Below are 117974 nucleotides of genomic sequence, written 5' to 3' on the forward strand. Positions count from 1 at the left end.
TGTTATTAGCATCTGGTTAGCTAGCTATGCTAACGAATATAAGAAGCTTTTTCTACAACCAGTAGTGAGGTAAAGGCACATCTTTATATGATCATTATAGTTATAAAATAAGAGAATAAAGTAAACAAGTATAAAATACTATATGACAGTAAACAAGTGTTATTAATAAACAAGAATACAGTTTGAAAGGGGAGTGATTTGTAAAATATCCATAAAGAAAAAGAAAATCTGCTTACAGTTCTGTTTATATGGGTGTTGAGAGATGTATCCATAACTACTAATGTTGCTCTCAAAGTGCACCAGATTGATGCTTTTAACTTCAACATTAAAAAAAAAAATCTTCTCGGGGGAGCATGCCCCCCTAGAGGAGGTTAGGTCCCCCCCACTTAAATCATGTTCACATGGATAGGAGTCTAAATACATTTGCACACATCTTGTCCATATCTTTCTTTCTGTTTGGGTGGTCATGCCACAACTCTGCACGTGCATGCATACGTGAGTCATGGCAAGATATCTGGATTAAGAGGTTGCTTTTTCTTTGCACAGCATGAAAGAAAGGTGAAATGAGTGGGCTGTGATGTTAGTATTTTTAAGCAGAGGTCAATAATTTATACGGCCCTCGGATGATGTTGAAAACATTGAAATGGCCCTTGAGAGGAAAAAGGTTCCCCACCCCTGCACTAGAGGAAGTAGGGCTGTGTGATATATTGCTATTGTAAAAAAGATGTTTACTGAAAAGATTAAATGATACTAAGAAGACTGAATAATACATGGTTTCTTATTTACATTTACAATAACCCTCAATGGCCATACATGGGAACGTCACCAGACCAATTGTCATCTCTAGAATATTGTTGAATGAATTAAGCCTGAATGTAGATGAAAGTTGTATATTGAGTAGGGCTACACAATTTACAACACACAAAAATATGTTTACTGAAAAGATTAAATGATACTGAATAATACATGGTTTCTTATTTACAAGACTACAGCTCCATGACTTTACTCCAATGGGACGACAGACACTGACAGATTAGACAAGGCACAGCAAATAACCCCAATCTTGTCAATTAATGCTAGTGCCTCACCTGGTTTTGTTAGCATGTGCTCTATGGGCACAGCCCTGCTTTGCAGAATCTGATATTTTCTTCTGACTAATCCTATGACTCTTTCGACATGAATACGCACATTAGCTATTTTTCTTGTCTCTTCCACCTCGTATGCTGACAGCTGACTTTTCCCCCTGGTGAATGCAGGCATCTTTAGTGAAGCACAGTAAAATCCCACACTATCGCCAATATCGAACCCACGGTCTGCTAGGAAAATATCTCCAGGTAACAGGTTTTTTAGGAGCCCACTCTGTATTGTGATCTGTTTATCACTAACTCTTCCTCCCCAGGCACAAGATATGTAAGTGACATAGCCTTGGGGAGCAACACCAATCAGAAATGTAACAGTATGGTGATGCTTGTAGTTGGACCATGTTTGTGCTCTAGCTAGTAAATTAGAGGGCCTCTCAATAAAAACTTAAAAACAGTCAACAATCACAGCAACTCTACATCCAAATGCCTGTCTGAATCCCATTGGCATTGTAGCTTGAAGTACATGTCGCTCTGGCCACTCAATTATAAATTCTGTACTCTCGTGAAGTATGTCAATTAACTTATGCCAAATTCTAGAAGCAGTGGAGAGAGAGATGTTGAACCTGAAAGCCAAATCTTTCAGAGGGAGATTTAGTCTCAGCTTCAGCAAAACTAAAATGAACTGTTCAAATTTGGAGAGCACAGACATAGGGCCACAGGTGATGTAGGGCTCGCACAGTTGAAAAACCTGAAGTAAAACTAAGAAGTTGGGGAGCCCGGTGTAAAACTTTGTCTTCTCTTCGCTGTTCTCAAAGGACTCCTGGTTGAACTTTGTGTCCAGTGCCTTTGTCCGAAGATCTCCCAGCTCTGTGTGTTCTGTCTCAAGAAACATCCTCCATCCTCTCGATGTCCTCCATCGTTAAATCAGTCTGGCATCCTGCATCTGATACAATTATAGCAGTAGCAAGCATAATAGTTATTTTAAAATAGTCAAATATGAATGTGAATTGTTGTGAAGTTATCTTTTTTGACAACCTTTTTACAGACATGCAAGTTCTCTGTTCCAATTATTGCACATCTCAAGTTAGTACTCTATTTTCTAAACCTAATTCAAAGTTTGCATGATTTTTTGACAATCACATTTGTAATATTTAATAATAATGCTGGTGGTTAATTTACCTAGTTGGTCATTTAATATCCCACTGGTGTCCTCTGGCTGTGGGCTGTCAGACGGGGGCTGCGTCGGTTCTGGGCTCTCGGTTGTCTGCAGGAGATCCAACAAAGCCTCTGCACATTCTGATTGTCTTTGTTGGTCTTCCTTGAGCTCCATCCTCTGCTCTCGTCGAAGAGATGCCTCTGATCTGGGCTTACTTGTTGTGTGGTAACCGAGGCTAACAGTGGGAGTTCAGTCTACCGACTCAACGTCACCCAAAGCGCTAGGGCACCCTAAAAAGTCCCAACAAAGTCCATATTAGACTACAGGTAACTTAAACATGATCAGTATTACTAGTGTGACGACCCCTGCCTTGTTATCTCTGGTGTGTGTATGTTCCTTTAAGGTTTTCCCTTTGGTCTATCAGCTGGGATTGAGGACACCTGGCGGCTGGAGCTAGCCGGATAAAGGACCGGGCCGGATCTCGCTCTCGCTCTCTCTCTGACAGGAGGACGCAACATGAAGAGCAGTCACAACCAGCTGACCTTTTGTTTCGTAGTTTGTTTCGCCTGTTTGTGTCCTTCAGCAGCAGTGAATAAACTCTTTTTTTCTATTCACGCCCTCGTTTTCTGTCGCGCGTTTGTTGTGGCTGAGAGCCATGACACTAGGTAAATAAGCATTTAACCACAACCCAATAATATATAAACAAAGCCACAAAAACCAAGTTAGCTAATACCTCTGATGAAGTGGTCGCTGCAGACACGTGCATTAGACGACTCTGCTCCTCCCGACCGCCGATGTAGGTTTGAAAGCCATTTTTTCCGGCGTTCTTCGGTTAGCTTCTTAAATTGCTCAGCTTTATGGACGACAACCTTCGGCACTCGGTAAAACCTCTTGTTTTTCTCTCGGCCGGATCGATTGGAACAACCGTAAACTACACAACACACCGGCATTTTCACAATGGTAACAGCAGCTAGATCCTCTGCATAAAATTACTTCTTCCTGACCTCCAATGGAATTTCGTGCCAAAGGAACGCAGCGGTGTGACGTCAAGTGAAACCAAGCTATTCCCAAAAGCCCTGGGACTTCCAGCAGGCCCCCTGCCTTCAGCAGCCCAGGTGCTGGGCTTGGGCTGGGCTGTGATAACAGTGATTCAATAGGGGGAGGCACTTTTAAATGGGGGGCTTCACCGGTCTGGCAATTTTTCAAGGTGTCCTGATAAGACAATAAAATAGCTGTATGCAACCAAGCGGCAAACTGTGGGGTAGAGCCGGGAAGCCAATACGGAAGTGCCACACACTGCAGTTCATATATTGGCCGATAGGCGATGGCTGCAGAAAGGAGCAATTTCCATAGACCCCCATGTTAAAATGCCCAACTTTACAGCAGAAAAAAACATGTTTCTACCCCTGGCTCCATACATTTTATTATCGATATAGTTAGATTCCACCTTCATGATTATGGATCTGTGAGTGAATTGTTTTCTAACGCGACCCTTTTATTTATATTAGGTCTTAAAGTTTGTGCATAAATTAGGGCGTGGTCACATTGAGTGACGGCTCTGTCAAGTGCCTGCCGCTGTTAGCTTCTTGTCTCTCTGCTAGCTGCTCCGTGAAGCTAGCTACAGGGACTCTGCCTGCTCAGCTCATCCAGGAAACACAACTTGTAGCCGGCCGTGGTTGTTTGTTCTTCATGCTTATATATCGGACTATTGTGACTCGCTCTGCGGTTAAAACAGACGGTGCATGAATGCGGTTTTGCGGTAAGTGAAATTCTAGTGCTTTATTTATGTATTAATGATTTTAATCAGCTACGTAATGAATGGTAAGGCTTGGGTTAGCATGTAAGCTAGTGGTAGCTACATCGGTGCTAACGATTGTAATCGTAGCCTCCAAGTTAAAATCATAGACTGTATATATAAAGGTTACAACGAAATAGACAAGTGTTAAGTGGGATAATACTGTTGAACAAACGGCTTCTGTTTGAGGTTGATAAAATAAGGTTACATCCTTGTAACTTAGAGATATTTTATTAGAACTGTATGCATCTAAGGTTAATTTAAATTGGCTATGCTCAAGTATGTAGACAAGCTAATGTCGAAGTAGTGTATGTGAAATCAACCTCACAATAAGATGTGTGTATATTACAATTATTAATGTCATATTTCAAGATGATTACTTAGATATTACAATATGGTTGGTTGAGCTGGAGTTCATTATTGAGCTTACACGTTAACGTCACAGTCATCTGAAGAACGAACCCAAACCTTGTTGTTTTTATTAATTGTATTACCAAATGGGTATCAAATAAACAGTAAGCATTGGTAACACAACTTCCAAAGTTACAGTAAAATAAAAAGGCCCCTGACTCGGACAATACACAATCCAACATGTTCAACAGAAAGAATCAGTTATATTGTTTGTGCACATGGTACTTTACATATATATATATATATATATATATATATATCTGTCTGTTTGTTTAAGGTGTCCAGGTGATGCAGACAGGCTGGACCAGAGAGTGAGAGACAGAACTGGACTCCTCACAACAGTGAACTTCAGCACAGGGACAAAGACTCTTTTTTCATACTGTACAAAGAATCAAGAAAGATATTGGTTTAAATGAATGAAGTATTGACTTGAATACACTGATATACATTCCATTAAACAATACTAAATACTAGATCACCTACACATCAGTGAAGTTGAGGGTTTTTTCCATGCAAAAAGTTACATTTAGATGATAACAAGCAATATGACTTTGTCAGCTTTCTAATTTAATGTATTGAAGGCAAAGATATTTAACACATAGTGAGAACTGCTACTATTTATCTCTCAATATTGTCTGTAAAAAACGTTGTAAAAGTGATTCTTTCAGTGAGACAACAGAGCAAGCTTCTACAGTTGCACTACGTTTTGATAACAGTTAAATATTATTTTGATAATAACCTATATTTCAATGTTGATGAACTTCATACTGTTCATTCATAATCTGATTGTCTTTGTAGCTCATTGTTGAAATAAAAAAAAACATTACAATTGCAAAATAATTATATCTACAGCCCCTAAACACACAAACACACCGCTTTCATAAATAACACACTTGTTCTGCAATAATATGTTTTATGTTTCCTGTCATTTTTGTTAGGAAAGGACATGCCTGAAAGACACGACATTTTCTCCTACTCTGAGGGTCAAGAAGAACATCCAAGAGGAACATTAAAAGCTGATGTTATGAGATTTTAAGACCAGTACAGGACATTCACTAAGAAACTACTTTTATTGTAAAAACAGTCAGCTGATCGAATGCAGCTATTTCCACATCTACACTCCATCAGCTGATTATTTCTATTTGCCTCACTTTATGAGCTTCACAACATGTACCTTGTTTTGCAACGTCACAAATAAATGGGGCCAATCTTCAGTCAGATGTGAATGTGTAATCTAACATTTTCAGTAAGAATAATGGACAAAAGGAGTGCAAATACAAATACAATTTATTGAAATGTGAACCAAAAGTTAATCAAATGTTTTAAATATAAAGCACATATGGACAGAAGGTGTAAACACATTTAGTCAAATAAAGTGACCGACTAGGCCTGTGCAGTTGGTATCAGCTTTGCCCAGCATGGGCTCCTCCATCAGGCCTGGTCCTCCTCGCAGAGGAAAGACCCCTCAGTCCTCTCCAAACCAACAGACAGGACGTCCATCACACGGAGGTTTCTCCCTGAAGTCTCCGCTGCTCTCTGGACACCACGCTGTCTCAATCCGTCCACACTGAATATGAGATTGGGAAAATGAAAATAATAAATGCTTTAGACAATAATAAACATAAAGTTGACTGAGTTGCTCAGTTTTTTTAGATTGTCAATACTATTACTGTATAACTAATATATCAGGTGAAGAGGCACATTCAAAATAAAGATTGGTCTTTAAATACATTTTGTCTTTTGAATTGTTTGTCTAAAGTCAAGGATCTATAACTGGTACTTAGTTTTAATGATACAGTCTGGTTATTATGCTGTTTGGAGGAGGCCTCACAGGTAAGAGCGCTAACTAGCTACCATCACATGTACCTTAGCTTGACTTAAATGTATTAAACGTATAGTTAAGTGATATCACAATATAAAATAACTAATGTCATGCAAACATATTAAAGTTGCTTGATTCCAGTGTTGAATTTAGTACAATTGCATACAAACGTTAAGGGGTTTTAAGATTCTGAAGTATTATGCTAAAAGCTCAATAACTTAGATTATTATTTATAGTTTTGCTGAATAGTTCATGTCCGCTTACCTTAGAAACGTAAAATGCGACGGCAGCGTGCAGATGGGGAGCATATTAGCTTAGCTTGGTAGCTACAGCTAGCTCTGGAAACTTCCAGCTCGGTGGCAGCAGGTCCCGCCTCGGCTCCGCCTCTTTGCCCTATTTGGAGCAGGGCTGGAGAAGGCGGGAGTTTGAACTCTGGCGTCACTGTCGAGCCGTTGTGGCCGACTCCGCCTACTAAGGGCTTCACGGCAACTCTTCAGAAATCCTATGGGTGACGTCACGGACCCTACGTCCATTTATATATACAGTCTATGTATGCAACGTGTGTGAAGCAGAAAGAGAGAGGTGACGGAGACACGCAGCTCTACATGATCACCGCCCGCAGCTCCTCCCGTTGTGAGGGACCTTGAGCGGAGCAACACACACACACTTCCAAGTTAGACCTAACACACTTAACCATTTATTACCTTGGAACAAGCTAAACTAGTTATAAATATGTTTATTCTTCACTGTCGGGTGGAAGAATAATCATACCGGATTAGCGAGACTGCATGAGTCTGAAACTGACCGGTGTTCCGGATTAACTGGTTCCCCGATCAACTGGTTTACAGAGGTGGGGGGCGTGGCCTTCGACTGAAATACACATTTCGATAGCTTCTTCTGTCGTTTACATAAATCTTTTGATATATTTGGCTCGGTAGGAAGACTTACTTAAGAGGATACTGCTAACCTATGTTAGGGATTGTGTATGTTATTTTTTATTTCTGTATTTGTTTTGTCCGCTATCATGTCTCGGGTCAATTTGACCCCAGCAGTACCAAAGAGGGAAACATGTGAACAGAATACAGGGGTTAATCAAGTCTTTACACTGTACTTCGAATCAGTAGGGTCACAGGTTCAAACCCCCTCTGCAGTCCAGCATGTCGTTGTGTCCCTGAGACACTTCACCCCCAAATTGCTCCTGTGGGGATTGCCCACAGTATTGAGTATGTAGTCGCTTGGATAAAAGCGTCTAACAAGTAACATGTAATGTAACTCAATCTTTTACATTGTAGGGATTTGAATTTTGTTAAGAAAAGGGAAGTTCCCGCATGTGACTCTGTACTCTTGGGCCCAAACAACATACAACAAACATAACAACTACATAACAAACAATGCTGTCGTCCCCGGTATATTTCATATGTACACTCGAATGAATTCAGGCGACCTTTCACCTCCACTTAATTAAATGCATGGTTGCAAGACAAAAATGTGAGTTAATTGATTTAGATAAACATTTTAAGTTGCAAACATTAATTCATAAGTTGTGTTGACGTAATAATGTTGGTAATTACATCAACTTAATATTGAGTGTAATTTGAACTTTGTATAATCATGGCTACATTGGCGGATTTTGTCCTGACGGTTTCTACACGGACCACTATTGCGGTAAGCATGTTGTAACTTCCGGTTGTTGTTGTCATTGTCATCTCCGGGTGTGCCTGTTCTGTTGCTGATAGCTTATTGATCTTAACTAATCGATCGTTTTAAAACTCTTGATCACGGCAACTGCCTGACGTTGTAATCACACGTTACTACAGCTTAAGCACTCACAACTCTCCTTCTCTTAGCGACTGTAACTCCACAGTTGTCTACACTCTTTTCGGGTTTGCTAACGGTAGCTACTTTAGCTTGATAGCTAGCCATGGCTTCTTTCCCCCACCCTCGGGTGTTATTTCCTGCTCTTCCTGTCTCATGTTTGGTTACTTCCCTTTCTCCTTTACTGGTATCGATACATGTGTTAAATGTAGTATAGTTGTTAGGTTGGAGGCGGGAATCATAGCCATAGAAGCCCGGCTCCGCATCTTAGAAGTAACTCAGCTACAGTAAAGCCCATGTTAGCCCGGTGCGGACCGGCAAAAGGTAGCTTCTATTAGCCGTCCCCCGGCAACTCCCGAGCAGCAGGGAGACTGGGTGACTGTTTCAGAAGGGGCATAACGCAAAACCCGCAGGTCCCCACCAACCCGTTCACGTATCTAACAGATATTCCCCACTCAGCGAGACACCCGCTGAGAAGCCAACTCTGGTTATGGTAGCTCTATTATGAGACAACGTGAATTTAGAGACCGAAGCCTCCACAGTCACATGCATTCCGGGGGCCAGAGCGGGCGACGTTGAGGCGCATCTTAAAACTGCTGGCTAAAAATAAACGTAAATACAGTAGGATTGTTATTCACGTCGGGTGGTAATGAATGTTCGTTTACGCCAATCAGAATGCACCAAACTTAATGTGGAGTCGGTGTGTAGTTATGCTAAAACAATGTCGGACACCGTAATATTCTCTGGTCCCCTCCCCCAATCTGATTCAATGATGAGATGTATAGCCGCATGTCATCATTTCAGCGCTGGTTGTCTTGGTGGTGCCCAGCAAACAATGAGGGGCTTCGTAAATAATTGGACAGCCTTCTGGGGTAAACCTGGTCTGATTAAGAGAGACAGCATTCATGCTACTTTGGAAGGTGCAAATCTCATTTCGGCAAACATTTCAGGGCTTTGTGGACTTAATCCATGACAAACTGGAGTTGAGACCAGGAGGCGGAGTCGCAGTCTTACACGCTTCTCTGCGCTCTCTCCTAGGCAGTCATCCATAGGAATCCCGAACCCAATAAAATACCCAATATTAGCGGTGTGTGTGTCTGCCCAAGGACAATTTAAGGTAAATCCTAATAGAGGTGTCATACATAATAACCTAATAAAAGTAAATGTAACAACTACTACAGTGCAACAAAACAGGAAGATTAAATGTGGTCTCTTAAACATAAGATCTCTAGCATCTAAAGCAATATTGGTAAATGATTTAATATCAGATTATAATATTGATATATGCTGTCTCAATGAAACTTGGTTGAGACATGAAGAATATGTCAGCATAAATGAGGCCACTCCACCCAGCCATATCAATACTCATATTGCCCGAGGCGTGGGCCGAGGAGGTGGAGTTGCAGCAATCTTTGACTCAAGTTTACTTATCAATACGAAACCAAAATTAAATTATACCTCATTTGAAAGTCTCGTTTTTAGTCTTACACATCCGACCTGGAAAACTTTGCAGCCAATCTTATTTGTTACAGTGTACCGTGCACCAGGTCCTTATTCAGAATTCTTATCTGAATTCTCTGAGTTTTTATCAACTTTGGTACTTAAAACAGATGAAGTAATTATCGTAGGTGACTTTAATATTCATGTTGACGATGATAAAAATAGCCTTACTGTTGCATTTAACTCTATATTAGATTCTGTTGGTTTTTGTCAGAGTGTAAATAAACCAACCCACTGCTATAATCACACTCTCGACCTTGTTCTGACTTATGGTATTGAAATTGAGCAACTATTAGTCGAACCGCATAATCCTGCTTTATCCGACCATTTCTTAGTAACTTTTGAAGTACTGTTACTAGACTACAAAGCATTAGTCAAAAGCTCCTGCAGCAGAAACCTATCTGTTAGTGCTATAGCCAAATTTAAGGAAGAGATTCCACCAATACTTAACTCGATAGCATGTCTGCATGTAGGGGAGGAAACTTATACAAAATGTACACCACCCCAAATTGATCATGTTGTTGATAGTGCTACAGATGCGCTGCGAATAAAATTAGACTCTGTTGCTCCTTTGAAAAAGAAGAAAATAAAACAACATAGATTAGCTCCATGGCATAATGCCGAAACCCGCAAAATAAAGCAAAAGTCGAGACAACTTGAAAGGATATGGTGTTCCACTAAACTTGAAGAATCTCGTTTAATTTGGCATATTACTCTCAATTAATATAAGAAAGCACTGCGTAAAGCGAGAGCAGCCTACTACTCTTCATTAATAGATGAGAATAAGAATAATGCAAGATTTCTTTTCAGCACTGTAGCCAGGCTGACAGAGAGCCACAGCTCGATTGAGCCTTCTATTCCAATAGCACTCAGTAGTAATGATTTTATGTGCTTTTTTAACGATAAAATTGTTACTCTTAGAAACAAAATTAATGACCTCTTGCCTTTGACCAGTATAGTGTTATCAACGGTTCCCGGAAGCGTGAGTTCTAATATTACACTAGAACTTGAACAATTAAATTAAATGATTCTCTCTTCTAAACCATCAACGTGTATGTTAGACCCAATTCCAACTAAGCTGTTGAAGGAAGTTTTTCCATTAATTAGCACTTCTTTATTAAATATTATGAATATGTCTTTATTATCAGGCTATGTTCCACAATCATTCAAAGTAGCAGTGATAAAACCGCTTCTTAAAAAGCACAACCTCGATCCAGAGGTTTTAGCCAATTATAGACCTATTTCTAATCTTCCGTTCCTCTCAAAAATTCTTGAGAAAGCGGTCGCAAAACAGCTGTGTGATTACTTAAAAAACTGATTTATTTGAAGATTTTCAGTCTGGCTTTAGAACACATCATAGCACAGAGACAGCTCTGGTTAAAGTCACAAATGACATTCTAATTGCCTCTGACAAGGGGACTTGTCTCTATTCTTGTTTTGTTCGATCTCAGTGCTGCATTTGATACTATCGACCATGATATCCTATTGCAAAGACTAGAGCACTTAGTTGGCATACAGGGAACTGCTTTAGACTGGTTTAGGTCCTATCTATCTGAACGCTCTCAGTTTGTACGTGTCAATGATGAATCTTCCACGCAAACCAAAGTTAGCCATGGAGTGCCACAGGGCTCAGTGCTCGGACCTATTTTGTTCACATTATATATGCTTCCGTTAGGCAATATTATAAGGAATCATTCTGTAAACTTTCATTGTTATGCGGATGATACTCAACTATATTTATCAATCAAGCCTGATGAAATTAATCATCTAAATAAAATTCAAGACTGCCTCAAGGACTTAAAAACGTGGATGACCTTAAACTTTTGATGTTAAACACGACCAAAACTGAAGTTATTGTACTTGGCCAGAAGAATCTACGAAACAAATTATCTAAAGATATACTAACTATGGATGGCATTAATTTGGCCTCCAGTGAGACTGTAAGGAATCTTGGTGTTATATTTGATCAGGATTTATCCTTTAACGCCCACATAAAATCAATTTCAAGGACCGCCTACTTCCATCTACGTAACATTGCAAAAATCAGGCATATCTTGCCTCAAAACGATGCAGAGAAACTAGTCCATGCATTTGTTACTTCAAGGCTGGATTATTGTAACTCTTTATTATCAGGGTGTACCAAGAAGTCAGTCAAGTCGCTTCAGCTGATTCAAAAATGCTGCAGCTCGTGTACTAACCAGAGTTAGGAAAAGGGACCACATTACTCCTGTTCTGGCTGCCTTACACTGGCTCCCTATAGAACACAGGATAGAATTTAAAATTCTTCTTCTCGCCTACAAAGCCCTTAATGGGCAGGCGCCATCTTACCTTAAAGAACTCATTATACTCTACTGTCCTACTAGGGCATTGCGTTCCAAGAATGCAGGGTTGTTGGTTGTTCCTAGAGTCTCTAAAAGTACAATGGGAGCCAGAGCCTTTTCTTATCAAGCTCCACATTTGTGGAATCAGCTTCCAGTTTGTGTTCGGGCGGCAGACACCCTATCCGTTTTTAAGAGTGCGCTTAAGACCTTCCTTTTTGATAAAGCTTATAGTTAGGGCTGATTAGATTCAGCCCCTAGTTTTGCTGATATAGGCTTAGTTTGTCGGGGGACATCTTACTTCTTCCTTCTCTCTGTCTATACCTGTGTACTCTCATGTTCCGAGCTTCCCCAAATTTCTTTCTTTTTGGTGTCTATATACGCTGGGATCCGGAGTCATGGATGATCCTGCGGTTCTGTGTCCTGCATCGCGAGCCCTGGATCTTGAGTCGTGGCTGTGGTCCTGGATCATAGGTCCTGGATGGATATCCTCGTGGATTCATCTTCCTATTATACACACATGCATTTCCCAAACATTTGGACTACCTATGTTGCAAATGTATTATCTTTTCATTTACACACGGCATCTATTGCACGTCTGTCCGTCCTGGGAGAGGGATCCCTCCCTCTGTTGCTCTCCCTGAGGTTTCTCCCATTTTCCCCTTTTAAACTGTGGGTTTTCTCTTGAAGTTTTTCCTTGTACGATGTGAGGGTCTAAGGACAGAGGGTGGTCGTATTGTCAAACTGATATTTTTGTACAAATTGTGAAGTCCACTGAAACAAATGTAACATTTGTGATATTGGGCTATATAAATAAACATTGATTGATTGATTGAACTCTGATTTCTGCGTTAATAGACTTCAAACAAAATTCAAGTTGTAGTAAGTAATGCAATTGGCTTGATAACTTAATTGTTCTACACCTTGAGTTAAGGATTTCAAGTCCACTCCCACTTAACATGCCGGGACAAGTTCCCACAGTTAAGACAAATAGAAATATACAAAGGACATTTTAAGGTGAGTGTCATCTGTTGTCATTCAAATACAGTAGATAGCCTTGTAGTTGCAAAATTGCTGTTTGACCAAAATGAGCCGCCTTGGAACTGTGAATAATTCTGTGAGAGGATGCAAAGTAGTAGAGGCTACTGTGAGAGTAAAACTACTTTGGTTACTATTGTGATATCGCTTTTTATTAAAAATGAATCTCGGTGAAGCAGATCAAGGATGCTTCTTGAGGTAGGATCATTATTTAGAGTTGTCATTGAAATGCAAGTTGTTGGCAGTCACCCATTCAGAATATATTCATTTAGATCATTTCTCTTTTTTTACTTTTTCAAAAATAGCACAATATAATTGAAGTACGCAGAGAACTATAGCCATCCGCTGCCTTGTTGTGTACCTTGGAGAAAAGGAAGAGGACCTTTTCAAGGAGTTTAGCGAAGTAATTAAAAATCTTGAAATAAAATAAAATCCACGGGCACAGTGGACATAGGACAAAAGTACTGCTCTCTGTCAGTTATATTTTGAAGCATATTGCACTTTTGGCCACACTTCAATCAATAATATCTTAGCAACGTTCAGCATGGATAGGTGTTGACATCAATGGCATGGGAAAAGGATTGTGTAACATTTGAAAGGTGGCTTCTGCTCTTCTCTTAACCAGTTCACATATTGTATGGAACCTGCAAAAAAGATGAGAAGGTACACTAAAACTTGCACGGTTGTGATTGACAAAATCTGTTCACATACATTTAAACACTAGGCAAAGTACTCAAAAGCACCTCTGTGTGTCTTCAGGATCACGTTGCCATGACGACACACACATGCAGACTCAATAGGTGAAAACAATACCAGCGTTGCTTTAGCAGCTGGTAATAATGGCTCTGAATTAGCTAAGAGTGACAGTTTGAAAAGTATGCAATTACCTAATTCATTATCTCTTATGCGCTAACCTATTATTTAATGTGCTTCAAAAGGACATGAATATCGCCTTCATCAGTGACCGGTCCACCCAGGATCCGACCATACGATGGCAACCATCGTGGTCGAGGGAAACAAATGAATGAGCAAGCATTCTGCGTTAAATGTGTTCATACTAGGGATGTGCATCTCCATCACTGAGGCCGATGCGATGCGCATCTCGATACGTTGCCACGATACGATACATTAACGATACATTTGAAACACTAGGCGATGCGATACGATACGATTCACCCCTGTTGCGATACAGTTCGATACGATTTGATTCAACATTATGCGATTTGGTGCGATACGATGCGATTCAACACGATGCAAAAATAATGATACTTCAATTTGGTACGACAGAGGATTTTTGTTTTATTCCTTATATGCAGCAAATCATACATTAACAAAAAAGTGCTTTACATATTTGGTACTGCACATCCCATCATGCCGTTTTTTTTGTTGCCTTTCAAAGCTCTCCAGAGTACAATTCTATAACACCTCACAGTCCACATCCAACAATGTAAGGATGCATTGCTCATGATTAACAATGTGAAAATAACAGCTACCATAGAGCAATGCCCATACAGCTGCCAGCCTGATGTGCTTAACACTCATTCATAGGCTAACTCACCAGTGAGCAGAAAGCAGTGGGTTCTATATGAACAATAAAGAATACAAATAACCTTTCACAAACAGGTATTTCATAACTGCTTACAGTAAGGAAGACATTTACATTATTATTGGCCGTCACAGGCTGCTGTAAACTAAACACCACTCTCTCTGACAGAACACCTCACTGAGTGATTTAACTCGTATGTCTAACTTTCAGGTTTCTCTTTTCAGCCGCAGACCCCATGTCGCCTCTTTATGTGCGTCGCTAAGTTCCTCGTACTACTTGTGTACTTTAAAGCGGCTCGGCATCGTTAACAATTCGCGAGCGATTTTTCAAGTTGACCGTCTGTAGTATATAGTGCCGCGCACATATACCATCAGGACGTTACTGATGGGGTGCGGCTGCGGAGTGATACTGTGTGTATGCTAGCCCGCATCTAGGACGGATCTATGTATCATGGCTGTAGACCTGTTAAGTAATAAAGATACCTCATACAAAGGTCTACGGATACCTTATTACTCTCCATGACCTGCGGTCAACTATATAGCATAAAGGACTATTACACCGTCTTTCTTGAACAATCCGATGTGTTGCCAAACGTTTGATTTGTAGGTATTTTTCGGTGCGCTGTGTTTCTCTTTCTCCTCAACTTCCGTGTGTTGATAACTGAGACTCTCGGCCTCCGTAGTGGCAAAGCAAATATCAAAGATCGTCTCTGCTGAGCGTTGACAAGATGAGGGAATTTTATATGAATGAATCGGTTTTTTACCGATGCAAAGACGCTACGCAATCGATGCATCGCGAGTTCAACCCGGTTCAACCCAAACTGTAGCCGATGTGCACTCATTCAATCGGTGCACTCGCATCTTGAACGTTTATGCCGGTGCACCGATGCGAATCGGTGAATCTTAACATCTCTAGTTCATACTGTTTGAAATAATGACTGTCGGCAGTGCAAACATCTTTGTTACATCTTTTGTCAAATGGATGTGTGTGATCTGCAGGTTGGTGGCCATTGAGAGTTTGTTTCTGTAGTTTTACAAAGACTTTACTGATGTTACATATTTGGCACTGGTTTTAAAAATGCAAAGGCCTCTAACTTCGATGTGATGGCAGCATTTATTTGCTGTGTCCCCATGTCCCATGGTAATATGGTTAATTCATTATTTGTGGGGAAATTTAAATTTGTGTTATTTATCTTTTATTTCAAGATTGAAATGAAGCTCAGCGCAAGTTCTTTCAGGAACACTGGGTGTAAATACATTCACTCCGCAGCTGCATGTAATCAGCTCATCACAGTCGTTCTCTTTAACCAATTACATTTCACCTCATTCTCCAGCAGCCAATCACCATGCTGCAGCCAAACTATATAACTCCTCTCTCCTGCAGTCAGCTGTGGTTTCAGGTGTTCATGCACCTTATCATATGGCATGTGTCAATACATGTTCCAACTAAATGAAGTCTCTCCTGATTGAAACATCATGTGTTGAAATAAACAACTGCAGTTCAAAAATAAAAAGTGAATTGCCTAATATTTTTGTTGTGTAATTAATTTCTTTCTTTAAAGGGAAAAACATGAAAAAGCTAAGAAAACGATTGAATACAGTATATTTGGAGCAACTTAATTTATAAATGGTTGTCAACTTAACGTGTTTTCACAATGATGGTAATTAAGTACATACAACTTAAAATTCCTTTTAAATCATGTGGTAAAACTAGTCGGAACAACTTAATCTTTTGAGTAATCAACTTCAAAACTTGTGTTTATGCTACCAATTATTAAGTAAGTGGTAATTAAAAACACCTCTGATTGTAGAGGAAAAGCCTTCTCCCCTAACTCAAATAACTTTGTTGCTTTAAGACAATTTCATTAGAAGTTAAACATGGATAAACATCGATGCAAACTGTTGCGTTGATTTTCATTTGTTTTTAGAGTGTATCTGAGGAACACAGAGGGTTTAATTCTGCGTGGACAGAGTTATCTGCTTTCACAGCAAATGATGCTGGTTTACTGCTATGTTTGATATGTAGAGAGAAGTTCTCAAAGGTGCTGCAGCCTTTACGTATTGAAGAAAAACCAAGGAAGAAGAAGAAGACAGATGACTATCTTCAGTCATAATTCAATCACCTAACTCTTTTTAGGGTGCAGCTATATGTTTTATTGATTTCAAAGTGGGCCCATTTTAATTATATTAATTTTCTTCAAATGTGCAGAGGACTCCCCAAGTGCTGCCTTTAATTTATTTTAAAGTAGGCCTGTGTATTTTTTTTATTCTCCTTATAGGAGTTCTTTGTTTCTTATCAGAGGTAAACCGTTTTCTATAATGTAATAAATAATAAATGCAAAAAAACTAGTTTTTGTCTATGATGTAACAATATATACAATTTTATAAACTATCAAGCTATCAAATATGTTTTGCGGCTCCACACAAAAAAAATTGGTGGGAAAGGGGGCAAAATGGCTCTTATGGTCAAAAAGGTTGCAGACCCCTGACCTAGGTGAAGGACGATACACCACCTCCCTGATTCTTTGTTCAAACCCTTTTCGCACACGCTTCCGTACACGTGTCCATGTTCCCTGCACTACATAGACCGACACTGGACCTTGTTAGTTTTCTAACATGTGAGAGGGGAGTTTTACTTTAGTCCACTCTCCTATCGTAACTTGGTACCCAATTAACTTCAGAGAATGAGAAGAATAGTTTACCTGAACCTACTGAAGGTGGCCTTTTCGTTTTACCTTACACTCTGAATTCCACAGTTTGTGAGGCCTTGTTTTTAACCTTGACACACGCACACGCACACACACACACACACACACACACACACACACACACACACACACACACACACACACACACACACACACACACACACACACACACACACACACACACACACACACACACACACACACACACACACACACACACACACACACACTTTCATACAGACATGCGAACCAGCCTTAGCAGCAGACCCCACTACTCTCCTCCACATGTAGTTACACACACATTGTGATGGAAACACTGTTCTGACCGTGTGCACACCCTCACATTACACTATATCAGGGGTCTCCAAACTTCTTTCACTGAGAGCCACATACAGAAAAACATACGAAGGGCTGCACCACTCACTAGAGGTGAGGTTTATTGCCTCATAAGTTCAGTTATAAGTTAACAAAATCAATGAAATGTAGGTGAATTATGCTTGATACTTGAGCTTTAGAAAGAAAACAGCCTACATAGGGTTTCAATTATTTAGTTAGCAGCTCATTGCTTAAATCAGAAGCCTCAGATTGTTTATAATAAGGGAAACAGGAAGGGTCTATTTCAAGCTTGTAGTAAATAAGTTATCGGGCTTTTTTTATGAACTAAGATTTGTTCGAAAATGTCTTCAACTTTAAATGACGGAATTTATTTGACATGGGGCTCATTTACAGAGGGCCGCGGGCCGTAGTTTGAACCCCCTGCACTATATAAATATACTGTGTTAAACTGAGTATTATAGAACTAATATACTGTTCACTTATTATTGTCTTATACTGAGCATCTCTTCGGGGAAAGTTCTGCTCCAACAAATGTTCAGTTTGACTGCTCCTTCAACTGTTGTCATAGTGTGGCTCCGATCCAAACTATTACAGCAGCCTGATCTTTGTCAACGTGTTCAAAAAGAAACAAAGTGATTAAACGCATCTTTATTATTTTACTGCCACTTTCATTGATTGCTTTTAGATAACTGCCCTCAGTAAACCCTGCTCCCCCTCCCTTCAGCATTTACAAGAAATGCCCTCTGTTCTTCTAAATGGCACAAAGAAACTGCACATGCAGAGTGAAGCCAGGCCTTTGAATTGCAGCTCGTAGTCTCTGTTGATCATTATCTCTTTATCTGAGGCCCTGATACTCCCAGTGAGTCATCACCCCAAGTGAAGGAGTTCAAGTAACTATGGGTCTTGTTCTCGAGTGAGGGGGGGCTGGGGGGGGGGGGGATCATGGATCACTGGTTCACGTCCCTGTCGGACCAGAATACCGAGTGTGTACTGGTAGCTGGAGTGCCAATTCCCTCACTCACTTCTTGTTACATCCGAGGGGCTCTTGATGGTGCCCCATCTACTCCTGGATGACAGGCAGTCCCGTCGCTCTGCCACCTCTCCACAACTGCATGTGGTCTTGTTCGTGCATGTGATCATATCAGCTATGTGTGTGTGTGTAGCAAAATAATAACCCCAGAAACAAGTCATTTCCACTTGGGGATTCATAAAGTATGTCTTCTTCATGAAATAATGAGATCGCGGATAAAAGCGCACACAATTGGTTTCCGCCGTAGGGTGTGTGGCATCTCCCTAAGTGATAATGTGAGAGGTTCAGTCATCCGGGAGGGACTCAGAGCCGCTGTTTCTTTATGTAGAAAGGAGCCAGTTTAGTTGGTTTTGGCAACTGGTAAAGATGCCACCTGACCACTTTCCTAGAGAGGTGTTTCAGGCACATCCAGCTCGGAGGAGGCCAAGACTAGGTGGAGGGATTATATCTTTACGCTGGCCAGGGAGCGCCTTGGAATCACAAACCAGTCATACCTTTTTTTGTATCATTCTATTGGTCTAGCTTTAAATACAGCAATGTTGGGTCCACCATTATTGACATCAACCTTAGCAGTTATTACATGCTAAAGTTACTAAAAAATCACTGTGTGACCTAATTAAGCTCAGATGCTGTGAAATAGAGAAAGGTCAACTATGATTTCAAACCTTGAGATACAGCACCCTCATGTGGCTGATAAACAGTGGTGGAAAAAGAAGGAGAAAATATGACTGTAAGGCCTACATTTATCATTTTTATTCAAGAATATATTAAAATAGCATTATTAGCTAAATGTTCTAGAAGTACCAAAAATGCCCATTAGGTGACATAATGACCCTGTTTGAGTGGTATACTATGTTTTTTTGTTGTTATTGTGTGCTAGTAGTATAAATAGCATTTTAATGCTGCCGAGGATTTACATTGTTAAGATTTTAATTTTGCCCCCAAACAAAAGGCAAGTCCCCGCAAGTGACTATATACTCATGGTCCCCACAACATACCTAATACAAGTACACAAACTGATTTTAAAGGTCCCATGTCATGCTTTTCTGGTTATTACCCGTCCCCTTGTGTGTTATGAAGGTGTTCATGCGTGTAAGCGGTCTGCAGAGTCAAAAACCCTCAAAGTACACCCTGTAGTGAGTAAAACTGTGAGCAAACTGTGGGCAATGTGAGCGTCCATTCCCATTGGATAACGGAGATTTTTACACCCGGAAGTACAGATGAAGCGCTCCATTTCAGACGCCTACCCGTGCGGGTCCGTGATCGGCACGGGGTGGGCCCCTGCTGAAAAGGAAAACCCCCCCGCAGGATTTGAAACGCCCCCTTGATAAATACATTTAATTATAATGAAACCAGCTGCAATGGATCATGGATCCACCAGGGGGAGCCGTGATTAAAAAGCTGCCACACTGGAACTCATGTGAAATAAACAGCTGATCTACAGGTATCTGATATAGCGGATATTTGTTAAGATCCATATGTCACGGATAGGATCATATTCTGTGCTAAATAAGAGACATGTAATCATTTACTAAACATCCCCATGTTTTTATTTAACAAAATAATGTTTAATTCACGTTGGCGTAAGTACAAAACCATCGCTATGTTTTTTGATCGGGAAATGCATCCAGGCTCAAACAAACGATTTTCAATCATCATCCTCACGATCATTTAATGTATCATATGTTCGCGAGTTGAAATGAATGCACTAAATTTAATCCACGTGAGTTTACAACAACAAAAATAATCGCTTTGTTTTTATATCACATCCGACCCGAGGAAAATGCAGCACGGGTCTCACTACCGATCATCCTAATCCCACGGGCAAACAATAATATGTACAGTGTTAATAGTTTACTGTATTATTAGTGTCTAATATTACCGGGGGTTTCGGAATGGTGGCGTACTGGATTTTGATTTATTGTATCGGCTTCATATCGCAATATATTCCCGAAGTCTGAAATGAAAAAATGTCCCACATTAGGGCAATTCACCCTACATTTAATCATTCATACAAAATCATATTTCGTTTCTTTTTAACGAAATAAATGTGTTTTAATCCACATAATTTACTGTGTTAATTGTTTACTGTAGTATTGTGCACATTACTTTTCGCTGCTTGTTGCACCCCTGGTTAGAAGCTAAACTGCATTTCGTTGTCTCAGTACCTGCAATATGTGCAATAACAATAAAGTTGAATCTAATCTTGAGCAGGAACAAATGTATTTAGGCTACTTAGTACATATCTGACATAAACGATTAAACACATTTGTGCATTCTTTAAACCGAGTCAAGCCGAGTCCGGAGGTGGCGGCACATTAAAGTGTGCACCTGATTGTTTAACTTGAAGGTGCCTGATGACATTTAATCATTCACACTAAATCATATTTCGTTTATTTTTAACGAAATAAATGTGGTTTAATCCACATAATTTAGGCCTACTGTGTTAATTGTTTAGTATTGTTTAACTTGAAGGTGCCTGATGTGAACATTTCCAGAAGAACTCTAGCTTGAATGGCCTTTGTATGTATACAGTAGGCCTACACATAGGCGGCGCGTGAGGCTCAGGTTTGGGAAGGCTAAATAACTTTTTTTTTCATCTTACGCTGCCCGCCTCCGGCGTCTATAGAAAAGACATCAACTCAGTGAAAGCACCGTCTGCTGACCGATCAGAGCTCAGTGTGCGGAGTTTAAATCTATCAAGTCATATTACAGGAAAAAGGAAATGCAGTTGAAACTGCCGTATGCAGAGAAGACGCCGACGTGTCGCACTTATCATTCATATCACACTGACATCACATCATCAATCAGATCATCGATCACACATCGATATCACAATATTTCCTTATCTGAGTCAGCTTCTCGAGCCGTATCTGGCCGTGCAACACTTAGTTACATTGTCACATATACTGTATGCAGACGTATTATTTTAAGCAACACATTAAGTTGACGAAACACTCAACTCAAATGTAATAAAGTCAGATCCCCTCGTGTTTTAGATGGGGCAGTATAATAAAACTGTTGTACGCTTTCAAACACTCGGTAGTTTATTTTTTAACGAGTTGTTCTGTATTCTCCTTGCAGGTGCAACTCTGTGGCTTGTATCCTGGATTATATGTTTAAGTCATCATGGATGTTTAAAGTTCATATTTGTCTAATATTAGTTTACTTTTCATTAATGAAGTATGATGTTGCGCTGTCAGTACACTTGTCCCTGTTTGTGATTGGTCAAATGTAGCTAACCCCGCCCCTTTCACGTGAACGCGTTCTCAGCTGGAGAGAGAAACCCTGGCTTGATTTACCGAGTTGATAACCAGCGCCGTAGGACCGTTTAGCGAGATCGCGTTTGTTAGGGTTAGTTAAGATAACTCAAGCATATCCAGGGTCTGTTGAACTGGCTTCGTGGTACAGGGCACAGGTGGCTGCATAGCAGCGCTAATGTCAAAGACATTATATTTTTATTTTACCAGGATGCAGTCACACAAATATTTGGGAAGGCTTAGCCTTCCCTAGCCTCCAGCACCCGGCGCTCCTGGGCCTACAGTATAGCCCAACCATGTACACCTTCCTTTTTTCCCGTCCAAAGTTTGAATTGGATAAAGGTAATGGTTATCGATGGTGCTTTTATAGCCTATTGTATAATAACTGTGATTTATATTGTTTTTCAAATGCATATGGCCACCCATTTACACTGCTCTTCCCGTCAAGAATATTAATAGAACTTAGTTAGATCACTTTACATTTCTGCAAATTAATTTTTAATCACACACGTCTCCCCGTCCCGAAAATGATAAATAAAATAAAAAGAGGAAACCATTTTCAAGTTCAGTTTTCAACGTTTTATTTAAAATGACTGACATAACACAGACACCATACTGTAGGCCTATCTGCTGCGGAAACGAGGACGAGCTATTTCGGGATCTGTTTTTCTGGGGCTCCTCAGTCTCTCATTTACCCGGCTCCTGATTAGGACACATCCTGGGGATTGTGTTTACAAACATTGACCAGACCGTTCACCAGCCCCCACCCCCCATGTTGCCTATGCTGTCCTGTGTTGCGAACTCTTTGTTTAAAACGAATTGGCCATCGGAATGTGTGGAGGAATTCTCCCAAGGGTCACATTCCACAGCTCTCCCCCCCCCCCCCACTCCTGTGATCTCCCATCCCCCAGTCTGTAGGTTTGTGTTTGCATATTTATATGCCGTAATTCATACTGGTCCTCTCACGCACATACATTCTCCTTACAGTATACATACATAGGCTATATGAGTCTATCTACGGACCATTTGTTTTTCTTTATTAAAAAAGTAAACGGAAGAGCGTCTGAGAGGCGTTTTTGCCCTTTTGCTTGTTACCTTACTAAATGGTCTAATGTCTGATGGTCAGTGGAGCGAGGGGGGAGGCCCGCGAAACTCGCGGAAGTGATTTCAAAACCAAAAGCACTCGTTTGCTTGGAACAAAGAAAACGGCCAAGACACACATTGAGTCCAGAAAATGAATGTTATTAAGGGCTGTAAATATAATAAGCCTGTGTCTAAAATTGACAACAGGCTTATTATATTTACAGCCCTTAAGATACACTTTTGTGTTTAACAGCTGACCACTACCATGACATACTTTGTTTTAGTAGATTTCGCATGAGAGCAAAATGTATAAATATGAGCATTAAATTATATGAATATGAGAACAAAATGCATGAATGTGTGAGTGACAATATATGAATGTGTGCATTGAAATATGATAATATGAGAGCAAAATGTATGAATGTGTGAGTATATATACGTGTGTGAGAGTGAAAATGTATGTATGTAAAAGGAGAATATATGTGTGTGAGAGTGAAAATGTATGTATGTAAAAGGAGAATATATGTGTGTGAGAGTGAAAATATATGTATGTAAAAGGAGAATATATGTGTGTAAGAGTGAAAATGTATGTATGTAAAAGGAGAATATATGTGTGTGAGAGTGAAGATGTATGTATGTAAAAGGAGAATATATGTGTGTAAGAGTGAAAATATGCTGCATTTTGAATGTCCGATAGTCCACCATTTCCACCGGAAATATCAAACATTTAATAAAAGTGAAAAACAATGAACAAGACTTAACATATTCATCATAATTAATTATATTTATTTCGTTTGGATGTAGGATTTTTGACTTTGTTTAGAGCAGTGATCTTCTACTATATGAACATTTTGGACCCAAAATCACAAAAAAAAAAACGTAAAAACAGATTTTGAAAATGATATTATTTTTCATAGGTAACACAAACATACACAATGAAACCATTTAAAAGCTGGAAATATATACATGGGATGTCACTATGATAATGTGAAAGTTTGATTGAGGTAGCATGGGATTTCATTCTGATAAGGCAAAAGTGTTATTATAAATATAATACAAATATATATATATATACACATTATGTACAAAAATCAGTTTTTTCTGTCTTTATCTGTGCCACGCTTCAAAGCGGTTTCTGTCAATACGACACAGAGGGCAACATCACAGGTTCCTCCTCCTCCATGTCAAAAAACAAGCTTAAAGCTTGACTCACGTTCAGAGTTCTGTTCATCATAGTTGAATCTTCAAAACTCTAAATCTATCTAACTATATCTAAATTCTCAATGTTTGTCTGTCACTTTACTTCAATCCAGTCTCCCGCCGTCTCTCTTCGTCTCCCGCCGCCTGTCTTCGTATATCTTCGTCTCTCTCATTTCCCGCCGTCTCTCTTCGGTTCCCGCCGTCCCTCTTCGTCTCTTTTCGTCTCGTTTCGTATCACTCCGTTTACCTGATTACCTAAATACATCCTGTTGAGCAGAATCTACAGTTTCCAGTATTTTCCGTTTCGTAAAATTATCAAATACGGCGAAGATATTAAAATATGTGCTTCCATTATTCATACTTCTGAAATATATCTGTATTAACTTTATATCATCGTATGTCCGTGTTTATTTTTGTCTGTTTATTGGGTCTTTTTGCATGAAACAAAGACTGGCATTTAGGCCCATTCCCAAACCGCCCCCTACACCCTACCCCTACCCCTACACCTCCGTTTGCGCGTTCACGCGGAGGGTCCGCCATATTGAGGGCTGTTCCAAAGCAACGAGTGTGGAGCATGGATGTGGTGTGGAGGGGGAGTGGGCTATCAAGCCCTCAAGCAGCAAATCTGCAGCGGTGCTGACTTGAGACCGGTCTCTACCTGACCGGAGTCACGCTGTGTGTGTCCGTCAGGAAACACGCTGTTTACAAGTAGTTCCAGCAAACATCCACTGATAAATTGCGATGTTAACAACCTCATGATAACCTCATATGTTTTTAACTTAGGATCATACCTGTGTTTAGTCTAGAAAAAGGTAAATGTGTGCATTTTATTATAAAGTTGTGTATATTTACAGACCGTTGCAAAAGCTAAGAAGCTTATAAACATCAGGTTTAAAACTAAAAGAGCTTTAAAACACAATGAAAGATGTTTGGAGTTTTATTTGAGTTATTCATTTAAACTTTTTGTCTAAGAGATGCTGATTTGAAACCGTTGTTCCATACAGTTACGGCATTTCCTGTTTCTGCCGGAGAGAGGGGAGGCCGTCCCAAAGTTTGCTGCTGTGTTTACTCCCTCCATCTGACAGGAGGGAGCCTCGTTGAGCTGCGAGTGTGGCTACAGACGGAGTTCACTCCATCACGGAGGGGTAGGGTCGAGGGAGTGGTTTGGGATTGGGCCATAGTTTCAAGCCAGTACTTTCGACAGAAATACACATATACATCCTGTTGAGCAGGATCTACAGTTTCCAGTATTTTCCGTTTCGTAAAATGATCAAATGCGGCGAATATATTCAAATATGTGCTTCCATTTTCCATACTTTTGAAATGTATTAACTTGATATCATCGTCTCTCCGTGTTTACTGGGTCTTTTGCATGAAACAAGGACTGGGATATAGTTCCAAGCCAGTACTTTCGACAGAATCACACGGCAATGTTGTCCGGACTGTTGTTATTATGCGGCACAGGTCATGTGATCTGATCACGCCGGCGTGACGGTTGACTCCGAAGGGTTAATATTAAATACATATAAGTATTTTTACAACTTGTATTTAGAAATACTCTGTTGTAATTATTGATGCATAAATGTGTTCATCCATTCAATGTGGCATCTGCTATAATGGGGTTAATGTATGATATTACTTAATAATACAATACATTATAATACATGATATGATAATTATATTTTAGTTTTATTCATTTCTTATTTCATAGTTTCTCATTATTATTATTTTTATCTCTCATCTTATTTTTGATTGTATTAATCCGTGTGAATCTGTGCTGTCCTGTTTTTCACTCTCACCCTGTTGCTGTTTGAACTACTGAATTTCCCCACGGGATTAATAAAGGTCCATCTTATCTTATCTTAATGTATAAGTTGATTTACTTCAATCTACTGTACTGTGTAAAAACACCCCAACAATATTACAAGAAATATACTGCATAAAGCAAACTATATACTTTATTTGATCTAAAATATTGATGTTTTTTCATTATAGTAGCTGTGAAAACCATACAGTAACAAATAAGTGATTAAATGCTACAGTATTCAGCAAACACAACTGCAGAGCTGCAAACATTGCAAACAGACTAAGTTCATCAACACCCAGTTGTCTTTGTGTATTTTGTGAATGAAGCGCCATCTCATGGTTAAATCCTGTAATTGAACAAATGGGGAAATTGGGCAACGCCCTCTAGCAATTTGGCAACACCCCCAGCCGCTGGCATCCGCTGGGCTTTTGACTGGGACACACCCACCTGAGTCTGATCTGGAGTGCTTCATCTGTAAGTATTTTCCTTACTGTTGATTGATTTTACAGTGATATCTGCGCTACTCATCAACTCAAAAACACAAGATTATCCTTGTTAAAGGTGGGGTAGGTAAGTTTGAGAAACCGGCTCGAGATACACTTTTTCTTATATTCCATGGAATGCTCTTAACATCCCGATAGCACTGAATATCTGAAGTGCTTTCACAAATAATCCATAATAAATATCATCAGTGGAAGCCGTGGCGCTGTAAAAAGCATGACCAATCATCTGAGCCGGCTAAAGTAACTGGATGGCCTACCTGCCTGTCAGCCTTCCATCTGGGCACAAACTTATCTCGTGCCCTCATTGGTCATGTGCGCGTTCGTGTGTGTTGGAGGAGGGGCTCTGGAAGGAAGTGGCAGATTTCTTCCGGCTGTGTATTTTCAAATTCTAGCGCACTCGAGCTGGTTTCTCCAAAATTACCTACCCCACCTTTAATTACACAACATTGATTGGTTTAAATTGTGTACAATGCTTTTGTATGTTTCTCAAAGCACCGCAGTCTCTTCTCCTACTGTAATTCCTTTTTAATTCTCCTATCCACTATTCCTCCGTGACGTTCCACACAGGTCAAGGAATAGTGGATAGGATTAGACGATAGGAGCTGATTTTTCGACTGCACCCTTCTCTGTTATTAAGTTATGGAATACTAAATAAATAAATAAGTAATTAGATACCTTACCATTACTGCGCTCATAAAGAACGATAAGAATAATGCATATTGAACTGGTTTCATTTATTTAAGGGAATTAGTTAGAAGCCCTATTTTATCAGTATGTCTGCACATCAGTTACAATGGTCAAACTACACTAAAACAGAATTGTCCCCATTTGTTCTTTAATAGTTACTAACATTAGATATTTTAATGAGATATGGACCTTGGCCCTTTTTCCAGTTTTGAGCAATAGCCCCTCCAAATGTCTGTGCACGTCCCTGGGTCAGGGTCATGTCAAGGGAAGCTTTTGACCAATCAAATCACACCATATGATATCATCAACGCTACCGACGTGTAGTCATGGGGATTTTGAGTTTTGAGGATCACTAAATTACCGCTGAAACAGCAACTCTAAATTAAAAAGTGGGACAAATCAGCTCAAAGACTTCAGAGAGGAGAGAGGAGGATTCTCAATTTAAATGCACAGTGAAAAACTTCAGCAGTGCGCGCAGAGATCTACTGTAGATGCTCCGACATTAATGACCGCTTTATGTGAGACAGGAGATCTTCTCCAAACAGGGTGAGTGAAACGCGATACATCTATAACCGACTGAATAATGACGTCGTTTAGGATCGATAAACACCTGAGGCATGTGTCACATGTGTCTCTGAGCACAAGGTAGAGCAGAGTTTCGTTTAATGGAGAAAAGATCCATTGAACAGGATCTGATGAAGTGTTCTCATATATAAGAGAAGTACTCAGATCTTGAATTTGAGTAAAAGTAGAAGTACTCGGGTCTTGTACTCGAGTCAAAGTAGAAGTACACAGATCTTGTACTTGAGTACAAGTAGAAGGCTTTAACTGCACGTTATATTACTGATCAACATTACACAAAAGCATGGCGAGGATATATACATATTGATATGTTACTCTGACTCGTGTTTCCTGCATTAGTTTTCCTCTCTAGTGGCCACAGCCTGACACCTGCTGGTCAGTCTGTGGAACTGCACTGATCTATTTGTTTGTATACTTTATTTTACCCAAAATTGGTAGAAGTACACAGTAGCATACAATGGAAATACTCAAGTAAAGTGCAAGTACCTCACAAAAGTACAGTATTTGAATACATGTAGGCTACTTAGTTACTTTACACCTCTGTATATCTGTATTTAAATGCATAATTAAAGCCACATATCCATTAGGTGTTTCCCTGACTCTGTTATAAACCCCGTTAATGATGCTGTCAGTGAATGATGGTTAGAGTCAGTAATAATCCTTACTTACTTTTGATACCCCATAAAGAAAGTTTTAAAAAAGAGTCAGTAATAATGCAGTCAGATTCCAAAACAATAAGAGGGTTTACTAAAAAGGAAGCACCACCAAACACAGTTCCTGTTTCTGCCAGAGAGGAGGGGGGTTTGTTTGTCCCTCAGCGCATTTAGGATCTTCATTCAGCTGAGGGACTGCAGACGGAGGTCATGGAGGAGGGGAGTGTGTGGGTGGTTTTGAAATAGGTCAGACACACAATTGCTGCACTCGTCTTCTGTGCCTCCTCTCAGGCGTTCCTCCTCTCGGCCGTTCCTCCTCGGCTCCCCAGACTCTAGTTTCAGCTCTAGGTTTCCTGAAAACCTGTTTTTAAATCTGAGTAGAGAGACAGTACAATCAGACAGACGCTGTGTGAAGGAATCCCCCCGCAGCAGCAGACCACACATGCTGCAGGACAGGCTTTACAAGGGAAATAAATACTTCATTGTTTACTTTCCACATGCAAAGGGCAGTAGTGGTCATATTAACAATGTGCTACAAAAAGGTTCAATAAAACACATCATATCCAAATCATATTTACATGCCATAGAAGCTATAAGAAAGGAGCAAGGAGACACCAAAGGCAGAGCTATCCGATAAACTCAAACAACCGGGTCAAGTTGTTTGTTAATAATCCTGGACTCATTTACTTTTGCTGGAATGGACCCTCACTCTTTGTGAGAGCATAATATATGTTATCTGTTCTAAATCAACACCATTACATTCATTCTGTGTTTGCATTACTCATCTCTGGAGTAAATATAATTAAAAAAGTAGGAGAGTTAGTGCAACTTAGCACTCTAACATTAGCCTTCCCCTGCCAGTTATTTTGTATTCCAATACATCAGCTAAATGCACTTAAAAAAAAGTAGGGCATTCACTGAAAATGAAACACAAGGGGTCTCTCAGGAATTAAGGTGTTTTCGAAATGTTGTAAAATTGTTGGGCTTTTTAAAAATGTTGGTATAATTTCATATCATTAAGAAAACCAATTAATACTGGGGATGTTTTAAGAAAGCGACATTTCAGTTTGAAATAAATTGCTAATTCCAAACTCTGTTTTTTTGTTTTCAAATTGAAAGCTGAATGTTATATTGTCATGTTTTGGGACTGGGCTGTTTGGTTCATTATAAGTTAACCAACGCTGGAAAGCATCCCAAAATGTTTGAACTACAATGCAATAAAATAAAAGATGTTCTTATGTTTTAATATCCGAGCATTCCTTCTGACCAGCACTAAAACGTATTAAAATATTAGCTGCAAAAGTCTATTTTTTATTATAATTTTAATTTAATTTTATAATGTTTGTGTAATGTAAGTATGTATTTTATCTGAACTAAATCAACACCATTTACAGAATTCAGTTTTTAAAGGTTTGTAATGTGATCTGGTGTAAAATAAATATAATTTGATCAACACCTCCCCCCTGATTGGTCGAGGACTCCAGAGCTTATCTAAGTGTCTCCTCTTCTATAACCCAGAACAGTTTGCATAATTATAATGTATATTAAATCCACCGCCATTCTGTGTCTGTAGTATATTTCTATTCCTGTAGCCTAGTGAGACAGTAATGTAGAGTAGAGTACTCGTTATATTGTGTATTATTTAGATCAGGGGTGTCCAAACACCATAAAAGAAAAACCTACCAAGAGCTGAGCCTCTCACTAGAGGTGAGGTATACAGCCTCAAAAGTTACGTTATAAGTTAGCAAAATCTATCAAAAGTAGGTCAATTATTCTTGATACTAGAATATGCTTCAAGAAACAAACAGCCTTCATCTCAGCTCTCCAGAGGGTTTACTTTATTTAGTGTTTTCAGCTCATTCCTTAAAACAGAAGCCTCAGATTACTTACAGTATAAGGGGAAATATGAAGGGTCTATTTCAAGCTTGTTCAAGTTATTGGGATTTTTTTTGAAAACTAAGATTTGTTAGAACATGTTTTAATTGACTGAATTTATTTAAATAGTGTGCTTATTAACACGTGAATACTACTGGGTAATATCTGTTTACAAAGAACCCTTATGTTTAAAACAAAGATAAATAGTTCCATGATAACTTATCCCTTTAGATGCATGTGTTGATGCAAACTGCTTGGCTGTGTTTTCAGAAGAAGTGTCATGCTACCAACAAATGTATTTACCAGATGTTCCTTAAAGTACCTCTCTAAAGCTGTGATTGGTTTTCCAAACCAATTAAAAAGTTCAGCTATTATTGAGATAATTAATGAGTTTAAGGTATTTTCTGGATATAAAGGCCAATAATGGAAAATCCTTAAAGTTACCACGATTTAAAATGCTCAGATTTAGCACACGTTCATTTCCATTATTTCTTCTTTTCTATAATGACATGAAAACAATTATTTAGATCCAGTGGTGAATAATACTGTGATTTCTAATAAGATAGACCCTTAAAACCCTCTTTAATTAAACAACAAAAGCACATAACACACTCAATGTGAACTCAAGAGTCTTTTATTATGGCACACTATTAATCACCTGATGTTTGTCTTTACACATTAATTTGTGTTCCAACCTTTTCATATTTGATTTCAAAATTCATTACATATAAAGATTTGAACATTTCGATTGTTATAGCAATCAAAGAGAAAATCAGAGATATTGGTTCTGGACAATTTGTGACATTTGTTTAGTATTTGTTCAAACCACGCAAACCTAGAAATAACTGATATAACTATAAATCACACCAAACAAATACATCAGAAAGGGGACTGAAGATGAGCAAGGAGGTTTGGTAAATCTGCTGCTGTCCAGCCTCAGAAGGTCAGACTCTCTCATGCTAAACATCTCAGTTGTTAGGTATTATCTAAAAAAGGAATCTATAAAATTGTACAGCTAGATTGATTTCTCTCAGCTTCCTCTCTGGCCTTCCATCCCGCCTCTTCTCTTATTATCCAACTCTCCTCCTCCATTTCTCTTTTGCTAGCTTCTTTTATCTTTTGCATCCTCTCCATGTCATCTTTGGCTTCTTTTAATTATTTCTCATACTTTTTTGCCATTATCTTTGCCATTTCCTCTTCCTGTTTGCGTATTTCCTCTTCTCTCTCTTTAAGGATTCTCTGTTTCTCCGCTTCTATCTCCCTCTCTGCCTTCTGGAACATGTCAGTGGTGTAATGGCTTCCTCCGTTCTTCACTGCTATATTTCTGATCTTGTCGAGCAGCTCTCTGACCTGAGAACGATCCTTCAGGTCATTATTGAAGACGTGGTACTGCCCGTTACATCTGTCCACAAGGTCCGTCAGCTCTTCACTTTTCTTCAAGCATTTCTCCATGGGAGTCCCTTTGAGCAGATCACCGTGGGTAAAGAGAACCATGCTGTATTTGTTTGCTTCCTTTCCAAAGATTTCCTGAATCTTCTGCACCGTCTGCTTTTCTTCCTCTGTGAATCTGCCCAGTTTGATGACGACCAGGAAGACATGGGGTCCAGGAGAAGCAAAAGAAACGCTCTGGCCAACAACGTTTCTGGTCTCCTCTTCTACAACCTTGGTGTCACACAGACCAGGAGTGTCAATAACCTTAACTCTTTGTTCATCAACTTTACCAAAGGCATTAGAACAGTTTACAGTACAGGATTCAAAAGAGAACTCTGATTTAAAGTGCTCTTTTCCCAGAATGGTGTTTCCTGTGGCGCTCTTTCCAACTCCGGTCTTCCCCACCATCACAATCCGGAGAACCTCATCATTGTATGTGTTCGATTCTGATGGGAGGTCTGAAAACAATTAAGAAATATTTAGCAATCTCGGTATTTTATAAAAATTGTTCAACTACAACATGAACAATGTTGACAGTGAGGGGGGTGGGCTCAAGATGCTTTAATAATCTAGAATATGTGTAGATTCTATGTCATTCTATTGATATTTTTCATTTATTCCTGTAGATGCTATTGGCACCATAGAAAGCGTTTATTAGGTGAATGGCAGGTTTGGTGATAAAAGTACTGGGTCTGTCAATGTCAAGAGATACACCTTGAAGGGACCTTGTCTTTTCTCTACCAGATCAAGACAAATACAGGAAATTACAATCAAACTAAATGTTAATCTTGTCTGAATGTTTCACTTCTTAACTGTGTACAACCTGAACTGACATGGTGCAGCAGTGGCCTCTAGCTGTATGTTTATTTTAATAAGAAAACCTTTTTTACAAATAGTCACAGTTTAGTTTCTGTAGGGGCAATAACTCCCTATGAGTTAGCTGCTGAGAGGCTAAACTTGGCTTTAAACTGTGACGCGTTTTCGAAAAGAAAGTCCATGTTGAAGCAATATAGTTTTAAGGATATTTAATAAACAAAATCAAAACATAGTAACTATGGACAAAACGGTCAACTGAAAAAATGACAGCACAAGCTCACCCTCTGGTGACTTATGAACCAAACCACACCCATGTAACAATTACCGGAAGTGCTCAACAAGCAAATAAAGGTGACGTAAATAATAATAATAATACAAATAATGAACTTGAGCTAAGTAGTGTTATGGCACCTACAATACCGGCCCCTAATTATCATTTCACAAAATTATAATTACTATAATAAATGACAATACACACAAAATATACATCCAGATCTCTTTCTTGGATTATTTGTTCAGAGTTCATATGTTGCAGTCTTTTTGGAAAAGTGATCATCTTTTCTCACTAATCAGTATCAATAAAAATGATTAGTGTGGTTTGTGTGTCTGCAGGGGGTAGGAGACAAAAAATAAAATAGGCAAAAATAGTCCATTTAGACTTGGCAAAAGTCCTCTGACTCCTGAAGAAGGCTAACTTTTTTAATTGGTCTGCTCAGGAAACCAGTCTTGGTCTTGATCCGAAGTATACGCACAAGTCCCTTTTTGTCAACGATGGTCTCAGCAACTTTTCCAGTAAGCCAGGAGTTCCGAGGCGCTGAGTCATCCATAATGATCACGATGTCTCCTGGTGTGAAGTTGCGTCTGATTTTTGACCATTTCTGTCGTTCTTGAAGTAGGGGAAGATATTCTTGAATCCACCTTTTCCAGAATAAGTCTGACATATACTGAACTTGTCTCCACCTGCGGCGAGCGTAAATGTCTTCCTTTTGAAACAGTCCTGGTGGCATGGATGGTGTTGTCTTAAGGAGCAAAAGATGATTCGGTGTCAGTGCGTCTAGGTCGTTTAGAACTGTAGAAGCTTTGGTGATTGGACGGCTATTGAGAATAGCTTCTGCTTCACATAAGACTGTGTTAAGTCCCTCTTCGTCGAGACTTTGTACATTCAGAGTGGAGTTGAGAACCTTTCGTACTGATCTGATTAATCTTTCCCAAACACCTCCATGATGTGAGCCAGCTGGGGGATGGAAGATCCAATGCATTCCTTTCTGGAGAAGTATATTGTGGATCTGACCTTGATTCCAACTTTCAATTGCCTCCTTCAACTCACGTTCGGATCCTACAAAATTAGTGCCATTGTCAGATCTGAGTTCTTTGACTTGACCACGTCTAGCTATAAAGCGCCGTAGCGCATTGATGAACAAATCAGTGTCAAGAGATGATGCCATTTCAAGGTGAATTGCTCTTATTGCTAAGCATGTGAAAATGACGCCATAACGTTTCACAATGCTCCTTCCACGCTTCACTCCAAAGGGTCCGAAATAATCAACTCCAACATATGTGAATGGAGGTTCATCAGGAGAGACTCTATCCAGGGGCAAATCCGCCATCTGTTGTTGTCCAGGAGTAGCATTTATACGCCGGCAGACTACGCATTTCGACAATGTTCTTCTTATTGCTACGGTAGCTCCAGGAATCCAATATTGTCGCCGTAGTCGGGATAACATATGGTTGCGACCACCATGACCCACTTCTTCATGAACATTTCGCAAAATAAGATCGGCAATGTGAAAGTCTTTAGCCACTTTGACAGGATGTTTCATATCCTCCGGCATTGCTGCCCGGCTAAGTCGTCCACCAACCCGTAACACATTATTTTCCAGGATGGGGTTGAGTTTATGAAGGTGGCTGGTATTCTTGACGTTTATTCCTTTTCTCAGATTTGAGATTTCATCGGTGTACCTCTTTCTTTGGCAGAAACAGATTACCTTCATTTCAGCGTTTGCCAGTTCTTCAACTGTGAGACCATTGTTTTCTTGCCTGTTGAGATTCCCTCTCTCCTTTTGTGATAGACCTCTTTGATGTATGTTATCTGGAATTAGTTAAGGAAGAACAACACTTGTTTGGTTTCTCTTTCTGCTGCGATTCAAAAGCAGTCTTTTAAGTCTGAGCATCCATGCTACCGCCCTTTTCAAACCATTCCAAGAGGAAAAGTGATGGATTAATTGGTTGACAGGATCCATTTCCTCGGACATGATCTGAGTAGTGTTAACGGTTATGCTCCTGACTTCAGAGTCCTTTAGTGAGATTACTTTCAATCCATCAGGGTTTTGGGTTCACTCTTCTTGAGGTCGAAGTAAAAACTGAGGTCCGGACAACCAGTTTTCTTTCTTCAGAAAATATTTTACAATCGAACATCGTGAAGCCATGTCTGCTGGATTGTCTATGGTGTTAACATATCTCCACTGTAGTGCATTTGATACTTTGGCAATTTCCGAAACTCTATTGGCTACAAAAGTTCTGAACCTTGAGGTGTTATTGTTGATGTATTTGAGTACGGAAGTGCTGTCTGTCCAAAATACAGAATCTGATAGTTCCATCTGTAGCTCCCTTCTTAACATGGTGTCTATTCGGCTTGCCATAGTAGTGGCAGTCAGCTCCATGCGAGGGATAGTGGCTGGTTTTAACGGAGCCACTCTTGCTTTTCCCATTACGAATCCACAATGTGAATGGCCAGAGTTGTTCTGCAGAAACAGGTAACTTACAGTTCCATAACCCTCTTCGCAAGCATCAGCGAAATGATGCATTTGAGCAGATGACACCGTTCCAAAGTCGGTAGGTTTGAAGCTTCTGGCAACCTTGAAGTCTTCCAGCTTATGAAGGTCTTGGGTCCAACTCATCCACTCCTGTAAGATAGATTCTGGTAATTTGTCATCCCAGCCAAGCTTTCTGCTACACAAATCTTGCAGGATCTTTTTTGCAGTGAGGACAACTGGTGCCAATATTCCAAGGGGATCATACACTGAACTGACGCTTGAGAGAATCCCCCTTCTTGTGAGCGGCCTATCTTTCAAGATGATTTTGAACTTGAAGACGTCAGACTGAACGCACCATTGTACACCCAGCACTCTCTCCACTGGAAGATTGTCATGGTCCAAATCCAGATTTTTTATTTCCTTTGCTCTTTCCATTTCAGGTATTGCAGCCAACACATGCGACTGTTACTTATCCATTTGTTAGTAGAAAGCCTCCCTTGGAACAAATGGCTCGTAGTTCATGATAAAGTGCTGTTGCCTCTTCTTCTGAAGCTGTTGAAGTGAGACAGTCGTCTACGTAAAGTTATTCATAATTGCATTTATGGCTTGAGGGCTGAAATGTTCTAGATTGTCTTCAGCACATTTCCTAAGGGCAACATTTGCACAGCTTGGGGATGAGGTTGCTCTGAAGAGATGCACGGTCATTCTATATTCCACCAGGTTCTGACTGCAGTCTCCATCAGGCCACCAGAGGAACCGTAACAAGTCACGGTCTTCACTTGGAACTTTCACTTGGTGAAACATGGCTTCGATGTCTGCAGTGATGACAACAGAATCTTTACGGAATCTTGACAAAACTCCCAGCAAAGTACTAGTCAGATCCGGCCCCTGGAAGAGCTGAGAATTTAGTGAAACTCCCCGAAATGTTGCTCCACAGTCAAACACTACTCGAAGTTTGTTCTTTTGTGGATGCAAAACTCTGTGATGTGGTAGATACCATTTTTTGCCGTCTCTACGTTCCAAGACATGATCCGGTACTTTCTCTGTGTGGCCTTTAGATATCATCTCAGACATAAAGTTGGTATAATCAGAATGAAAGGAAGGATCTCTCTTAAATCTTCTTTTAAGGTTCAGAGTGCGTTGCTCAGCAACACCTTTATTGTCGGGCATGCATATTTCCTTTTCTCTAAATGGTAAACCAATAGAATAATGTCCATTGACTAGGTGGGCAGATTTTGAAACCAGAACTGTTGGTCTTCCCTGGAAGGTTCTTGGTTGTCTCTCCCACATTCGGGAAAGTCAGTCTTAAATTGCTGTTCCCACAGCTTGTCAAGTGGCACAACTGATGTTCTGTTTACACTTATTGAAGTTTTGTCCTGAGTATCATCAGGACATCCTCCTAATGGTCCATTAACTGTCCATTCGAGCATGGTTTTTACGGCATAAGGTCCATCCCCCACACTCCTGATTACCTCAATTGGTTCAAGGGCCTTTGGAACATCTGAACCAATCAGCAACTCAATTTCAGCATCAATTTCAGGTAGACAAACATCCCTCAAATGCAGCCATTGATTGATGTCGTTTTGACGTGGAATGTTTCCTTTGTGCACGGGCATAGTCTTCTGAGTGTATGTGCCGGGTAGATCACAAAAGTCGCTGTTATCCAGTCCAGCAACCTCAAGGCCTGACACAATGCTGGTTTCAACGACCTTCCTTTGACCCATATCTTAGTTCTCAGCAGAATGTTTGACCTTCTTCCTTGGAGGTTAAGTTTGTTCATAAGCCCTAATGTGCAAAACGATGCAGTGCTGCCTGGGTCAAGAAATGCATAGGTATGCACTGTTGTGTTTCCCTTTTTGGCTTTAACTTGGACTGGTACTATGGAGAGTTTACCATCTTCCCCGGCCCCAGTAAGGCCACCTGTCTGACTCGAGGCTTCAGCAGTGTTTGCAGATGCTTCTTCCATTTCCTCCTGCTCATTTTCCATTTCCTTCTTTGTTGGTAGATGTGCATTCTGGGATGATTTAGATTGGCATATGTTGCACCTCATTCGTTTACTGCAGTCTCTACTTATGTGTCCTTTACACAGGCAGCCAAAACAAAGACCATTTTCTTTAAGAAATGTGATTTTTTCATGATGTGTCCTCCTTTCTAACTGTGGACACATCTCCAGAGCATGTTCACATCTACAATACAAGCAGTTTTTCACAGCAGACAAAATCCCTTTCTCTACAGTGCTTTCTGTCATATTTATTTCTGTAACTTTCACATTGGTTGCAAAGATGCTTCCTCTTGGATGAGGCTGTGGCCTTCTTATGCCTTTGCTTACGGGAGGGGGGTCTGTAATGTCCCCAAATATGGGATCTGTAGCAATTTTTACTTGGCCTTTCAAGGAATTCCACAATATCCTTGAAGGCAGCTCTTTGGTGTTGTTTTTTCCTGGATGTCACATGCTACAGTTCTCCATAAATCCCTCAGCCTATATGGAAGTTTCTTTAAAATGGCTAGCATGTTTGTGTTACGGTGTGTGAAGCAGGTAGGACCCAAATGCAGATTAACGTGAAAATTCCTTTATTTCAAGGCTATACTAACAAAGACAGAACAACAACACTCACCGAGGACAAGCCAAATCACAAGATGAACCAACACTGAACACAGGAAGAGAACAGACTAATACAGGGAGGGTAAAACTAGGGCCACCAGGGTGGGTGGAGGGGGTCCGGAGGATGGGTCTGGGCTGACAACCAAAGAGCACCGCGGAGGACCCGGAAGGGAATCTCGGGCGGACGGCCCGGGGGCAAGGCAGAAGCCGAGAAGGGGGACTCGGGCGGACGGCCCGGGGGCAAGACAGAGTCCAATGTGGGGGTTATGGACGGGCGAAGGCCACCGCGGGCGAACTCAGGGGGCCAAGAGCATGAGGGGCGAGGGCCGCGGCCGGGAAAGTCAGGGGGCCGGGCTCGAGGGCGAAGGCCGTGGCTCTCAGGGGCCGGGATCGAGGGTGAAGACTGCGGCTCTCAGAGGGCCGGGCTCGAGTGTGATGACCAGACAGCTCCGGAGGGCCGGGCAGGAAGGCGCTGACGGGACAGCGCCGGAGGCTGGGCAGGACCCGGTGTCGGAGCTGGTGGGACAGGCCTCGGCAGGATCCCCCACAGAAGAGGACCAGGACACGGGATTGGCAGGACCCCCGGCAGGAGAGCAGTCGGCGGGACCTCCAACGGGACAGGACATAGGGTTGGCAGGACCCCCGGCAGGAGAGTAGTCGGCGGGGCCTCCAACGGCACAGGACATAGGATTGGCAGGACCCCCGGTAGGAGAGTAGACGGCGGGACTTCCAACGAGACAGGACAAAGGGTTGGCAGGACCCCCGGCAGGAGAGTAGTCGGCGGGGCCTCCAACGGCACAGGACAAAGGGTTGGCAGGACCCCCGGCAGGAGAGTAGTCGGCGGGACCTCCAACGAGACAAGACAAGGAGCTTGCAGGACCCCCGGCAGGAGAGTAGACGGCGGGACCTCCAACGGGACAGGACAAAGGGTTGGCAGGACCCCCGGCAGGAGAGTAGTCGGCGGGGCCTCCAACGGCACAGGACAAAGGGTTGGCAGGACCCCCGGCAGGAGAGTAGTCGGCAGGACCTCCAACGAGACAGGACAAGGAGCTGGCAGGACCCCCGGCAGGAGAGTAAACGGCGGGACTTCCGACGGGACAGACATACGATTGGTAGGACCCCCGGCAGAGGAGTAGTAGACGGGGCCTCCAACAGGACAGGACTTGGAGTTGGCAGGACCCCCAGCGGAACCTCCAACGGACCAGGACATTGGGTAGGGACTTGAGACGTGACTCGAGAGGGGACTCGAGAGGAGACTCGAGAGGGGAACCAAGGGGGAACTCGAGAGGGGACTCGAGAGGAGACTCGAGAGGGGACTTGAGAGGGGACTAGAGAGGAGAGACTAGAGGAGGGACTAGAGGAGGAACTAGAGAAGGGAACTCGAGAGGGGACTCGAGAGGGGAACTAGAGAGGGGACTCGAGGAGGGACTAGAGAGGGGACTAAAGGAGGGACTAGAGCAGGGACTAAAGGAGGGACTAGAGGAGGGTTTAGAGCAGGGACTAGAGGGAACTCGAGAGGTAACTCGAGAGGGGACTGGAGAGGGGACTGGAGAAGTGACTAGAGAAGTGACTAGAGGAGGGACTAGGGAATTGACTAGAGGAGGGACTAGGGAATTGACTAGAGAAGGGACTCGGGAAGGGACTCGGGAAGGGACCAGAGAGGGGACTAGAGAAGTGACTAGAGGAGGGACTTGAGAAGGGACTAGAGATGGAACTCGAGAGGTGACTCGAGAAGGGACTAGAGATGGAACTCGAGAGGGGACTTTAGAGGTGACTCGAGAAGGAACTTGAGAGGAAACTGGAGAGGGGACTTGGGAGGGAACTGGAGAGGGGACTTGAGAAGAAACTGGAGAGGGGACTCGAGAGGAAACTTGAGATGGGACTGTGGCAGCTGGGGCCAGAGCTGGGTCTGGAACCATGGCCGCTGGGGCCAGAACTGGGTCTGGAACCATGGCCGTTTGAGCTGCTAGCCTGGCCTTGCGACGACTCCTCTTAGCAGCCGCCTGAATACTCCGTGGACCTCCATAAGCCAGACGAGTTCCGGAATACAACTCCTGGACAGGAGCAGGAACTGGGGCAGAAGCACGGGTTGACTTCAGGCGGAACCCACCAAGGCGTATGGTGCCAGGTTGGGAATTGGGAGACATGGAGCTAGCATGCCTGGGGCTAGCAGGTTGGGAATCAGGTTTGACCTCAAAGCTGCCAAAAAAGTCCTCCACCCACTCGGGTAGCAACTCCCTCAACCAGGGCCTTGAGGTTACCTCCTGGCGTGCCGCAGAAGAAACGGACTGCCTCTCTTCACTACTGGAGGCATATTTAAAGTAATTCCTCAAATATGTCAAATTGTACTCCACCTCGTACAAACTGTCCGCTGGGTCCATTCTTGGTTGGTTCGTAATGTTACGGTGTGTGAAACAGGTAGGACCCAAATGCAGATTAACGTGAAAATTCCTTTATTTCAAGGCTATACTAACAAAGACAGAACACAACACTCACCGAGGACAAGCCAAATCACAAGACGAACCAACACTGAACACAGGAAGAGAACAGACTAAATACAGGGAGGGGTAATCACAACACGAGAAACAGCCGGGCAGGGGAGGAGAAACACAAGGGCCACAGGTGAACACAATCAGACAACTAGACACACCAGGGAAACTAACGACAGGAGGAAAACACGACAGGGAGAACAGCAAAACACCCAAAACAAGACATACAAAACGTGATATAACACAATAATCGTAACAGTTTGCTGGAATGTTGAGCTCAAACATGTAGTTTACATCTTCCATCGCATTGCAACATCCTCTAAGGTAGACCGTGTATGCCTGTAGAGCCCTTGTGTCCTCAGCCCTTATTAATGGCCATGAAAGAGCTCTTTCCATGTATGCTGTAGCAATGTTAGGTTCATTGCCAAAGTTCTGTTGCAGTAACCATTTGGCCTCGCTGAATCCACTGTCTGATGCCATATGTTGGCAACTCCGTACAAAGTCTCTGGGCAGTCCTGTTGTATTGCTCCAGGTAGTAGAGGCAGTCTCTGGGGTTATTGTTTTTGCTTTCAATATTACATTCAAAATATCTCACAAATGTTTGGTACTGAAGTGGGTCACCATTACACACTGGAATGTCTTTCTTGGGCATGGATGATAGACACTGTTGCTGGATTAATAAAGCGGTTATTTCATTTTGTTTTTCCATGACTGAAAATATATTGCACTTGTCACTGTTGCTTGTGCCGGTTACTTAATAATAATAATAATAAAAAAAAGAACTTGAGCTAAGTAGTTATGGCACCTACAGTTTCTATCTTTCGATCTTCTACAAATTACCCCATTTTGGGCCTAAAAACTTTTAAGTAAGTTGCCTTTAGTTATAGTCAGGAGCCCAAACAAACTTCGTACTGGCTACCCCTAAATATGTAGTCTTGTGAAGAATGTAATACAAGCAAGTAAAAGCTGTGTCGCATTCTCAAAATCACCCAGGCTCTTAAAATGCTTGGAATATAAGAAATATTCATTTTGTATTAACTGTTTTGATCTGTTCATTATTAGGAAATATGTCAAGCTACATATCCATCTATGAATATATATTGAGATAAATTGCAATCATCATTAACAGTACAGTTTATTCACTTGCCATTTTGGGCGGATTTGCTGGCCATAGTTGGTTCTGGAGGGAGGAGCTGGTCTGCTGCTGAGCTGAGGAAGTGAAGTTAGTCTGCAGCAACAGCTCCTTAAATACAGACTGCATGCAGCAAACCACACCCACACACACTGACATCACAGTCTGATGTTCAGCTACAGTGGGAGGATTATTAGATTAAAAGTATAACATCCTTCCCTTAATAAACAGAAGAAGGGGAAATACAGCCTCATGTCTTCAGATTTGTTTTAATTGAACAGATTATATATATTTTAGATATAAGCCCTCAATGCTCTTTACATTTCAACATTCACCCGTTCACACACATTCATAGAGGCAGAGGCTGCCATGCAAGGTGCTCAGGGAGAATAACATTCACACACACTCACACACGTTAGCCATACCAATGTGTGGTTAAGTATCTTGCCCAAGGTCACATGGACATGTAGAGCTACATTTTATTTATAGTTTGAAGCACCTCCAGCAGTCTGCAGCTCTCAAAGTGTTTTAAAGAAACATGGACAGTTAGCTTCAGCATTCGGCATAATAGTGATTTAATCTAATCTGGCTTCATATTATTAAAAGCAACACGAGAATCAACCCGACGCAGTCCACCATCGTTGTGGTTGTGAGCGGCTGGGAACACAACTGGGACTAAAAAGGAGAACCAGTTCAGAACCAGAAAAGCACGGAGCTAGAACCAAACTGGTTTGGTGGGAAGGGGCATGGATGTGTTTAAACTGCCATTTATTTCCCTGTTAGGTTTTCACATTCATGTTATATGATTTTATTGCACCTCTTATTCAGAGTCTGATTGACACCCTTACTTTTCCCACCTGCTTGCTTCACTCACCGTAACAACATTTCCCATTAGAATGTATTTTCCTTTCACTTTTAGATAACTGCCCTCAGTTAACCCTGCTCCCTCCTCCCTTCAGCATTTACAAGAAATGCTCTCAGTTCTAAATCCCACAACAACCTGCAGACTGTAGTCAACACTTTTAACCGTAGCTTTCAGTCTCTGTTCATGACAGGATGTCATATTATGCTGCACTCACAAGCTTGGAAACGTTCAAAACCTTCAGCAGGGTTTTGATATAAACAAGTTGTTCTTCACTTCCTTTTCAATTAAACTCACACTGTTGAATCCTCATATCAACTTCAACTCAAAGTTGTTTTGCTTTTATTGAAGATTTGTAGTGTACGGTTGCAAGGGATTCATTTTAAGTTCTGATTCCCATAAGGCTGTTCCCTATGGAGCTCTTCCCAGCTTCAGTAAATGGTAAATTGACTGTACTTATATAGCGCTTTATCCAGTCTTTACGACCCCTCAAAGCGCTTTACATACTACATGTCATTCACCCATTCACACAGAGCAGTACACTTGCTCTAGGACCTAACATTCACACACCGTTGGCCATGCCATCGGGAGCAACTCAGGTTAAGTATCTTGCCCAAGGATACATCGACATGTTGGCTGCACGGGCTGGGATCGAACCCACAACCTTCCGGTGAAAGACGGCCACACTCCCTCACAGCCACAGTCTTCCCCTCCATCACAATCCTGAGCCCCTCGTGATTGTATTTTATATCTGAAATGTCAATGCACAAATGGGATTTATTTTCAGATACTGACACAGAGTCCAGATTAATGCGATTTTAGATGCTACTTTTATCTGACTATTTATAGTTTGACTCCAGCTCCTTCAGCAGCTGTTGTGTGGGACTGATCCACACTGTTACAGCAGCCTGAACTTTGTCAAAGTGTTTTCAAAAGAAACATTGACAGGCTGATTCAGGATACAACTTAATAGTGATTCAACTGACCATGTTCATTTATTTACTGACATTTATTTCCCCTCTAGGCTTTCACGTTCATGTGATATGATTCTATTCAACCTCTTATTCAGGGACTGAAATGATTGACACCCTTAATATCCAAATGTATTTTCCTTCCACTTTTTAGATAACTACCCTCAGTAAACCCTCCCTTCAGCATTTACAAGAAATGCCCCCTGTTCTTCTAAATGCCACAAAGAAACTGAACGTACAGAGTGAAGCCAGGCCTTTGAATTGCAGCATCTCTTTGTCTGAGGCCATGATACTCCGAGGAGGGAATGAGTCCTCAGAAAGTTTTTGCAAACATTAATCATAAATAATATATGTTTTAAGACTGAGATATACTCAACATATGTTAGGGATTGTGTATGTTCATTTAAATGTCTGTATTTAGCCGCTATCCTGGCTCGGGTCAATTTGAGCTGAACAGTACCAAAGAGTGCAACATGTGAACAGAACACAGGGGTCAATTAAACTTTAACGTAATCATTTACATTGTACTGTAGGGATGTGACTGAGTACTCATGGGCCCCACAGCGTAACTTATACAGGTACACATACACACACTGATTTCAAATACAGGAAACCACAGACTGAGTTACAACATTTTATTGACTTTCTTGAGTTCCATTACATAAAAGTACATTTTTAAAATGCATTTTGGTTCAGACATCTCACTTTTGGTTAAATGCATGGAAATGGCACAACCCGAAGATACATACAAAACTCTTTACTAAATATTTAAAAGGATATTTTATTTAATGAGTCTGAACCTGCCTAAACTCTCATTTTCCCAGAGGTTGGAACATTTATTGTCATATTCAGGTATGTGAGCTCATCCTCCATTTCTTATTTCACCATCCTCCGCCCTCTGGAACATTTCAGCTTCTTCCTTCTTCTCTGTTTTATTTCTGATCTTGTTAAACAGATCGTTGAGGAGTTAATCATCCAAGCTCACGAGACCGCTGGGAGGTTTGAGAAATGTTCAACTTGTTCCTTCTTTCCCCGTCACTACGCTGTTACTATCTGTTCATTATGAGCTTGAAAAGCTATATCTTTATATAAATATGTCATTAGATGGATTGCACTCAACACTAGATTTATTGACCTAACATTTCTCCTTAAATACAGACATTGCCTGACATCACAGTTTATTGATGTCTTACCTTACACTACAGTTGGACGTTTAACAATTCAGTTGTAGAAAAATCTGCTGCCTTTATAAACAGAAATTTAAAAAAACATTAATTTCCAGTTTACTTTTAATGGCTTCATGTACCTAGAAATAGTTTTAAAAAAAGGGATACAGAAACATTTGTAGTTTTCACAGAAAAGGCAGGAGAATATATTGTACGCATTTCTATCCAGCAAGCTTCAGTCTGTCAAATGCTAATAACTCAATGACTTGTGTAACAGCCGTGTTAAAGTCACAGGGTGAGCCACTGTAAGGCGAACAACAACAAGCTTACATGAGAGAAAAGATAAATAAAGGAGACTTTATGATACGATGATTCCATGGTAAAGCACATTGACCGACTGCTTCAGCCTATAGCCGAATCGGTTTGGGATCAGCTATTTTACTTCCATTTCTTTCCTAACTAGGTTTTTCACTTTAGTGTGTTGTGCACTCGTGATGTTATCTAACCTCTTGTTCAATGATTGACTTACATTATCACACCCTTTATTGTCCCCTATCATTGTATCTAATTACCGTTAGATGCGTAATCAACAGCCTGTGACCTAGGATTTTCATCGTCACTGTAGCTATGTACGTAAGACCAATAAAAGCCTCGAAAATAAAGCCTTGAAACCTTGAACAAACCCTTTTCACCCTCCAAAAAAGCCTTTACAAGTAATGCAGCTGTTTTCATAAATGCCATTCATAAGGCACTGTACATATAGAATGTAACCAGCCTTTGTGAATTGTAGCTTGTATCGTTATGTTGCTTGTATCGTAGGGTTTATAGTGCATATATTTGATTAATGTTTAAGTTAAGATTAGAAGAAATATTTTAACTGCTTACTGTGTTAAGGGGAAAACTGCTGTTAAGAAGCACCTAATTTGTTCAAAGTGTTAGCAAACCAAATGATTATTATTATGTTATTGCACTTTTGTTCATATAGCAGTACTTTTAAAATAAAAGTGTGCAACACACGACTTTGGAATTCATTATAGACTTGTGCACATAAAGATACGTTTAATAGCGATTCAATATTGTAATGATAATGGTATCAAGGCATTGTTGCTTCTTTTTTCTATGATAACTTATAAAAATTGAATTTAGACCCAATGGTGAATGAACTGGAGATTTTATTTTAGGATGGGACTCAACCTCTCTTTTTAAATCCTTCATTGAACAATAAAAGCACATTAAACACTCAATGTGAAATTATATTATTTTATTATATGACATAAATGATCATCAAATGTGTGTCTTCATACATAGATACTGTATGTGTTCTTGCCTTGTTTTCTACTCCAGCAACTCATTTCTAAATATTTAAACTTATATAGATGTTGGTGCTTTTTGTTCAGTTTTCTTTACTGTTGTTTTTGTTTCTCTCCCGTAGTAATAAACGAAAGCGAACAACAAAATTAAAAAAGTGGGCTATGAAGATTTAAAAGGAGTCAGACATTCAAAGGTCTTGTAAATCTGCTGCCGTTCAGCATCAGAAGGTCTGACTGTCTCATGCAAACAAGATCAGCTGTTATTTTATAAAAAAAGAAAGCACTACTTTAAATATGCCAAATAAAATGTCAAGTATTGAGCCTCTGTCCTCAGCTTCCCGTCTAGCCCGCTCTTCCTGCTCTTTTCTAAATCTCCTCCTTTCCTCCTCCATTTCTCTTTCGCGAGTTTCAATGAGCCTTTTCAACCTCTCCCTGTCTTCTTTGAATTCCTTCATTTGTTCCTCATACTTTTTAGATATTCTTTTTTCAAGTTCCTCTTCCTCTTTGCGCATTTCGTCTTCTTTCTGTTTAAGGATTCTCTGTTTCTCCTCTTCTACTGGGCCCTCTCTGCCTTTGGAACATGTCTGTGGTGTAATGGCTTCCTCCCGTTCTTCACTGCTATATTTCTGATCTTGTCGAGCAGCTCTCTGACTTGAGAACGATCCTCCTCCTCATTATTGAAGACGTGGTACTGCCCTTTTACATCTGGCCACCAGTTCCCGCAGCTCTTCACTTTGCTCCAATAACTCTTCGATAGGTTTCCCTTTGAGCAGATCACCGTGGGTAAAGAGAAACCATGCTGTATCTGCCGGCTTCCTTTCCAAAGATTTCCTGAATCTTCTGCACTGTCTGCTTTTCTTCCTCTGTGAATCTGCCCACTTTGATGACGATCAGGAAGACATGGGGTCCAGAGAAGCAAAAGAAATGCTCTTACAAATGTTCTTTCTGGTCGTCTTTTCATCAATCTTGGTGTCAAACAGACCAGGAGTGTCAATAACAGCAACTTTTTGTCCATCAACTTCCACCACAGACCTTTTCCCAGTTTAAACAGTCAAGGATTTAAAAAGAGAACTCTGAGTTAAAGAACGTCTTTTCCAGAATGGTGTTTCCTGTGTGTGCTCTTACCCCAGCTCCGGTCTTCCCCACCATCCAATCCGGAGTACACAATCGTTATTGTATGTGTTTTGAATTGGCAGGCTGAAAAAAAGAAGAATGAAGAAATATTTAGAAATCTCGGTATTTATAAAATGGGTTCACACTACCAAAATGAACAATGTTGACAGAGAGGGGAGTGGGATCAAGCAAACACTGATATCACCAGAATGCACCACGACTCCTTAACACCACCCGCATTGCGTGGTGAGTCACAAACTCTGCTACAGTTTACGTGTCGGCACCACGCAAAACAACCCCAATGTAAGTGAATGAGGCTCCTTTGTCGTGGTGCACACACACATTTCTACAACAACGTCCTGCAGTGAGATTTTATTCTATAAAACGTTTTTTAAAATCTACTTTATAGCTTGTAGTAACTCACGGGAGGCTTCTTTTAATTTATTTGTATTCATAATAATTTTCATTTTTCGTCAGAATGTATTATGGCAACCCTGTCTCCTAAAAATTACGTTCCCACAGAACTAAACTGCATTCTCAATTACGTTTAGCTAGAAACTTAATTGATACGTTTCTTATGAACGTATCTTAAATACGTTTATTTTCTACATATCTTTGCCATTTATTGTCTTGCTTATAATAATGATAATAGTCATTTATAAATATCATTTTAGAGCACACCTTTGAAATCAGTAGGCGAGGCTGTAATTTCTCCAGCTGTTACTACTCTCATGAGCGAGGCAGAAAATAATAGTTTTAACATGCCAAAAAGCTGCTGTGTCGTTTATTGCACCTCAAACATTAAAACAAATCCAGAGTTACGTGTTTCTGTACTTCCTCTAAGAACAAAGGACAGTAACAGAAGATCTCTGTGGCTTCAGGCTTGATCGCCGTTCAAATGACAGCGTTGGTTTCCCCAAAAGTGGGCGGGGCTGTAAAGTGACGTAGATTTTACACTCATATATTATTCAAAACCATTCTATTTATTCTAACGTAAATTACATGACAGTGTTTTATCTTTTTATTTATTTGTTTTATCTTAAATCGTATAATGTCGGACTTCTTTTGCCGTCTGTGAGGAAAATAAATGGGGCTCAGAGCCTCAAAATACTGAAATCTGTATTTTTTGTAATCTTTTTTTCCTTCTAATTTGTTATTCTTTTCTGAATAACACATTGTTATTTACTCAACAATAACACACAATTATCCTTTTTTATTTATTTGTTTAATTCTATAATCTTGGGCTTTTTAGCCGTAAATAAAGTCACCGGAAACAGACGTAGGCCTCTAAGGGACATTTTGAGCGATACACATCACAAACCACCCACTGAAGAGATTACCAAAGATCCTCAGCTTGAAGCTCGTTGATTGGATGTTTTAGCCGCAATGTATGTTGGGATATGGTGTTAATGCGATATGATATCTGAAAACATTTTAAAATAATAAAATAATACTTTATTCCGAGTGTTCTTGCTTTTCTCTTTGGAGGTAATCACATAACGCCATTGTAATACACGGTTCGGCTGCATTAAATATTACATATCTGCCGTAGTTCTTTATTTATAGAGCCCTGCTGAGAAGACTTCTGGACAAACAGGAGAACTGAAAACTTGACGGCAAAACTGAATATGTGACGTGGATCATAAATATATCAACAATTAAACAACATCTTACATTTCTTTTCACACAATACGTCTCCTTGCAGTATCAATAGTAATTCAGCTGACTTTTATATTTGATCCAATTGGTAGATAGGTTATATTTACACCATAACGGTGCACAGCTGGTAGAAAAGGACTTGTAGTTGTTAAAGATAATACTGATTTTCTTTGAATATCAGAATGTAAATACTGAGTTGAGAGAATAGTTTGGGAATGTGGGTGATGGGAGACACATCTATGGAATCACAATTTCAATAGCTTACCATTAAATGACGGATATGCCTTTCTGTCTGTGATGTTTTACAAATCAGATATTAATGTGTAGAAGTAAAACATGAGAAATAGTATAGCAATATCCTGTAAAATTATGTAAAAACATGAATAAAACTACACATCTTCAGAGGTTATACATACATACGTGTCCTACACTAATAATACAAAGCTATTATTAGTATGCTGTTTACCTTGTGTGCACCGCCTAGTGGTTAAAGCACGTTATTGAATTATTTTTGTTGAATAATGTTATTTTTGTTGAATAATGTTATTTGATGAAAACAATATTAAGAGTACATACTTTCATAGGGGGAAAGTAGAAGGTCAATGATAGAAATATAGAATATAAAAAATCAAGAAGATACTGTAAGTGATCTCTACAATAAAACAGTTTAGTGCCGGATGTACAAAGATATTAATATGAGGATGTGCAAAACAGACAAACTAATTAACCTGTATTAACACATTAAAGAATACTTCAGGTTAAAGGTGGGGTAGGTAAGTTTGAGAAACCGGCTCGAGATACACTTTTTGTTATATTCCATGGAATGCTCTTAACATCCCGATAGCAATGAATATCTTAAATGCTTTGACAACAAATCCATAAAAAATGTTAATCTGTGGAAGCCGTAATACTGTAAAAAGTACAACCAATCCGTTTTGCCGCCCTGTCTGTCAGCCTTCCATCTCGTGCATGCACAAATGTATCTCGTGCCCTCATTGGGCATGCCGTCATTGGGCGTGCATTGCGCATTCATGTGTGTTGGAGGAGGTGCTCTGTAAGGAAGTCTGAAGGAAGGGGCGGATTATTTTCGGCTGTGTACTTTCAAATTTTAGTGCACTCGAGCCGGTTTCTGAAACTTACCTACCCCACCTTTAAGGTCTTCTTTCAAATAAGAAAAAAGCTTTGGGGGTATTGTTAGAAATTAAAATCAATGTTTTGATGGCATGATGTACCTTAAATGTACCTTCAGTTTAAATGCTGTTTTATACTGAAAAACCAGAAAATTATTGAGCACAACCAGTTAAGCTTTTATTCTGAAAATCCTTCATCTCCGGTTAGCATGTGGCTAGTTTACCATTTCTTATAAAGGTTAATTTAGTAGCGAAATGACATGGAGTGATGCACACCGAAACCTACTGATTTTAACACTGCAACTATAGACGTATTATTATTGCTGAATATTAAATGAAGGTATAGTTTATTTGAATAAAGTTATTGTTTACAGACGTGGGTAAGATGTGACAACATCCGGAATGACCAGAAACCAAACCAGCCGTGAAGTATTTTCTGTATTTTTTTAGAATATTAACTACAACGTTTAGAATGTGTTAAAGGAAAAGTGATGAAAGACAATATGAGGAGAAGAGGCGTGTTTAAGTATGTATTGAATGTACAATGGCTGAATCCTCTGTTTAAACGTAACAACGGACATTAAGATGTGGAGGGCCGGCCCGCAGGGAGGAGCCTGCAGAAGCTATATAACAGCAGCACCTGAGCGGTTCGGCCTCTTTTCTCTGCTAGCGAGGGCCAGAGACAGCTGCTTTTCTGTCGGACGATATCCTGTTTGTGACTGTACCGCGCCTTTTATTAATTAAAGTACCAATTTGAAAACATCTCAGAGACTCCATTTAGTCTCCTTTTTAAGCTTCTCTTTCCTGGACGCGAGAATAACCATCACAGTTAACAATTGGTGCTCCGCGACGTGATTCTCGTTGGACAGAAGAGACTACACAACCAGCTGTTTTCCGGAGACGCGGTTTCCGTTCGACACAACGAGCTCGAATACTTGGTAAGAGGAAACCTGTTAAATCAAATTCTTCATAGTTTATGCAGTACAAAATAGGTTTGTGTTGGACGGAGGCCAGCGGATCCTGAAAATAGCTGTGTATTTAATGTCAAAACAACCAAATTTATAACAATAAGAATTCCATAACACATGGCGTTGCATTTTCACAATCAGGGTGAGTTCCAATTTCTTTTTTTCTTATATCTAACCCTGCATGCTATTAATTTGTGTGTGTGTAGTATTTTAAAATATAAATGTGTGTGGCCATTGTACTTTGGGTAGGTGTCTTGTTGTGTTTTCATGTAGGTGTCCCTTGTTACGTCAGTAGTTAAATTAGCCTATGACGTAAGGATATATAAGTCCATTTAACGATTATTGTTAAGATCTATGGGACATAGCGAATTGATTAAGGATCAAGTAAGTGAAAACCAACAAGTCATAGCGAATCAACTTAGGGTTGAGTAACTGAAGACAGTGCTAGTCGAAAACAGTTGAGAACTGTTTTAAAAAAGTCCTTTTGAGGAAAGGCTTGATTAAGGTGTAAGCTTTATCAGTGGTCATAACTGTTCTAGTTTCAACCAAGATATTACGGGTGGAATACGAGATGTGGAGTTACAACAGCATTACGTCAAATTGACGACGGTCATTTAATGGTCGCTGATAAGTTACCATAATACTCCCACCTAGCGTGTCGAAATGGCAGCAGTTGACCAATAGTGGACTATAAAGTCAAATAATACGTAGATAGGTTTATAGCTTATGCGTAAGGGTTCCTAACTTTAAGTGATGATATCAATAAGATAAAGCCCATTTTTTCATAGTAAACTAGATAGAAATGTTATTTTAAACTGCAGTGTTGTTTTGTGTTCAATTTTCTTGACAAGATTACACCCCGCCATTATTTAAACTCCCCTCTGAGAGCCACGAGGTGTTTTCAAATCCCTTTGTTCTTCAGGTCAAAGGTTGGAAAATCAGTTGCCATCTTGTCTTGTCCTCATGCTGAAGCCACACGGCAGTCGCCATTTCGTGAAATGCTAATTGAAAGTACTCTGTTTGTTTTGACACACAGTCCCACTCACATGAGGCTAGGCACTCCATATTTATTGGCAGAAGTTGGAACTATAAAATAGACAGGTTATCTTACCGTGGGAAGTTTGGTATTTGTAGGAGTCTGGTTTTGAAAATATTGTTGTTTGCAAGTGCGTATTGGCGGTTTATTTGAGATATTCTTGTTTGCAAGTGTGTATTGGCGGTTTATTTGAGATATTCTTGTTTGCAAGTGTGTTTTGGCGGTTATGTGCTGTGTTGTTTAACCATATTCACATTTTCTTCCCATTTTTAAGGAAATAAGCTTCTTCTTGTTAAAAAGAGGTCAGTTTTGCAACAGCTATCCCTAGTGGATTAAGCTGGAAATTACAACAGCGCACTCTGCTGGTAATACAGAATTATTACAAAGATATTATAACATTTTGAAGCTTAATTTTGAGTGTTATTGATGAACACATTCGCCGGGACAGAATTACAAAGTGGTTTCTAATTAACATATGAGAAACTTTACATCATAGACTTTCAAACTAGACTGTAGAATATTCAAACACCAATTGATTAAATCTAACACAAATTATGACATTTACATAGTTCCATACATTTCAGTATGCACTGTACACAGTATATTTAGATTTTCACAAGACTTCGATTTTCTTATCTCAAAGTCAAAACGATACACTGTACAATTTTTATTTTAACATTTCAGATTTTAATATTTAAAAAAATAAATAAAAAAAACTTAAATCATAAAAAAACAAAAATATATATTCTAAAAAAAAAAAAAAAAAAACCTACCCAGATTTAAAGTTAAGTTCGGATGACATAGGATATTATTTATCAGGAACGAAGGTGCTAGTCGGAGGATTAGTATTTCAATCTTTGATAACTTAATAATATTCATTCGAATAGTTAGAGAACATGTCACCAAAATAAACTAAATTGAGGTTAGACGCAGAGCCAGGCACAACTGCAGATATCAAGGAAAGGGTAAAAATCAGATCAGATGCTACAACAGTTCCAAAACTTAGACAGAAGACATGGAACCAAGCTGAGAAACTGTGGGAACAGTGGCAAACGAGAGGACTATTTCCAGCAGATGATCAACCTGGACCAACAAAAGCCCATAGAAGAGCAGTACTCGACTATGAGCACGAACAATGCCTACAACAGCTAACTATATGGAGAGAAGCTGAAGAAAGATTTATAAGAGTTACAAGTCTGATACTCCATCTGGAATATGCCAGCCTATTGGCAGACAGCATAAATGTGGTCCAAGTAGCAGATCTGGCAGTGAGGGAAGACATAGCTCCAGTTATCCAAACTCCGAAGCTGTGTCTCAGCCTGGCCGAAGTCCCTCCTCCCTCCCCGAATGTTGGTTCTATAGGAGAAGTCTTGCAGTTGGATGGAGTCTCCACGGACAAACATCTCAAAGAATTGGAGTATGAAGTAAGAGTGCTAACCAGTAAATCAAAACACCTGATGGAAGAGAACATACGATTAGAAGAAATCACAGAAGAAAGACAAACACAAAAGACAGAAATGGAAGCACTACAACTGAGACTCTTGAAGATGCAAATAGCTGAGAAAGATACCGAAGCTAATAAAAACAAGAAAGCGGCAAGGCAAATGGCAGCTACATCAGGGATGGCCATAGAACCAGAGAAGGCAGGTCAGACACCTCCAACAATTCAAGCTCAGGAAGTGCCAGAGATTCAGGTGCAGAATCAACAAAGAGGGGGAGGAGGTTTCCGAGGAAGACAAAGTGGCAGAGAAGGAGGGCGTTTCCAAGGAGGTAATCGATCAACAGGACAAGGTTTCCAAGGTGAAGGATGCTCCAGACACATTGGGCTAGAGATTGTCCACAACAACAAATGAAATACCCACCACATGCACCAAACAACGGCCCTCCATGCATTTACCCCGGGGGAGGTTTCCATGACTACGACAGGAGCAGGGGGTCTCAGGGATGTCAAAGACGAACAGCATTGCCAAACATGACCCAAATGCCACTGACACCCTGGTATCAACCACAACAATGAGGAAGCTCAGAGGGCCAGACCACCAGGTGATGCATCTTCAGCACAAGGGTATTTTGAAATCCAGCTACATTGAGCCATATATGTCACCACAGAAGGGAGAGGTTTAATGTTTAATGTAAAAACAGAATCGAGAGTAGCATTTGCATTTACACATAAAGCATCCACAGAATAGAACATTTAGCAGACTATTTTTGTAATTATGAGAAGGAAAGAGATTACGAGTGATGTTGTTCCCCCACACAGAAAACTATTGTGTCCACACAGCTAGTGAGGTCAAGACGATGGGGTTTCCACCCAAAAATATGAAGACGGAAACCTAGTACTCGCCCAAGACGGAGGATCCATACCAAATCCTCCTGTTTACACCGACTGCAGTTCAAGGGGTGGCGATACACCTGACGTGGAGCTGTTGAGACCTAAAACAGAAACTCGCTTCTGCTGTGGTGAAGTCTGGCTACAAAGGGAGGTGTCCGATAGGGTCGCTTGTCTCAAACCAGTGAAGAAGTCAACAAGAACCCAGCAGAACTAGAGAGTGACTGTTAGCGGGAGAACAGTGACGGAGCGACAGAGACTGGCACAACATTTTCCAGCCAGTACATAGATAGACCCCGTCAGAAGACCGGGGCTGTGTTTAAAGGGGAACTTCATTTATTGTTAGTGGAAGTGTAGTTTTTTAGTCAAACAATTATGTGATTTATGGAGTCAGATTACATTTTTCTCATAGACACAATTTTATAATCGGTCTGAAGTATCTGTTTTAAGGCAATGAGCTGCAGATTAAATAACATAACACTGATTGAGAGCTTGGATGAAGAAGTTGTAGGGTTTTAACAACAGTTTCAAGAATCAGTTTTTATTTATTTATTCTTGAGTAATTTTACTGATTTATAGTGTAGTGCGTAAGTCAATATCTCATTTTGAGAGAGGGCCACCAGCCCTTCATGTTCTCCTGCATGTCACCCTCTGTGAGAATGGTTCGTATGTTTCCCTCTAGTTTAGATAAATATTATTTTATTATATCTTTGTACAGCAGTATCAAACAATCCTCTAATCCTAGAATTATTGAGACGCATTAGCGACACCAGGGGTATTGTTTTTCGCAGCAACAATGATGCATAATACCAGGACAAAAGCCATTATTGCAACAAGTAAACAATTTTTTGTGCTAATGGCAGATTTTAGTGAATATGTTTTATACCATCAGAAAGCCACACATCATACGATATTTTGTACGCCTTATGGGTACACGGAGAAGTTATATTTATTTAATGCAACGTTATGGGTTTTACATGTCCTGTTCCGAATAGGGTAATCATTGCAATATTAATTGAGCATGTTCTGCTCAAAGGAGGGAGTGTCATGATTATACAGATATGTTGATTTCAGTGACGTTGTAGTTAATAAATAATAACATGTAGTTAATAATAGGTCTCATAACGACAAAAGGTATGCCAAAGCTTGGGCCTCCTCCAAGGAGGGAGAGGTCCAGTTTTAGATATTAGACGAATAGAAGTGATGAATATGTCAGAACTCTGAGTAATATAATCCAAGTTTTGTCTACCCAGGCTAAGAAAGCTACAGAGATACAAGACGAGACACCAGAAGAGACTCCTGTTCGGCCAGGTGATTGGGTGAGGGTGAAAGTTCACAAAAGACAGTGAGCTGATCCCCGGTGGACGGAACAGTGAGAAGTTGTAACGAACTTCACACGTGCTCCGGTTTAAAGGTAAAGAAAAAGGAGCAAATTGACACCACCTCACACATTGTCACCCTTCACTGGCAACTTCCAGAACATTATTGGGAGTTGGCAGAGCTGGAACAAAACACTAAATAGAAATAAGATAAAGATAGAAACAGCTCAAAAGACGAATTGTCTATAGATTTTTATAGATAGTACACTAAAGTGAAAACCTATTTTTGTTTTACATCTGAAAAAGAGTCCAATTTTTGTATACGTTATTATAGTACTCATTATTTAAATTCTGTAACTGACACAACCATGGAGAAAATAGAGATGATGTCAAGAACAAAGCCAAAGCTATTGTGGGGTCCCCTAGGGATACCAGTCAGAATAGCATTGTTGATTGTGCTCATTACACTTGGCACCTTTCTGGTTGGATGGGGAGTACAATATCAAGTAAGACATGGATCCATTAGTCCACTCATAGAGAATGCCCACATCACTAACAAAACTCCAGCTGTGTTTCAGAGAGTTTCACTTATCCCCAGAGCCAAAAGATCAGCTGAGCAACAAGAGGAGGAGTTAGAAATACTCGGTCCCAAAGGTGAGGCGATTACAATCAAGATGATTCACCCCCCATATATGCAGTTCTTGTATCAAATGATGAGATGGGTTTAAGTGATTGGGATATGTAGGTGATGGGAATTTACAGATTAGGGGAATCTAAAAATACACTGGATCCATGTTTTAGTCTGTGCCAGAAACACCCCTGTTAAGTTTATGGACAACCGACCGGTGACCAGAGCACAATTATTGAAAATGATTAAACAGGCTACTAACCCACAAGTACAGCTTTGTACGTACAAACTCTATGAACAAAATTCCCCAGCAGATTGTGGCGACATTGCAGATATGTTCAGTCACAAAAGTTACTTATGTTCTAAATAACAGTGAGATTTAAAGTAATGGAGAAAATATGGGGACGTTCTTTTATAGTGTGTGAAATATGTGGTGCTTGAAACATGTAGGTATTTTTAATTTCTAGAAGAAAATGGTTTCCTGAAAGAGTTATTTGGAGTAGCCATGTTACAGTGGGTGGAAACAATGTTTAGGGATATGGCACAACCATTAGTAGACATTAATTGGGTTTAGATGACATTTAACATCTAAGACAGATAGTAAGATTAGGAAAATAGAGTGGAAAGGATTGGATATGTTTTACCTCAGTGTGTTAGAATTAGCTATAGGTAATGCCTCCCGAGATCTCTCTCTCTCTCTCTCTCTGCCTGTCAGAATGCTACGACCCCATCTTCAGACAAATGACCTCACCACAGGAGACTCCTCCTCCGGTTTAAAGACAGACAACCCGAGCTGAACCAACAACCACCTGAGGCATCCAGAACCATCTCCACCTGAGGCATCCAGAACCATCTCCACCTGAGGCATCCAGAACCATCTCCACCTGAGGCATCCAGAACCATCTCCACCTGAGGCATCCAGAACCATCTCCACCTGAGGCATCCAGAACCAAACCAGCATGCTGACAAAGAGGCAAACTCTCATCGGTCCCTCAAACAGGACATGAAGTTCCAAACTGAGCCGCGAGATTTGGCACAAGAGCAGAGTGTGGGACATGAGAGCAGAATACACCACTCCATGCAACAGCCAAGAGACTGAAAAGGAGGAGATGAAATGCAAAGCAGTTGGGCCACTGAAAAGAGTTACAGCGGGAAGATCCAAGTGCGGATGGACTGAGGAGAAGACAGGACGGAGGAGAAGACAGAACCAGAGGAGTTGGCATGGGCCAGCAGAACGTGAGGGGGTCGTGGCTTGACGACCAGAGGGGGAGAGAAGGAACACAGGAGTGAGTGAGTTTACACATAAACACACTTATTAGAAAATAATCCTAAAAACACACTGAGGGCAGAACATATTATTCAATCTTTTCATAATATAAACAAATTATTCTTATAGAGATTCTTATTCATGTGAGAATTTGGGGAAGATTTAATTTGTTACAATATATATAGATATAGATAGCAGGCAAATCTTTATTTGAATGGAAAATGTTAAAGGTAGAGCTGGAACCAAGCCAAAGAAAGTATTCCAATCTAGAGTATTGGTTTCTCCATTGTAGCATGGTTGTTACCATAGGAGAACTGTTAAGGTGGAAACAACATTTGTTTGTCGTCCAAGATGTAGAGTTTTAAAAAGACACTAGGCAAAGAGCGATTGAAGATTTAAATTTTGAAAAAACTAGTACAATTGGGAGTAATACATGCAGGGCCTTGGATCACTCATTTTAATGGTGCATATTTTCAACAATAAATATCGTTCAGGGAGAAGGGGTTGCTCAACCCACCCTGCAGATGTTTTAAATCTTACTTACAGCTTCAGAGGGAGCGCACGGCACCAGAGTATGAGTTTTAAAAGACAAGTGCCACCACCTCCTAATGCTCCTCCATTTAATCAGTGATGACCTGACATTTAGAGATGTTATTTAAAAGGAGAAACATATCTGCCATGAGTGAAAATTCCTGAATTGAACTACAAACCATTAATGAAATGACTTCTGTCTTTGAAGTCCTTGTTAAAGCACCCAAGGTTCCACACACTGGGGGGGTTAAAGGGGTGTTAGCAGTGTTATTTAAGTAGACCAGAAATGAAAATAAATTAGTATAATGAGTTATTGATATTCCACCGGTTGTCACACCATTTCAGGGACTTTATCACTGCATTAGAACAGACCACCCCAAAGCCAGTAGGGCTAAGAGACCAGTCCCAGGGGGAGTTTAGGCTCCAGGGTACAAGGATAGCATAGGGGCGACCAGGGGAGGCCTAAATGTAGCACTAATTCCATGTCCTAAAATACCGATTGATCACGACGGCCTCTTCTAGAGAACATATTACTTTCATACCTTAAATGGTATGAAAGGAGGGAGGGTAAATTTCTCATGAGGAGACAGTTACAAATGCTAGTAGAACAAGACGGCCCACCCCAATACAGATGTTGATGAAAATGATGAGTTAGTTTGAATGATGTTAAACGATATGGATGTTCAGAGATGAGGTTGTTCAATGAATGTCCAGCCGATGTGATTCTTTAAATGACGAAATCATGTGAAGTGAGCAAAATAAAATGCTAAAATGGAGTGAATCCATTTCAATGTACTTATACCATATTACAAGATAGTGTATTTTTATTTCAATTTACTCTATACTATTCCAAGATAGTTTATTTCATTTTTATTATTTTTCACTGTTCTATATGGTAGATTTCATGTATTTTCGAATCATTGCTATTCTAAAATGGGTAGTTTCTTTTCACTTTGTAAAAACAAGTGCCTTAACACTGAGCGTGGTATGAGAACGGTTTCTGTGAAAGGAGGGAGGAAGAAATGTTCTAATACCAAGTCATTGCTGCTATTTTGAAGAGCCATATTGAATGTTAACACTAGAAGTTATGCACAAGGGAAAACTTTTATGTTTGAACACAGTCAAAGTATTTTTGTATTTTTGTAAAATTGAGGATATTCGCACTATTCCATTTTGATTGTATGTTTTTGATATGAATGATGTACTATGCAGAGTTCAGATGAAGAACTCATTGATTTCAGTATTATACACACCTTTTAGGTGTGTAAGGAGGGACTGTTAGAAATTAAAATCAATGTTTTGATGGCATAATGTACCTTAAATGTACCTTCAGTTTAAATGCTGTTTTATACTGAAAAAACAGAAAATTATTGAGCACAACCAGTTAAGCTTTTATTCTGAAAATCCTTCATCTCCGGTTAGCATGTGGCTAGTTTACCATTTCTTATAAAGGTTAATTTAGTAGCGAAATGACATGGAGTGATGCACACCGAAACCTACTGATTTTAACACTGCAACTATAGACGTATTATTATTGCTGAATATTAAATGAAGGTATAGTTTATTTGAATAAAGTTATTGTTTACAGACGTGGGTAAGATGTGACAACATCCGGAATGACCAGAAACCAAACCAGCCGTGAAGTATTTTCTGTATTTTTTAGAATATTAACTACAACGTTTAGAATGTGTTAAAGGAAAAGTGATGAAAGACAATATGAGGAGAAGAGGCGTGTTTAAGTATGTATTGAATGTACAATGGCTGAATCCTCTGTTTAAACGTAACAACGGACATTAAGATGTGGAGGGCCGGCCCGCAGGGAGGAGCCTGCAGAAGCTATATAACAGCAGCACCTGAGCGGTTCGGCCTCTTTCTCTGCTAGCGAGGGCCAGAGACAGCTGCTTTTCTGTCGGACGATATCCTGTTTGTGACTGTACCGCGCCTTTTATTAATTAAAGTACCAATTTGAAAACATCTCAGAGACTCCATTTAGTCTCCTTTTTAAGCTTCTCTTTCCTGGACGCGAGAATAACCATCACAGTTAACAGTATCTAGCTACAGATAAATATTAAGCCTGACAAAGCCCTTGTGTTATGTTCACATTTCGCACCCTTTGGTAATGTTCGGGTCAAATTGACCCGGGACATATTTCAGGGTTTTAAAAAATACAGAACTAAATTCAACATGCACAATTCCTTATATATATTGTCTTTAACTAATTCCCCAACAATATAAATGAAATATGATTAGTTTTTGAAAATACTCTTTGCTGGATCAAATGTAACAATGGAAGTGTCCATCGTTTTTTGTGATAACAATTTAAGTTAAAAAAAATACACTAATAAAAACTAGGTTTACATTTTGCTCATGCTTTTCTCGGACAAATGTAAATGAAACATTTTTTCATTAATGTTTATTATTTTTAATCTGTCATATAATAATCAAAGCCCTGAAGGAAATAAAGCCATTTATCAGCAATTGGAACACAAGAACCACACAGCCAAAAGTATTTGGCTGTGAAATATTGTTAGGAACCTTGACCCAATAGCTTGGAGGACTCAAATGCACGACCCAGAGACAAACAGGTTTTTGAAGAAAAAAAATAGTCTTTACTTGCAAAAAAAACAAAATCACTCTTTTAGAGGAATGAACAAACTGACAAACGTAAAGCGCTCTCGTGGAGGGTAAAAGGCAAAACACTGACTTTCATTAAACAATGGCTTAGATCTTACTTCTTGGAGCAATGAACAAGACGAACCGACAACTAACAAGGGGAGACAGGACAATATATACATGAGGTAAGTGGGCACAGGTGGAAACAATCAGGGGCGGGGCAGACACTGATGATGGCGGGAAAAGGAACCAGAGCAGGAAGTAAAGGGACCTGGAATGAGACAAGGTGAGTACAAAATAAAACAGGAAGTGGAACATAAACTAAACTAACATGACAAAACTTAACATAATTAACGGGACACAACAAATATAGAGGGAATGAAACATCCATATAAATGACATAGAACAGATATAAACACAAAGCAAATAAAAACAATTAACAGTCACTATTCATAAAATACAGTATATCCGAAAACTATATTGATGAAGTGACAGAACATCATGTGAGTCAATGGGCAAGTCCGTTTAGGAAACACATGATGTACAGAACTTCTTTGTGTGTATAGCACAGATGTACTTGTTGCAGTTGCTGCATGTAGTCTGTGTCTTGGAGTCCTTTGAGGGTCCACAGACCTCACAGCTGGCTGTGGGGGTCCTTCAGCGGCTAGCCGTGGGGGTCTTCCAGCAGCTGGCTCTGAGTCAAGTTCATCTTCCAATTTGCTGTCAAATTCTGAGTTTACCTCCACATCATCCTCATCTTCAGAAATGTCTTCCTGTTCCACTTCACCGTGTGCCTCTAATGCATCCCACTCACTCTCATCCATTATTAGCTCCAAGGCTCTGAGCAGAATATCTTTTGGCCATTTTGCTGGTAGATAATTGTAGTTCTGCACTACACTGTAATGTGAGGTTATGTCTCTGTTTAGTCCCTCCTCCGGCGTGCAGGTGCGAGGGAGACAGTGCGAGAACATTTAAAATGTTTATACATTTCTGGAAGATCTAAAATGTTTATAATGTTCTAGGATAGTTTTGTGTACACACTACAAAGCGTAAAGATCAAGGGAAAACAGGATCAAACAGCTTCTCTGTGCATACGATTGTGTGTGTGTGTGTGTGTGTGTGTGTGTGTGTGTGTGTGTGTGTGTGTGTCTTTAGTTTGTGTGTTTCTGTGTGTTTTTCTCTGTCTGTCTGTCCTGGTATTGTATCCGGGTCAGATTGACCCGAACCTCTTATGAAGGACATAAATGCGGGTGGGCATTTTTTCATAAGTGGAAAAAAATAAAAACAATTCCACATGTCCTTCACTATAAATAAGCCCCGGCCATTGAGTTTCAGGTTGAACGAAAATATCCTTATATATTTTTGTATTCATTGAGAATGGAAATCGGGTCAATTTGACCCGAACACCACACAAGGGTTAACGTCTAATATATTGCTTTACTGCAATGTCAACTATGTTGAAGCACTTATTTTAACTGATATTATACACATTAATTATACTCTTATGTATGTAGATAGAATAAGAAATGTGCAGAATATGACAGTTTAATGGTGGAGGTACACACATATTGATAGATGTCTTGTAATGCACTGTTGAGGAACCTGTGACCCAAGTTTTTCATTAATTGCATAACTACACCGTAGTTGTGTATGTGATATGTCAATAAACCTTAGAAAATCTTGAAATCTTGAAAGGGATGTGCAAAATAGCCATAATATACAGTTTTTAATTAACTATTAGTAGAGAATAACGAGTAATTAATATACTTTATAGAGATCTGCAGATAAATGTTTAGTCTTCTCAAGCACCAACTATCAAATATCTCCTGATTGTTGACACTTGACAATCACCTTACCTGAATTTTACTCAGGTGTAACTAAAGTCTGCTTTAAGGGTTGTTTATATTTCACATCATTAATCAGAATCTGCAGAGTTACTAAAGTAAATGTAGTGGAGTAAAAATACCAGGTTAACCTCTGAATTGTAGTGGAGTAGAATATTAATGCTGCCCATTATGGATACAAGCGATTTTCACCCATATAGTAATTACATGTTTTAAATGTGTACACACCAATGTGTGCCTCTAACAATCAAATATCTCTCCTGATTGTTGGCACTTGACAATCACCTTCCCTGAATTTGACTCAGGTGTAACTAAAGTCTGCTTTAAGGGTCGTTTATATTACATTACATTACATTGCATGTAGCTAACGCTTTTATCCAAAGTGACTTACAGTAAGTACATTCGACCAGGAAGATACAACCTTGAAGAAAACAGAATCATATAAGTACATCAGGTTTTAGAGCAAAACATTTCAAGTGCTACTCAACTGGCTTTAGATAAGCCAGTCCTTTATTAGTATATAAGTGCTTTGTTAATAGTTCTATCGCTCGAAGTGGAGTCGAAAGAGATGAGTTTTCAGTCTGCGCGGGAAGGTGTGTAAGCTTTCTGCTGTCCTGATTTCAATGGGGAGCTCATTCCACCATCTTGGAGCCAGGATAGCAAACCCACGTGTTTTTGCTGATGGGAACTTGGGTCCCCCTCGCAGTGAGGGTGCAGCGAGCCATTTGGCTGATGCAGAGCGTAGTGCACGCGCTGGGGTGTACGCGCTGCGGTGTACGCGCTGGGGTGTACGCGCTGGGGTGTACGGTTTAACCATGTCCTGGATGTAGGAAGGGCCAGATCCATTCGCAGCATGGTACGCAAGTACCATTGTTTTGAAGTGGATTCTAGCAGTTACTGGAAGCCAGTGAAGGGAGCGGAGGAGCGGAGGAGCGGTGTGGTGTGGGAACATTTTGGAAGGTTGAAGACCAGACGAGCCGCTGCATTCTGGATGAGCTGCAATTTCACATCATTAATCAGAATCTACAAAGTAACTAAAATAAATGTAGTGGAGTAAAAATACACTGAGCTGTCATGTGGGTATATATTAATGCTGCCCATTATGGATAAAAGCGATTTTCACCCATTTAGTACTTACATGTTTTACATGTGTACACACCAATGTGTTTCCTATGGCCTAAACCTCCAGGGCTGTACACAGTTTAATACTGTCAACTTCTAATTTTGGGAAAAACAAAAACGTCTTTTAAAACTACAATTCCCAGTAGAGACGTGGCAAAGAGAACATGTTGCGAAACACAGTAGCCAGCATGTGTAGTTCTGGGGGGCGTTCGAGTCCAGTTTTGAATAGTCTGCCGTGGTTTCGTTCCATTTCAAACAGCTTGGCGTAACCTTGGCGCACTGCCACTCCAACATCCAATCCCAGAGCTTGAAGATTAATCACGGGGTTTGTCAACGGGAATGTAGTCCCAAACGATAGCTGGGGATTATGGGTAGAGTAGTGTCTTCGGCAATCCTAAACTGAATTGTTTTTCGGATATCCTATCGCATTAACAACACCACATCTGGCGTCACAGAGATCTTCTGTTACTGTCCTTTCTTCTTAGAAGAAGTACAGAAACACGTAACTCTGGTTTTGTTTTAATATTTGAGGTGCAATAAACGACACAGCAGCTTTTTGGCATGTTAAAACTATTATTTTCTGCCTCGCTCATGAGAGTAACAGCTGGCGAAATTACAGCCTCGCCTACTGATTTCAAAGGTGTGCTCTAAAATGATATTTATAAATGACTATTATCATTATTATAAGCAAGACAATAAATGGCAAAGATATGTAGAAAATAAACGTCTTTAAGATACGTTCATAACAAACGTAACGTGGGAGAAAATAAGTTTCTAGCTAAACGTAATTGAGAATGCAGTTTAGTTCTGTGGGAACGTAATTTTTAGGAGACAGGGTTGCCATAATACATTCTGACAAAAAATAAAAATTATTATGAATACAAATAAAATAAAAAAAGTAGATTTAAAAACGTTTTATAGAATAAAAGCTCACTGCAGGACGTTGTAGAAATGCGTGTGTGCACCACGACGAAGGAGCCTCATTCACTTTACATTGGGGTTGTTTGCGTGGTGCAGACACGGAAATGTAGCAAAGTTCGTGACTCCACCACGCAATGCGGTGTTAAGGAGTCGTGGTGGAGTCACGCATTCTGGTGAGATCAGGTTCGATCAAGATGGTTTAATAATCTAAAATATGTGTAGATTCTAGGTTTAAATAATCTAGAACATCTCTAGAATCTGTCATTATATTGATATTTTTCATTTATTCCTGTAGATGCTATTGGCACCATAGAAAGCGTTTATTAGGCGACTGGCAGGTTTGGTGATAAAGGTAGATGGTCTGTCAATGTCAAGTGATGCACCTTGAAGGGACCTTATTTTTTCTTCACCGGAGCAAGAGAGAGGCACCATGATGAACACAAATACTCAAAATTAAAATCAAACTAAATGTTAATCTTGCCTGAATGTTTCACTTCTTAACTGCCTGAATACAACCTGAACCGACATGGTGCAGCAGTGGCCTCTAGCTGTACGTTTATTTTAATGACAAAACCTTTTTGACAGATAGTCACGACAACATTTTAGTTTCTATCTTTCATACTTCTACAAATTACCCCATTTTGGGCCTAAAAAAACTTTTAAGTATATAAGTTGCCTTTAGTTATAATCAGGAGCCCAAACAGACTTCGTACTGGCTACCCCTAAATATGTAGTCTTGTGAAGAATGTAATGCAAGCAAGTAAAAGCTGTGTCGCATTTGCAAAATCACCCAGGCTCTTAAAATGCTTGGAATATAAGAAATATTCATTTTGTATTAACTGTTTTGATCTGTTCATTATTAGGAAATATGACAAGCTACATATCCATCTATAAATATCTATTTAGATAAGTTGCAATCATCATTAACAATAAAGTTTATTCACTTACCATTTTGGGCAAGTTTGCTGGCCATAGTTGGTTCTGGAGGGAGGAGCTGGTCTGCTGCTGAGCTGAGGAAGTGAAGTTAGTCTGCAGCAACAGCTCCTTAAATACAGACTGCATGCAGCAAACCACACCCACACACACTGACATCACAGTCTGAAGTTCAGCTACAGTGGGATGATTATTAGATTAAAAAGTATAACATCCTTCCCTTAATAAACAGAAGAAGGGGAAATACAGCCTCATGTCTTCAGATTTGTTTTAATTGAACAGATTATATATATTTTAGATATAAACCCTCAATGCTCTTTACATTTCAACATTCACACCCATTCATAGAGGCAGAGGCTGCCATGCAAGGTGCTCAGGGAGACTAACATTCACACACACTCACACACGTTAGCCATACCAATGTGTGGTTAAGTATCTTGCCAAAGGTCACATGGACATGTAGAGCTACATTTTATTTACAGTTTGAAGCACCTCCAGCAGTCTGCAGCTCTCAAAGTGTTTTAAAGAAACATGGACAGTTAGCTTCAGCATTTGGCATAATAGTGATTTAATCTAATCTGGCTTCATATTATTAAAAGCAACACGAGAATCAACCCGACGCAGTCCACCATCGTTGTGGTTGTGAGCGGCTGGGAACACAACTGGGACTAACAAGGAGAACCAGTTCAGAACCAGAAAAGCACGGAGCTAGAACCAAACTGGTTTGGTGGGAAGGGGCATGGATGTGTTTAAACTTCCATTTCTTTCCCGTTAGGTTTTCACATTCATGTTATATGATTTTATTGCACCTCTTATTCAGGGTCTGATTGACACCCTTACTTTTCCCACCTGCTTGCTTCACTCACCGTAACAACATTTCCCATTAGAATGTATTTTCCTTTCACTTTTAGATAACTGCCCTCAGTTAACCCTGCTCCCTCCTCCCTTCAGCATTTACAAGAAATGCTCTCAGTTCTTCTAAATCCCACAACAAGCCTTGGCAGGGGGGGGGGGGGGGGTGGTAGTGGATCGCCGGAGCTGTATTAGATTAACATTAACATGCTTATTGTAGTGGTAAATGCAATGTCTTGCAGCCTGTAGCACCATCCTTGATGGAGCATATGTGTGGGCTGGACCTGTATTTTACAGGAAAGGAGTGAGCAGAGGTTCGAGTTGTCGATTCTTGTTCTGTTTTATGTGACTATCTGCCTCACCCTCTCAGACTTTCAGTTGCGCACGTTACTAAAGAGACGCGCTACCATGACAACCAAACAATGGTGTAGCTGTATTAAAGTCCGAGTGGAAACAGTCCTGAGTAAATCTGATTTGGTCAGAAATCGGGAGAAATGCGGGAGAAATATGACCGCGGGAGGAAACCGGGAGAGGGCAGTGAAATCGGGAGTCTCCCGCGAAAATCGGGAGGGTTGGCAAGTATGGTGTACGGTGCAAGGGATTCATTTTAAGTTCTGATTCCCATAAGGCTGTTCCCTATGGAGCTCTTCCCAGCTTCAGTCTTCCCCTCCATCACAATCCTGAGCCCCTCGTCATTGTATTTGATATCTGAAATGTCAATGCACAAATGGGATTTATTTTCAGATACTGACACAGAGTCCAGATTAATGCGATTTTAGATGCTACTTTTATCTGACTATTTATAGTTTGACTCCAGCTCCTTCAGCAGCTGTTGTGTGGGACTGATCCACACTGTTACAGCAGCCTGAACTTTGTCAAAGTGTTTTCAAAAGAAACATTGACAGGCTGATTCAGGATACAACTTAATAGTGATTCAACTGACCATGTTCATTTATTTACTGACATTTATTTCCCCTCTAGGCTTTCACGTTCATGTGATATGATTCTATTCAACCTCTTATTCAGGGACTGAAATGATTGACACCCTTAATGTCCTGAATGTATTTTCCGTTCACTTTTAGATAACTACCCTCAGTAAACCCTGCTCCCCCTCCCTTCAGCATTTACAAGAAATGCCCCCTGTTCTTCTAAATGCCACAAAGAAACTGTATTGAATGAAAATCATAAATAATATATGTTTTAAGACTGAGATATACTCAACATATGTAAGGTATCCTTGGGTGTTATGAAAGGCGCCCCCCAAAATAAATGTATTATTATTATTATTTGTGGAGTCAGGTGGTCCGTGAGTGTTTTTTATTGGTCAAGTGGTCCTTGGTATGAAAAAGTTTGAGAAACACTGCGCTAATGGATTGTCAAAGGGGGAGCCTCATTGCGGGGAAATTATACAGATGGCTAGTCCGCCCCTGAAGAATGTCTCTGCACACGTTATTATTAATAATAATTACAAAAAAATTGATATTTTTTATTTTCAATTTTGTAATCATCTCGCGACCCCCACTCGGGGTCTCACCCCCACTTTGGGAACCCCTGCACTAACCCCATTTTAAGGCCAATGTGCTGCATTCACACACAAACAAATTAAAGATCAATTTATATGAACACAATTATAAACTGACGAAATATTTCAACCAAATAAGAAGGGAAATGAAAGTAGACTGAAGACTAATAATAGTTTTCAAATAAGTCCTTGATCATCATATTACTGATGAAAACAATGCAAAATATGAATGCACAAATATTAAAAAAGACACCTGTGTCCCCGATAGATAAAGGATATAAAACATGCTGATCCTGACCTACCGTCTTTGTTAATAAAGCCTCCCATTATTGGATTGTAGAGAGCAGAGGTGCTGGTTTACAGTGAGGTAAAGACTGAGAGTTAAGAGACTGTTTGAAACAATTCCTTTTGTATGAGCTGCATGCAGCAAACCACACCCAATGCAGACTGGGTGTGTACGTGTTATTTTACAGGCTGTTTATCCATTGAGACTAAATTAAAAAGGTTCAGCAAACTCTGTCTTTGAGTGATGTTTTTTTAATTTGTTTTAAATGCAGTGCTGTCTTTATATGTACAAGATAAATTACATGTTTTGATGAATGTAGTCTTCAGTGTTTCTAGTCATGTCAAGTCTTTTTTATTCATACATCCATACTTTGAAAATCACAAACTCTACAACAAAAAGAAACATTTTCATTCTTAGACCCTAAATTGTTATGAGTAAAAACTGCCCAAAAAACCTTAAATGGTGAAATAAATGTTTATAAACGTTGATGTGTTTACAGAAAGACCAACGATGCAAAATGACAGTATGGACAATCAGGATGACAAAGTTAAACATAGCAAACACTAAGAACTTCTCTACAAGTTGATATGTCGCTTTATTCAAAATGGTTTTATGTAACCTACAACAGATCTACACAGCCTACACATAACACACAAGAACATTATTATTTTCGGATAGACATACCTACATAAAGTAGCATCAAAATGTAGCCGTTGCATTTATTCTGCATTTCACTTTACAATCTTTTACTTGTCGTGTTTTTTCTCAGCTCTTCAATGGTCATTGGAATTTGTTGATTCACGCCCTTTATTGTTCTGTTTTTAGCACAGCTTGAATATCCAGTCCACCTGCATGTTCAGTGTTCATTTATGGCGCATTTCCACTGCAACGGGGTAGCCCCGTTTAAGCGTCCCTAACGGCCCGTCTACACTACAGGCATCGAAAAAGCTTGAAGCTGGGCGTGTCTGAGGCTTGGCGATTTCTCGCGCCCAAGGCGACCAACAACCAATCACATGAATCTCCCGCCCCCGACATACAAAGCAATAGCAATGTTAAAACGAAGTAAACTGGATATAAAATCCCCAAACAGGCGAAAACCTACCAGTTTCACCCACTGTCTCTGCCACCTCCCTCCATGCCTGGTTCCTCTGGTTTGTATCCCGGTAAATAGTTCTGGTCGGAAAGAACCGGGTGATTTGCTACCGTAATTTCTCGTTTGGAATATGAGGAAATAAACTGCGGTCTGGCTCTCCCTGCTTGCACGCGGTTTGATTGGCTAGCGCTTGTACTGGCGGGAATTGCAAAAACGGGATTTGATTGGCTGACGCCAGCTTCGAGCAAGCATCGAGCCTCAAAAGTTGAACATTGTTCAACTTTTGACGCCGATTGACGCTTGCCATGCTTGCAACGCCTTGCCATGCTACCCACAATGCAGTTCGGCGAAGTTTGAAAATATCCTACGTCACCCCATTCAAATGAATGGGCGAAGCGTTGAAAGCATTTTTTGACGCCTGTAGTGTAGACGGGCCGTAAGCGTCCTCGCTCAGGCCTCGGGCTGCCTCGCTGGCCGTCCGAGGCCGTGGCACATTTCCATTACAGTTTAGGACCTGGGGTAGCAACGCAGTGTAGGCGGGGCGATCGGCTTCACATTTCGAGTTGTTCCGTCGAGCTCCTGCTGGATTTGATCATCCCCAATGAGATGTAGGAACGTCGTCACCTCCTCGGTCGACCACGGTGTGCTTTTCTTATTAGACGTAGCCATTTTTGTAGCTCCTCCGTTTACAAAATGCTGTTTATAAAAATGCTGCAAGCTTGCTTCTAGATATATATGCGACGCTAGGGATGAACTCGCGCGCGATCTTGTGACGATTCTCTCTGACCAATCAGCAGTCGAGAGTGTTGACGTCACTAGTTCAGCCCTGGCCCTGGTCTGAGGGAACCACGATTTTATGGGGCCGGAAAAAGAGGGAAAAAGTACCCGCTAGCCGGTACTAGGCTATATGGAAACGCCACCAAAAACTGGCCTGGCCGCTTGAGGACGGTTAAGGACGCTTAAACGGGGCTACCCGCTGCAGTGGAAATGCGCCATTAGAGAACTATAAACAGCAAACCCAGTTCACCCTCTCATCAGCATTTACAAGAAAGGCCACCTGTTCTTTTAAAAGCCACCAATATAAAATGCATGTGCAGAGTCCAGCTAGCTCTTTGGATTTTTGCTCTTAGTTTATGTTCATGACATGATGGCAAATGTGCATGTGTACATATTATTCTGCACTTTTACGAGATTGTAAACCATCAAAACTGAACCAAATGTTTATTTAAGAAAACACTTGTTTCACCACTTTCACAATAAATTCAAAAAACTGTTTGAAAATTGAAGTGCTTCTCTCAGCTTCGTTTCTAGCGATTCTTTCCTGCATCTCTTCCAGTTGTTTCCTTGCCCCCTGCTTTTCTTTTTCCTGAGTTGCTATAATCCTGTTGAACTTCTCCCTGTCTGCCTTTGCTTCCCGGAGTTGTTGCTCATACTTTTCCGATATTTTCTTCTCCTGGTCCTCCTGCTGTTTGCGTATTTCCTCTTCTCTCTCTTTAAGGATTCTCTGTTTCTCCTCTTCTATGGCCCTCTCTGCCTCCTGGAACATTTCATTGGTGTAATGGCTTCCTCCGTTCTTCTCTGTTATATAACTGATCTTGTCGAGCAGCTCTTTGACCTGAGAACGATCCTTCACCTTATTATTGAAGACGTGGTACTGGCCGTTACATCTGTCCACAAGTTCCTGCAGCTCTTCGCTTTCCTTCAAGAACTCTTCGATAGTTTGGTCTTCGAGCAGGTCACCGTGAGTAAAGAGAACCATGCTGTATCTGTCTGCTTGCTCTCCAAAGATTTCCTGAATCTTCTGCACTGACTGCTTTTCTTCATCTGTGAATCTGCCCAGTCTGATGACGACCAAGAAGACATGAGGTCCAGGAGCAGCAAAAACAACGCTCTGAACAATATATTGTCTGGTCTTCTCTTCATCAGTGCTGGTGTCAAACAGACCTGGAGTGTCAATGACAGCAACCTTTTGTCCATCCACTTCCCCAAAGGCCTTAGCACAGTCTTTAGTCAGAGATTTAGAAGAAAACTTTGATTTAAAGTACTCTTTTCCCAGAATGGTGTTTCCTGTGGCGCTCTTCCCAGCTCCAGTTTTCCCAACGATCACAATCCGGACAATCTTATCATTGTGGTAGTATGTATCGCCAGAGTATGTGTTGTGGCAGTTTGTAGAAGGTTGAGACGGACAGACTGAAAAACAGAAAAAAACTATTTGTTGCTGTGTTCATACGTTTTTGTTCTTTGCAATTCCACAAAAGACCTTTGAGGTTCCAAATAGAACCTTTTATGGTTATACAAATAAACCACAAGGAGTGCCTGTCAGACCCTCTGACATCTGATATCCCCTCTCTTTGTACATTAACACATTTACATCAAACCAAACAATATAATCTAAAATCACAACACATTCAATCAGAAGGAAACCCAACTTGTGCTGGAGCATTGGCAGAACACAGGGAACATAAAACCCAGTTTCAGAGTGGCCTTTTATTGTGGCCAGCCTAAGGCACACCTGTGCAATAATCATGCTGTCTAATCAGCATCTTGATATGCCACACCTGTGAGGTGGGATGGATTATCTCAGCAAAGGAGAAGTGCTCACTATCACAGATTTTTTCAGATTTGTGAACAATATTTGAGAGAAATGGTTATTTTGTGTTTATAGAAAATGTTTTAGATCTTTGAGTTCATCTCATGAAAAATGGGAGCAAAAACAAAAGTGTTGCATTTATATTTTTGTTCAGTGTAATAGTGATTAAACTGACCATGTTCCTTTATTTACCGCCATTTCTCTTCCCTCTAGGCTTTCACGTTCATGTGATATGAATCTATTCAACCTCTTATTCAGGGTCTCAAATGATTGACACCCTTACATCTGTCATTAGAATTTATTTTCCTTTCACTTTTAGATAACTGCCATCAATAAACCCTGCTCCCCCCTCCCTTCAGCATTTACAAGAAATGCACCTTGTTCTTCTAAAGTTCACAAAAACCTGCAGACTGTGGTTAGCACTTTGAACTGTAGCGTGCAGTCTCTGTTCATGACAGGATGTGGCAGTTAAGCTCAGATGCTGTGAAGCAGAGAAAGGACAACTTTGAATTAAATCCTTGAGATACAGCACCCTCATGTGGCTGACAAACAGTGGTTCAAGAAGAAAGGGAAATAATACTGTAAGGCGTTATTTATCATTTTTATTCAAGAAAATATTCCAGTAGCGTTATCAGCTAAATGTACTAGAAGAACCAAAAACGCCCATTAGGTGACATAATGACCCTGTTGCCCCTTTCACAACAACTCGGTTCCTGTTCTAGCTCCGTGCTTGCGCTCTTCTGGTTCGGAAACGTTTTTTCAATCAGGAGAGACGTGATGTATAAGTACTTGTTTATTATCGGGACACATAATATGCAGGAATAGTGATTGACGTATTACAGTAAGTGACTGTAATTATGTTTTGGCGATTAGGCCCCGGGTTTGCAGGATGATCATTCAGGAGGGAAAGAACCGCTCTGATGAACCCCCCCGGGGTCTAGACACTGGTGGTGGTGATAGTAGTTCGGTCCGATCTGAAGGGAGAAGGTTTTAGCTTGGCCCTGTATTAGGAGACAGGAGGCGAAGGGGTGGAGGAGGGTTGTGCGTTGACACCTGAAATGACAACTGACAGGGAGGGGAGAGCAGATTTAAAGGGGTTAGCAGGTGCGATGATTGGCTAGCCGGGGCGTGATGCCCCTGATCACTTATTGAGATAACGTGTGACACCAGATGATATTGTCTTCCTGATTGAACTTACGCTGAGCTACATTTCAATCAAGAGAGACGTGATGTATGAGTACATGTTTATTATCGGGACACATAATATGCAGGAATAGTGATTGACGTATTACAGTAAGTGACTGTAATGATGTTTTGGCGATTAGGCCCCGGGTTTGCAGGATGATTATTTAGGAGGGAAAGAACCGCTCTGATGAACACCCAAAAGAAGTGAAGTATGAGTACTGAGCTGTGAGCAATTCTTACCTTGCGGCTGGCTGTGGAGATCTATGGATGAAATGAGAGATTAACATGGGGACGTGATGCGGCGCCGGAATCGCTTCCGGGCTGCAGGGTTAGACATCATTCGCAGTGTTAAACCTACCGCAGACCATGTCCGCAACCTGCATCTGCAGGGTTAAACCTAACGCAGACCCATGTCCGCAACCTGCATCGCAGGGTTAAACCTACCGCAGACCTGTGTCCGCAACCTGCACCCGCAGGGTTAAACCTAATGCGGACCTGTGTCCGCAACCTGCACCCGCAGGGTTAAACCTAACGCAGACCCACGTCCGCAATCTGCACTTTCAGAGTTAGCGTACGCGGACCCGGAGTCATAGCCTGACAGTTACGAGAACAGTTGACACGTATACATGTTGACGTGTTGACCACCACCAGTTATAGGTATAATTACCATTTTTAGTGTTTGAGAGACCTTTGGATAGCCAGCACGGCACTGATGTCCGGGCGGATGTAGGATGTGAAGGCAGAGGAGGACCATCGTCCGAGTTGTTGCAGGGATGAGGATGAGACGCCTTGATTAGCAGCGGAGGTAGCTGCGCCTATCCTGAACGAATACCCCGAGAATAATTGGGGTGATAAGCGGGATCTAATGAGAACTTGCTTTAAGTAATGATTGAACTGGCGTTGAGTTAAATATTCCCTGAAATAAGAAATAGTGGTGAGAGAGGATTAATGGAAGGTCTAAGATGCAGGAATTTGATCATGGATTTATAGGGGCAGAACGGGGAATCGTTGCGAGCTGCGATGACGGAGCAAGCGCCTCCGCATTTGGAGTGCTTAATGCTTAAACTAAAATGGCTAGCGTAGAAGGATAAATCGTTAAGGCAGACGTCTTGATGGGGATTGAACGTTGGGGAAGCTGTGGTAAATTCGCCTGGTCTAAGAAAAGCATAAAATGCCAGCAGGAATGCTGCGTCGAGTAGCGCGTCGATGTAGGGAGAAAATAATCCTTCTCTAAGTTTGGAGAGCATGAGGCGCAGAGTGGAGAGTGTAATGGGTCGTCTATGGTCTAAAGCTGGGGGAAACGTTTTTAGAAGAACTCTAAGTATGAGTTTAACTGATTGGTTAGCAAGCAAGCTGGGGAAGCTGGGATCGAAGCAGCGAACGTTAAACTGTACTCCTGCTAAGAGGCCCCGGATGTATTGGGGTTTGAGGTGGCGATGAGTGGCGCAGTAGCACATGAAGGCGCACACGGTGGGGATGAGAACGGGTTTAAGTGAGATGCCTACGGAAACACAAAAGAAAGCGAACGTTCTCCATGCGAAGTCGTACGTTTTGAGGGTGGAAGCGGTTAAGCCTTTCCTCATAAAATATCTGGCGGACTCTAGGTGCCTAGCTAAGGGGCTCTTGTTTAATGAAGAGAGAGGAGATGCAGGGGAGGAATCCCGACGGGTTGCGGGCTGGCTTCCGGGCAGAGGTTCCGGAATGTCTGAAATTGAAAGCGAGAGAGGGAATCAGCCACTACGTTGAGGTGGCCGGGGATGTGACGAGCTGAGATGAGAAAGTTGTGGGTGAGGGAGGACCATGTGATGCTTCTCATGAACGGCATAATGTCACTGCACGAGGAGCGACCTTTATTAATAATCCCGACCACTGATTGGTTGTCGCAGAGCACCGAGATGCGTTTTCGTAGCCAGAGGTGACCCCACACGTGGCAGGCAACAGCAATCGGATAGATCTCGTGCAGGGCGGAGGATAAGGCATCCCTGAAAGAAACCCCCAAAACCCACGGATGGGGCAGCGTCCGTGAAAAACCTCATTGAATCGGAGGAGTACACGAGGTCGTCGTAAAAGAAGGTGATGCCATTCCAGTGGGCGAGCAGGAGCAACCAGAAGCATAGGTCTGAGCGGCAGCCTTCGTCTAGAAACACGCGGTCGTGGAGGTTTGTTACAGCCGACGCTGCGACCAGGAGGCGGAAGATGAATGAGCGCCCCTGGGGGATGACGCGCATGGCAAAGTTGAGGTGCCCGAGGAGGGAGAGCAGCTGTTGTTTGGTGATGACTTGTTGCTCGCAATAGGATTTAGTGATGTCGCGTATGCGCTGCAGTTTGTCGCTGGGGAGAGATGCTTTCATGTCTATGGAGTCGAGTGTGATGCCTAAGAACTCCAAGCTTGTGTCGGGTCCTATGGTTTTCTCTTCGGATAAGGGGACGCCTAGCTCCTGAAAGCAGCATTTGAGTTTTGCCAGGGAAGCACCTGAGTTATCCCGAGGGGGATCTACGAGGAGAAAATCGTCCAGCAAGTGGAGAACGGAGGGAATCCTGACATTATTCAGCAGAATCCAGCAGAGAGCTTCGGAAAAGGAATTAAAAATACGGGGGCTACTTCTGCACCCGAAAGTCAAGCGGACCGCGAAGTAAAATTTAGCTTCCCACTTTATGCCGAACATGTTCCACTGGGACGGATGGATGGGAATAATCTTAAACGCGTCAGTAATGTCTGCCTTGGAGAGCCAGGCTCCTTGCCCCGCGAACTTGATAAGTTTGATTGCGTTATCGACCGAGGCATAATGAAGGGAGAATGGCTCTGGAGGAATGAGGCTGTTAATGCTGCAAAACAGGCCGGAGCGGGGTGCGGACAGATCGAAAATCAGCCTTTTCTTTTCAGAGTATTTACGTGTGGCTACTCCTATTGGACTTGTCCGGAACACTGGGAACGGGGGTGAGTGAAAAGGACCGATTAGGTATCCTTTGTTGAGTTCTTTCTCGATGAGCTGGGAGACTATGATGGGTTCTTTAACTGCTGATTGCAGATTTTTTTAAACAAAGGACACGGAGGGAAGAGAAATAACCCCGACCCTGAAGCCTTGAGAGAGCCCTGATAGGAGATATTCTACAAACACGGGATCTGGGTGAGTAGAAAGCGCTGCTGCTAAATGTGGGATATTAATGGGGGTGGAAAGGTGATGTTTCAGAAGTTTTTTCCACCACGTGGTTTCTGCTGCGGGAAGTTGCCAAGGCCGCGCCTGGGGCAAACTGACTTTGGGTGAGCCTCCCTGCAGGCACTGCAGATATGGAGAAAAGAACAATAAGGAAAGGGGCAGACATTTTTGTTGAACCCATAACAGATCCCGTCGTCTTGCCTATTCTGCACCTGACGGTTTTGTCTATTATTCCCAGACTGTGACGTAGGAAAAGCTCTGGACCCGGAGAAAGGCACTGATGGGCAGAAGGGGGAGGTGTGGCCCTGCATCCCGCAGCTAATGCACGAAGCGACTTGTTGCCCGCCGGTAGCCATCACGAGCAGCTCTGTGTCCAGCACGGACCAGTCCAGGCGAATGTTGCAGTGGGCTAAGTGAAGTGTTGCTTTGCTAGAGAAGCTCTTGTGATAGGAGTAGAAAGTGGATTTCCAATATTTGAGATAAAGATCGCCGATGATGCCCGGATAAGCATCTAACTCAATTCTTCTTTCCGGGTAAACAGAGCATAGGACATCGCGGAAGATGCCGAAAGCAACAAGAAATTGTCCTATGTTGAGATCTTTGAGGAGCCGAGGATCTGCGGACTTAAAAACGGCGGTGATGCTTCCTCCGGTGGCGATGGATTTGTCGCACTCCGGGGAAGGCAAAATGAGGCTGACTAAATTAATGTCTTTCCCTTCGAGGATTTTCGCTCTCAGCCGAGAGGAAATGTGAGCGCTCTGGGGAATATGAGGCCTACCTAAGTGAGGCGCTGGGAGTGCGGAAGCCAGGGAGTGAGAGGGAGATATGATTTGTGGATGAAAAACCCCCTGACCCGGCATAAATCCTGGCGGCAGCGAAGCGGGGACCCCGGCCCAGTTCGCAGAAGAAGTTGAAGCTCCAGCGGGGCCTTTCCTCATGGCCTGAAGGCGAGCGTCGATGAGCAACATGGAGCTAGCCAGAGAGTACGTCGGAGCCGGGATCGGGATCCTTCGGAAACGGTTCGTTGTCTGAAGAGTCTGTGTTAGACATTGTGGGGTTTTGTTTTTGCTTTTCTGAGTGTTTTTGCAGAGGAGTATTAGTTTACTACCTTTGTGCGTTGACACCTAAAATGACAACTGACAGGAAGGGAAGAGCAGATTTAAAGGGGTTAGCAGGTGCGATGATTGGCTAGCCGGGGCGTAATGCCCCTGATCACTTATTGAGATAACGTGTGACACCAGATGATATTGTCTTCCTGATTGAACTTACGCTGAGCTACATTTCTTTTCAGCCCCCGTTTTGTTCACACCGCCCAGAGCCCGACTGGTGCTGCATCATGACGTTACCGTTCAATCAATCAATCAATCAATGTTTATTTATATAGCCCAATATCACAAATGTTACATTTGTCTCAGTGGGCTTCACAGTTTGTACAGAGTATCAGTATGACAATACGACACCCTCTGTCCTTAGACCCTCTGTCCTTAGACCCTCACATCGTACAAGGAAAAACTTCCAGAGAAAACCCACAGTTTAAAGGGAAACATGGGAGAAACCTCAGGGAGAGCAACAGAGGAGGGATCCCTCTCCCAGGACGGACAGACGTGCAATAGATGCCGTGTGTAATTGAAAAGATAATACATTTGCAACATAGGTACTCCAAATGTTTGGAAATGCTTGTGTGTATAATAGGAAGATGAATCCACGAGGATATCCATCCAGGACTTATGATCCAGGACCACAGCCACGACTCAAGATCCAGGGCTCGCGATCCAAAAAGAAAGACATTTGGGGAAGCTGGGTTAATCGGAACATGAGAGTACACGGGTATAGACAGAGAGAAGGAAGAAGTAAGATGTCCCCCGACAAACTAAGCCTATATCAGCAAAACTAGGGGCTGAATCTAATCAGCCCTAACTATAAGCTTTATCAAAAAGGAAGGTCTTAAGCGCACTCTTAAAAACGGATAGGGTGTCTGCCGCCCGAACACAAACTGGAAGCTGATTCCACAAATGTGGAGCTTGATAAGAAAAGGCTCTGGCTCCCATTGTACTTTTAGAGACTCTAGGAACAACCAACAACCCTGCATTCCTGGAACACAATGCCCTAGTAGGACAGTAGGGTATAATGAGTTCTTTAAGGTAAGATGGCGCCTGCCCATTAAGGGCTTTGTAGGCGAGAAGAAGAATTTTAAATTCTATCCTGTGTTCTATAGGGAGCCAGTGTAAGGCAGCCAGAACAGGAGTAATGTGGTCCCTTTTCCTAACTCTGGTTAGTACACGAGCTGCAGCATTTTGAATCAGCTGAAGCGACTTGACTGACTTCTTGGTACACCCTGATAATAAAGAGTTACAATAATCCAGCCTTGAAGTAACAAATGCATGGACTAGTTTCTCTGCATCGTTTTGAGGCAAGATATGCCTGTTTTTTGCAATGTTACGTAGATGGAAGTAGGCGGTCCTTGAAATTGATTTTATGTGGGCATTAAAGGATAAATCCTGATCAAATATAACACCAAGATTCCTTACAGTCTCACTGGAGGCCAAATTAATGCCATCCATAGTTAGTATATCTTTAGATAATTTGTTTCGTAGATTCTTCGGGCCAAGTACAATAACTTCAGTTTTGGTCGTGTTTAACATCAAAAAGTTTAAGGTCATCCACGTTTTTAAGTCCTTGAGGCAGTCTTGAATTTTATTTAGATGATTAATTTCATCAGGCTTGATTGATAAATATAGTTGAGTATCATCCGTATAACAATGAAAGTTTACAGAATGATTCCTTATAATATTGCCTAACGGAAGCATATATAATGTGAACAAAATAGGTCCGAGCACTGAGCCCTGTGGCACTCCATGGCTAACTTTGGTTTGCGTGGAAGATTCATCGTTGACACGTACAAACTGAGAGCGTTCAGATAGATAGGACCTAAACCAGCCTAAAGCAGTTCCCTGTATGCCAACTAAGTGCTCTAGTCTTTGCAATAAGATATCATGATCGATAGTATCAAATGCAGCACTGAGATCGAGCAAAACAAGAATAGAGACAAGTCCCTTGTCAGAGGCTATTAGAATGTAATTTGTGACTTTAACCAGAGCTGTCTCTGTGCTATGATGTGTTCTAAAGCCAGACTGAACATCTTCAGATAAATCATTGTTTTTTAGTAATCACACAGCTGTTTTGCAACCGCTTTCTCAATAATTTTTGAGAGGAACGGAAGATTAGAAATAGGTCTATAGTTGGCTAAAACCTCTGGATCGAGGTTGTGCTTTTTAAGAAGCGGTTTTATCACTGCTACTTTAAATGATTGTAGAACATAGCCTGATAATAAAGACATATTCATAATATTCAATAAAGAAGTGCTAATTAATGGAAACATTTGCTTCAACAGCTTAGTTGGAATTGGGTCTAAGATACACGCTGATGGTTTAGAAGAGAGAATCATTGAATTGAATTGTTCAAAGTTTATGGCTGAAAAGCATTCTAGTTTACTTGTTATGTTTTGCATGGGGCTTTTGTTGTTTTTGTGTTTTACTTGTTGTGTGCTCCTTTTACCCCTCACTACTCTGTCTTTCCGTCTCTGCAGGGCTGGTGTGTGACAGGGGGGCGTGGCTGGTTTACTCCTGGCTGCAGATGAGGCACACCTATTCCCACTCCTGGCCCTCACCTCACTTCTCTGCCAGAGTATTACATGCTGTCCCGCGGTCCGGAGTGCCTTTCTGCAGCCTGGAGTCTGTTGTTGTTCACTTTGCAGTTAGTTAAGGAGTTATTTTTGAGTTTTTGTCGGGAACGTTTTCCCGCAGCTTTATTTTTGGATTTACTACGACCAGCCAAGCTCCCTGTCGTCAGTACCTGCCTTGGACTACTTTTGTTTATTAAAAAACATTGAAACTTTATTTTTTGTCAGTCTCTGCTTTGGGGTCCAAGTAGTATCTAAACGTCACAGAATACTCTGGCCACATGGACCCCGCAGAGAATGAGAGACTCAGGGAAGCGCTTGCTGCCCAGGGGGTAATTATAGGGCAACATGACAGAGCCCTGCAGAGAGTAATGGAAGCAATTCGGGATTTAACCTCCGGTGTGACCAACCTCGGAGGCCATTTGGATCAGGTCGCAGCACACCTCTCCACGCTCCCGCTGCCTGCCACTGCTCAAGCTCCAGATCCTGCTCCTCCACCTCAAGCGGATCCGGAACGACAGCCCTGCAATCCTCGTGAGCCCTTTATCCCCACACCCGTCAGGTATTCAGGAGATTTAGGGTCTTGTAGTCAGTTTTTACACCAGTGTAGTCTTGTGTTTGAGCAACAACCATTTACTTATTCCACTGATAGGTCTAGGGTTGTTTTTATTATGAGCTTACTGAGTGATAAAGCAGCAGCATGGGCCCTTGCCATATCTAACAGCAACTCGCCTATCAGTCAGTCTATGTCGTCATTTACTGCAGAAATGCGTAAGGTTTTTGATCATCCAATGAGGGGGAAGGAGGCTGGTAAAAGACTCCTTTCACTCACCCAGGGTTCAGGCTCTGTTGCTAATTTTGCTGTTGATGTCCACATTCTTGCAGCAGAGAGCGGTTGGGATGACATGGCCTTGCTGGGAATTTTTTGTAAGGGGCTAAATGAGGATTTAAAGGATGAACTAGCTGCCAGGGATGAAACCCCCTCCTTAGAAGAGTTGATTTATTTAGCGATACGATTAGATAACCGCCTCCGCGAGAGGCGTAGGGAGAGATCAGGAGAGCATAGCCCCACCTCCCTTCCCCCTCAGTCCAAGTTTCCTAGACGGCCTGCGTTCCCTGGACCTTCTCTTCATCCTCCTGACTCCTGGCCTTCCAGTGCTTCTCCAGCTACCAAGGTTTCTCCCTTCCTCATGGAGGAGCCCATGCAGCTGAGAGGGATGACGCTTACCCAATCTGAACGTCAACGCCTTCTTCATCAGCGACTCTGCCTCTACTGTGGCCAGGCTGGTCACTTCAGCGCCGGTTGTCCTTCTCGGCCGAAATACCTGGCTCATCAGCGACAGGGGGAGCACTGATGAGCCGTACCTCTATCCACTCGGCCTCCTCCAACCGCATCCCAGTCAAAGGAACTATGTATTGGTCTCAGAACTCTGTTCCGCTTCAAGTCTTGATAGATTCTGTTGCGGATGACAATTTCATTGACTCTGACTTTGTTATGCAGTCTAAACTCCCTTTCGAGCCTCTTCCAGAACCGAGGGATGTGTTTGCCTTAGATGGGAGACTCCTAGCCCAAGTCACCCACCGTACTGCTCCAGTTTCCCTCAAGATCTCTGGTAACCATCACGAGATAATCTCCCTGTACCTTATCCCCTCACCCTTGTCACCACTCGTTTTAGGTTTTCCGTGGTTGAAGCTCCATAATCCCCACATTGATTGGGCCAACTCGTCTATCGTTAACTGGAGTTTATTCTGTCACTCTCATTGCTTACTCTCTGCTGTACCCCCCACAGTTGCTATAGCACCGGACCCCCTCAAACCCATTGATCTCACCTCCGTACCCACTGAATATCACAGCATCAAGGAGGTTTTCAGCAAGGACCACGCACTATCCGTGCCGCCTCACCGGCCCTACGATTGTGCCATAGAATTGCTCCCTGGCACCCCCTTTCCGTCTAGTAAACTGTACAATATCTCCAGGCCAGAGAAGGAGGCCATGGAGAGTTACATCTCTGACTCACTCGCTGCTGGGCTTATTCGCCCCTCTTCCTCGCCTATGGGCGCATGTTTCTTTTTTGTGGACAAGAAGGATAAGACCCTACGCCCTTGCATAGACTACAGAGGTCTTAATGAGATCACAGTCAAGAACAAGTACCCCCTTCCACTCATAGACTCAGCCTTTGTTCCCCTTCATGAAGCTACCATCTTCACTAAGTTGGATCTTCGCAATGCGTACCACTTGGTGAGAATAAGGGAGGGGGATGAGTGGAAGAATGCATTCAATACTCCCTGGGGACATTTTGAGTATTTAGTAATGCCTTTTGGGTTAACGAACGCACCTGGGGTTTTTCAAGCTATGATTAATGATGTCTTGCGTGACATGTTAAACAGGTTTGTTTTTGTGTACCTTGATGACATCCTAATCTTCTCTCGCACTCTTCAGGAGCATGTCCAGCAAGTAAGGCTGGTACTGCAGAGACTTCTTGAGAACAGACTGTACGTTAAGGCTGAGAAGTGCGAGTTTCATGCCTCTTCTGTGAGTTTCCTGGGGTTTATCGTCGACAAGGGACAATTAAGGACTGACCCCGCCAAGGTCCAAGCAGTGACCGAGTGGCCCACTCCCTCTAACAGGAAGCAGTTGCAAAGGTTTCTGGGCTTTGCCAACTTTTATAGAAGGTTTATTCGGGACTATAGTAGGGTAGCAGTGCCTCTGACTAAACTCACCTCTGTCAAGTTGCCTTTTGAGTGGTCTCCTGCAGCTGAGGCAGCTTTTGTAAAACTGAAATGTTTGTTTGCCACTGCTCCTGTGCTCTCTCATTCTGATCCAGGGGTCCAGTTTGTGGTGGAGGTGGATGCCTCTGATTCTGGAGTGGGGGCAGTTTTATCCCAGCGTTCCCCCGCAGACCAGAAGCTCCACCCTTGTGCGTTCTTCTTTCGTCAGCTGACCCCTGCTGAGAGGAATTACGACGTTCAAGAATGGAGGCACTGGCTAGAGGGAGCCAACCATCCTTTTATAGTATGGACGGACCATAAGAATTTGTCTTACCTTCGCTCTGCACGCAGGCTCAACTCGCGCCAGGCTCGGTGGGCTCTCTTCCTGGGACGGTTCAACTTCACCTTGACCTACCGGCCTGGCTCCAGGAATGTGAAGGCCGACGCCTTGTCCCGGCAGTTCGCTTCCCCAGTGGAGGATTCAAGAGATGCAACCATTCTGCCATCTTCCTGTGTCGTGGGAGCAGCTAGATGGGAGATTGAAAGGGTGGTCGAGGAGGCCCAGGAGGACCATCCAGCGGCTCAGGATTGTCCACCAGACCGGTTGTTCGTTTCCCCTGATGCTAGATCTCCAGTGCTCCAGTGGGGACACGCGTCCAAAGTTGCCTGCCATGCAGGTTTTCATCGGACCCTGGCCCTAATTCGACAACGCTTCTGGTGGCCCACTATGTCCGCAGACACAAAGGAGTATGTCTCAGCTTGTTCCGTCTGTGCCCGCAGCAAGGCCTCACATCAGGCCCCCGCTGGCTTTCTTCGCCCCCTTCCCATTCCCCACCAGCCCTGGTCCCACATTGCGGTGGATTTTGTGACTGGTCTCCCACCATCAGACGGGAACGACACTATTCTGACCATCGTTGACCGTTTCTCTAAGGCTGTGCACTTTGTCCCTCTGCCTAAACTACCTTCTGCCCTCGAGACTGCCACTCTTCTCACCCAGCATGTTTTTAGGCTGCTAGGTATCCCACAGGATATTGTTTCAGACAGGGGTCCGCAGTTTTCCTCCCAAGTTTGGAGGGCCTTTTGCCGGGCATTGGGGGCGTCGGCCAGTTTGTCCTCTGGGTACCATCCCCAGACCAATGGCCAGACGGAGCGGGAAAATCAGGACCTGGGAACGGCTCTTCGTTGTGTTGCCTCTCGAAACCCAGCCTCATGGTCTCTTCATCTGCCATGGGTTGAGTACGTCCACAACTCCCTGGTGTGCTCTGCCACAGGTATGTCACCCTTTATGGCTTCCAACGGCTTCCAATCCCCCCTTTTCCCGGTTCAAGAGAGAGAGGTGGCGGTTCCCTCGGTACAGGGGCATCTTCGGCGAGTCTGGCGTGAAGCCCGGGCAGCTCTTACCCGCACCTCCGCCCGGAACCAGAGGATGGCGGATCGTCATCGACGACCAGCTCCGGATTACCAACCGGGCCAGAAGGTTTGGCTTTCCTCCCGTGACCTCCCTCTTCAAACGGATTCTCGGAAACTCACTCCCAGGTACATTGGACCTTATGAGATAGAACGGGTCATCAATCCTAGTGTGGTTAGGCTTAAGTTGCCTCTTGCCTTGAAGGTGCACCCCACTTTTCATGTGTCACTCCTTAAGAGAGTTTCCTACAGCCCTCTTTGCCCTCCGACCAAACCCCCTCCACCCCCCCGGCTCATCGACAATCACCCGGCCTTCACTGTACGGAGGTTGCTGAAAGTTCGAAGGCGAGGCCGTGGATACCAGTATTTAGTGGATTGGGAGGGGTATGGGCCAGAGGAGCGACAATGGGTTTCTCGCTAGCTCATTTTGGACCCAAAACTCTTGAGAGACTTTTATGTCCGTTTCCCGGATAGTCCTGGTAGGCCGCCAGGAGGAGTCCTTTGAGGGGGGGGGGTACTGTTGTGTTTTGCATGGGGCTTTTGTTGTTTTTGGGTTTTACTTGTTGTGTGCTCCTTTTACCCCTCACTACTCTGTCTTTCCGTCTCTGCAGGGCTGGTGTGTGACAGGGGGGCGTGGATGTTTTACTCCTGGCTGCAGATGAGGCACACCTGTTCCCACTCCTGGCCCTCACCTCACTTCTCTGCCAGAGTATTACATGCTGTCCCGCTGTCCGGAGTGCCTTTCTGCAGTCTGGAGTCTGTTGTTGTTCACTTTGCAGTTAGTTAAGGAGTTATTTTTGAGTTTTTGTCGGGAACGTTTTCCCGCAGCTTTATATTTGGATTTACTACGACTAGCCAAGCTCCCTGTCGTCAGTACCTGCCTTGGACTACTTTTGTTTATTAAAACACATTGAAACTTTATTTTGTGTCAGTCTCTGCTTTGGGGTCCAAGTAGTATCTAAACGTCACATTACTATCTACTGTAATATTAGAACTTACATTTCCGGGAGCTGTTGATAACACTATACTGGTCAAAGGCAAGAGGTCATTAATTTTGTTTCTAAGAGTAACAATTTTATCGTTAAAAAAGCACATAAAATCATTACTACTGAGTGCTATGGGAATAGAAGGCTCAATCGAGCTGTGGCTCTCTGTCAGTGTGGCTACAGTGCTGAAAAGAAATCTGGCATTATTCTTATTCTCATCTATTAATGAAGAGTAGTAGGCTGATCTCACTTTACGCAGTGCTTTCTTATATTCATTGAGAGTAATATGCCAAATTAAACGAGATTCTTCAAGTTTAGTGGAACCCCATATCCTTTCAAGTTGTCACGACTTTTGCTTTATTTTGCGGGTTTCGGCATTATGCCATGGAGCTAATCTGTTGTTTTATTTTCTTCTTTTTCAAAGGAGCATGAATACAACATGAATATTAAAGTCACCTACGATAATTACTTTATCTGTTTTAAGTACCAAAGTTGATAAAAACTCAGAGAATTCTGATAAGAATTCTGAATAAGGACCTGGTGCACGGTACACTGTAACAAATAATATTGGCTGCAAAGTTTTCCAGGTCGGATGCGTCAGACTAAAAACGAGGCTTTCAAAGGAGGTATAATTTTGGTTTAGTATTGATAAGTAAACTTGAGTCAAAGATTGCTGCAACTCCACCTCCTCGGCCCACGCCTCGGGCAATATGAGGGTTGATATGGCTGGGTGGAGTGGCCTCATTTATGCTGACATATTCTTCATGTCTCAACCAAGTTTCAGTGAGACAGCATATATCAATATTATAATCTGATATTAAATCATTTACCAATATTGCTTTAGATGCTAGAGATCTTATATTTAAGAGACCACATTTAATCTTCCTGTTTTGTTGCACTGTAGTAGTTGATACATTTACTTTTATTAGGTTATTATGTATGACACCTCTATTAGGTTTTACCTTAAATTGTCCTTGGGCAGACACACACACCGTTAATATTGGGTATTTTATTGGGTTCGGGATTCCGTATAAGACTGCGATTCCGCCTCCTGGTCTCAACTCCAGTTTGTCATGGATTAAGTGCACAAAGCCCTGAAATGTTTGCTGAAATGAGATCTGCAGAACTCCCCTTGCATTCCTCCAGAGTCAGAAAAAGTCTGAGTTCATTTTTGGACAACCATAGAAAAGGGGTGAAAATGGAAAAAAGTATCCGAAAATAGTGTCTCATGAGACGGATAGAGTCCCTGACAACTCCCCTTGCATTCCTCCAGAGTCAGAAAAGGTCTGAGTTCATTTTTGGACAACCATAGAAAAGGGGTGAAAATTGATAAATTGTGTCCGAAAATAGTGTCTCATGAGGCGGGTAGAGTCCCCTGACAACTCTCCTTACATTCCTCCAGAGTCAGAAAAACTCGAAGTTATCTTTTGGGAGAACCAGAGGAAAGGGATGAAAATGGAGAAATTGTATCCCAAAATAGTGTCTCATAATTCCGTGACAACTCCCCTTGCATTCCTCCAGAGATCAGTTCAAAAACGTAAAGTTTGGTAAGAACCATACTGGGGAGTCTCCATGCAACAATTGTATCCGAGCCAAAGCACTCACGTAGCGGACACATTCCTCCATGATGTGAAACAGCCGTTTTTTTTCTGAGTCCTCTCAAAAACCGGGTTTCCGATTTCGTGCGGAAGGTAGCTTGAAAAACCTGAATGAATTTTTTTGAAGGAGGAGGGGAGGTCTCGATTCCCCTCTCCGTTGTAAAATGCAACGGGGGAGTGCAAAAGTCCGAAGCCCCGAATACTTGAGCTGTTTTGAACCCCTCCTCCGTTGGCACCATTTTTTTAAACTTCATTTTTGATTATTTTAAGATATAATTGACCGTTTTCTTTACTTTTTTCTGCTTTCCACGGGTGGGGGCGCATTGCAGGCCGCCTATGAGCTCCCAAATTTGGCCTGGAACCACCGGGAATTTTGGGCTAAGCTCCATAAACTGACAAAGTCACCCAGAAATTTCACTTTTATAGCCCAAAAATATATAATACAAATACATTTAAATAGTAAAAGGTACAATTGTGCTCCGAATTACCCGGAATTTGATTTATATAGCCCCATGATAGTGAATAAAAATCATTTTCATGGAAAAAAGTGTTAAAACACCTGATTAATATGTTTGTAATGCTGGCAGCAGGTTCACTGCTGTTAGCCGGGTCTCACACTCGCAGGCACCTAAGCAGAGATCCAGGGTGATGCACAAGGCTTTTCTACCCAGCAATGAGTCTCTGAAAGGCGGGGAAAAGTGCTGTGAATAGAGGGAGAGAGCAGCCAGAGAGAAGAGGGCTGTGAGAACCACAGAGCACACCCAGAAATCTCCTTGCAGCACATGGTTCTTGCACCCAGACTGCACCCAGAGAACAGGCTGCTTCACAGCACTTTACAAGCCAGGAAAAGTGATTGAATCCTGGGGATACATGTTTTAAATAGTCTGATGCCTCCAGGGCGCATCACCACATTTTACAAGCCAGGGAAGGTCCCTGGATCCTGGGTAAACATTGTTTAATTGTTTAAGTGTTTTTAAATGTGTGGAACTGTTACGGTGTGTGTAGGAAGCAGGACCCAAATGCAGATTAAGTGACAAAAATAGTTCCTTCATTTCAAGGCTATATATACGTACAGACCGAACAGGACACTCACCGAAGACCACGTCAATACACAAGACGAACCGCCACTGAACACAGGAAGAGACAAGACTAAATACAGGAAGGGGTAATCACAAGACGAGAAACAGCCGGGTAGGAGAGGAGAAACACAAGGGCCACAGGTGAAAACAATCAGACAACTAGACACACCAGGGAAACTAACGACAGGGGAAAAACACAGGAAGAAGGACCAGACAATATACAAGGAGGAAAATACCCATAACCAGACATACAAAACTACAAACGTGACAAAACATGAGAATCCTGACAGGAACAGTGTTTTGTCACTTTCAAAACCATCCCGTCATTGGCCGGAGAAATGGGTCAATTTTGTATTCAATCTGACCGTTAATATTCCAGTGAGACAAAGTATGTACAATGACCGGAGTGATCCCATGTTAATTTTGTCCAAAAACCGGAGCATTACCTGACCCTCTCTTTACCCGAGTGTCCAAAACATACGGCCTCAGGTCCGATGATACGATAACGAAATCGATCATGGACCTTCTGCCTAGGGTGCTCTGGTACAACGTACACTTATGAGCATCCTTATGTTCGAACATGGTGTTTGTTATGGCCAATCCATGACTAGCACAGAAGTCCAGTAACAAACCACCACTCCGGTTCAGATCAGGGGGGCCGTTCCTCCCAATCACGCCCCTCCAAGTGTCTCCCCTCAAGGGACGCATTCGAGACGTCCCTAAAAAAAACAAAAAACAAAAGTCCAAAACTTCAAGCAGGGTGGGCGGAGGGGGTCCGGAGGAGGGACGCAAAACCAGGGCCACCAGGGTGGGCGGAGGGGGTCCGGAGGACGGGTCTTGGGCTGACAGCCCAGGGGCACGGCAGAGGACCAGGAAGGGGTCTCGGGCGGACGGCCCGGGGGCCAGGCAGAGTCCAAGGAAGGGGTCTCGGGCGGACGGCCCGGGGGCAAGGCAGAGTCTAACGTGGGGGACTCGGGCGGCCGAGCATGAGGGCGAAGGCAGCGGCAGGAAGAGTCAGGGGGCCGGGCTCGAGGACGAGGGCAGCGGCAGGAAGAGTCAGGGGGCCGGGCCCGTGGGCGAGGGCAGTGGCAGGAAGAGTCAGGGGGCCGGGATCGCGGGCGAAGACCGCGGCTCACAGATGGCCGGGATCGAGGGCGAAGACCGCGGCTCTCAGGGGGCCGGGCTCGAGGGCGAAGACCAGACAGCTCCGGAGGCCGGGCAGGAAAGTGCTGACGGGACAGCTCCGGAGGCCGGGCAGGACCCGGTGTTGGCCGGACAGGAACCGGAGCCGGTGAGACAGGCTTCGGCAGGATCCCCCACGGAAGAGGACCAGGAGTAGGCAGGACCCCCAGTGAGACATGTGATGTCGAGGCCTCCAACGAAACAGGACATGGGGTTGGCAGGACCCCCGGCAGGAGAGTAGTCGGCGGGGCCTCCAACCAGACAGGACAAAGGGTTGGCAGGACCCCCGGCAGGAGAGTAGTCGGCGGGGCCTCCAACCAGACAGGACAAAGGGTTGGCAGGACCCCCGGCAGGAGAGTAGTCGGCGGGGCCTCCAACGGCACAGGATACAAGGTTGGCAGGACCCCCGGCAGGAGAGTAGTCAGCGGGGCCTCCGACGGCACAGGACATAGGATTGACAGGACCCCCGGCAGGAGAGTAGACGGCGGAACCTCCAACGAGACAGGACAAAGGGTTGGCAGGACCCCCGGCAGGAGAGTAGACGGCGGGACCTCCAACGGGACAGGACATAGGGTCGGCAGGACCCCCGGCAGGAGAATAGTCGGCGGGGCCTCCAACGAGACAGGACAAAGGGTTGGCAGGACCCCCGGCAGGAGAGTAGTCGGCGGGGCCTCCAACTGGACAGGACACAGGGTTGGCAGGACCCCCGGCAGGAGAGTAGTCGGCGGGGCCTCCAACGGCACAGGATACAAGGTTGGCAGGACCCCCGGCAGGAGAGTAGTCGGCGGGGCCTCCAACGGCATAGGACATAGGATTGGCAGGACCCCCGGCAGGAGAGTAGACGGTGGGACCTCCAACGAGACAGGACAAAGGGTTGGCAGGACCCCCGGCAGGAGAGTAGTCGGCGGGACCTCCAACGAGACAGGACAAGGAGCTGGCAGGACCTCCGGCAGGAGAGTAGACGGCGGAACCTCCAACGGGACAGACATACAATTGGTAGGACCCCCGGCAGAGGAGTAGTCGACGGGGCCTCCAACGGGACAGGACATGGAGTTGGCAGGACCCCCAGCGGAACCTCCAACGGACCAGGACATTGGGTAGGGACTTGAGACGTGACTCGAGAGGGGACTCGAGAGGAGACTCGAGAGGGGAACCAAGGGGTAACTCGAGAGGGGACTCGAGAGGAGACTCAAGAGGAGAACTAGAGAGGGGACTCCAGAGGGGACTAGAGGAGGAACTAGAGAAGGGAACTCGAGAGGGGACTCGCGAGGGGAACTAGAGAGGGGACTTGAGGAGGGACTTGAGGAGGGACTAGAGAGGGGACTAGAGGAGGGACTAGAGGAGGGACTAAAGGAGGGACTAGAGGAGGGACTAGAGGAGGGAACTTGAGAGGGAACTCGAGAGGGAACTGGAGAGGGGACTCAAGAGGGAACTGGAGAGGGAACTCGAGAGGGGACTCGAGAAGAGACCTGAGAGGGAACTGGAGAGGGGACTCGAGAGGGAACTCGAGGTGGGACTAGAGGTGGGACTAGAGGTGGGACTAGAGAAGGGACTAGAGAAGGGACTAGAGAAGGAACTAGAGAAGGGACCAGAGAAGGGTATCGAGAGGGGACTAGAGAGGTGACTAAAGGGAGAACTGGAGAAGGGACTAGGGAAGTGACTAGAGGAGGGACTAGAGATAGGACTTGAGAAAGGAATTGAGTAGGGACTAGAGAAGGGACTAGAGAAGGGACTAGAGAAGGGACTAGGAAAGTGACCTGAGGAGGGACTAGGGAAGGGACTAGAGAAGGGACTAGATGAGGGACTAGAGAGGGGACTAGAGGTGACTAAAGGAGGGACTGGAGAAGGGACTAGGGAAGTGACTAGAGGAGGGACTTGAGAAAGGACTTGAGAAAGGACTTGAGAAAGGACTTGAGAAAGGACTTGAGTAGGGACTAGAGAAGGGACTTGAGATGGGACTAGAGTTGGTACTTGAGAAGTGACTAGAGAAGTGACTAGAGGTGGGACTGGAGAAGGGACTAGAGAAGGGACTAGGAAAGTGACCTGAGGAGGGACTAGAGAAGGGACTTGAGATGGGACTAGAGTTGGTACTTGAGAAGTAACTAGAGGTGGGACTAGAGGTGGGACTAGAGAAGGGACTAGAGAAGGGACTAGAGAAGGAACTAGAGAAGGGACCAGAGAAGGGTATCGAGAGGGGACTAGAGAGGTGACTAAAGGGAGAACTGGAGAAGGGACTAGGGAAGTGACTAGAGGAGGGACTAGAGATAGGACTTGAGAAAGGAATTGAGTAGGGACTAGAGAAGGGACTAGAGAAGGGACTAGAGAAGGGACTAGGAAAGTGACCTGAGGAGGGACTAGGGAAGGGACTAGAGAAGGGACTAGATGAGGGACTAGAGAGGGGACTAGAGGTGACTAAAGGAGGGACTGGAGAAGGGACTAGGGAAGTGACTAGAGGAGGGACTTGAGAAAGGACTTGAGAAAGGACTTGAGAAAGGACTTGAGAAAGGACTTGAGTAGGGACTAGAGAAGGGACTTGAGATGGGACTAGAGTTGGTACTTGAGAAGTGACTAGAGAAGTGACTAGAGGTGGGACTGGAGAAGGGACTAGAGAAGGGACTAGGAAAGTGACCTGAGGAGGGACTAGGGAAGGGACTAAAGAAGGGACTATGGCAGCTGGGGCCGGGACTGGGTCTGGAACCATGGCTGCTGGGGCCGGGATTGGGGCCGGGACCATGGCTGCTGGGGCCAGAACTGGAGCTGAAACCATGGCTGCTGGGGCCTGTACTGGGGCTGTAACCCTGGCTGCTGGGGGCTGAACTGGTTCTGGAACCATGGCCTTTTGGGCTCGTGCTGCTAACCTGGCCTTGCGACTCCTCTTAGGAGCCGTTTGGAGGCTCCGTGGACCTCCAAAGGCCAGACGAGTACCAGCGAATGGCTCCTGGACTGTAGCAAACACTGGGTGAGAAGCAGGGGCTGACGCCAGACGGACCACACCGATGCGTGTGGTATCAAAGAGGGAATCTGGAGACCTGGGTCTATCAGGATCGGGAAAACCAACTGTGAGGTAATCCAAAAGCCAGGCCGGTAAGAATTTGACCAAATCTTGATTCCTCAGCATAAGGGTGACTGCATCTGCCAGAGCAGCATCTCGCTGCTGAACCCTGACCGCTCCTATCCATTGATGAGCGTAGTCAGACAAAGAAGCGGTATAATCCACTAGTTCCAGCTCAAACGAATCTGCTGGGCCCATATCGTAGGTCGGTTCGTAATGTTACGGTGTGTGTAGGAAGCAGGACCCAAATGCAGATTAAGTGACAAAAATAGTTCCTTTATTTCAAGGCTATATATACGTACAGACCGAACAGGACACTCACCGAAGACCACGTCAATACACAAGACGAACCGCCACTGAACACAGGAAGAGACAAGACTAAATACAGGAAGGGGTAATCACAAGACGAGAAACAGCCGGGTAGGGGAGGAGAAACACAAGGGCCACAGGTGAAAACAATCAGACAACTAGACACACCAGGGAAACTAAGGACAGGGGAAAAACACAGGAAGAAGGACCAGACAATATACAAGGAGGAAAATACCCATAACCAGACATACAAAACTACAAACGTGACAAAACATGAGAATCCTGACAGGAACAGTGTTTTGTCACTTTCAAAACCGTCCCGTCATTGGCCGGAGAAATGGGGTCGATTTTGTATTCAATCTGACCGTTAATATTCCAGTGAGACAAAGTATGTACAATGACCGGAGTGATCCCATGTTAATTTTGTCCAAAATCCGGAGCATTACCTGACCCTCTCTTTAACCGAGTGTCCAAAACATACGGCCTCAGGTCCGATGATACGATAACGAAATCGATCATGGACCTTCTGCCTAGGGTGCTCTGGTACCAAGTACACTTATGAGCATCCTTATGTTCGAACATGGTGTTTGTTTTGGCCAATCCATGACTAGCACAGAAGTCCAGTAACAAACCACCACTCCGGTTCAGATCAGGGGGGCCGTTCCTCCCAATCACGCCCCTCCAAGTGTCTCCATCAATGCAAACATGTGCGTTGAAGTCTCCCAGCAAGATTAAAGAAAATGTTAGAGATTCCATTCAAATCTGTTGATTATTCATATCTTCCTCAGGCTAGGAATAGTATGTAGAGTTTTTAATGCTAAATGTATATCATTTTCTCACAGGATATAGAATGAGACAACACAGTTTGTATCCATTGTGTATGAATGCTTCAGCTCTTCAGACCAACATACACTGAACAAAAATATAAACGCAACACTTTTGTTTTTGCTCCCATTTTTTATGAGATGAACTCAAAGATCTAAAACATTTTCTATATACACACAATAACCATTTCTCTCAAATATTGTTCAAAAATCTGAAAAAATCTGTGATAGTGAGCACTTCTCCTTTGCCGAGATAATCCATCCCACCTCACAGGTGTGGCATATCAAGATGCTGATTAGACAGCATGATTATTGCACAGGTGTGCCTTAGAATGGCCACAATAAAAGGCCACTCTGAAACGTGCATTTTTGCTTTATTGGGGGGGTCTGGGGGGGTCCGAAAACCAGGCAGTATCTGGTGTGAGGGGTAGGGGTAGGGTTAGGGTTAGGGTTAGGGTAATGTTGTGAATCGAGTGGCCTGTGTTCGTCGTCCATTAAATACGCCTGCCCATACCATACGCCTGCCCATACCACCACCATGGGCCACTCGATTCACAACCATTACCCTTTGTTTGCAACTTATAGTTTTATTTTTAAAATGTATTTTATTTTGCTTGACTCCGTTTTTTTTTCTTTTAAACTCATAGTTTTGCTTTATTCTGAGAAAGTGTTGCTTTATCTTTATGATACAAAACGAATCCCATACCTACTACCTCTTTTTGTTACATTGGAGCTCTTTAACTGTTTGTTAATGCACTTTTTGATGTGCATGTGTCATATGTATCCAATTTTATTTTGTATGTGAGGACATGTATTAAGACTGCTATTATTGTATTCATTTAAATGCACTTTGTGCCTGGTTAAAATAAAAACCTGAATATTTGACTTCTAAAGCAAACAAATGTAATGCTACAACTGTGCACTTTTTTTCAGATTCTGTTAAATTAATGCTAATTTGTTGTGTTTTTATTCTTTGACGTGCCTTTGTTAGATCAACAATGAATAAAAATGGCATGTTTTTCATCGCAGTAATATGTGTTGGTTTAAAATGTGTCATTACCCGCTTTTTACAGGCCGCTGAATGTCTGGCCGAGCTGAATTTTGTAGTTATACAATCTGGCCCAACTGAATGTGTAATTGAATTGCCCTGATTTAAAGGTTGCTTGCATTAATCTGACTAATTACTAATTTCTCTTTTTATTGGCTTGATTATTTTGGTTCTTTTAATTTCTTCCCCTTTCTTTGTTTTTGTGTCTGTAACTATTTGTTTTTGCTTATGTGGCTGTTTGCTAGCTTGCTAGCTGGCAACGTTATCGTTTGCTGTATCAAATCATTATCGACTGCTCAATAAACCCAATAAAATAAACAGCAGATTATTTTCGACACTAGTACTGTATAGCTGTCCGTTTATAAAGTTATGAGTAAAAAAACATGTGTAACTTCTTTGTTTGTTTTGTTTGTATAGTGCTGTGTTCATCGGAGCAACTGCAATGGCTGATTAACGGAAAAATGTAAACGATGAAACTGTATTAGGTGAGTTGAAGGCAAAAATACCCATAATATTAGGTTCAACATAATATTATTACTTTCATCTATACCGTTATGTGAAATCTGTTGACATAATACATTTAATTAAAGTTAACGTTTCCGTTTTTTTCATTTTGTTCCTTCCGCTACGTAGCCAAGATGGCGCGTAGAGTATGACAAGTTTCCAATGTTCCACACTCAACCTTTTGACCGTTATGAGAGCACATCCTGGTAATTGTAATGCATTTTGCAGCAATTGTAGGTAAAGAAATATGCATATTGAGACAGAGCACATGTTGCACATATATTACTTCCTTAGTTGAATTCTGGGGGTAACAATAAAGATAACACCATTAAACAGTTACACAACATAACAGAAATAATATCGATAGCAGCGTCCCTAGCAACAAGTAGTTAATCATAATAAAAGACATTAAGAAAAAGGCATTTTAAACAGTCATTAAAAAGCAACACAATCTTCCTGCATTGCATTACTCTAAACGTGTAATAACGTGCTTTAACCAGTAGGTGGTTTGGGTTAAAAAGCTGTCAAGTTTACAGTGTTAACAAAATAAAATATACTGCTGTTTCTGGTTTAGTTTACGACGGATTTATTTAGTTATTGTTTTGATATTTGTAACACAAAAGCGATGGAAAAAACCCACAGCAACACAGAAAAGATGGTCTTAACATGACCCAGCGGTCTAGTAGTTAATAAAAAACAATAATATCAAAATACATTATTACTACTAACTTTATTGTGAAATTCAAACAGAACGGTAAAAGAATAGTTTCCGGTCTATTCTGAGCCCGATCTCTGTAGATAAATAAAAATAAAGAACTACGACAGATGTGTAATATATTTAATACAGCCGAACCATTTATTACAATGCATTCATGTGATGACTTTCAAAGAGTAAAGCAAGCACTGCTGAATAAAGTATGATTTTATCTTTTACGAAACGTTTTTTATATGGAATGCAGTTGGAGGTCAACCAATCACAGAGCTTGAGAACTAATCACGGGGTTTGTCAAACAGAGCACATGGTGTAGTCCAAACGATAGCTGGGGATTCTGGGTAGTGTTCTGCCATCCTTTACTCCGAAAAAATATTTGTTTCTCCGAATCGAAGGGGAAAAATACAAAAGTATTGCACACAATTTAAACCAATCAATGTTGTGTAATTAACAAGGATAATCTGGTGTTTTTTAGTCGATGAGTAGTGCAGATATCACTGTAAAATCAATCGACAGTAAGGGGAATACTTACTTCCGGGTGTACAATTCTCCGTTATCCAATGGGAATGGTGGCTCACATTCCTTTAAGGGCAGCCGACACAAACGAATGCCGTGCTTCCATGAGCGTCAAATCCCGCCGCAGATGGGAATACGTTGCAATCAGTTGAAAGCTATTTGCGTCCCTTTATGAAGCTGAAGGAGCCTAGGAGCGTCACAACTGCACGCCACGGGACCCTGACCAAACGTCGCTCCTGGACGATTATTAAGTGAGAGTGTGTTGCCCCAGAAGAACCAGCATTTCAATTATTATAATACTACATGTGAAAATATATGTAAGTATTGATCATTGTGTTGTTTGTGCTGTACTATACGGTCTGTTTCTTTATTGTTTTAAGTGAGAAGTAAAGAAAAGCTGTGCTATGAAAGTTAGCTTTAGATCCATAACAATGCTAGCTAAGTAGCCTAACAGCAGGGACTGTTAGCTACAGGTTATTGTTGTGATAGTATTGTTCAATACCAAGGGGGTATTCGTTTTATTTTGGATAGCGTAGTCTACTTCTCTAAATGAGAAGCGCCAGTTCGTAAAAAATATGAATGCAGCTTCCGGTAACACAACAACAAAAAGGGGCAGGAATTATGATGGGCGAACTTTTTGTTCCCACAGCCACGGAGGGAGAAGTTGGCGACAGTGTGTGTGAGGCTCCAGAGACAGCGTTGGTTTTCAACCTGATGCAAATCTGATGCAAATCTGATGAGAATCTGATGAGAATCTGATGAGAATCTGATAAATAGTTTCTTTCAAATAACTGCTGAGCAGAAAATAAAGACAAAAAGAAAGAATCTGAGTTGTCCAAGCGTCCTCTGTTGCCCTCCAGCCTCTCAAGTCTGGGCAAAACACTGAATACAGGCCAAAACCTGAAATAACTTGAAAGCAACCTAGGTCTGGTCTGTTTAATCAAGAAAATCTGCCACTTTTATATTGTAGAATTTGTTAAATTAAAGCAGTCTTTAATTGTGTGTCCTAAACATAGCCATATATGCTTTTGAAATGTCTTTAAAAAATAACAGTATAGAGTTTATATTGTTATCACCTTTAGCTTGAAAATACATGGATGTGTTTTTTATCTATAAAATAAATAGACAGACACTTTATCGATCTCAAATTGGGAAATTATTGTACAGCAGCAGTGTGTTCAGGTGTTCAGGAATTAAAATATTTAAAGTTGGAATAAAGTATAAACTACACAACACAAGTCTAATGCACAGCAATCGATAAGATAAGTCTGATATTATCAGGGAAACTCCCCAGGAGACACCGACACAAACATGGCTGAGTGAACTCCGGAGTTTGCTGCATGAGTTGCACTGTATGATCTGTGGTGTAGTGAGCTGTGACTCAAAAACTGAGTAGCCAATGGGGACGCACCGCTGAAAGTCCCGCCCACCTTTTTCTTCTTCTCGTAAACTCTTAGTTTTGCTTGATTCTGAGAAAGTGTTCCTTTATGTTTATGACACAAAACTAATCCCATAGTGTTCATGTACTCACCATGTTTGGCTTCCTTTGCATCGCAGGCCATGTTTAAGTTGTGGAGGACAGAGCACATGTGGAGCACTGAATGTTTTCATGCACAACACCTCTCCATGAAAGCTTCCTCCAGCAAACCACACCCATATCACCATGTTGACAGCAAAGCAAAGTGAAGATGAGGTTTGTATAGTTCTTCATCTGCAGAGTGTTTTCTTGGTCTGAACGCTCAGGAGAAGAAGCATTTTATTCTAAAAGTAAAATAGTACTTACTTAATGTACCATTAATCTATTCGAAAGCTAAAGTCAATCCACCATAATGGTAATAAGTTTATAAATGACTTCAGATGTACTCAAACATATTGGAGTATATTGTCCTTCTGTTTTGGGGCATTTTGTTCATTTGAAGTGTGCTCAATATTGGTTTTCTTTGTAGCTCTAGTGTACAGTCTTCATATTCTAATATATGTGAGAATAAAATGGATATATGTTTATATACATACAACTCTAAAGAGAAACCCCTACAATATGTTCAGTTTCTCTGGTTTTACTTTTTATTAATTAATAAATAATAAAATGTGATCTATTAACTTCGACCAACATATCTCCCATATTTCAAGTACATTTCAAATATGGTGATTTAGACCGTTTCTTTGTAAAAGAAGGACAACCGGTCAAAATCACAAAATGATTCATAGAACATGTGTTCATAATCAGTTTTAAACAACACAAAACATATTTTTGAACGTAGAAATAGTTTAGGAATCAATAGTTGGTGGACAATTTGCATCAATGAAGGCACAAGATAACCCAGCAGCTATGATGTCTTGTGGAGAGGATACCAACAAGCATGGAAGCTCTGATTGGAAATATATATCTATAATATTCCACCAAGAATTTGATCTCTAAACTCTGCTTGAGTTCAACCATAAGAATTATGTTGTTTAGAAAATAATATTAACAAGTTTCCTTGGCATTATTCGAGGTCGGAAACAACTGCACCCTTTTTGTCACTCGATTTGTTAATACATCTACATTTTTATTTGTATAATAGAGAGAATAGTCAAGGGTTCCTTCAGTTGATCTAACAGCTCATTGTTTTCTGTTGAACTCCTTTCTGTGCCAACGTGTACTTCTGTAGCAACACCTTTTGTGTTTCACTTCCTTAGAAAAGAAACTGGTCTGATGAATGATCCGATGATGAATCTCCTCACCACATCATCAGAATCTGCCCGTCAGGTTTTTGGCACAGGAAATAATATCATCCCTTAAAAAAATGCAAAATACTTGAAAATATTTGTTATCAATCCCACATCATGTTTAAAACCAAAGATAGGATAGTTCCAGGATAACTAATATCTTTGGATGAATGTTTTGATGCAAACAGCTTGGCAGTGTTTTCAGAAGAATTGTCATGCTACAAACAAATGAGTTTACCAGATTAAGGATATCAAAAGGTTTCCAAAAGGGGCTTCAGGGCCCTCTAGGGGGTTGGGGGAGATGTGAAGCATTAAGAGTACAGGAAAGGATAACAATTTATTTTTACTACACAATGTTGTATATTTGTAATCCTTATATTGGTGTAGCTCTGAATACAGCAGTGATTGAGTCCACCACTGTTTACATCAACTGCAGCAGTTTATCAAATGCCAAATATATGAATGTTTCCAAAAGATCAATGCTGTCTGAGATATCATATGTGAGTTGAAATGTGTGACCGAATGTCGGCCAAGTGCTGTGAAATGGAGAAAGATCATGTTTGAGTTACAGCACCCCCATGTGTCCAGCGAATAAAATACCTCTGTGCTAGATCTGATCATTTCTGCCAAACGCTCCATTACTAATGCAAATGATAAAGGAGATAAAGGGCATCCTTACGTTATACTTTTACATATTAAAAAATGAGAACACATTGACCCATTAATGGAACCTGAGGCTTGGTGTGTAGAAGTTGTCCAAACCAAGGACAACGTTCAGCTATTATTGAGATCATTAATGAGTTTGGGGTATTTTCTGGATATAATGGAAAATCCTTGAGACCCAGATCCAAATGAGTTGAGACCCAGTGGTGATTAATACTGTGATTTCTATTAAGATAGACCCTAAAATATATCTTAGATCCTTTATTAAACAACAGAAGCACATTACACCCTCTATGTGAACTCAAGAGTCTTTTATTATGGGACATTATTGATCACTAGATGTTTGTCTTTACACATTCATTTCTGTTCCAACCTTTTCATATTGAATTACAAAATTCATTGCATACATACATTTTAACCTTTCATTTTACAAAAGCCAACATTGACATTACACCTTCAGTTATTGTGGAAAGCCAAAGAAAACACCTCTGTATAACATTTTAAAAGCATTAATTCACGATGTACATATTTTTCTTGTAAAAGCAAAAGCTATCAAAGAACAAATGAGTTTACAGTACATTACAATAGTTTAGAAGTTTAACATCTTGGTTCTTGACGATCCGTGCCCCTGTTAGTATTTAATTGTAACTATCCACTGAAATAATTGATAATACTATAAATCAAATCAAACAACAAAATCAAAAAGGTGACTGTGAAGATTAACAAGGAGGTATTCCAGAGGGTCAGACTGTATCATGAAAACCTGTGCAACTGTTTGTTTATCCAAAAAACCAACCCCAAATATTTTCCACAACGGTACATTACATTACATTACATTACATTGCATTTAGCTGACGCTTTTGTCCAAAGCGACTTACAATAAGTACATTCGACCAGGAAGACCCAACCTTGAAGAAAACAGAATCATATAAGTATATCAGGTTTCATAGAGCCAAACATTTCAAGTGCTACTCAACTGGCTTTAGGTAATCCAGTCCTTTATTAGTATAAAAGTGCTTCGTTAATCGTTCTAACGCTCGAAGTGGAGTCGAAAGAGATGAGTTTTCAGTTTGCGCCGGAAGATGTGCAAGCTATCTGCCGTCCTGATGTCAATGGGGAGCTCATTCCACCATCTTGGAGCCAGGATAGCAAACCCACGTGTTTTCGCCGATGGGAACTTGGGTCCCCCTCGCAGCGAGTACAAATGTTGTCAGTTTTTGAAGTTCTTTCCTCAGCATCCCTCCTGTCCCTCCTTTCCTCCTCTATTTATATTTTGCTAGCTGCTTTTAGCCTTTCCTCCTCTGCTCTTATTCTCCTGCTCTCCTCCTCCATTTATCTTTTGATAGCTGCTTTTAGCCTTTCCTCCTCTGCCGGCGAGGGGCAATCGGGCTTAAGTGGTTAAATGCCTGAAAGGTACTGAATAAATGTTTAGCAAAGAATCACTGTTGTCAAAGGTATGATATGAGAGTTGAAATGTGTGACCTAATTAAGCTCAGATGCTGTGAAACAGAGAAAGGTCAACTATGATTTCAAACCTTGAGATACAGCACCCTCGTGTGGCTGGTAAACAGTGGTGGAAGAAGAAAGGGAACATATTACTGTAAGGCCAACATTTATCATTTTTATTCAAGAAAATATTACAATAGGATTATCAGCTAAATGTACTAGAAGTACCAACGATGCCCATTAGGTGACATAATGACCCTGTGTGAGTGGTTAATTATGTGTTTTAGTTTTTATTGTGTGCTAGTAGTATAAGTAGCATTGTAATGCTGCCAAGGATTTACATTGTAAAGATTTTAATTTTGCCCACAAACATTACATTACATTTAGCTGACGCTTTTATCCAAAGCGACTTACAATAAGTGCATTCGACCAGGAAGACACAACCTTGAAGAAAACAGAATCATATAAGTACATCAGGTTTCATAGAGCAAAACATTTCAAGTGCTACTCAACTGGCTTTAGGTAAGCCAGTCCTTTATTAGTATATAAGTGCTTTGTTAATAGTTCTAACGCTCGAAGTGGAGTCGAAAGAGATGAGTTTTCAGTTTGCGCCGGAAGATATGCAAGCTATCTGCTGTCCTGATGTCAATGGGGAGCTCATTCCACCATCTTGGAGCCAGGCTAGCAAACCCACGTGTTTACAAAAGGTAAGTCCCCGCAAGTGACTGTATACGCATGGGCCCCAAAACATCCCTAATACAGGTACACAAACTGCTTTTGAATAAATGAAGCCACACATTGAGTTACAACATTTTGTTGACATTCTTGAATTCAATTACATAAAAGCACATTTTGTTAATGTATTTTGGTTCTGGCATGTCTTTGAACTTTAAAGATGTTTTCACTTTCAGTTAAATGCATGGAAGCAACCGTGATACAACTTGAAGATAAATGAAAAACACTAATATTTTGATCAGTTTACTAAATATTAGAAAAGGTATTTTAGATAATGAAGCGTGAACCTGCCTGAACTCTTATTCAGAATTTGCACTTATGTTTCGTATACAGCTATCACATGTGAGCTAGAAATTAACTGCAGCCACTACAAAGTCCTCTTAGGCACTGATAAACAAACATGTCTATTGTTATACTATGCTAATACAAGGCATTACATGAATCATTCAAGAGGATACATTATAAATTGCTGTGTGTCTTCATTATGTAATCAATGCATTTTAATGTACAAGGCATGTTAAAAAAATGGTTTCTCCTTTTCTGATGCTCAATACAGCAGACTGCTCTACGTAGATGCATCATTAAATAATAATTAAGTTGCAAATACAAATAGTCCATCTTATCTAATTTTGTATCATCCTATGATGTGAGAGCTCTTCATTGGTGAGACTTTTGAGGCGTATGATTTGACATAAGAAAAGTTGCTCGACTACTTTTCTTAAACGTACATATTAAATAAAAAAAGTAAAAAAAATGAAAATAGAACATGGAAGTTGAGTAAAACTGAGTGGTGTCATCATTTGTTAAAAGCTTTAATAAAAAGGTGAGTTTTAAGAAGTGATTTAAAAGATCTCACTGATTCTGCCAGCCTCAGATCCTCGGGCTCGAGCTCTGACGCAGAAAGCTCTGTCACCCTTTCTTTTAAGCCTGGATTTGGGAAACAAGTACTACAAAATCATCTTTTAATATTTGAGTAAATGTACTTTCAATAAAATATAACTTCAAAGACTAAGTGTGTGTTGCCAGAGACATAACACAAAAATAAACAGACTTGTTTTCATCACTCAATGTTACATTGTGTTGACTAATACCTCATTCACACCAACGCAACTCCGGTTCAAGCTCCGTGCTAGAGCTTTTCAGTTTCAGAACCGGTTCTTCGGTTTAGCTCCGGCTCTTTTCACACCGCCCAGAGTCTGACTGATGCTGCGTCATTAAGTCATCGTTTGCGTCATGACGTAACCGTTTGCGTGCTTGCTTCATAAAGCCAACCCGCGTGGAAACCCCTCACAGCTGACAACAACAACAATGGCCGATTGGGCTCCAGCTTCCTCTGTACCTCTTCGGAAGACCAGATTCCCAGTAGGTAGCTAGTCTCTTCTGTGGACCAATGCTGCTTGTTAAGTTTCTCCATCATTGTGTACAAGCTGGATAAAACGCGGGCTTTTTGTTGTTGTTCAGGAGTTGATCCCGCCCCTGCCCCGCCTCGACGTAAGCGTGACGTATGCGGTGCTTTTGCTCTGGCCGGACAATTTTTTGGTGCTTGAAATGAACCGGATTCCAGAGCTAAGAGGCTGCTCCGCTGCGGTGTGAAGAGGAAAACCTGGTGCTTTTCAAGCTCCAGCCCCGAACCAGCCCTGAAACACCGTTGGTGTGAATGAGGCAGAGGTGTGGACTCGAGTCACATGACTTGGACTCGAGTCACACATGTTATGACTTGAGACTCGACTTGACAACATCACAAAAGACTTGCGACTCGACTTGGACTTGAACACCAATGACTCGGGACTTGACTTGGACTTGAGCCTTCTGACTTGAGGTGACTTGCTACTTTAATTTAGAGGTCTCCAACACGCCGATCGCGAGCTGCCGCTAGAAGAGCAGACACCCCCGTCGGGGAAAGCAGAATCTTCAGCCGCTCCTACTCTTGCTGAGAATCCTTGCAGGCAGGGGCGGGTCTTTATTTAGCTGGGCCACCATGCGGCCAATCATATGCGAGGACACACTAGGATCATACCATTATGTGAAAGAAGGGTGGGGGGCACAGCATGTGTAGTGGTACAGGCCAGCTGTACAGAGCGACGGGGAGACGGGGAGCCGGATTTAAATGCAAGCGCGTCGGAAAAGTCAAGAAATGTGCGAAAACCGAAAAAATGATTCAATGATATTGGAGAAAGCAAAGCGGAGTGCAGGATTTGTAAAATAAAAATAACCTTCAGAGCAGAGTTTTTTTTTGGTAACCACTCAGGATTTATTGTCAGAGGTGGGAGAAGTTCAGACAATTAAAAAAAGTTACAATCAGGGTTCCCGCGGGGTCTTAACAAGTCTTAAAAAGTCTTACATTTGATAATCAGAATTTAAGGCCTTAAAAAGGTCTTAAATATGATTCAGAAGGTCTTAAAAATTATCGGATTTGAAAGGTACTTCTATGTTGCGATAGCGTCTAAATGTGTTTTGGGGGAAATGTCCGGGCTGCAAAGTAACCAGTACGGTAATAGCATTTCAGTTCCCCCCAACAATTTGTATTGAATTAAATCAACATGGAACCAGTAATCACTAACTTTGTTTCCCCCGGCCCCTTATTGGAGAACACCCAGCTAGTAACCTAGCAACCAAGCTTTAGCTCATGTAGCCTATCTTCGAATCTACTTACAAATAAATATGGGGAAGTGTAAGTTCAACCGTATATGGTTGGAAAACATCTAATTTAGTGCTTGGTTGAAACCAGTGGAGGGAACGTGTTTGAAGCCCGCTGCACCTTTTGCAAAATAAATTAGTGTTTGTTTTGCTAATGTAGCGTTAGCTAGTCCTGCAGCAGCTAATGTTGCATTAGCTAGTGCAGCAGCAGCTAATGTAGCGTTAGCTAGTGCAGCAGCTCCCACATCAACACCGGGGGACCTCCGGGCGAAGTTTGGGTCTACGTCAACCCTAAAAGCGGAGGTGCTGTTGATGCTAAATACCGTAGCTAAACACCAATCATACAACAGCAACGATGAAATAGTGTAGCCAAGGCAGCAGAGCTCTGAATATTACATTACATTACATTACATTACATTGCATTTAGCTGACGCTTTTATCCAAAGCGACTTACAATAAGTACATTCGACCAGGAAGACACAACCTTGAAGAAAACAGAATCATATAAGTACATCATGTTTCATAGAGCCAAACATTTCAAGTGCTACTCAACTGGCTTTAGGTAAGCCAGTCCTTTGTTAGTATAAAAGTGCTTCGTTAATAGTTCTAACGCTCGAAGTGGAGTCGAAAGAGATGAGTTTTCAGTCTGCGCCGGAAGATGTGCAAGCTATCTGCCGTCCTGATGTCAATGGGGAGCTCATTCCACCATCTTGGAGCCAGGACAGCAAACCCACGTGTTTTCGCCGATGGGAACTTGGGTCCCCCCTCGCAGCGAGGGCGCAGCGAGTCGTTTGGCTGATGCAGAGCGTAGTGCACACGCTGGGGTGTACGGTTTAACCATGTCCTGGATGTAGGAAGGGCCAGATCCATTCGCAGCATGGTAAGCAAGTACCAGTGTCTTGAAGTGGATTCTAGCAGTTACCGGAAGCCAGTGAAGGGAGCGGAGGAGCGGAGTGGTGTGGGAGAATTTAGGAAGGTTGAAGACCAGACGAGCCGCTGCATTCTGGATGAGCTGCAGAGGTCGGATGGCACATGCAGGTAGACCAGCCAGGAGGGAGTTGCAGTAGTCTAGGCGTGAGATGACGAGAGCCTGGACCAGAACTTGAGTCTCTTTCTGAGTCAGCTGGGGACGTATCTTCCTGATGTTGTAAAGCGTGTATCTGCAGCAACGGGTTGTAGCAGCGATGTTTGCAGTGAAGGACAGGTTGTTATCTAGGGTCACACCCAGATTCCTTGCAGTCTGAGTCGGGGAAACAACTGAGGTGCCGATGTTGATTGTCAGGTCAAGAGTTGGACAATCTTTTCCCGGAAGGAAGAGCAGCTCAGTCTTGTCAAGGTTGAGCTTGAGGTGGTGAGCAGACATCCACTGAGAGATGTCAGCTAGACAAGCAGAGATGCGTGCGACGACCTGGGTCTCTGAGCGGGGAAAGGACAGAATTAATTGGGTGTCGTCAGCGTAGCAGTGGTATGAAAAACCATGCGGGCTAATGACTGATCCGAGCGAGTTTGTGTACAGGGAGAAGAGGAGGGGACCAAGAACAGAGCCCTGAGGGACCCCCGTAGTTAATTGACAAGGGTCGGACTCAGACCCTCTCCAAGTCACCCTGTAGAATATAGCTCTTGTCACTCTTTCTCAGAGACACACACACACACACACACACACACACACACACACACACACACACACACACACACACACACACACACACACACACACACACACACACACACACACACACACACACACACACACACACACACACACACACACACACACACCACACACACACACACACACACACACACACACACACTAGGGCTGCTCGATTATGGCAATAATCAAGATTATGTTGGTCAATAATTAATATCACGATTATTAAATATGATTATTCATTCACTTTGAAAACATCCATTTATTGAACTTTAAAACAAATAATAATTTGAACAGTATCTTTTTAACTGTTGATTACCCTGAACGTATAATTCAACTGAAAAACCAATACAAAAATTAATTAAATAAATGATACATTACTAACAAATTAATTAGATCAAATATGTTGTGGTGCACTGTCACAACCTAGCAAAGCAAAATAATCGTTTTTTCCGATTATGTTGTTTTCGTAATTGTGGCAGGCCAAAATCGTAATTGCGATTAAAATATGATTAATTGCACAGCCCTAACACACACACACACACACACACACACACACACACACACACACACACACACATACAAACACACACACCACACACACACACACACACACACTCAAGCACACACACTCAAGCACACACAGACGCACACACATACACACTTTTTGTCTAACACGCTAACACAGTTCTGTACTGTTACGCTGTTGTGTTCAGTCATTGTTCTTATGTTGAACATGAATACATTTACTTTGTAAGTGATTATGGGACGTATTTCTTCTTTATATACATTTTCCTTCATACTTTATTGCCGTGAAATAGGTCTTAAATTCTATTCAAAGTGGTCTTAAAAAGGTGTTAAAAAGTCTTACATTTGAGTTGGCGAAACCTGCAGGAACCCTGTACAATAAAAAGTCCTATATTCAAAATGTTACAAGTAAAAGTAGAAAAGTATTAGCATCAAAATATACTTAAAGTACCACCTGCAGAGGGATCTAGATGCAGGTGTTCTTTTCCCCATAGAGACTGCCTCGCTGCACATTATCCCTTGCATAAAGATAGATTGTGGGTCCCTTATAACATGTTGTACACAGTGGAAATAAACATTCTGGTTACCTCAACATCAGGGATCTTATCCATTAAACTCCTTCTGAATCAAACCGTCACGGTAGCCTTACCTTACTGATCCCTCTTAAATTAGAAAAACACACGTTACTTTACCAGCAGAGAGAAAATGTGATTAATATTAATGTGACTAATAAAGATTAATTTGATTATTAAGTATTAATCTGTTGATCGATGTCATTACATTTGATGAAAAACACATAAAGACTTGTTTATGACTCGTTTTGTCAAAGTTTAGGACTTGGACTTGACTTGAACTTGCCCATCCTGACTTGAGACTTGACTTGTACTTGCAAAACAATGAATTGAGACTTGACTCGGACTTGAGCGCAAAGACTTGAGACTTGACTCTGACTTGCAAAACAATGACTTGGTCCCACCTCTGGAATGAGGTATAGTGTATTCCGGTTCCAAGGCCTAATCTTTACCTTAAATGGGCGGCAGTGGCTCAGTCTCTTAGCTTTGGGACAGAAGGGTCGCCGGTTCACTTCCTGCACAAGTTCCCATGAGCAAGCCACTAAATGAGTTACAACATTTAACTGACATTCTTGAGTTTAATTACATAAAGTTTTGTTAATACATTTTGGAATTATTATTCTGTTCTCAGCTACAGTAACAATATTTTTTACCGCTTATTTTTGGGTTTTTCAATTTTCCAAAAATATATTTCTCCCGTTATTTTGGTCGGATTTGTAATTACTGGAATTAGTTATAAGTTACCATATTAAAAAAACTTCAGGAAAAAGTCAACTTTCTTCTTACAGAGACACAGAAAGCAGACTACGTAGCAGAATAAATAAAAGTAAGACTGTTGACAGCTATTTAAAAAAGGATCTATTATAACAAACAATGTGTATTGTGGGCTGGATAACAGTCAGGCCGGTATCAGAAGGGATCAACACATACAAATGAAAGCTTTAGCGCAAGTTCAATAAGGAAGACCTAACTCGAGTCACTCACACGTCACTCTATGGCTCCCTTCCCCCCTCATTAAATATGAGGGCGTCACGCCTCAGCAGCCAATCGCTGCACATGCTAAATGCCTTAAATACCTGCTCTTCCTCCCTGTCAGTTGTCATTGCAGATGATCACACGCAGTAGCAGTACTTCTTTACTCTTTCTCGTGAGAAAAAAAAAAAAAAACCCAAAACAAAACCTAGCTCAAGATGTCCAACTCGGACAATTCAGACGAACCTGGTATGGAAATCTTTGATCCCGGTTCGACTCTCCACAGCGGCCTATCACCAGAGGCAGACTTCCTCATCGCCCGACTCCGGCAGCAGGGCATCCCCACAGCCCCAGGCCTCACTCTCTCGCAACTTCGAGAGCTCTCGGATCAGGTCTCCAGCTCAGCTCCCCAGCCCGAGGCAGCAGCCCCAAGCAGCTCCCCAGAGAGACCAGGGCGAGGACGCGGCCGCAGCCGCGGAGGAAAAAAACGCAGGAAATCGAGCCCTCCAGGACCCCGTCCGCCTCCCAAATCCACCCCTTCTCAGGCTCACCAGGCCGGGAGCGGGGAAAGTAGCGTGGTCGGCGCCCTGCAATCCCTCAATAGCTCCATAAGAGCCATCGATGCTCGCCTCCAGGCCCTGGAAGACTCCGGCACAGGAGCGTCAACTTCCGCCGCATTCAGAGCAGCGCTCGCTGCCTCAGTCCCGCTGGGGTTGCCAGGTCAGGGTTTTCCACGCATCCCAGTGGCAGCTCCTCCTCACTCTCTGGCTTCAGCCCTCCCAGCCCCCCCTGCAGGTAGGCCTTTTATTTCTCAAGCCGCTAATATCTCCTCACGGCTTAGGTCGAAAATTCTTGAAGGGAAGGATGTTAACTTGCTTAGCCTTATCCTGCCCTCCCCAGAGTGCGATAAAGCCATCGCCACAGGAGGAGACATCACCGCCGTCTTTAAAACCGCAGACCCCAGGCTTATCAGAGATATCAGCATAGGGCAATTCATGGTAGCTTTCGGCATCTTCCGTGACGTCATCTGCTCTGTCTACCCTGAGAGAAGAGCAGAATTAGATACGTACATGGCCATCATCGGGGACATCAACCTTAGATACGGGAGATCCATCTTCTATCAGTACCATAAAAGCTTTTCTAGTAAAGCAGCGCTTCACCTAGCGCATAGCAATATCCGCCTCGACTGGTCAGTGATGGACATCGAGCTGCCGTGATGGCTACCGGCGGGCAAACCGCTATTTCTTGCAACAGCTGCGGAGCACAAGGCCACATCGCTGTCCTCTGCCCCTCAGTGCCTTTCTCCGCGCCCAGAGCCTCCCACACGCAGTATACTGGATATGATAGAACAAACCGTCAGGTGCAAATGAGACACGAAGACAAAATCTGCGCTAGATTCAATGAAAATGTCTGTACTCAACCTTATTGTTCATTTCTCCATATCTGCAGTTCCTGCAGGGATGCACACCCGAAGTCCGTGTGCCCCAGGCGCAGCCAAAACCTCTCAGTAGCTCTGCGCCAGAAACCTCGTGGTGGAAAAACATTCTAAAACATCACCCCTCCACTCCCATTAACATCCCTCAGCTAGCAGCTGCGCTATCCAACCACCCAGATTCCGTTTTCGTGGACTATCTCCTGTCAGGGCTCTCCCAAGGCTTCAGGGTAGGGGTCCTCTCATCTCCCACAGTTACTTTCGTAGCAAAAAACCTACAGTCAGCCGCTAAAGAACCCAACATAGTTTCCCAGCTCATCGACAAAGAACTCCACAAAGGATACATAATCGGCCCCTTTAGCTCCTCCCCCTTCCCAGTGTTCCGTTCAAATCCCATAGGAATAGCCACACGCAAATACTCTGGAAAAAAAAGGCTGATTTTCGATCTGTCCGCTCCCCGTTCCGGCACATTTTGCAGCGTCAATAGTATCATCCCTCCAGAGCAGTTTTCCCTTCACTATGCCTCAGTGGACAATGCAATCAAATTGATTAAGTTCACAGGGCACGGAGCGTGGCTCTCCAAAGCGGACATTACCGATGCCTTAAAAATCATTCCCATTCATCCGTCTCAGTGGAACTTGTTCGGCATTAAGTGGGAGTCCAAATTCTATTTCGCCGTTCGCCTGACCTTCGGGTGCAGAAGCAGCCCCTGCATCTTCAACTCCTTCTCGGAAGCGCTCTGCTGGATCCTGCTGAACATCGTCAGAATCCCCTCCGTCCTTCACCTACTGGACGACTTCCTCCTCATAGACCCGCCACAGGACAGCTCAGGGACCTCACTGAGCAAACTGAAACACTGCTTTCAGGAGCTAGGCGTCCCCCTCTCCAATGAAAAAACGTTAGGTCCCAACACATGCTTAGAGTTCTTAGGCATCACCCTTGACTCCATAGACATGAAGGCGTCTCTCCCCTCCGACAAATTGCAGCGCATTCGGGACATCACCAAATCATACTGCGAGCAACAAATCATTACAAAACAACAGCTGCTCTCCCTTCTAGGACACCTCAACTTCGCCATGCGAGTCATCCCCCAGGGGCGCTCGTTCATCTCCCGCCTCCTGGACACAGCATCAGCGGTCGACAATCTCCATGACCGCGTCCTCTTAGACGAAGGCTGCCGCTCAGACCTACGTTTCTGGTCTTTCCTGCTCGCCCACTGGAACGGAGTCACTTTCTTCTATGACGACCTTGTGTGTTCCTCCGATTCAATGAGGTTCTTCACGGATGCCGCCCCATCCGTGGGTTTTGGGGGCTTCTTTCAGGGCGAGTGGTTCGCAGGGTCTTGGCCCCCGTCATTCCCTAATCATGCCTCATCCTCCGCTCTGCACGAGATATTTCCGATCGCCGTTGCATGCCACGTATGGGGTCACCAGTGGTTCCGTAAACGCATCTCGGTGCTGTGCGATAACCAATCAGTGGTCGAAATCATCAATAAAGCGCGCTCCCAGTGTAGCGACATCATGCCATTCATGAGAAGCATCACGCGGTCCTCCATTATCCACAACTTCATCATCACAGCTCGTCACATTCCCGGTCACCTCATGTCATCGCTGACTCCCTCTCTCGCTTTCATTTCCAGACATTCCGGAGCCTCTGCCCGGAAGCCAGCTCGCAACCAGTCGGAATCCCTCCACTTCATCTCCTCTCTCTGCACTAACCGAGAGTCCCCTAGCTCGGCACCTTGAGTCGGCCAGATTCTTCATGAGAAAGGGCTTAGCCGCTTCCACCCTCAGATCCTATGATTTCGCATGGAGAACGTTCGCTTTTTTCTGCCGCTCAGTAGATGTCCCCCTCAAACCTGTCCTCATCTCCACCGTGTGCGCCTTTATGGGCTACTTGCACCACCGATCGACACCTCAAACCCCTGTATATCCGGAGCCTCCTAGCAGGAATTCAATTCAACGTTCGATGCTCTGATCCTAGCTTTCCCAGCCTACTCTCCAACCCTACCGTTAAACTCATCCTTAAAGGGCTGTACAAGACGTTTCCCCCCGCTGCAGACCCGAGGCTCCCCATCACGCTCCCTGTCCTGCGTCTCATGCTGTCCAACACTCAGGAAAGGATTCTCTATTCTCCTCCCCCTATCTCGACGCACTGCTCGATGCCGTATTCCTACTTGCCTCTATAGGCGCTCCTCCGACCCGGCGAATTTACCACAAGCTTCCCTCACGTTCGACCCCAGCCAAGACGTCTGCCTCTCCGACCTAGTCTTCAACACCAACCACTTTAGTCTCAGCCTCAAACACTCAAAATGCGGGGGAGCCTGCTCAGTCATCGCGGCTCGCATCAATTCCCGTTCTGCCCTTTTAAATTCCATGATTAAATTCCTGCGCTGCAGACCCCCCACCAATCCGTCCTCACCACTTTTTCTCATCAAAGGAAATGCCCCCCTAACGCTGCGACTGTTCACTTTCTACCTCAAGCAAGTCCTCACTAAGTCCGGCATATCACCTACATCCTACTCAGGACATTCCTTTAGGATAGGTGCAGCCACCTCGGCTGCTAATCAAGGTCTCTCCACCTCATCCCTTCAACAATTAGGACGGTGGTCCTCCTCCGCCTTCGCAACCTACATTCGCCCGGACATCAGCACCGTACTGGCTTCCCAAAGATCTCTCGGACCCTAATTATGGTATTTATGCATATAACTGGTTGTGGCTCATAAACACATTCATAAGTATACATGTCTAACTAAGGTACCTGATATTCAAACTGCATTCCTGTCCTAGTCCGCGGGCCCCGCCCACAGGGAATAACTTCTCGTCTCACGCGCACCTCCACGTAACGGGCTCCATCTCCCGGACACAGGTATCCAAATCCCAGGCTCTCGCTCAAACGTGTCAGTGTAAAGATATATCCTATGAAGTCAGGCGTGGCGGAAGGCCACCGTACACCTCGGTGTCAGCTACAAAACAAAGGAAAGAGAAAGAAAAGATATATATATATATATAGCCTGCGAAGTCAGGCGTGGCGGAAGGCCACCGTACACTTCGGTGTCAGTTACAAAACAAAGGAAAGAAAAAGATATATATATATATATATATATATAGCCTGCGAAGTCAGGCATGGCGGAAGGCCACCGTACACTTCGGTGTCGTAGCGGAAGGCTACCGTACACTTCGGTGTCAGTTACAAAACAAAGAGTAAAGAAAAAAAGATACATATATATATATATATATAACCTGCGAAGTCAGGCGTGGCGGAAGGCCACCGTACACTTCGGTGTCAGTTACAAAACAAAGGAAAAAGAAATAAAGAAAAACATATATATATATATATATATAGCCTGAGAAGTCAGGCGTGGCGGAAGGCCACCGTACACTTCGGTGTCGTAGCGGAAGGCTACCGTACACTTCGGTGTCAGTTACAAAAAACAAAGGAAAGAGTAAAGAAAGATATATATATATATATATATATATAACCTGCGAAGTCAGGCGTGGCGGAAGGCCACCGTACACTTCGGTGTCAGTTACAAAACAAAGGAAAAAGAATAAAGAGAAATATATATATATATATATATATAGCCTGCGAAGTCAGGCGTGGCGGAAGGCCACCGTACACTTCGGTGTCGTAGCGGAAGGCTACCGTACACTTCGGTGTCGTGGACGTTGGGCCACCGTTACAAAACGAAACCGCTCGCTCCTCGGCGTAGTCAAGCCCTGCTGGCCAGGCATGCGACCCGCAGGTCGTTTTCAGATAAGACCGGCACTGATTTCGGCAGTCAGAGTCTCAGCATGACCAGTAAGCTCCGGCAGTGATTCCGGCACAGTGTCGCTCATATACGTGTTAATCTATTATCTCTCCTCCCCAGATCACCAGTCACCCACAAGGTAAGCAACTCAGTTCATCTCAGTATTCATACTTCACTGGTTTTGGGGATTTCATCGGAGCGGTGCTTTCCCCTCCTGAATGATTATCCTGCAAACCGGGGGCCTAATCGCCAAACACCATTACATTCTCCTGTTGTACTATCATGGCAATCATTTCATTCATATGACGTGTAAACAATAAATATGTAATTCTTACATCACGTCTCTCCGGGTTGAAATGAAAGCTTTAGCGCAAGTTCAATAAGGAAGACCTAACTCGAGTCACTCACACGTCACTCTATGGCTCCCTTCCCCCCTCATTAAAATATGAGGGCGTCACGCCTCAGCAGCCAATCGCTGCACATGCTAAATGCCTTAAAATACCTGCTCTTCCTCCCTGTCAGTTGTCATTGCAGATGATCACACGCAACCCGCCTCCACCCCTCTCGCCTCCGTCAGGACAAAGCTAAACCTTCCTCCTTCAGACCGGTCTCACCTACTCATCACCACCACCAGTGTCTAGACCCCGGGGATTTCATCGGAGCGGTGCTTTCCCTCCTGAATGATTATCCTGCAAACCGGGGGCCTAATCGCCAAACACCATTACATTCTCCTGTTGTACTATCATGGCAATCATTTCATTCATATGACGTGTAAACAATAAATATGTAATTCTTACATCACGTCTCTCCGGGTTGAACATAAATAAACACTGTGTTTACTTTTGTGCTTTCTTGCTTTCAAAGCTTCTTTATTATAATCTCCTTAATACCGTACATTTCTCCTAAACTCACCAAAAGTCAGCATCACATAAAGCCTCATTTGCATATGTAAACATAACTAATAATATAAATTATACAGAATTTAGTTTTTAAAGGTTTGTAATGTGATGTTGTGTAAAATACATATATTTTGATCAACACCTTCCTTCTGATTGGTCGAGGACTCCCTGCTCCAGAGCTTATTAAGTGTCTCTATAACCCAGATTAGTTTGCATGTAGTGATTGGTTGTCCAAACCAATTAAAGGTTCAGCTATTATTGAGATAATTAATGAGTTTAAGGTATTTTCTGGATATAAAGGCCAATAATGTAAAATCCTTAAAGTTACCACGATTTATAATGTTCAGATTTAGCACACGTTCATTTCCATTATTTCTTCTTTTCTATAATGACATGAAAACAAATTATTTAGATCCAGTGGTGAATAATACTGTGATTTCTAATAAGATATACCCTTAAAACCCTCTTTTAATCTTTAATTAAACAACAAAAGCACATAACACACTCAATGTGAACTCAACAGTCTTTTATTATGGTACACTATTAATCACTTGATGTTTGTCTTTACACATTAACACATTAATTTGTGTTCCAACCTTTTCATATTTGATTTAAAAATGCATTACATATAAAGATTTGAACGTTTCGATTGTTATAGCAATCAAAGAACAAATCAGAGATCTTGGTTCTGGACAATGTGTGACATTTGTTTAGTATTTGTTCAAACCACGCAAACCTAGAAATAACTGATATAACTATAAATCACACCAAACAAATACATCAGAAAGGGGACTGAAGATGAGCAAGGAGGTTTGGTAAATCTGCTGCTGTCCAGCCTCAGAAGGTCAGACTCTCTCATGCTAAACATCTCAGTTGATAGGTATTATCTAAAAAAGGAATCTATAAAATTGTACATTCAGCTTCCTCTCTGGCCTTCCATCCCGCCTCTTCTCTTATTATCCAACTCTCCCCCTCCATTTCTCTTTCACTAGCTTCTTTTAGATTTTGCATCCTCTCCATGTCATCTTTGGCTTCATTTAATTGTTTCTCATACTTTTTTGCCATTTCCTCTTCCTGTTTGCGTATTTCGTCTTCTTTCTGTTTAAGGATTCTCTGTTTCTCCTCTTCTATGGCCCTCTCTGCCTTCTGGAACATTTCAGTGGTGTAATGGCTTCCTCCGTTCTTCACTGCTATATTTCTGATCTTGTCGAGCAGCTCTCTGACCTGAGAACGATCCTCCTCCTCATTATTGAAGACGTGGTACTGCCCTTTACATCTGGCCACCAGTTCCCGCAGCTCTTCACTTTGCTCCAATAACTCTTCGATAGGTTTCCCTTTGAGCAGATCACCGTGGGTAAAGAGAACCATGCTGTATCTGTCGGCTTCCTTTCCAAAGATTTCCTGAATCTTCTGCACTGTCTGCTTTTCTTCCTCTGTGAATCTGCCCACTTTGATGACGATCAGGAAGACATGGGGTCCAGGAGAAGCAAATGAAATGCTCTTACAAATGTTCTTTCTGGTCGTCTTTTCATCAATCTTGGTGTCAAACAGACCAGGAGTGTCAATAACAGCAACTTTTTGTCCATCAACTTCACCACAGACCTTTTCACAGTTTACAGTCAAGGATTTAAAAGAGAACTCTGATTTAAAGAACTCTTTTCCCAGAATGGTGTTTCCTGTGGTGCTCTTCCCAGCTCCGGTCTTCCCCACCATCACAATCCGGAGTACATCGTTATTGTATGTGTTTGATTGGCAGGCTGAAAAAAAAGAAGAATGAAGAAATATTTAGAAATCTCGGTATTTATAAAATGGTTCAACTACCAAATGAACAATGTTGACAGAGAGGGGAGTGGGATCAAGACAACCTGATCTCACCAGAATGCACCACGACTCCTTAACACCGCATTGCGTGGTGGAGTCACAAACTCTGCTACAGTTACGTGTCGGCACCACGCAAACAACCCCAATGTAAAGTGAATGAGGCTCCTTTGTCGTGGTGCACACACACATTTCTACAACGTCCTGCAGTGAGCTTTTATTCTATAAAACGTTTTTAAAATCTACTTTATAGCTTGTAGTAACTCACGGGAGGCTTCTTTTAATTTATTTGTATTCATAATAATTTTCATTTTTCGTCAGAATGTATTATGGCAACCCTGTCTCCTAAAAATTACGTTCCCACAGAACTAAACTGCATTCTCAATTACGTTTAGCTAGAAACTTAATTGATACGTTTGTTATGAACGTATCTTAAATACGTTTATTTTCTACATATCTTTGCCATTTATTGTCTTGCTTATAATAATGATAATAGTCATTTATAAATATCATTTTAGAGCACACCTTTGAAATCAGTAGGCGAGGCTGTAATTTCTCCAGCTGTTACTCTCATGAGCAGGCAGAAAATAATAGTTTTAACATGCCAAAAAGCTGCTGTGTCGTTTATTGCACCTCAAACATTAAAACAAATCCAGAGTTACGTGTTTCTGAACTTCCTCTAAGAACAAAGGACAGTAACAGAAGATCTCTGTGGCTTCAGGCTTGATCGCCGTTCAAATGACAGCGTTGGTTTCCCCAAAAGTGGGCGGGGCTGTAAAGTGACGTAGATTTTACACTCATATATTATTCAAAACCATTCTATTTATTCTAACGTAAATTACATGACAGTGTTTATCTTTTATTTATTTGTTTTTATCTTAAATCGTATAATGTCGGACTTCTTTTGCCGTCTGTGAGGAAAATAAATGGGGCTCAGAGCCTCAAAATACTGAAATCTGTATTTTTTGTAATCTTTTTTTCCTTCTAATTTGTTATTCTTTTCTGAATAACACACTTGTTATTTACTCAACAATAACACACAATTATCCTTTTTTATTTATTTGTTTAATTCTATAATCTGGGCTTTTTAGCCGTAAATAAAGTCACCGGAAACAGACGTAGGCCTCTAAGGGACATTTTGAGCGATACACATCACAAACCACCCACTGAAGAGATTACCAAAGATCCTCAGCTTGAAGCTCGTTGATTGGATGTTTTAGCCGCAATGCATGTTGGGATATGGTGTTAATGCGATATGATATCTGAAAACATTTTAAAATAATAAAATAATACTTTATTCCGAGTGTTCTTGCTTTTCTCTTTGGAGGTAATCACATAACGCCATTGTAATACACGGTTCGGCTGCATTAAATATTACATATCTGCCGTAGTTCTTTATTTATAGAGCCCTGCTGAGAAGACTTCTGGACAAACAGGAGAACTGAAACTTGACGGCAAAACTGAATATGTGACGTGGGATCATAAATATATCAACAATTAAACACATCTTACATTCTTTTCACACAATACGTCTCCTTGCAGTATCAATAGTAATTCAGCTGACTTTTATATTTGATCCAATTGGTAGATAGGTTATATTTACACCATAACGGTGCACAGCTGGTAGAAAAGGACTTGTAGTTGTTAAAGATAATACTGATTTTCTTTGAATATCAGAATGTAAATACTGAGTTGAGAGAATAGTTTGGGAATGTGGGTGATGGGAGACACATCTATGGAATCACAATTTCAATAGCTTACCATTAAATGACGGATATGCCTTTCTGTCTGTGATGTTTTACAAATCAGATATTAATGTGTAGAAGTAAAACATGAGAAATAGTATAGCAATATCCTGTAAAATTATGTAAAAACATGAATAAAACTACACATCTTCAGAGGTTATACATACATACGTGTCCTACACTAATAATACAAAGCTATTATTAGTATGCTGTTTACCTTGTGTGCACCGCCTAGTGGTTAAAGCACGTTATTGAATTATTTTTGTTGAATAATGTTATTTTTGTTGAATAATGTTATTTGATGAAAACAATATTAAGAGTACATACTTTCATAGGGGGAAAGTAGAAGGGTCAATGATAGAAATATAGAATATAAAAAATCAAGAAGATACTGTAAGTGATCTCTACAATAAAACAGTTTAGTGCAGGATGTACAAAGATATTAATATGAGGATGTGCAAAACAGACAAACTAATTAACCTGTATTAACACATTAAAGAATACTTCAGGTTAAAGGTGGGGTAGGTAAGTTTGAGAAACCGGCTCGAGATACACTTTTTGTTATATTCCATGGAATGCTCTTAACACCCCGATAGTAATGAATATCTTAAATGCTTTGACAACAAATCCATAAAAAATGTTAATCTGTGGGAAGCCGTAATACTGTAAAAGTACAACCAATCCGTTTTGCCCGCCCTGTCTGTCAGCCTTCCATCTCGTGCACGCACAAATGTATCTCGTGCCCTCATTGGGCATGCCGTCATTGGGCGTGCATTGCGCGTTCATGTGTGTTGGAGGAGGTGCTCTGTAAGGAAGTCTGAAGGAAGGGGCGGATTATTTTCGGCTGTGTACTTTCAAATTTAGTGCACTCGAGCCGGTTTCTGAAACTTACCTACCCCACCTTAAGGTCTTCTTTCAATAAGAAAAAAGCTTTGGGGGTATTGTTAGAAATTAAAATCAATGTTTTGATGGCA

At 42.1% G+C, this 117974-nt stretch overlaps 4 protein-coding genes, 1 long non-coding RNA gene and 1 pseudogene across 5 annotated transcripts; 1 reads left to right on the plus strand and 5 right to left on the minus strand.

Annotated features, from left to right (window-relative positions):
* Positions 1–31346: 31346 nt before the first annotated feature.
* Positions 31347–41498, minus strand: LOC117556743 (GTPase IMAP family member 4-like). Its single transcript, XM_034232239.1, has 2 exons — positions 41445–41498; positions 31347–32095 (listed from the first exon to the last, which is right to left on the minus strand). The coding sequence occupies exons 1-2, from the start codon at positions 41467–41469 to the stop codon at positions 31362–31364; spliced, it is 759 nt and encodes a 252-aa protein (XP_034088130.1). The 5' UTR covers positions 41470–41498; the 3' UTR covers positions 31347–31361.
* A 2408-nt stretch (positions 41499–43906) lies between these two features.
* On the minus strand, positions 43907–46887 carry LOC117556744 (annotated as a pseudogene).
* A 13417-nt stretch (positions 46888–60304) lies between these two features.
* On the minus strand, positions 60305–65333 carry LOC117556749. Its single transcript, XR_004570618.1, has 2 exons — positions 65167–65333; positions 60305–60602 (listed from the first exon to the last, which is right to left on the minus strand). It is a non-coding gene; the product is annotated as an uncharacterized LOC117556749 (long non-coding RNA).
* Positions 65334–69782: 4449 nt separating this feature from the next.
* Positions 69783–73047, minus strand: LOC117556745 (GTPase IMAP family member 9-like). Its single transcript, XM_034232240.1, has 3 exons — positions 73038–73047; positions 72920–72940; positions 69783–71094 (listed from the first exon to the last, which is right to left on the minus strand). The coding sequence occupies exons 1-3, from the start codon at positions 73045–73047 to the stop codon at positions 70130–70132; spliced, it is 996 nt and encodes a 331-aa protein (XP_034088131.1). The 3' UTR covers positions 69783–70129.
* A 35958-nt stretch (positions 73048–109005) lies between these two features.
* Positions 109006–110532, plus strand: LOC117556746 (the record flags this gene model as incomplete). The annotated part of the gene is made up of 1 exon (XM_034232241.1): positions 109006–110532. A coding segment is annotated over one exon (1527 nt), but the record flags the coding sequence as incomplete, so codon positions are not given.
* Positions 110533–113948: 3416 nt separating this feature from the next.
* On the minus strand, positions 113949–115194 carry LOC117556747 (GTPase IMAP family member 4-like; the record flags this gene model as incomplete). The annotated part of the gene is made up of 1 exon (XM_034232242.1): positions 113949–115194. A coding segment is annotated over one exon (857 nt), but the record flags the coding sequence as incomplete, so codon positions are not given.
* Positions 115195–117974: the final 2780 nt, after the last annotated feature.

Source organism: Gymnodraco acuticeps, unplaced genomic scaffold (assembly GCF_902827175.1).
Source record: "Gymnodraco acuticeps unplaced genomic scaffold, fGymAcu1.1, whole genome shotgun sequence".
Taxonomy (NCBI): Eukaryota; Metazoa; Chordata; class Actinopteri; order Perciformes; family Bathydraconidae; genus Gymnodraco; species Gymnodraco acuticeps.

Coding starts and splice junctions, on each gene's coding strand:
- LOC117556743 (XM_034232239.1), bottom strand. CDS start 41,469: ATGGCCAGCAAATCCGCCCAAAATG. Junction 32,096..41,444: donor CAGCAAATCCGCCCAAAATG/GCAAGTGAATAA, acceptor AATTGTTTTCAG/ACCTCCCATCAGAATCGAAC.
- LOC117556745 (XM_034232240.1), bottom strand. Junction 71,095..72,919: donor TCTCCACAGCCAGCCGCAAG/GTAAGAATTGCT, acceptor TCTGTTTTTCAG/TCTGTCCGTCTCAACCTTCT.